Source organism: Macrotis lagotis, chromosome X, assembly GCF_037893015.1.
Source record: "Macrotis lagotis isolate mMagLag1 chromosome X, bilby.v1.9.chrom.fasta, whole genome shotgun sequence".
NCBI lineage: Eukaryota > Metazoa > Chordata > Mammalia > Peramelemorphia > Peramelidae > Macrotis > Macrotis lagotis.
This window is the reverse complement of record NC_133666.1, coordinates 346,205,091-346,349,269: the sequence shown is the minus strand read 5'-3', so window position 1 is coordinate 346,349,269 and position 144,179 is coordinate 346,205,091. Positions and strand designations below refer to the sequence as shown.

At 36.7% G+C, this 144,179-nt stretch overlaps 1 protein-coding gene across 1 annotated transcript; it reads right to left on the bottom strand.

The window, feature by feature from the left end:
- Positions 1–32,478: 32,478 nt before the first annotated feature.
- ANKRD33B (ankyrin repeat domain 33B) lies at positions 32,479–140,936 on the bottom strand. The gene is made up of 4 exons (XM_074208682.1): positions 140,538–140,936; positions 74,406–74,535; positions 45,766–45,906; positions 32,479–36,026 (listed from the first exon to the last, which is right to left on the bottom strand). The coding sequence occupies exons 1-4, from the start codon at positions 140,934–140,936 to the stop codon at positions 35,176–35,178; spliced, it is 1,521 nt and encodes a 506-aa protein (XP_074064783.1). The 3' UTR covers positions 32,479–35,175.
- Between the last annotated feature and the right edge of the window lie 3,243 nt (positions 140,937–144,179).

The following is a 144,179-nucleotide window of genomic DNA, read 5'->3' as shown; positions in this document are numbered from 1 at the left end:
AATTAAAGGAATTAGAATTGTGAAGGAAGAGACAAAACTCTCACTATTCGCAGATGACATGATGGTCTACCTAGAGAATCCCAAGAAATCATCTAAAAAATTACTGGAAACAATTAGCAATTTTAGCAAAGTTGCAGGTTATAAAATAAACCCCCATAAATCCTCAACTTTCCTATATATGACTAGCAAGAAACAGCAGGAAGAGCTAGAAAGAGAAATCCCATTCAAAGTAACCTCAGACAGCGTAAAATACTTGGGAGTCTATTTGCCAAGACAGACCCAGAATCTTTTTGAAAATAATTATAAAACACTTCTCACACAAATTAAATCAGATTTAAATAACTGGGCAAATATCAACTGCTCATGGATAGGTAGAGCTAATATAATAAAAATGACAATTCTACCAAAATTAAACTATCTGTTCAGTGCCCTACCAATCAAAATTCCAAAAAATTACATTAATGAGCTAGAAAAAATTGTAAGTAAATTCATATGGAGAAATAAAAAGTCAAGAATTGCCAGGAGCTTAATGAAAAAAAAATGCAAACGAAGGTGGCTTAGCACTACTGGATCTAAAATTATATTATAAAGCATCAGTCATCAAAACTGTTTGGTATTGGCTAAGAAATAGAGTGGTGGACCAGTGGAATGGACTAGGTGTAAAAGCAGGAGAGGATTATAGTAATCTGCTGTTTGATAAACCCAGAGTCAGGCCATTGGGATAAAAACTCCCTCTTTGATAAAAACTGCTGGGATAATTGGAAGTTAGTATGGAAGAAACTAAGATTAGACCAACACCTCACACCCTTTACCAAGATAAGATCCAAATGGTTACAGGACATAGACATAAAAAACAATACTATAAGCAAATTAGAAGATCAAGGACTAGTCTACCTGTCAGATCTATGGAAAGGGGAACAGTTTATGACTAAGGAAGAGTTGGAGAACATCACTAAAAACCAATTAGATGATTTCGATTACATTAAATTAAAAAGTTTTTGCACAGATAAAACCAATGTAATCAAGATCAAAAGAAAAGTAGTAAATTGGGAAACAATCTTTACAACTAATGATTCTGACAAAGGACTCATTTCTAAAATATACAGAGAACTGAGTCATATTTTTAAAACAAAAAGCCATTCCCCAATTGACAAATGGTCAAAGGATATGCAAAGGCAATTTACAGATGAGGAGATCAAAGCAATTCATAGCCATATGAAAAAATGCTCTAAATCATTAATTATTAGAGAAATGCAAATTAAAACTTCGCTGAGGTACCACCTCACACCTCTCAGATTGGCCAGTATGACCAGGAAGGATAACGATCATTGTTGGAAGGGATGTGGGAAATCTGGGACACTATTACACTGTTGGTGGAGCTGTGAACTCATCCAACCCTTCTGGAGAGCTATTTGGAACTATGCCCAAAGGGCAACAAAAATGTGTATACCCTTTGACCCAGCAATACCACTACTGGGTCTATACCCTGAAGAGATGAGGAAAAAGGCTAAAAACATTACTTGTACAAAAATATTTATAGCAGCCCTGTTTGTGGTGGCAAAGAATTGGAAATCCAGTAAATTTCTTTCAATTGGGGAATGGTTTAGCAAACTGTGGTATATATATGTCATGGAACACTATTGTTCTATTAGAAACCAGGAGGGACGGGATTTCAGGGAAACCTGGAGGGATTTGCATGAACTGATGCTGAGTGAGATGAGCAGAACCAGAAAAACACTGTACACCCTAACAGCAACATGGGAGTGATGTTCAACCTTGAAGGACTTGCTCATTCCATCAGTGCAACAATTGGGAACAATTTTTGGCTGTCTGCAAAGGAGAGTACCATCTGTATCCAGATAAGGAGCTGTGGAGTATAAACAAAGTACAAGGACTATTCCCTTTAATTCGGAAAAAAAACCCCAGATGTCTCATGGTATGATCTGGTTACCTCTGAGAATTCTGTTCTCTTTAAGGATATGATTTCTCTCTCATCACACCCAATTTGGATCAAGGTACAACATGGAAACAAAGTAAAGAGTGACGGAGTGCTATCTGTGGGGTGGGGGTGGGGGGAGGGAAGCAAGATTGGGGGAAAACTGTAAAACTCAAATAATATCTTTAATAAAAATTAAAAAAAAATAAAGATAAGGCTGAAAAGGCAAAAAAAAAAGAGCACCTGAGTTCAAATCCAGCCTCAGACACTTAATAATTACCTAGCTGGGTGGCCTTGGGCAAGCCACTTAACCCTATTTGCCTTGCAAAAATCCTAAAAAAAAAATGCTTCATTAGGAATTAGAAAATATCAACAATCAATCAATAAGTACTTAATAAGCACTTTCTGTGTACCAGTCACTGTGCTAAACTCTGGAGATACAAAAAAAAAATACAAAAACAGTCCCTGCGGGGCAGAGCCAACATGGTAACAGGAGAAGAAACTCTCCTAGGTGTTTTCTCCATAGTATTTCAAAAAACTCTTAAAATTATGACTCTAACTAAATTTTTGAGAGACAGAATCCACAGAAAGATCCAGAGACAATTCTCCAGACCAAGGTAAACTGGGAAAATAGTGGAAAAACTCCACTGTACAGGGTTAGAGTGGCAGCCCCACTAGAGTGAAGAAATTTCAGCCTCCTGGAAAGAGCCCCAGGGCACCTGGCAGTCCCAGCTCCCACAGCAGAAGCAGTTTCCTGACCTGCACCCCAGGGAGCACTGGTCACAACTTGGAGGATCAGCAGGGAGAGCTTTGCCAGAGTGAGCACAGAAGCCCAGGCCCTAAGGGCACTCAGTGCAGCAGCCATGGCAACCCAGATCCCAGAAAAGGAAGCAGTTGAGAAGTTGGCAAGCAGGAGCCTCCAGGCAACTGAACCCTGAGTGCTCAGCCCACTGAAGGTAGGGGAGAGAGACTTACAAGGTCTGTCCTCTCTGTACCTGGAACAGGACTCTGGGGCTCTGATCAAATTCAGATCCTGATCACAGTCTAGGCCCCCCCATATAGAATAGGGCCCCCCCACCTCAGCCCTGTGGCAAGAGGGGTACACTTGTGGTCATTCACAAACCAGAAGAGAGTCAGAGCTTCACACACTGAGATCTTGGGGGATGGGGTGTCCCAATAATACTCAAAAGTTCAGGAAGCACCCCCAAACCAGGCATAGGTTGGAGAAATGAGTAAACAGAGAAAAAAGAGGAACACCATTGAGAAATACATTGTCTATGATCCCAAGAAGGATCAAAATACGCAATCTGAAGATGAGGAAGTACAAGCTCCCACATCTAAAGAGTCCAAGAAAACCTAAAGCTGGGCTCCGGCTATGACAGAGCTCAAAAAAGATTTTGAAAATCAAGTAAGGAAGATAGAAGAAAAATTGGGAAAAGAAATGAGAGAGATGCAGGCAAAACATGAAAAAAGAAGTCAACAGCTTAGTCAAGGAGATCCAAAAAAAATTAACAAAAAAAAATAACAAAAAAAAAGAAAATAACATGCGAAAAATCAGCATAGGTCAAATGGATAAAACAGTTCAAAAAAGTTATTGAGGAGAAGCTTTAAAAAGCAGAATTGATGGGGCACCTAGGTGGTGCAGTGGATAGAACACCAGCCCTGGAGTCAAGAGGAGGACCTGAGTTCAAATATGGTATCAGATACTTAATAATGACTTAGCTGTGTGACCTTGGGCAAGTCACTTAATCCCATTGCCCCTTAAATAAAATTCTTTAAAAAAAAAAGAAAGAAGAAAAAAAGCAGAATTAGTCATATGGAAAAAGGAGATAAGAAAGCTCTCTGATGAAAACAGATCCTTCAGTTGTAGAATAGAGCTAAAGTCAAGACACAATACTTCAACACCAAAAAATGAAAAATTATAAGAAAATGTAAAGCATCTCATTGAATAAACAACTGACCTGGAAAACAGATTCAGAAAAGATAATTTAAAAATTATTGGGATACCTGAAAGTCACGATCAGGAAAAGAGCCTTGACCTCATTTTTAAAGAATTCCTACAGGAAAATTGCCCTGATATCCTAGAAGCAGAGGGCAAAATAGAAATTGAGAGAATCCACCAATCTCCCCCAGAAAGAGATCCCCCTCCAAAAAAAACAACCCCCAGTAATATTAATAGCCAAGTTCCAGAACTCCCAAGTCAAAGAGAAAATATTACATGCAGCCAGAAGGACACAATTCCAATATCATGGAGCTGCAGTCAGGATCACACAGGATTTGGCATCAACTACATTAAAGACTCTTATGTCTTGGAATATAATATACTGGAAGGCAAAAGAGCTTGGAATGCAACTGAGAATCAACTACCCAGCAAAACTGAACATCCTTCCTCCAGGGCAAAAGATGGACTTTCAATGAACCAGGGGAATTTCAACTGTTCCTGTTTAAATGATCAGAGCTGAACTGAATGCTTGACCTTCAAATACAGGACTTAGGTGAAGCATAGAGAGTGGAGGAAAAAAGGTAAAATATGAGGGACTTAATGATAATGAACTGCATGTATTCCTGCATAGAAAAATGATACTGATAACATTCATATGAAACTTCTCATTTAATAGAGCAGGTAGAAGGAGCTTTTATAGCACAGGAGAGATGAATTTGAAGATATAGTGTAAAAATGGAGTCAATGGCTAAAAAGGAAATGTACAGGGAACAAGAGAAAGGAGAGGTAGAATAGGCTAAGGTATTTAATATAAAAGATATTTCATGTAGCTTTTGCAATGGTATGGAAAGGGGGAAGGTGAGGTGGAATGAGGGAACCTTCACTCACATCAGAAATGACTCAGAGAGGAAACAGCATATACACTCAATAGGGTATAGACATCTAGAGTAAAAAGGAGAGAAGGGGGAAAGGGGGAAGGTAGGGATATGGGTGATGGAGGAGAGGGTAGATCACAGGAGAGAATAGTTAGATATAACATATTTTCTTTTTTACTTCTTGCAAGGGACTGGGATTGGGTGGTCTGTCCAGGACCACTGGGCCAGGTGGTTGTTGGGTCTCAGGGGTGAGAGGTAGGCTTGGGGCCTCTTGGCCCCAGGGCAGGTGATCAGTCTGCTGCAGACTACCCTACAGCACATTTTAAAAGAGGAAACAGAGTGAAAGGAAAAAGAAAATATAATATATGGTAGTGGAGAGGTATGGATGGAGGGAATTACAATCAGCAACAGTGGAAAAATATGGAAATAATTTTTGTGATGAACTTATCATAAAGTATGTGTGATCTACCCATGTCCAAGCTGATGGTATCAGAACACAGACTGAAGCACATTTTTTCTCTTTCTTTTACTTTATTTCTCAAGAGGGTCTATATTTTGGGGGGAGGGGTATTATATTTACTCTTAAACAAGAATATTTTAGTAATGTATTAAAAAAATCACTTGTACAAAAATAATTTTTAAAAAAAGATTTAGCTCAAAAAAACACAGTCCCTGCCCTTAAAAGTTTACATTCTTAAAGGGGGAAACACGTAAATAATCTCAAATCAGATACATACAGAGTAGATGAAAGGTAATCTTAGAGGGGAAGTCTTTAGCATATTAAAAAAACAAGAAAAAGGTTACATATAAAATAGTTAATCTATTACATACAGTTTTAAATATATATAATTGTGTTTATATATATGTGTGTGTGAAAAATATATATTTGTGTGTATGTATATATACACACTACATAGGTAGATATAATAAAATATGTATTCTTTTTTGCCTTTTAGAATTAGTAGCTTCATTCAAGGTTCTTGCTATGGGTCATCTTTCATGGAAACCTTTTTTCTAATTCTCTTAATGCTCTCTCTCTCTCACTCACTCTTAAAATTATTGCGTATATACTTATCTATTTAAATTTACTGTTAGTCAGGGTCCATTTTATCATTTTGCTATTGTATCCCTAGAGACTAACAGCACCTTGAACATGGTAAATGCTTACATGCAGATGGAATTGGAAGGGTGGGGGGTGTTAACAAGCTTCCCTAGAATTCCATTATAATACTTCACTCTCATGGCTAGAAGTTTATAAAATTTTATAACATCATTATTTATATTTCTAGATTGCTCAGGATTAAGACCAAATCAAGTATTATTAAAATCCCATATTAAAAGTCTCCTGTATTGTCTCAGCAGTTGGCACTCGCCCAACCAGTGTGGGTGTTCCCCAAGGCTCTGTCCTTGGCCCTCTCCTTTCTCTACACCATGAGTTTAATTATCATCTTTCTGCAGCTGACTCACAAATCTAAATATCATACAGCCCCAATCTCTCTCCTAAATGCCAATCTCACATTACTAATTGCCTATAGAACATCTCTACTAGAATGTTCCATGGACATCTAAAATTCAACATATCTAAAATAGAATTCATTATCTTTGTCACAAACCCTTCCTACAATTGTCCTTTTTTTCTGATGAGCTCAATACCCTCCTTCCAGCTACCCACAAATAGCCCACCCACCAAATCTTGTTCATTTTTCCTCCACAATATCCCTTTGTATCCATTCCTTTCTCACTTTTCACAGCCTTTATTCTAATTCAGGTCCTTGTGATTTTTTCACCTAATCTACTGAAATAACCTCATAATTGACTTTTTTTTTTAATTTCCAGCCTCTCTTTTCTCCCCACTCTCCATGTAACTGTCAAATTGATATTTTCTTCATACATCTGACCACATTCCTACTCATAAATCTTCAGTAGCTCCTTTCTCAACTTGTTTAGGGGATTATAATCTGGCTCCAATCTACTTTTCTAGTCTCATTTTTTATTACTCTCCTTCACACACTCTATTGCGCTCAAAATGGCCTATTTCCCATAGACAACATTCCATCTTATACTTTGATGTATTTGTATAGGCAGTCCCCCAGGCATGGAATAACTTCCTTTCTTATCTCTGTCTTTGAGAATTGCCAGCTACCTTCTTAGTCAAGCTTAGTCACCACACTAGGGAGAGGTCTTTCCTAGTATCCTAGCTTTTAACATGGAAAAGAACTTAGAAGTCACCTGGTCCAGTCCTTTTGAGGCCCAAAGAGTTTAAGTGATATGCTTGTCACACATATGAGTAGCACACGTAAAGTAGCAGAGCTACGTTTTGAATGGAAATCCTCTCACTCCAAATCCTCTACTCTTTCCACTGAACCAACACTTTGTCCCTGTTCCTTTTCCTGAACCCTTTAATTGTCAGTGCCCTCTGCCTCTTGCATATGTTTTGCAATACTTGGTATAAGTTATTTATCAGTGCACAGTATAATTAATGGCAACTCCATGAAGGCATGATTGTTTAGGTTTTTATCTTCATATCCTTGTATTGCCTTTCATATTTGTTGAATTGAATTGAGAGCTATCTCAGGATATGTGCATAACAGAGTATCCATACTGGTTTATACTGGAAAGATATATTGAGGGCATCTCTCAAAATGCAGACCTTTTCACAGTATTTACCTGATCTAAGGTAGAATAAGCCTATGTAGCTATGTGCTTTAAATAAACTACAGATGAGTGAAGGAGGGAGAACTATGGTGTAATGATGGAAAAGAAAGCACTGGCTTTGGAATCAAGGACTAGGACTCAATTACAGGCTCTGCTATTTCCTATATAGTCAACTGTTGGTCCACATTCCTTCTCTGACCCTAATTTTCCTCATCTATAATATAAGTGAAAGGTCAAAAGGGTTTAGTTACTTGATAGGGCTAGATGGATCATTGTTTAGGGGAAGACAAAACCAAGGAGATCACTAAATGCTAAATACCATTGGAAAATGGATTGCCCTTAACAGATGAAAAATCAACTTTTATTGGTTAAGATTAATGAGTAGGTAAACTTTTTCTAGTGTTGGGTGAGGTAAAAGCTCTCTGCAGAGAATGAGAACATGGCAAGACCAGGAGAAACAACAGCCTCCAGCACTCTGGATAGAATTCATCTCCACCTAGACCACTCAAGTTGAACGATGGGGGGGGAGGGGTAGCCGCTGGCTACTTGGGTTCGATTCTGCCTATAAGGAGTCATTCAGACTAGGAAAGCATGGATAGAAATAAAATAAAACTTCATTAAAAAGATTACAAGACATAGGAAGGGTTAGAGAGAGAAAGAGAGAGATAAAAGTACAGCCAAGCAGCCTTGGCTGGGCCATTGTCAGAGAAGACTGAGTAGGCCCTGAATTAGGGTCCAATCCAAGTTTTTATGTCTTGCCTCTCATCCAGAGGGCAAAAGGTGAACTCCCTTCCCCTATACTCAACCTGGGATTAAATAGAGGGTAAAGTCCAAGGAGATCAAGATACAAATTTTACATTAAACTATGCTATTTTAAGAATGGGGAGGGTTCCCCACCCAAGTCTCTACTTCAAGTCAAATTTACATCTCAAGAGTTAATTTACATCTCCACCCAAATTCTTTCTGTTACATTCAAATTCTCTTCATCTACCCCTGCATCTTTATGGATTTTTGTTCTTTTCCCCAATTACTACTTAACCATGCCTCCTTCATCTTGCACTTGCGGAGCTGGTTTTTTTTTTAACCTAAGAATAATACTTGAATATTATCCCTATTGTATTTCTTCTTCTTAGATTCAGTCCTATGTTCTAGAGACTGTCAAGATCTTTTTCAATCTTGCTCTGTCAAATATGTTAACTATCCCTTCAAATTTTCCGGTTCTTCAGACTTATTCATTTTATCACTGTTCCTATATCTGAATCATTTTCAGTTATGTATTACTATATAAATATATCTTCCTCCTATTATTACATCATTATAAATACAGTAGTGAGGAAAACCAAGACCACCTGCTTGACTAAATTCTAGTTCAGTAGGATTCTAGGTTGATGGTTCTGGGAGCTATACATTTCATTGTATGTAATCACATATCTCTATAGTCTCTTCCCACCTGCTATATTTAGTGAAAACTCTGTTTTTTAAGAAATAGAGGTCAATCTATTTGAAAACACAATTCTACTTAAAGATGGCAGACTGACCTATAAGTCTAATGTAAGATGGATCTTGATGCTGTTTAAAAATAGACTGACAGATGGAACACTATTGTTCTATTAGAAACCCAGGAGAGATGGGAATTCAGGGAAGCCTGGAGGGATTTGCATGAACTGATGCTGAGCAAGATGAGCAGAACCAGAAAAACACTGTGCATCCTAACAGCAACATAGGGGTGATGATTAACCTTGATGGACTTGTTCATTCCATCAGTGCAACAATCAGGGACAATTTGGGGCTGTCTGCAATGGAGAATACCATCTGTATCCAGATCAAGAACTGTGGAGTTTGAACAAAGTTCAAGGACTATTCCCTTTAATTTAGAAAAAAAAACTGATATCCTATTGTCTGATCTTGTTATCTCTTATATTTTATGTTTCTTCTTTAAGGATATGATTTCTCTCTCTTATCACACTCAATTTGGATCAATGTACAACATGGAAACAATGTAAAGACTGACAAATTGCTTTCTGTGGGGGGATGGGGAGGGAAGTAAGATGGGGGAAAATTGTAAAACTCAAAATAAATAAAATCTTTAATTAACAGAACACAGGCAAATATGTAAAATGAGTGGTCATGCTGAAACAGAAAGAATTCTTGCTTTGGTCAAAAAATGTCTAACAAAGAAATAGGAAATAAGACAAAAACGAACTGCACACATTATTTTATCATTCATCAGGAAGAAGAAAGGAGAGAAAGTAGGAAAGAAGGAACTTGGGAATGAATCAATCAATCAATTAATAAGCATTTATGAAATACCTACTATGTACTAGGCACAAAGAAAGGCAAAAGTCAGTCCTTGCTTTCAAGGGGCTCACAGTCCAGTAGGAACAGCAATGTTTATATACAAATAAGACAAAGGAGGGAGAAGATATAGTTCTGAATGAATGGGGTGTTTTGGTTCCATACCACACATATCCCTTTGTCTTATCCCTGCTACACTGAGTCTATGATTCTGATTAAGAACCAGGAAGTAGTGTCCAAACTAGCAAAATTTTTCACCTGTGGTAAATGGTAGTTTTGTTAGTGTAGTTTGGGGGAAGGACAGGTGCAAGCTGGCAGAGCTTGCAGTTTCTACTTTGCTGAAGTAGGAAGGAGCACTCTGTTGAGGTTGGTCCCAGAGCTGGGCAGGAGAGAGTGATGGTAAATAACTCTGGGGAGTAAGTTTGGGGGGAGCAGAGGAAGGATGCTGTCATAGTTCTGTAAATTACTTACCTTCAGGCAAAGGCAGTGCCATCCTGTTCTAGTTATGACTATCAAGAATACCCAACTGGGAGCCCTAGTTTTTGTGGTTTGTTTTTTAACATCCATTCCTCAGTCTAGTCATCACCTTAATAGATGTGGCTTCCTGAAACTGAAATTCAAACATTCTTCAGACATCTAAAGGATAGACACAAGTAATACTGAAATTAGTTGGCTTGGACTAGAACAGAGACACCATTTAAACCCAGAGGTCTCAATGTATAATAAGCACAAGATAAACTTCAGTCCTTTAGGCAAATCATAAACCTTTGCCCAAGTAATATATTTCCTCACACAAGCTTCTGTGCATCCCAATGATGCCCCAGGGATCTGCATGTTAATAAGAAATGAGACACTCTTTCAGACTGAATGCCATTTTGAAAACACTGCTCAGAGAGCAGAACTACAGAGGGGCAGCTCTCAATCACAAGGGAAAAAGAGGCTCCATCTCCTAATGAGCAGCACTTGGAGTTTAATAAAATCACTCTACTTCAGGTCACAATTGCCAGTGGCCTTCAAATGTGTCATGGCCAGGCACCAATAAGAGAGGAGGCACTGTAAAATGTATGTATACAATAAAACTCAAATTATGGAAACTGAAAACCAGTTCATTCCGTGCAAGTTTCCTCATTCTACGAGATGGTGGCCAAGGTGGCAAAAACCTCATTTCCTAGAATATACCACTTCTCAGAGGAGTGTGAAATATACTTGAAGCTCTCTTCTTTCTAAGAGCAGAGGTTTTAAGAAAGGTGAAGTGCAGGGAACTGGTGTTTTACCAATGTAACTACAGTTAGGAGAGGCTCCATATTGTAATGGATAGTCAGGCTGGAATCCAAAACAGTATGACCAGAGTTCAAGACTCACCTCATACAAACTGTGTGACCTTAGATAGTCATTTCACCTGTCAGCGCCCCAGGCAAAACTTAACAGACTATTAATGGAATTATCTACATATTGCCAATGAGATGGACTTCAAAGAATAACACATATATTTGTGTGCATTTGTATGTATGCATGTATATGTATATATATATATATATGTTTATCATACACAGAATGAAGCTAACCCTTTTATCCAATCATCACCCACTTAGTCCCTTAAACATACATAATATTTGTCAGTCAATAAAATTAAAAGGGATCATTAACAATCAGTAAATTAGTCTTTTCCTGACTGAATCAATGAAGTTTTTATCCACAATATTGTTACTTAATTGTTTTCATTAAGGACTCATAGGTTTTGACATGGGGAATGACCTTAGAAATCATTGCAAGGCAATGGAGTTAAGTGATTTGCCCAAGGTCATACAGTTAGTTAAGTATTAAGTGTCTGAGACAGAATTTGAACTCGGGTCCTCCTGACTCCAGGATCAGTGCTCTATCCACTGTGCCAATAATCATTTTATAAATGAGAGAACTAAGGCTTTGTGGAGTTAAGTAGATTACCCAAAGTCACTTGAATATCCATAAGACAAGGCAGGATTCAAACCTAGTTCCTCTGACTCCTATTCCAGGACTACTTCTACTAGGAAAAGTCATATAGCATTCAAAGGAAAAAACTAATTCATCCTCAGTAAGTGCCAAGGAGTCATGTTCCAATTGATGAGCATCCATTTTGTTTCCAATTCTTTGTACCCCAAAGCATCCCAGGTCATTGATCGTCATCTTTTGTTTTGCTATTGGACTCTGGAGGAGAGAGTGAGGTTGATAACTTTGTGAAGCTCTACTTAAATCCAATTCACAGGCACATGTCAGGGCATCACCCTCATGATGTCTTTGGTCTGCTTCTAAAATGAAGGATGAACAACAGTAACAATGACAAAACAAGCCAAAATTATCTTTGGAACAAGTAAGTAATAAGCCTAAAAGGAGTTCATTGAGATCCAATTTTGAAAGATCAGTGAGTTTGGACTTTATTTTATAGGCAAAGGGAAACCACTACAGACTTTGAATAGGAAGATGTGAATGTACTGATATTGTAAAATTAATTGTTAAGCCAGATTAAGTGTAAATTGGAGGAGCAAAGGGCTGGAAAGAGGGAGACAAGTTAGGAGGCAATTGAAATGTTTGGGTATAAGTACTAATTTAATGAAATATGGTGGTGGCAACAAAAATGAAAAGAAAGGGATTGTTGCAAGAGACATAGCAGTGGAATAATCAGCAAAATATGATGATTAATCTGATGGGGTTGGGGAGATGTTTAAAAAGAATTAAATGTGACTAAGTTTTGAGTATAAGTGACTGGCAAAGAGGATAATGAAGACAGCCAAAAGAGATGATATGGGTCAGGGGAGAGAGAGGGAGAGAAAGAGAGACAGATAGACAGAGAGGAAAGACATTAAATGTTCAGTTTTAAACATGTTAAATTTGAATTGATGAAGGAACACCTAAATGAAGCTGACCAGAAGGTATCTGAAGAAGTGATACTTGAACATGAAAGAGGAACAAGTTCTAGATATTTACTTGGTGATCATCTACTTAAAGATTGAAGCTCTTGGTTGCAGATAAGAATACGAGAATACCAAGAGACAGAAACTAAGAGATAAAGGAAAAGAAAGAAGAGAGAGACAAGCAAAATATTCTAAGGTCTGAACTTTCATTCTACAGATTAAAACCTGAAGAGTATCAGCACCTAAGATACAAGAAAAGAGGTCAGCAAAAAAAAAAAAGAGAAAAAGAGCAATCAGGGAACAATAACCTATTCTTAGAAAGCACTTTAAAGTGAACAAAGACTTCACATATATTATTTCATTTCAGTCTCACAATAATCCTGTGAGAGAGGCTTTACAGAGATTATAACCTCCATTTTATAAATGAAAAAACTAAGGCTCAGACAGATTTTAGTACTTTGCCCATTGCTCAGAGGTAGAATTTGAGCCCAAGTCTTCCTGACTCCAAATTCAACTAGAAACATTGCTTCTCTCACTTGGTAGGACCATGAACATGATGAACTCTGAAGGAAACCAAGGAAGAAAAACATTGTAACAGGACAACTAAGTGGTACAAACTCATTCTTCCAGAGTTCCAATTTAACCTCAGGTACTAGCTGTGTGACCCTGGGCAAGTCACTTGCCTCAGTTTCCTCACTTGTAAAATGAGCTAGAGAAGAAAATGACCTCCAGCTCCAGTAACTTTGCCAAGTCACAAATGGGGCCATGAAAAATGAGACATGACTGAAAAATGACAAAGATAATAACAAAAGGGAATAATTGACAATATTAAATTCAGTAAAGCAATCAGAAAGAATTCAAGTACCCCCCCCCCAAAATGTGATGATTAGGCCAAAGGATTAGAAAGAAAGCTTGGAGCAGGAAGTAGAGTCAGCAGGTCCACTGTAACATCTGAATACTAAGAATCTGACTGTAAATATAAAGAAAAATAAGATGGTATCTGGAAATCTGGAATCAATGGAGGATTTGGGTTTTTTTTTTAAATAAAGGCAGCAAGTAATCTAAATCAATGGTTCTTGCCTCAGCCAGCACATTGTTGTGGTCTTCCAGGACCCTTCAAGTATGTCAGAGTTTCACAAAGTCATCAGCCTCAGTCTCTCCTCCAGAGCCCTTGGAGTCCGGGGACAAGACAAAAGTTAAGATGATTAGTGATAGTCCAGGAGGCAGTGGATAAATTCAGGTGTCTTCAATGTCTGACCAATCTCTGAGTACTCCACAACACCTGCTTCATGGCTGTTGGGATAAATTGTTCTCATCTTCCCATTTTTCAGGGATGGGAAGGGGGAGTCTTCATATGCATGGGATAACAAGTTGGGAGGGGATGAAATTCAGAATTTGATAGCTATTTTAAAAGGATGCAGAATAAAGTGTAGCCACAATTATTTACCCAAATAACAGATCCACAAGATATTTGTTTATCCTTTTAGGATGGTCTATGTGCAAGTGTGCTGGTTAGTTATTCCATCCATAGAGGATTCTAGTTCTTTAAACATACAAATATATGAAAATATATTTTTCATATTTCTTAATAGGATAATTGAATTTCCATATTTCAAAATTTCATATTTCTATCATATTTTCTAAAAGGATAATTAGATTACTGTGGCATAGAGCAAAGCCAGGTTGATTGTTCTCATTGCACTTTATCTCTTTCCAGACAGACTGCTCTATCAGCAGTGCATAGATATTTACCTGTTTTCCCATAGTGCTGCCCACATCAAGCCATGTGTTTAGTTTCACCAGTTTAGTCAGTATGAGGTAGTGCTGTGCAGTAGTTTTGAATTGATTTTTAAAATCCTTAGGATCATTTATCTCAAGTACTTACTTACTATTTTTGTGTATATACATATATAGCTTTGTATCAATTCCTTGGGAAAATCTCCAAATAGAACTTTTATATGTCTTCTCACATGTTTTTCCATTCCTTTGCTTTTTTTTATCTTAGTTTTTTTTTTGTTGTATGGATTTTTTAAATTATATAATCAAACCTCCAAACTTGTCCTCCTTAGTTTTATCTTCATATTAGTTCAGTGGTCAAGAATTCTACCTCAATATATTGAATAAGAATAATGCATGTGTTCCTCTCACTTTTTTAATGGTTTATTTTTTTGAATTTAACTCATAAAACCAAATGGAGTTTGTAAGGCTAGTGAGGTAGGGATTTAAATTTGGTGTTAACATATTTGATGCAGTTTTACATGCTTGAAATCTTTTCTATTTCCTCCTTCTCCAACCAAATCTTTTCTTATTTTCAAAAGAGAAAATTCTAATTTAATCTATTTTAATGTTTGTCCTTCACTTTCGAAGAAGACCATGACATCAGGAAGGTGATGCCATGACAAGCACATGAATTGGATTTGAGTGAGGGAGTTCTAAACTACGTCACCAGCCTCACTCTCTGCTCCAGAGCCATCTGAATCTAGTGGCCAGATTTGAATCAGAATGATTGGAGACGGCCCTGGATGGGAGGCAATCAGGGTTAAGTGGCTGGCCCTAGGTCAAGTGTCTAAGGTTGGATTCAAACTCCTGTCCTCCTGAATTCAAGGTTGGTACTCTATTCACTGCACCACTTAGTTGTCACTGTCTTCATAGGGTCAGAGAAAGGATCTGGGAAACACCAGACAGAAAGAATTATAGGAAGAGAATAGATAAAAAGAAGGAAATTTCCCAGAAGGGGGGCAAGAAAGGTTAATATAAAATATACCAAGATAACTGAGATGGGACCACAGTAAGGCAAGGTAAGCGTGAGATCATTTGTACTTTTTCCTCCAGGAGAGGGGATCCAAGGAAATAGGGCAGGAAGTGTCTCTAAGCTAGGTATGAAGTTTATCCCTCTTCAGATTTGATTGATTGATTGTTGTCCTTTTAATCAAAGATTCACCCAGTGAATAATGGCATAACAAAAAGGGAGGGAAATGTTATGAAAAGACATCCTTTCTCACTGCCTCTTCCAGAACTATTTCCACTCTTTGGCCTGTTTAGGATAAGAAACAGCATAACTGGTGATGGTCTGGACACAGTGGGAGTCTTTGGCCATTTAGATGTGGCCCCTCCCATGTAATCGAGGCACTGTAGGCTTCATGGGGCAGAGCAACAATATGGTATTTTTGCTGACAAATTTGCAACATTATAGTAAAGCTAACATGTTTCTTCATTGTCTCATTTATTGTCTCAATTATCAGAATAGCAAATTCTACAACAATATTCTTCAACAGTAGGGTTAAAAAAAATTCTCTTCAGAAACTGCTTTATGAAACTACCACGTCAGGAAAACCAGCATTTTGCTGTGGACTCCTCTTTTACCTTTTAAATGTTCTGAATTCCTGGGTTTCCAATTCCCAGTTCAAAGGCCAACTCTTATATGAAAACTTTCTTGAATCCCTCCAGCTAGTAGTGCCCTCTCCAAAACAATCTCTTTATTTATTTACTTTGTCTGTCTAGCAGAGCTGCTTTCTTCTGACAGCAAAGCATGCAGCTGAGGACAACTAGTTATTCCCTTTGGGCTGGAACAAACTCTTATGTGGACAGAGCCCTTTGTTCTCACCTCCTTTCTTTGAGCACTCAGTTTGGGCTTCCTATTAAATTTGGCACAGAATATTGGGAAAAGGGAAAAGTGCTGAGGCAAACACCCTGCAGACAAGGTGAAGTCCACCAAGTTGTTGGATTCGTCCTATCTTCCAAATGACTCAAATACACAGGTAAAATAAATTGGGGAATAGAATCATGTCTTGGATTTGCTCTTCTGACCAGTTCAATAAAACCATTAATTGCCGAGATGTAATTCTTGACCCCAGTGTCTAATTAGTGATGGTCTCAATGGCACAACTCTATGGACTATCACACTGCTCCACTTGGTCTCCAATATCTCAAAGGTTGAAGGTCTGAGAGAAAAGGTCTTACTGATTAGTTCATTAAGAGGAAGGTTAGGATATTTGGAGTTATCACATTTCTATCACCAGAAGTCACCTGCTGGTGCTTGCCTGGGAATAATGATGTGCCATGGTGCCTTACCAATATGGAAGGAAGAGAAACCAGTTTAAGGTCAAGAAACTTCTACAGAATTCAGATCATCTCCATCATCTGTTAATCAGACCCTAGGTTGGAATAATTCTGGTAAAGGCAAATGAGAAGGATGCTTTGCACAGCATACCTTTCACTATAATAAACAAAATTGTGCAACTCATGCTAAATTACTTGATTGATTGCTGTGATCCTCTCTGGTGAGTTAGAGAAGTTACCCCCACATCTGGACAGGTCCCCTGGGTATTTCTGCCTTCACTTATGGCAGAAGTGGTGACCCAGAGATACTTTACTTCTCTCTTCTCACAACCAATCTCCCATCCTTTCTCACTTGAGGTTTCTGTTCTTTTTTTTCCATCAGGATAGGAAGTCTTACTTTTCATCATCAGTTACTCCTATCAGTGCAGGGAAGGAGATATCCCTGTCCTGACTTATATATGTCTATCTTCAGCATGCTATCTCTCTGGCACCCAAAAGTAGCAATATTATACACATATACACAAACATACATACATATACACAAACATACACTCATATGTTTTATAAGTATATTTGTCTCCTCTGTTAGAATGTAATTTTCTTAAGGAATGGGACTTGTTTCCCTTTTGTATTTTTATCACCAGTACTTAGACCAGAGGCAGGTGCACAGTAAGTATTCAATGAGTATCCAATAAACTTCTTGTGATAATAAAGAATAGGAAACAAAGTAGATGCTCATCAATTGGAAAATGGCTAACAAATTATGGGACATGATGTAATGGAATATCAATGTGCTGTAAGAAATGACAACTGTGGGCAGCTAGGTGGCACAGTGGATAGAACACCGGCCCTGGAGTCAGGAGTACCTGGGTTCAAATCTGGCCTCAGACACTTAATAATTACCTAGCTGTGTGGCCTTGGGCAAGCCACTTAACCCTGTTTGCCTTGCAAAAACCTAAAAAAAAAAAAAAAAAAAAAAAAAAGAGGAGCTATGTATTCAGATTGGAGTCTCTATTGAAAGCATGTTTTGTTTGATCTTGGATACAGGAAACACTTGGACCAAACAGTGGGACTACCAAGTGAAAGTACAGATTGCTTGAATCTAGTTTTCAAACAATCTGATGAAAGGTGAGTGAAAGGGAATAAATTTCAATATCAAAGCAAGGCTGCTGTATGTATGAGAGAGGTTTGGAAAGACAAAGAACAGTAGTGGAAAATAAAAAAGCCAAATAAGCTTTCTAACCTGTGGAGGTTATCATGGAGCTGGTAGGTCTGTTGAAAGTGAAGAAACATCTATTTGCTAATTCTCCACCAATCAGAGAGCTAGGATATAAAGTGTCAGAAATTAAAGACTATTTCTCTCCTAGACAAAGAACAACGTGGCTAGTCAATGCCTAGACCAAGGTATTAATGTGAGACAACAAAAGAAAGTGAGATCAAGATAGAGGGAGAGAGAGACAAGTTGTAGAACTGCACAACCAACTTCAACAGCTCCAACCCACCCCTTCCACTACAACTAAATGAAACTCCAAGATAATTTGTGTAGCCCTCACAAAAATGGCCAGACACATGATGAGAATTGAAAGAATTTATACCTCCCTACCCAAATATTCATTTGATCTGAGGGATTTATCATTGAGATAAGTAAAGACAAAGTTCATCCTTCTCTTAATCCTGCTTCCCTGAAACTTTTTTTAAAAATGTCTTTAGCTTCTTCTAACAAATAGACTGCTTTATCTCTCTTTCATATCTTATAGCGATCTTGGGAGGTTCAAAAAGAACTGGGCTTTCCTTGAGTAGCACCTTGAACCCTCTGCAAAAAACTTACACTAAACAAGTACAAAATATTTTTTTAAAAAAAAACAAACCATTCCCCAATTGACAAATGGTCAAAGGATATGCAAAGACAATTTACAGATGAGGAAATCAAAGCAATCATAGTCATATGAAAAATTGCTCTCAATCACTTCTTATTAGAGAAATGCAAATTAAATCATCTCTAAGGTACCATCTCACACCTCTCAGACTGGCCAATATGACCAGAAAGGACAATGATCAATGTTAGAAGAGATGCAGGAAATCTGAAACACATGTATTGTTGGAGCTGTGAACTCATCCAACCTTTTGGAGAGCAATTTGGAATTATACCCAAAGGGCAAGAAAAATGTGCATACCCTTTGATCCAGCAATAATACTGCTACAGGATCTTTACTCTGAAGAGATTATGAAAAAGGGTAAAATCATCACTTGTATAAAAATATTCATAGCAGCCCTGTTTTTGGTGGCAAGGAATTGGAAATCAAGTAAATGTCCTTCAATTGGGGAATGACTTAACAAACTGTGGTATATGTATGTCATGGAACACTATTGTTCTATAGAACCCAGAAGGGATGGGAATTCAGGGAAACCTGGAAGGATTTGCATGAACTAATGTTGAGTGAGATGAGCAGAACCAGAAGAACATTGTACACCCTAATAGCAACATGGGGGTGATGATCAAACTTAATGGACTTGCTCATGCCATCAGTGCAACAATCAGGCACAATTTGGGGGATCTGTGATGGAGAATCTGTATCTAGAGAAAGAATTGTGGAATTTGAACGAAGTCTATTACCTTTAATTTAAAAAACTCATTATCATATTATGTAATTTTGCTATCTCTTATACTTTATTTTTCTTCCTTAAGGATATGATTTCTCTCTCATCACATTTAACTTAGATCAATGTATACCATAGAAACAATGTAAAGACTAAAAGACTGCCTTTTGCAGGGGGTGGGGGGAGGAAAGCAAGATTAAGGGGAAAATTGTAAAATTTAAAATAAATAAAATCTTTCTAAAAAAAACAAAAAACAAAAAAAGTACTTTTTTTTGCACAGATTTATGGAATTATCTCACCTAACACAGAACTGCAGCTGAAGTATTGACTCTAGAATAGCCTTCCAGCCAGTTGATTTAATTAGACAATCTAAGCATCTTCACCATATGCTCTTCTGGGAAAAGATCCAAGATAATACTAATAAAGTAAGAAAGGCATTTCCAAAATTGGTGCATCTTTAACCAAACTAAACTTGCCTGTTTCCATTTTCACTAAACTTTTTTTTATTCAAAAATCACTAGTTTCAAATTCTAAGTAACATTGCCTCTACTCTCAAAGGTTCAACCTGGGTTTCCTTATAGCCCTCACTGGTGTACTGGAAAGTACAATAGGACTTGAAATTCAAAGACCTGGGTTTGACCTTGGGCAAATCACTCACCCCTTCCTGACCCTTAGCCACACAGTGAAAAGATTGAACTTGATTATTCTGGAGTCTTGGATTCTATGAATCTTAGTACAGAAAGGTGAGGACCAGGAATTCTTGAAGCCCTCTTCCTCTTCCAAGCAGCTTGATGGATCAACACATAGCAAAGCAATAAAGAGAAGAGATGCACTTAACCTGTGCAATTCAAAGATGGAAAGGCACAACCAACTTGCCTTGATATCCTGGGTCAAGTGCTGCAAGAGCATTTGGTGAGAATGAGCAGTTCTGAGCAAGGCTCTAAAACCTCCCTGCTTGAAGTCTCAGCATCTTTCAACTATAAACCAAACACCTGCCTCTGCTGATTGCTGAGAAACAATTACCTACCTTGCAATGGGCTTGCCTCCAGGGATGATGTCCAAACAGCCCCTCTGAATGAAGTAAAGCCAAAGTGACTAATAGAGAGAGCATTTCATAATGTATCACAAGAAAAAGCATAAAATAAGAGCCACAAACAAGTTGAATTATACATGAATGTACACACAGGCTTAGCTATCTAGGTCAAACAAAGCAGCACAGACACAGGTGTCCTTGATCTAAATGAAATTTAGAAGCTTCTGCCTCTTATCCCTTTTATGGATGTTTGTAGGAATCTTATACTTTAATTTTTGTTGTTCAATCATTTTTAAGTCATGTCCAACTCTTTGTGACCCTATTGTGTGATTTTCTTGGCAAAGACACTGGAATGGCTTGCTATTTCTTTCTCCATCTCATTTTACAGATAAGGAAACTGAGGCAAAAAGGTTAAGTGATTTGGCTAGGATTACGAAGCTGGTGTTTTGAGGCTAAATTTGAACTCAGAAAGATGGGATTTCCTAATTTCAGGTCATTATGCACTGCACCACCTAGCTACCCTTACACCTCAATACCTAAATGTATCTATGATGTGATTGAGGTGAATACTGACTCCAATAATGTCGATCATAACAACATATCTACAACCTTTTTTCTTTGGTATTCTTATATCCTCCAGTAAATTCTTCACATTCCATCTGGCTTTCTAGGGCTCTTCCTCCTTAGAAAATGTTGCATTAATGCCAACAACATACACAGCCCTACTATCCATTGGTTATCCTTCATTCTTGCTACATGATTAGCCCACTTCCCCCAGTTCATAGAAACAAAGAATTTGGGAGTTAGAAGGGAACTCATTTGACATCCAGCCAAGCCTATATCCAAAAGTGGATTTCTCCACTAAGTGGTCTAAGATGATTAAATGTCCAGGTGTCCTGTGCTTCAAGGAGAGAAAACCTACTTCCTAGGGCAGACCTTCCACTTTTGTCCAGCTCTAATTATTCAGAGGTTGTTTACCTCCCCTCCAAATTCTCCAGTGATCTTTCGTCCAAGCAGTGGGGGTGTCCCCTCAGGGCAGTTTGCAACCCATCCATAGCAGTCTTTCTTTTGTGTATCATCCCATAAATTTGAAAAACTTCACTATACACCACCTGACCAGTTCATCTTCTTTTCCTATTATGCATGCTATTTTCATAGTATGTCAGATAACTAGGGGTCCAAAAGATTATGAATCAGTGAGATTGCTAGCCCAAGGCTTGGATCATAGATCTTTTATAGCTTCTCACTAAGAATTGTTGCTACTTTCATAAAAATTATCCTCATCTTATCAATTGCTTTCAAGTCCTGTCTAATATCCAGCCATATCTCGCACATTCTAAGAGCATCAAATAGCACCCCACCTTCCAACCATTATAATCAATGAGCTGCATCATTTCCCATCTCAGATTCTCAATTTGAGGCATTTTCTCTGGCTCCTCCCCCATACTTGGAACATTCTCCGTCCTCTGCTTTGACTACTGAGTTCCCTGACTTCCTTTAAGTTCCAACAAAAATCTCACCTACAACCTTCCCTTCCTCAACCCTTCTTAATTCCATTGCTTTCCTTCCATTATTTACTTACTAGTTATCCTGAATATAGCTTGTTTTGTGTATATTTGCTTGCATTCTTGTCTCCCCCACCCCCATTCTCTATGAGAAAAGGCACTATCTTTTGCCTCTTTTTGTATTTCCTCTGCTTAGGACACAGTGTTGTTTTGAGGTTTTTCAGTCTTGAGTCTAGGCCTAGAACTTTATCCACTGTAATGCCTAGCTATCTATATAGCTTATTATATGTTTATTTACTGATTGATTAGAGAGTCTTCCTTTCTAGTCTTTGGGTTGCTGCCAAGAGCTATCCTAAATATTATCAGTGAAAAATTACTTTTTAACCCTTCACTGAGAACATACTACCTGATCTGAGTTAGTTTCTATGAATTCCATCTCCAGGACCTAGGCTTGGTGGAGTATTTAACTGTGGCTGAGGATTCAAAACTGGTGATGGTTTCTTTTATTAATCCTAGGCTTGGCATTCTTAAAAAAAAACTACCTTTTTCTTTTGTTCCATTGGTTTATTCAATGGTGAAAATGCACAAAAATAAATTTACCATCTACATGAAGATACTTAAAGGCAGGTAGCTCAATTGAGAAAAGAATTCAAAAGAAATTCTTTTCTTGTGAAATTATCCTGCATAAATAACACAGAAATGCCTGGTTTTAAGAAAACCCAACCTGGGAACATCCAATCTCACATATTTAATAAATTAGATCATAATTATCTATTTACATCACTTTTTTTTACAAAATATTGCACCAGTTTGTCTATAAATAATAAATTTCCCAAATATATTTTATTTTTTATTCATTTCCCCAAGTGAATTTTAAAGTGATTTATTTACAAGAATTTGAATTACGCAGAATTGTTTAAGAGCACATCTATTGGGTTTGTGCAACTTTGAGCTGGTCATTGTGCTTGGATCCCTTCTTCCTCACCTCCAACCTCACAGAATCAATTCCTCTCTGCCTTCAAGATGCAGCCCAGGTACCTTCTACACAAACGTTTTCTGATCCTCTCATCTACTAGTGCTCCTCCTTCATAGGATCTTTCTCCAAATTTACCAAAATTACATAAATATCCAAATCTAAGGACCTTCTGTCAGGACTCATTCATATAGACTTCTCTGCTGCATTTGTCATTCTAGACCTCTTCTCTTTTATATTGCTTTCTATGGGATTTCATAGACTATTCTCTCCTGTTCTTTTCCTAGTTGATCACTCTTCAGTTTCTTTTGCTGGTTCATCTCTCTGTTTCCCAAGGCCCTGTCAGGGTCTCCTTCACTGCATAGAGATTCTCATCTCCATAACCTTTTATTTTAAATCTCAACTAAAAAAATAAAAGATTAAAAAAACTTATCAGTTCATTAAATGGGAAACCACTCAAACTTAAATGAATGAATGAGCCCTTAACCAAATGTTAAGACTGTCCAAAAATAGAATGAGTTGCTTTGTAGGGAGTTTCTGGTCACCAAAAGCACTTATGCAAAAGTTGAATGTCCACTTCCTAGAAATCTCATCTAAGCAATTACTTCTTCAGATAGGGCTTACACTTTAAGATTATAATCTTAATCAAAGACTATAATAATTCTGTTGAATATACTGTACATGAGGAAAGGTGAAGGCAGTTTCATTGCATGGTGTCCCCATCTCTGTTACAGTGGTACCCATCCTAGTGTGCTTCCCCCACACATCACCTTCAGTCCCAGACAGTTGGTGCTATCAGGCCAAACCTCTTTATTGAGAGTTCTGTAACAGTTTGGGATGCAGCTGTTGCCTTGCATCTCTCTGCCGACAACTTACTGGCACAATTTCCATATCAAAGTCTTATTTTGTCTGGGGAACTGGAAGCTTCAGGGCAGAAGGAAACTTTCTCCTTTCATGTCCCTAGCTTAAATTCAGCTCAGGTCAGTGGTGAAGGAGAGCAGTTCCTAGTTGACATGTGCTTGGTGGCCCCATCAAGTGAGTCAGTTGCCAGAGCAGAGTGACAGGCAGGTGTTGTAGTCAAAGAAAAATCCCACAATTAACTTCATCCCTGACAGTTGCCTGCTGAGCAAATGAAAACAGAGGCTCCAGAGGCCCAAGTCTAAGTAATCCCCCAAAGAAAGGTACAGCATATGCCTTGAAGGGTCTGCTCTCTTTCCCCATATCAACTAGATTTAACTCGTTTTATAGCCTTTATTCTTGCTGGAAGACTGCAATAATATCCAGACCACCTGGATACCTGAACATTCAGTTTTCTCAATTCTGCTTTCCCAAGTCCAGGTGTGCATTCCCACAGCAACAAGATGAGGCTATTTTGTATTTAATTCGCAGCAAAATGGCCAATTTTTAGGTTTCAATATCCAGATTGCCTGGATACGTCAGTTTAGCAGGGGGCCCATTCTATCTCTGAGTTAAGAAAAGAAGAGAGCACTAGAATGCTTATGAGCTTTGGAACATTCCTACCAAAAGTACCTCTAGTATCATTGGAAACCTCCCGGACATGATCTTGGAAGTAGAGATTGGATGGTAAAAAAGGAGATTTTTTTAAAAAGTAGAAGTGCTTTTTATAAGATTCCTGCTGTTTGGTTATACATATATGTGTATATTAATATAGGAATATATAGATATATACATTATATTAATATTCATATTATATACATATGTAATGTATTAATATACATATATTAATATAAGCATAGCCTATATTAGATTGCTTTCTGTTAGGGGGAGGAAGGAGGGAAGGAGAATGATGTAAAACTCAAAACCTAGTAAAAAAAATTGTTGAAAATTGCCATTGTATGTAGTCGAAGAATAAATAAAATATTTTTTTAAAGAATATTGATGTTAACTGGTTAATTAAAATTTTGTAAGATACAATTTTTAAAATTTTGAAATTTCTGTATTTGAGCACCTGTCTCTACCAATGGCTAACAAGTCTGCTAAGTCAATGAATGAATATTCCCTCTACCCCCCCCCAAAAGTTATCTGGGAGAATTGAACTGGAAGATAATTAAGGCACTGAATTCAATTGTTCAAATGATCATATTACTGCAGTTACACTATTATTCTATGGTACATTATTTCTTTGTTCTGTCGCTCTTTATTAACAATTTTAAGCTATGTACTGAGACCCCAGTCTAGAGTATCTTCCCTTTCCCCATCTTTCAAGTTCCAAGTTCCAGTTCAAAGGTTTGCCCATTAAAAACAAAAACAAAAAAATCAAGAAATTCTCCTGCAGAGGAATATTCCTTCTTTTTGTTATATTATCTTATTTGACTCTCAAAATCACCTAAACCACTCATTTAACCATCCTCAAAGTTCACACAGAAATTCAAAAGCAAATAGCCTTTATGGATCAAGTTAAATTTCAAAGTTTTATAAACTGGTATTACTGCACCTGTTCTCTGTGGTGGACTTAGAACCCAGGAAATAATTCAGATGGAGGCTAGCAGAATAATTTGTGATTACCTTGCCCAATTATCTGGGATCATCTCCTTTTGTTTTTTGGCTATAGGAGAAACCATACAATAGGGTATTTTTGTCTTTGCTCTGTTTTTCCTCCTATCTTTTGACTAGCATACTTACTTCTTCTGAGGAGGTAAAGACTGAAGTCAAAGGGACATGAGCAGCTGAGGAATATTGATTAGGAAGGGGTGAAGCCCAGGGACTGTAGAAATCCTGTGGTTAGTAAGCCAGGTGGGTAATATCCTCAGTGTTTTTTATGAGCTTGGATTAGGCATTTTCCCAGCCAGGAAAAAAACCTCTGGAATATAGGAGGCAACACAAGTTATAAGAAAAGTTTATGTTTACATCATTTAAAAAAAAAGACAAAACGATGATCATAAGATACTTGGGTTTCTGTATGAATATTGTAGGAAGTGAGCCAAGAGTGAAAGACTTCTGCAGGGTAGAGTCTCTAGTCAGATTCTGATAGTAGATTCTGTTGTGATATTTCACTAATATTCCACTTTATCTCCTGGACTAAACCAAACCTAGTCAATAGGACATAAAAGCCACTTGGGTGAGCAGCGCTCAAGTGAGAATGTATGCTATAGTGTGAGAATACTAACAGTTTGGTGGTGTAGAGCATAGAGGGCACAGCCTGGAGTAGGAAAGACCCAAGTTCCAATCTGATCTCAAACACTTGGTAGCTATGTTATTCTAGGTAGGTCACTTAATATCCATATGTCTCAGTTTCCTCATTGGAGATAGCAATAGTTCACATTTATACAGCACCTTCTTTGTTCTAAGCACCTAACAGGAACATTTGATCCTCACAAGTCTGAGAAACAGATTGTTATTCCCATTTTAAAGCACGTGATACTATCTAAATGTTATCTAGTATTATTACTATAGTTAATAAAATTTATGCAGCACTTTGATTTGCAAAATACTTTACATCTCATCTCAGATGAGTCTCACAACAACCCTGTAAGGTATGTGCTATTATTATTCTCATTTTACAGAAGACTGGTAAACAGGTTAAAGTGACTCACCAGTCACAATTTATAAGCAAGATTGGAACACTGGTTTTCTTGACTTCCAGTTCTGCACTATATTCACTGCTTATCTAGCTGTTTGCAAGCTTCAGTGCTCTTTAATGGCTAACTGGAACACAACATACAATACTCGGACAGCTAGGTGATGCAAAGGTTAGAGCACCAGCCCTGGATTCAACTGAGTTCAATCAAGTCTCAGACACTTAGTAGTTGTACGACCTTGAGTTGGTCACTTCACCTCCATGACCAACTCCAGTGGTCCTGATTGATATCTGGCTGCTGGACCCAGATAACTCTGGGGGAGAAAGTGAGAATGGTGACTTAGCACAACTCCCCCTCCCAATTCAAATTCAATTCACTTGCTAGTCACAGCATCTTCTCCCTGTTGCCATGAGCTTCTTTTTTTTTTTTTAGGTTTTTGCAAGGCAAATGGGGTTAAGTGGCTTGCCCAAGGCCACACAGCTAGGTAATTAAATGTCTAGCCGCCCCTGCCATGTGCTTCTTCAAGAAGGAAGGACAAACAATGGAATACTGCAGTCCAATAGAAAGTGCTGAGTCCATCATAATGGCTTACCTGGAATGGGGCTCTTAACTCAGGTAGAAAACATCTGCTGCCGAATTCAGATGCTGCACTCAGCTAAACTCCCTGATGGAAAATTAGCACAGGGCCCCACCATCTCCTTGTACAGGACAGCACTGAGACCAAGCCAAACACATGTCATATTTTGTTTTTTTATTCAAGGACCCTCCTGAACAACACAATTCTAAAATTATTTGTTTCCCTATGGATTGGACTTCAAAACTTTAATAAGGTCATCATAAGAGCCATAGAAGTGGAAAAAAAGGGCAAGACTGCTAATTCAATTAATAGTAACAAAAATCTGCATTAAATTAAGAACAGAAATGCATTTTGAAAACAGTAACTAAGAAACTTCACAATTATTGGAGTTAAAATTAATATAATTAAGATTTTTTTTAAATGTATTTTTACAATCATCTTCAAGTATCACACTTTTGTAGAGGTTCATTGTATATTTAATTTTTTATCATCTACCCATGCATACTTTCTACTTCCTTCAACAATTAACTTGATATTACCTTGATTTCATTTTAACATGAGATAATAATTTGGTAGTCATTGAGAAAAAACATTTTTTCAATCATTACATGAAATTTGAGTAAACTTAGTTTCCTTAATGTTTTTGTAATCCAGATACCAAAGATGTCTCTTCAATTTGTCTCCAAATGTACTTATAGCTCAAATTATGCCAATATTTTCAGAAAGTTGATGAAGCTGATAAAGTTGATAACCTTGAAATGAAAATTTTGATATATAGATTTTGATATATATTGATAATATAGAGTCACATTCAACATCATTTTAACAAGACAAATGCCATAAAGAAAAGAAAGTTTATTTGAAAATATTTTTCTACTGACGCATCAGGAATTAAAAATAAATTACATTGTGGTCATAAAGGGATAAGCTAAATTCTTCAGATATTTTGTAGTTGCTCCTTGTTTGCCTCAATTTCTTTTCTTTAAGATGAGTTAGAAAAGGAAATGGCAAGCCATTCCAGTTTATCTGCCAAGAAAACCCCAAATGTGGTTTCAAATGGTAAGACATGACATACATAAATAACTCTGTTCATTATCATTCATAGGCTCCTTCCTTCAAATGTCCCTCAAAGGGCTGATGCTAAAATATGTCTATAATTTTCTTTTTTTATAATGTTTTACAAAGTGTATACATAAGGTGCAGCCTTAACCCTGTATGCTCATTGACAAAAACTTATAGCAAATGTAATTGTGTCAATGTATCACTGTATCATTTTCATGTGTCCTTTTTTCCTCCGAATCTCTTTTAAAAAGCTAGCAAGTTTCAGCCTAATATATAATAGCAAATATTTCCCTTAATCTTATAGAGAGGTCTATGGAGCCCTTAAGAATCAATTGTTAGATAGCCACTGTGGATTTTCAAAGAAACTTTCAAAACTGATGGTGGAAATATTAAGGAAACACAGATTGTTAGGGTTAGAAAGTACCTTAGAAAACCTCTCTTTTTTATTAAATAGATGGGGAAAATGAGGTCTAGAGGAAAGAAGGACCTTTCCCAAGGTCACATAGAGTTAATGATAAAGTCAAAAATCAGATACCAGGTCTCCTATATAGAATCTAATGGGCTATATTACAATGGTGAAAGACACCATTAATCTTCAGTAAGTGGCCATGAGATTTGATTAGGTCCTAGGCACTTTAGATAGGGGACATCTTTCATTCAAGATCATAGGATTGAGTAAAAAGGAGACCTTAAATTTCCAATGTTGCCAAGCTCCTAAAGAATTATCTGAGGTCCATAAAGATGACAGCATGAAGTCAAAGTCAGACTGTAAGTGACTGTCAGAGTAAGGACTGGAACTTAAGTTTTAAAAATCCATATAGAGTGCTCTTTCCATAAACCATGCAGGCTTTTCCTCAGAGGGCATGATTTTTCCATACATATATTTAAATTTTTTTCTTCATCTATAAAGTCCCCATAGAAGTTACAAATCCTGTACATTCTACTATAATATCCTTTTCTTTTCTTTCTTTTTTCTGGCAAGGCACTGGGGTTAAATGACTTGCCCAAGGTCATACACCTAGGTAATTATTAAGTGCCTGAGGTCATACTGGAACTCAAGTTCTCCTAACTCCAAGACTGGTACTCTATCCACTGTGCCACACACCTGCCCCTTATAATATCCTTTTCTTGATGGACTTCCTCTATGTTTCACTATATATTTAGTGAAGCACAGGCACCCAAATAGTTGCTTACTATACCATTGTTCTTCCTTAAAGGTCATTTTAGGCCCATATTCATATTGGGGAAATGAACTAACACTACTGTCAATCTGAGTAAAGAAAGAATCAAACCAATTCATATTTTTTATTCTTCTTTCATTTATTTTTCTCTAAACCATCAGTGATCTTTTTCTATTATCAATGTGCATGGAAAGCATCAAGGTTAAAAAAAAAAAGTGATTTCAAGTTAAGTGGCTTGCCGATGTACATAAACACCTTTGAACCAAGTACTTAGTGCATCAAAAAATTGGAAAAAGAAGAAATGACATAATCAACACCTTAAATAAACTACTCATGGCATAAAACTACTTCTGTGAAACTATCTTGACCAAAACATCCCTGTTGCTACTATTGTTGAACCAATTTTGTTATGACTTCCAACATAATTGCATTTCTTTACAACTTGGTAAGTTGATGACTTGCATAGCTGAAGTAGCCTGTGCTAAGACTGTCCACATAGAATCACAAAACATCAAAGTTGGAAGGGAATTTGGAAACTAGCTCCTCCAGATCTCTCATCTTAGACATAAAAATTGAGGCCCAAAGAGAAAGTGACCTGTTCGAGATGAAGGAATTAGTCATTTTCAGATCTAGGACCAGACATAAGTTATATAACATGTCAAACTTCAGTACCACCTTGAGAGTGAATACATATTTTGCATGAAATATCAAACCACTTGTTTTCAGTATTGAAACAATAATACACAATGGAAAGAAAATAGTCCTGAGTTAACTCTTTGGTATTGCCATTTTAATTTCTATAATACTGCATATTAGGTATACTACAAACACCAAACAATTGTTGGTATCTTATCATATGCAAGAATAATTATGAAGGATTTTCAGTGTATTATATTTCATCTTTACATGTAATAAAATGTGCTGATGTTGAGAAGTAACAAGTACACTGAAGTAGACTATCTGGATAAAGTTGCGGAAATGGATGGACCCAACCTGATTTATAAGTTGTTTTTTGGATTTTTTTTTTAAATATCACAGGCACCAAATCAAACTGTGAAAAGAAAAATCATCACCTCTCTACTTTCATACCTAAATTTAATGTCTCTTTGATACAATATTCTTGTCAATGTGTCATCAGGGAAAATCTTATTTCCTAGCTAGTTTTAGTAAAAAAAAAAAAATCTGTTCCTCAAGATGATTCTTTGTCACATTAATTTACTTCTACTATCTGGGTAAATCAAAAATCTTGCAACTTGACAAGGTGCACCTGAATCTGTCCCCATATGGTGGAACTAATTTTAGTGGGGGACATATTTCATCCTAAAGCATTTCTGACCAGAGAAAGTTGAATTATGGTCTGAAAACAAGAACAAGAGTGGCAAAAATATTACTTCGGTATTCATATTGCTTCTTTCTACACATTTTTCATGGTACTTATATATTTCATCAAACAAGAGGCTAAAATATAACTTGGCCAAACCAAAGAACTTCTGGAATATGGGTCATCACATTCCTGAGGTATGTATTGTAGTGCTGTCAGGAAATTGCTACAAGTAGCTTCAAAAAAGAGGAAGAAAAACTTCAAAAGCTATTTAATGCTTCAGATTCTTCTGTAGTCTTTCTCTGGTGGACAACTAAAGTGCTTAAGCTTTTGGAAATCCAACAGATCCTGGATCAACATCCTGCAGCTTCTTTTTTCCTCCCTAGTGATTTTAATGCAGGGCAGACCCTGGGGCCTGCTATTCACATTAACAAGTAGAAAACACTCCCCCCCCCCCCCCACACACACACACACTATATTGAGATCTAAAGGAATCAACTAAAGTGGTAAAAGTATTTATTAAAAACTCTAAACCCATTTGACTTTCTCTGAAAATTTCCATCAAATAGGCATGTTCCACTTTCATGAAAGATCTGATTTTTGTTTAACTCAAAGTATTCATAGTCATAAGAAATTATGAAAGCTCAATGATTGCCTGACAAAGAGCAGTATGCTCTTAAGGGTCCTCAGCTACCTCAGATCTGGGTTATCATCAAGGAAATGCAAAAGGTAATTCCCAAGAATCTTATGGGGGTAAGGACGTGATAAAAAAAAGAAGCTGTGCAACTGCTCTATAATCTATTTATTTTTACCTTAACTAGAATACCCTCAAGGGTTTAAAAATTTTAAATTATCTCTGTCTGAGACAGAAAGAGAGAGAAAGAGAGAGGGGGGGGGAAGAGAAAGACAGATTTGTCAGACTGTTTATTCAATATTCATAGTAATTAAGAACTGAGGGGGAAATTCCTATGTCCTTGTTCAATTTGGACTGTGCTAGGTTATTTCAATACACTATGTTTTCCTATCTATAAAAAGAGGATTGTAAAAAAATATAAATTGACAAAAACAGAAGAATTTTCCCTTTCATTTCATGCTAGCTGAAGACCATCATTTAATAATGCCAAAGCAAGGAGCTACCACATTGCTTTCATCTCACTTTCATGCTCCTTTGTCTCCAGAGTCACTGTATAAGGAATTTTGTTAGGGGTGGGGGGTGAGAGAACCAGCAAAAGGAAGAAAGCTGAGGGGCAGCCTATGAAAAGCAAGTGGTCAAGAATCAAGGGGTACATGGTAATGAGGCAAGAAATGCTGAATACCACTTCCATTTTTCCTTTTCAGTTCCAAAAGACAGCAGTGGGTTAAAAATAAAGGGTAAAGAAAAGAATTTTGTGGGAAAAACTACTGAACCTTAGCAAATAGGTCACCTGGGAAAAACAAACAAACTAACCCAAGTCTGCTAAGTTTGACATATGTGTGTCATACTAACATTTAAGTGACATAGAGTAAGTTCCATTATTCCCAGTAGGGACAAAGAGGACTAGTTTCTGTTGTAATTAAACTTGTTTTTGAAAAAGAGATGAGGGAGTGGCTAGGTGGTGCAGTGGATAGAGCACCAGCCCTGGAGTCAGGAGCCTGGGTTCAAATCTGGCCTCAGACACTTAATAATTACCTAGCTGTGTGGCCTTGGGCAAGCCACTTAACCCCACTTGCCTTGCAAAAACCTAAAAAAAGAAAAAAAAAAGAGATGAGGAAAAAAATAAGATAATTACCTTGCCTAAGAATTGATATCCTTTTTCAATGGCTCCCCACTGGAAAAACCTTCTTTATTCTTCATTATTAGTCCCTTGCTACCCCAACAAGGTAGCTACCCCAAAAAGCAGAGAATAAACAAGTGTATCTGTATTTTTCTTTAATTTTCATCAATCTGTTCTGCTGACATTAGCAACTATTGAAGAGGCAGCCTGTGTGGCCTCTGGTGTGCTGATGGTTAGGTCAACACTGAGAACTTAAGTTCAGGATGAAAAATAGCCTTGTGTAGGAAAAAAAATTTCATTGGAAAAGAGTAAATAGGAAATCCTGAAATTCCCAGGAAAGAGGAGATAACACATTATTTGGATATTCAGGGTTGCTCCTTTTCCCATCCTTCAGGTGGGTTAGAAAACAAAAGAATAAGCATCGTTGCTGGGATATAGACCTAGAACACAAATTCCCTGTCTTGTGAAATTGATGTACTGATAAATCTACTTATGCAAAGAGAAAAATGAGAAGATCTAAACACACTACCACGAGGAAAAAAAGTGAAGAAACAATGTAAAATGACTTCCCTTCAGAGTCTGGGAGGGGGTAATATTATAGATGGGAAAGTGAGGATACTTTAATCTGGTACTAAATATTCCCTTGCTTTGCTCATTTTCCATATTATAGTTTCCACATAATGTGTCCATATATGTGTAGATGCAGGCGCACACACACACACACACACACACACACACACACACACACACACACACATACAGGTACTACTTTTCTGTCCCCTGCCAACACACAACTAACTATGCTCCACATCATCATGCCTTTTCTGCTGTATTTCTTTGACCAATTATCTTCTTTTCTTTAATAAGAAGAAAAGTGACATACAGAGCATCTGGTTTCCCAAGAACATATTTGTTTGGTCAAAACCTGCTAGCTTGACACTTTAAAAGAAATTTATAAGGTCTGTTTTGCTGACATCATGAGCAATCTCTACACTGTTTGCCCATTCAATATGTGGACCCCAAAGTGTCCTTTGCCTGTTGCTGAAAAGCAGGAAAAAATTGTAATAAAAACATCCAAAACTTCTACTTCCCAATCCTATACTATACCTGGAGAAATGTGGAGTTTGGACACATCAATAATCTGGCCAAGTTTCAGACAGTTGTCAAGCAATATAATAAGGCAGAGGCCCAAGCATCACCAGGGCATGACATGTCTAATGCAATCCAGGATATCTACAGAATATTAAATGACCAACCTTTGCAGGAGCAAAGGGAGTACTAACACAATGCAAATGACCTATTGCTGATTTAATACAGGACTGTCCCCAGTGAACAGAACCTCCTTCCCCATCTTCTAGCCTCTCTAGGTACCAAAAAGAATTTACTGTTCTGGGGTGGGGGACATCTGTAGAAGAATGGGAAGCTGAGCAGATAACTACCCAGTAAAGTTGGTCATCTTTCCCGTATTTGTGTCCTTAGCACAAAAGTTGACTGAACAGATTATCACTTCTAAATTTGATAAGTTAAGCCAGGTCATGCTGGCCCCTGACTTCACAGTTTTAGGAATAAGAGAAAAGAGGAAGAAAAGAATAAAGTATGAAGGGAAAAAAACTTGGCCAACACACACTTCTTTTGTTCAAGCCATATGTTCCCACCTAATAGATGTCATCTTTTCCAAATTGTGGAGAATAAGAATTATTCATATCTAGCCATATTGGAGGCTCTGGTTCTATGAATAACTGCAAATTCTAAAAGCATGTAGGCTGCTCTCTCATCTTTTTTATTATAAAAATGTCTATACTTGTGTTTCTGGCTGGCTTTAACAATTTAATAAATTCAAATGTAAAAATTAGCTGACTTCACTAGAAACATCCCAAACAAACAGGAATCTCCTATTAATCTAGGTAGGATTTAGCTCTTTAAAAAAAAGTCATGTAAAAATGGATGGGATAAGTGTTAGTCCACATTTCAGGAACCACTCATCTACATAATTTATAGATCCCCTTCCCCCCCAATTCCTCCCCCATTGTTGGCAAAGATAACATCTGAACAGTGATGTTCTAATATTATAGATTTCAATATGTACAAGGTGAATGTGATTCAATTCAATGTCAACTTCAAAAATATTTATTGTATTTAGCGTCTGCAAAATACTGTGTGAGGCACTTAACTGCACTGTTCTTGAGTATGGGAAGAATGGGGAAGAGGATAGTATTTTGGAAATGTACAGTATTTCTATGCTATTCTACAGGACTGAGGTGATGCCAGTAGTGTGCACATTACAAATATTTCACAATACCTATGGTCATGGATTCAATACCCTTTCTTATTGGTTCTGATATACAAGTGGTACCAGGGTTTCTTTTACAAGTTACAGACCATACTGAAGGGGGTTGTTTATACTTCCTGCTTCCCCCTTACCCACATTTGTAAGTGGTGAAATCTAGGTCAAAGACTACAATAAAAGGAAAAATTAAGAAAGCATTTAGGATAAGGTTGAAGAGGGGCCAGCACAAGCAGTCCCACCAACCTTCCCTTGGGGATAGGGGAGGAAATTATAGTTGGTGTGTTTTCCACTAGCTAGAGTAACCATCTCCTTTGTCCCTGGCATATGCCACCCTAAATAGTCACTGCCCAGCTCCCAAATCTCACAGCAGCATTACCAATTCACCACTGCTTGTCAATTCTACATTTCTCATTAAACCAAAGGAGAGGATAGGCAACACAGGAATCCTGGAGCCCTGAGATAGACGTAGCAGCAAAGGAAAATGTCACCTTTTCACTCAATAGGCTCCAACAGCCTCTGTGAGCTGAACCCCTCAACCTTCATGTTTGTTCAGCATGCTCCCCACTGTCTCCCTACATGCCTTCTCGGCGTGACCCAAAGGAACATTCCCACATTGCCTGGTCACTGCCTAGCAGAATGCTCAAGCCTACAGTTTGGGAAGCTGATCCCAGATACTAATACTCCACCATAGGCGTTCAAGTCCTATTCCTCCAGGGAGATACACGTCTTTCTTTTGCAGCTTCGGTCGTTTTCTTCTTTTCTGCCTGCTCTGCTTTTCTCCTTTCTTCCTTTGCTTCCTTGTATTTCCACTTAGGAATCTGCAAGTGGTTATCATCCTTATCACTAGTCTTCTTCTTCACTCGTTCTGGCTGAAAAGTGGGAGTGGGGGCCTTGTTGATGCGGACCTTTGGAATGACGAAGCCTGGCCTCACACTGCTCCTCCTCAACAAATGCAGCGGCAAGAGACTGGCCTTCCGAGAGGCTGCAGAGCCCCCTGGAGCCACTGGAAAGGTGGGAGGCTGGAGACTTGCTCTCCTGTCAGTCTTCTGGTCAACCACCTCAACCCGAGCGTTCTCAAAGAGCTTTTCATAGCTATCCACCTTGCCTTTCTCATGCTCATGAACATCCCCCAAGTTCTGGTGCCAGAGGATCTCCTGAACTGCAAGGCACCTCTTCCCCACACAAGGTGGGGTCTCAGGACACACAGTCTTGCAGGCAATAGCCACAGCAGGGCTGTGAAGACTCGTGGTCATTCTAACCATATGGTCAAAGACCCCACCATCTTCAGGTCCTTGGACATAGCGGGAAGACAAGACTGACCGAAAGCACTCAGTGAGCCTGTGTAAACAGCTCTTGGGCTCTGTTGGTTTGACAAGAGTGTCCTTCATCACTGGCCAGTCTGGCTTGTACTGTTCACTGAACTGCTCAGGACAGGGCCTGTCCAAAAGTCTCTGGATGACCCAAACAGCCTCAGACCTTCCTGTGTAAGATGCCCATTCCCGTGGAGTCATTCCTCTGTTGGGATCAGTTGCATGGACATCTGCTCCTGAAAAATAAAATAAAAAAATAAGTATGGCTGGATTTTATAGGAACTTTCCCTACTCCCCACCCCCAAAATAAAACAGAAACAATAGAATTGAATTCAAATTAAAATGCTTAATGACAGAGTGTATGTGTGTGTTGTATGTGTAAATGTGTGTAAGAAAACTTACTACTTTCTACTACATAAAGCATGTTATCTTATACAAACAAAGGTACCTTGGAATCTGCTTCAAGAAATGGATAAGAATAACTTTTAATTATGATATTAATTGTACTTGGAAATAGTTTATACTTATGTAAATTAATTTTTTTTAGTACTTTTTTTTTGCAAGGCAAATGGGGTTAAGTGGCTTGCCCAAGGCCACACAGCTAGGTAATTATTAAGTATCTGAGGCCAGATTTGAACTCAGGTACTCCTGACTCCAGAGCCAGTGTTCTATCCACTGCACCACCTAGCCACCCCTACTTATGCAAATTAAACCTTTCTCTTGATTTAAGATTTTATTAATTAGAAATCAACAATAAGGAAGTTCTTACTACCAATGCAGATCATGAGTTAACACACAACTGTGTGTATTATGACAATAATGATAATACCAGCTAGCATTGTAGAGTGCTTTAAGGTTTGCAAAGTTCTTTACAAATATTTCATTTTGTCCTCATGACAACTCTGGGAGGTAGGTACTTTTATCATCCCCATTTAAGAGATGAGGAAATAGAGGCAAAAAAAGATTAAATCATTTGTCCAGAATCATAAGCTAATAAATGTCTGAAGCTAGATTCAAACTTAGGGCTTCCTAGCTCCAGGTCCAATTTTCTATCTACTGTACCCACTAAACAAACTGCAAATCTAAAATCTTAATTAACAATTCATTATTAATGGATCTTACAATTCAGCACCTGATCTGTAATTTAATTCTGAATTACAAATTTAAACTCTTGTTCACAGCACTGAACTAAGGTCAACTGTGCCTAAGGTCATACAGAGAACACATGTCTGAAGCTGAATTTGAATCCAGGTCTTCTGGCTCCAGGTGCGGTACTCTACTCACTGTGCCTCCTGGTCACCTATGTTTAGTACTGAAAGCCTCTGCTTTAGACAACTGCTGCCCTCTTGGCCCTGAGAGCCAGGAATGTGCTGAATTGTTCATTAGGAAAGCAAGTCGCCTACCTCACACATCCTGGCTGGGATGTAGAGAAGGTTGCCCAACCTCTTTAAAGTGGTGATAACTCAAGGGAAGTTGATTCCCTGCAGGGGCATATTTACTTAGAATTAGCCATTCATTTTATTTTTATTTATTCTGGTAAAAATTTCCCAATTAATTTTTAATCTGATTCCTGACACTCAACTTCTCTTGAGTTATCACCACTTGAAAAGAAGGAGCAGACTTGGAAACAAAGATTTATTGTACTGCCAACCCCAAAACCAAGTCAGCTGCACAAGTAGCTTTAAAAGTTATTTGAGATAGGGCAGCTAGGTGGTGCAGTGGATAGAGCACCAGCCCTGGAGTCAGGAGTCCCTGAGTTCAAATCCAGCCTCAGACACTTAATAATTACATTGCTGTGTGGCCTTGGGCAAGCCACTTAACCCTTGTAAAAAAAAAAAACTCTAAAAAAATTTATTTGAGACTTATACTTTCAACAACAGTATCTCAAGTGGGAAAACCCAACAGGACAACTTAGGGCATAATCAGGTCATGACCAATTTTGGCCTCCCTTGCTTCTGCTCAGTTCTTCTCTTGGTCAAAGCTGGCTAGCTGATCTGTACCACTTCAGTACATCTTCATTTTCAGCCAAATTAAAGAGCTATGTGGGGAGTAGTTGCAATTATTTAGAACTGAAAATTAGGAAGCAACATTAGCTAAAGTACAATTTTTAAATTGACTAAAAAGGAAACAGGGCACTAAAACTGTCATTACAAAAAATAAATGGCACATTAAAACTTAATTAATTGCATGTCACTTAAAAGGGAGCAAACTGCAAAATTAAAATCTTAATGAACAATTCATTGTTTGAAAGAGACATTTTTAAAATGCTAATGGATCACAAAAGGAACAGCTGTCAAAAGTTTAAGAATCTTCTTCCTGTAGAGAAAAATCTGCCCTCCTTTTTGCCCTGTGTATGATCTTGGGATGTACAAAAGAATCAAAAGATCAGAAGGTATTTCCATTATGAGACATTAAACAGACCTAGATTTCTGTGAGATGTATCATAAATCAGGGTGAACTCTAATTCAAAAGATTCACTATCAAACTGAATATTAATACTATACATATAGCAATTAAATAATGAACTATAATGGACTAATGTTAATTATTTTATAGTTATATCATGTCATTCAATGAAGACCTCAAAGAATCGTCATACTTATCATTTTACATTGAGACCCTCATTACCTCCTCCTTTATCCATTGCTAAATTCAGAACCCAGTTCCCTGCCCACTCAAATGTAAAGGTAGGCCAACATAAAAGGTGCCAGAGACCTCCCAACTCACCCCCACACAGGCCTAGAGGGATCATGATTGGTGGTTAAGAAAAGATGAAAGGCCTGTTGTCCCTTTCCGTAGGTAGCTTACTGTGGAGGAGATTTAGAAGGTGCTTTTTTGTTTGTTTGCTTTGTTTTTTGTTTTGTTTTTGCAGGGCAATGGGGTTAAGTAACTTGCCCAAGGTCACACAGCTAGGTAATTATTAAATGTCTGAGGCCACATTTGAACTCAGGTCCTCCTGACTCCAGAGCCTATGCTCTATCCACTGCACCACCTAGCTGCCCCAGAAGGTGCTTTTCTTGATAATCATTTTGTCAGAAGCCTAGCTAAACTGTTAACAAGGTGACTGATTTCTTTGGAGCTGGGAAGGATTGGGTCAACTAATAATAAAAAACAAAACAAAACCAAAAACTCAGCTCATATTTATATAATTCAATTAAAATGACAAAACATTTGATTGCATTTGACATTTACAGTAACATTTTGCAGGTAAGGAAACTGAGTCTCAGAATTTAACTGACTTGTCAAAGGTTACACACCATGTAAGTAGGTGACAGGTTTTCTAACTCCAATTACTATGCTTTTTTTTTTTTAGGTTTTTGCAAGGCAAATGGGGTTAAGTAGCTTGCCCAAGGCCACACAGCTAGGTAATTATTAAGTGTCTGGGACCGGATTTGAACTCAGGTACTCCTAACTCCAGGGCTGGTGCTTTATCCACTGCGCCACCTAGCTGCCCCCAATTACTACTCTTTAAAAAAAAAGTGAGACACAAGAGAGGTACCAACATTTTAGGATTCTTCAATTGAGAGCTTAGATCTATTATAGCACATCTACAAATCTACATTTTTCAGGTGAGGAACCTGAAATCAGAGAAATAAAAGTGATTTACCCCATAATACACACTTAGCAGATCTTATGACTTTGAATATACTGGACTATATTCAGCCACTTAAATGTACAATACTCCAATCTTCTACCATCTTTTGGAAAAGCAAAAAGGGTAGGAATGTACAGGTAAACCTCTGGATACATATTTTACTTTTCACTCTTTTAAAGTTTTTATATCTTAATCTGATTTCATTTGTATAAATATATTGGGGCAGAGGGAAAATGGAGGAGAAGTTTGTTCAGTTCAATGAGTTTATCTTCCTTCCTAGTTATCATCTATCTACTTTACTTCTTACTCAAGAATTCACACTAGTCAGACTTTGTAGTGCCATGAAAAAATGGGAACCAAAAGCCTCCTATTGAAGTCAAACACAAAGAGAAACTCTGGCTCATATTTGTGTTTAAGAACAAGGATCAAGATGTGCTTTAGGCTCTTTGATTTCAACTGGACTGGTGATGTAATAGAGCACAGACACTATTTTCTAATTTATAACTCCATTAGCTGTGAAAAGGGAAACTTTAAAAACTGGTTTGAAGGTTAACATAAAGAAAAAACTGAGATCTTGGCAACTGGTCCTAGAGGGAAAAGAAATGGAAGCAGCATTAGATTTTATATTCTTGGGCTCAAAGATCACTGCAGATAGAGACCGCAGGCATGAAATTAAAAGACACTTGGCTCCTTGGAAGGAAAACTATGGAAAATCTGGAAAACATACTAAGAAGCAGAGACATCACCGGTCGACTAAGGTCTGTATAATCAAAGCTATGGTTTTTTTCCAAAACAATGTGTGGCTTTTGAGAGTTGGACTACAAGGAAAGCTGAGTGCCATGGAGGCTTTTGAACTGTGGTCCTGGAGAAGACTGTTGAGAGTCCCTTGGATAGCTAAGAGATCAACTCCATCAATATTTAAAGAAATCCATCCAGGCTATTCACTGACAGGAAGATAAAAAATGCTGAAGCTTAACTATGCTGGCCACATAACAAGAACATGAGACTCTTTGAAAAAGATTCTGATGCTGGGAAAGATTGAAGGTCAAAGGAAAAGGAAGCAGCAGAGGATGAAATGAATAGAGTATCATGAAAGCAATGACCACAAACCTGGACAGACTTCTAGAGAAAACAGAGGACAGAAGGGCCTAGTATGTTATAGTTATCCACAGTTGGATATGACTGAATAACTGAACAACAACTAGACTATAAGCTCATCAAGTACAAGGGATGTTTCCCTTTTTCGCATTTCTATTCCCAGTATTTAGCAAATGCCTGACACAAAGTAGGTGCTTAATAAGACTGAGCTTTTGAATTCTCAACAGAATGCGGATGAGCACCTTTTAGGTCTCTTAATAAATGTTGACCGTCTTTGTGGTTTGTTAGAAAGAAAAATGGATTTGGAGTGAATGGACATGGGTACCATGAGAACTTGGACAAATCATAACTTCTCTAGTTTGCGCATCTATAAAATGAGGACATTCAAATGATTTCAAAGTTCCTTTCCAGCCTTAACTCCCATGATCCCAAAACTCTTATGTATCAATCAGTGAAATGTGACTGTAACAGGGGCAGATGAAGAGGAGCTGAAGAGTCAAGAGTCAACCCCAGGTTTCTCCTAACTAGTTGTGTGACAAGACCCTCTATCTGTAAATGTCCATTTTTGACTTTAATATACTATAACTCTTTAAACTGTAACTTTTTGAACCACCAAGAAACCAATGAGAACCATTGCTCTCCAACCACATTACACTAGTAGGTAAAAGAGCTTAAGACTGAGTTAATATTAAAACAGCATCCTTAATGTAGTCTTATGTTTCAAGGCCTCATGGCTTCTAATAAAGACTAGGCCCAGAATTTTGCCCTGATTAAGAGGTGATCTATCTCCTCTTTGGTGAGAACATCAACATTTTTACTCACTGAAACCTGACTTACTACATGTTATATTTCTACTACTATTCTCTATTCAATAAGGGCTTTTATTAAGCAAATCCAATATTCAAACTGCACAAAGGAAATAAGGAAAATAAATCAGAAAAGAGGGGTGGCTAGGGGGCGGCTAGGTGGCATAGTGGATAAAGCACCAGCCTTGGAGTCAGGAGTACCTGGGTTCAAATCCGATCTCAGACACTTAATTACCTAGCTGTGTGGCCTTGGGCAAGCCATTTAACCCCATTTGCCTTGCAAAAACCTAAAAAAAAAAGAAGCAGAATGGAAGTCTGGATTTTCTTCTGAGAGTCCAATTTTTTTAATAGTGATTTGGAATTGAAGGATGGTGGATGAATGACCAGACCCTGTTCTTCATTACAACTCTTCATTCCCCCTCATCAATATCAATTTTATGCAGGAGGTTGGACATGAATTTGAAAAACATTTTTCCTTTTCCCCACCCCCAAAGTCACAGGGTTCCACTCTCCTTGGTGTATGCCATTCAGGTTTGAAACTGAGCCCTGAAGCTTCTTCTTGAAAGGGGAAAAAAAAAAGTATCACCCCTGCGTTATGTTTTCATGTAGATAAAATCATTCTCTGAATACAGTTTCTCAGGGCAACTTATTTAAACTGACCTGTCACTTTGGGAATATTAATATTCTATCATATTAATAAGGTTTCACATCCCTTGAGATTATAATCAGCACAGCAGGTATTGCTGATGTGTTTGTCCTCAGTAGCCACAGTAACACAGTTCCAATAAATCAGAATTTCAGAACCTTGGAGAGAGTAAATCCTTTATTGAACTATAATTTTTTATTATTAAATTCCAGGGTTTCTGAAATTTCTAATATTTCTTTGTTCTGCTTGATCAGAGAAGATAAAAGCAGTTATTGATGTATGACTATGTTATATACTCTATGAAGATGTTAGCAGTTTGGGAGGGATGACAATCTGATAAACAACGCATCATTTGTTAAAAAAAAAAAAGGAGGGGAGGGGAGAAACACTATTCCTGTTGAATATAATGAATTTGGGACTAGAAAAATTTAGCTCACAAAGGAATGTGGTAATAGAAGAGTTGGAGAGTAAAGTTGTATTTCCACCTTGGCTTTCAATAAGGAAGTATTCCTGTCTGTCTCTGTCTCTCTCTCTCTCTTTTGGTTTTTGCAAGGCAATGGGGTTAAGTGGCTTGCCCAAGGCCACACAGCTAGATAATTATTAAATGTCTGAGGCTACATTTGAACTCAGGTACACCTGACTCCAGGGCCGGTGCTCTAACCACTGCACCACCTAGCTGCCCCTCCTGTGTCCTTCAGTTCTCTAATTATAGTCTCATAATGATCATATTTTCTTGGTCAAAGTTCTAGAAGGTACTCTATCTCAAAAGTCATCAGAAATAAAATATTAACAATAGCAAGAAAAACAAACAAAAACTAGAACTGGACACTATTAATCAGTTTCTTTTCTTAAGATTGAAATCTATGTCATGGAGTCAACCTTGAAGTCATGAAGATTTGGACCTCTGATACAAACTAGCTGTAAGAAGTCAGGAAAGATACTTAATTTCTTTGTAACTTTAGGTACTGACCTACATCAGTGAAGGTAGGAAAAAGGAATAGGTAGGTATTTATATCTGTCCTGAGCATTTTTTTACACAAATATTATCTCATTTGAGATAATAAGATAAACAGAAGTTTCCTCATGTAGAAATTCCCTACTCTAGCAAAATTACAGGTCTAGTCCTTATTCTTATCTAATATTGAAGATAAATAAGGGGGGTGTCCAAACCTTAAAACTGAATAGTAAAATCCCCTATAATAGGTAAATTTTTTTGATTGTTTGGAGAATATTGAACAAGATGGGGTATTAATATAGAGAAGTTGGGGAAAGATGCTTTACTCTTTTGACTGATAAGATCAGCTCTATTGCCACCAGTTGAAAAAGCAGTTCATAATATTTCAACAATGATAACCACTGATAAAACTGGAGATGAAGTAAACATAGTACAATATTATTTGTACTTATCAGACTAATTATTTTTCCCCAGTAGTTAAAGAGAAACAAAATCTGAAATCTAGGGGCCAAATTCTTTGTATTAGACACTATGGATTAAAGACAAAACTTAAAATTCATCTGTAATATATTTTCAATGAGTTCATTTTTAAAAACTCCTATCTTATGACTGGTGAACCAAGAAGTTAAGATATTGGAAACACATATTGACATAGTATAGCAGATAATATATCAAGAGCTAAAACACAGTCCTCTTTTCATCAGCAACACACTAAAAAGCTTTAGAAGCACAAAGAAAAGTTACAAATTCAGATTCAGTTCTACCTAAACTAGGAAGTCAGGAAGACCTTGTTCAAAGTCATTCCAGACATTTAATAGCTGTGATTCTGAACAAGTCACTTAACCACTTTTTGCCTCAAGTTTCTACATCTATAAAATGGATATAATAATAATAGCATCACCTGTTTCCTAGGGTGTTGTAAGGATCAAATGAGATATTTGGAAAACATTTTGCAGACCTTAAATAATTATCATTATTATTTCAAAAATCCATCATTTTATCAGATATGTATGACAATCTTCCTATACCTTAGAAAATAGTCTTGAGAAAACCATAAAAAATTGAACACTAGGAGCTCAACATTTTGGTAAAGAGTCTCTCTCTCTAAACTTAGCTAGGCTGGTTCTCAGATAACAGAGACAGTCAATAATCAAGTCAGTAGTCCCAGATTTAGAATCAGAAGGGGCCTCTCCTCAGAGGATCTAATCCAACACCTCATTTTATAGATAAAGGAGCTGAAACCAAGAAAAGTCAGCATCTTTCCATCTTCTTAGGATGTGGCAGAGGTTTTGCTCTACTAACATAACTTGAGAACCTAGGGTCATCCTATGATGGAATTAAACATTAGATTGGGACTTTAGTAACAGAAATGATTAAGCATCTCCTCCCCTAACAGAAAGAGAAGATAAACTCAAGGAGCAGAATAAGATGACATTTCTAGAAATGAACAATGAGTGATTTGGGGTGGGGGTTGGGGGCACAATAGACTGCTTATTTGGCTTGACAGAAAGGTTGTATGGGGAAGAGAAGAAGCAATGGGGCCAGGGAGATGGTCACTGAAGCATTTTTTTAAACGCACAGAAAAATTTTTTTGTTACTTTGTTATTTTTTCTAATTCATGCAAAGATAATTTTTAACATTCATCTTTTTGTAAGCTTTTGAGTTCTACATTTTTTCTAAATGCACAGAAATTAACTCTAGAAGAAAGTTCTGAGGGAGACACAGGTAAGCAGGACAACTCTGAAATCAAGGTGTTAAAATTTATTGTATACCTTAAAAAAAACCCCAAAACCAAGTTGTACAAATTAGAGTTAATTTCCTAAATAGAGTTCTTTTTCTGTTCTTTGTCAATGGAAATGCTTATATTTACTGGTGTTTGCCAAGCTGAAAATATCAAAATCAAATTATTACAAAAGAATTTTAAATTAATAATAATTTTCTTTAAAAAAACCAACACCCTGTCTTAATATAATTGTTGAACTAAATTTTTAATTGGGAATGTAAAATTCTTCAACCACAACAACACATAAAACCTATTCTAATACATAGAAAGGTGTTGTCAACATTAGCAGAGAGAACAAACATCTCCATTTCTTTGAAAATTCACTTTACTTCTATAGTATTTCTCAGAATGGAAGCTTCCTCCATCCCTGTGTACCATTTCCTCCCGGAACCTAAGGAGGTGGCCCATGTTAATCTTGCCCTCATTCTTCTTCAGGCTACATGTTTAACTCTGAAGATTTTGCTCCTTCTCACCTGGTACCTTTAATTCTATCCCCCTCTTCAGCTTCCTCTTATCTGTTGCCTTCTCTCATTATATGATAATGTTCTTGAGAGGAGGGATTATTTTTCTGTTTGTATTTATATTCCTAGCTCCTGGAACACAGTAAGTGATTGATAAATGCTTGTAGACTTATCGTGACCCAGAAGTAGGATATCTTGAATCCTTTTTGTATTCCATTGCTATTTAATTCTAACCTAGAAGTCACTGATTGTTCCAGACCCTCACCTTTGATATAAGTAGTTTTGTAGCTAATAGGATCAGGGCATAAAGGAAGGCAAACCACAATCCATGGCAGACAAGGAATATGAACTGGGATTAACTTTGGAACATGTCTTAGAATTTTTAATAGCTTTTTCTTTTGTTTGTTTTATCTGGTTTGAGACAGCAATAAACTTCACAAAAGTCCAAGATTACTGACAAATGGAAATATATGGGAAAATAACATAACCACACAAACTGTATATTAACATTAGACAGAAATTGAATCTCCTTAATATTTATGAATTTTTAAAAAATGTAATTTTAACTTTCTCCTCACTCTGTGGAGAGAGCAAGAGATGAGAACATACCAAAGCAGAGATGACCACATACCTGCCAACATTAAGGCTCGGATGCATTCAATTCGACCTTGCATGGCAGCTTTCATCAGAGCTGTGTATCCAAATACATTTCTTTTTTCAAGGTCAAGACCAGGAAAATAGTTCAGTAAGTAGTTGGTGATGGTTACATGCCCTGTAAAAAAATTGTACAGACATATTTGGATGTATATATATATATATATATGTGTGTGTGTGTGTGTGTGTGTGTGTGTGTGTGTGTGTGTATAAAAACTTTTTATCTAGACTGGTTATTTCACATATAGGGAATCCCAAGTACAGAAATACTCCTATCTTTCAACTGCTAACTTCTCTGTAACTTAGTCAAGAAAGTTGCCTGGGGGGCTTGGAAATTAAATGATTGATCCAGGATCACAGAGTTCTAGTGTATGTCAGGGAGGCCTTGAATTGAACTCTTTCTGACCAAAGGAAGCTATCTGTCCAATACATGCTCATGCTTTAGTATAAAGATGTGGGGAGGCAGAAAGGAAAGGAAAATGAAGACAAGGGAAGCAGAGGTAGTCACTTCATTAAGGATAAAGCTAAGTGCTGGTAACAAATTATCTTCTTCCCATACACCAAACTAACTTCAAGGGTTTCTTTCTCTGACTTTTGTAATATAAATCTTAACATTTAAAAGGGGGGTTTTTGCCCCCTTTCATACTTCTTTGAGTAATTATCAACCATGTAAATATAGTTTAGGTCAAGAAAGAAGACTGAGAAGAAGAAAAAGAAAAAAAAGAAAACTAACTTTTTTCATTTATTTTTAACACCGTAACCCCCTCTCAATTTATAACTACCAGTAATTGTCCTGTTGATCTCCAGAAAATGGATAACTTGAAATCTATCATTAAGAATTGGGAGGGGGGCAGCTAGGTGCCCAGTAGATAGAACACTGGCCCTGGAGTCAGGAGGACGGAAGTTCAAATCCAACCTCAGACACTGAATAATTACCTAGCTATGTGACCTTGGGCAAGTCACTTAATCCAATTGCCTTAAACAAAATTTTTTAAAAAAAGAATTGGGGGTAGGGGAGTGATAGAGTTCCAGTTGTCTCTTGAAATTGCTATAGTAGTGAATCTACTAACTGCAGACATCTGATGTAATCTGGGAATTAGTCGCTGAAGCTATCAACTAACAGCATGAAACATGGATACCAACTAGAACAAAGGTACAAATAAGCTTGAGGACAGTTTCCAAATCATTCTTGACTCTTAAAAATGAAAAAATTTCCACCCCTGTAATGAGATTTGACTAATATATGCCAGAGGATCCTATCAAAATATAAGACATCATCCCATATTCTAGTAAGGAACACCAGATTCAAGTAAGTTTTTTTTCTACTCTATCATTAGTTTTTTCTGATTAGAGCCCCATTTCCCAATAATTTGCTTTATTCTTATCAACTTCTTTTTTTCAAGACACTAGACATATAATTTTTATTGATCCTGATTAGGATTAATCCATCCCTCTGCAACAGAAGATCATTCCAATATTTTTAGACATCATCCAAAAAATTCCATTCTCAGACACCACCTACTTAGCTCATTGTCCACTTTTCTGATCTATTTTCTTATGAAATCCTTTCTCCCTGAGATCATTCTTTACTCAGTAGCAGAAAGAATGAGAAACCCCATCTAACTGATTGAAAGCTAGAGTACAACTTGCATAACATAAAGACTATTGTTTTCTAACATGTTTGTTGCTTATTTGAATTTCATTTTAACTGTTTAAAGTTGAGGGTTGGCTAGGTGGTGTAGTGGATAAAGCACAGGCCTTGGAGTCAGGAGTACCTGGGTTCAAATCTGATCTCAGACACTTAATAATTACCTAGCTGTGTGGCCTTGGGCAAGCCACTTAACCCCATTTGTTTTGCAAAAACCTAAAAAGAAAAACAAAAAAACCCAACAAACAACAATAAAGTCGAGAAAATCTTTAACTGTTTAAAGTTGAGAAATTCTTTGTAATTCCTATAAATGCTTAGCACTTTTGTTGAGACTGTGGCAGTGAAGGCTAAATCATCCTTAATGTCATCCTTTGATTAGCATGTTAGTAAAGATTAAAGAATTTGAATGAAAAAATTTGAATAAAAAAATCATTCCCTTCTTGGGGAATATAGGAAGCAATTGTTTCATAACATCTTGATAACTAATAATGTAGAAATTCCTCAACCACTTGATGGCCTAATATTAAAAAAGGCCGAACCCCTATTCCAAGGATGCAATCTCATTCACTATCATAACAACCGCTTGGATAAGAGTCTCTACAGTTTTGTCTAAAAATCTTGTAGTAAAAGTTATTCAAGTATTCAGTTTTCTCTCCATTTCCTGTTCTGGAACAGGGAACATTTTCTGATTCTCATTACAAACCCTGCTCCTTACACTCTACAAATTTTCCTTTTCTCTTTTGATTCATTCCTCTCTTTTCACGATTCTTTTTTTTAAAGAGCTTATTTATTTTGAGTTTTACAATTTTTCCCCCATTCTTGCTTCCCTCCCCCCACCCCCACAGAAGACATTCTGTTAGTCTTTACATTGTTTCATGTTATACATTGATCTCAGTTAGATGTGATGACAGAGAAATCATATCCTTAAGGAAGAAAATAAAAGTATGAGATAGCAAAATTAAATAAAAATATAATGCTTTTTTTTTTCTAATTTGACAGTAATAGTCTTTGGTCTTTGTTCAAAGTCCATAATTCTTTCTCTGGATACAAATGGTATTCTCCACTGCAGACAGCCCAAAATTGTTCCTGCTTATTGCACTGAAAGAATGAGCAAGTCCATCATGGTTGATCATCACCCCCATGTTGCTGTTAGGGTGTACAATGTTTTTCTGGTTCTGCTCATTTTGCTCAGCATCAACTTATCAACTTCTTAAGCAGCTAGGTGACACAGTGGATAGAGTGCAGAATTTGGAATCATAAAGAACTGAATTCAAATTCTGCTTCAACACTTCCTAGCTGTGCAACCCTGGGAAGCCACTTAATAGCTATTTGGTTCAATTTGAACTATAACACCTACATTTGCAGGGTTGTTAGCAAGCCATAAATTGCTATATAAAGACTATTATTTTTGTTGTTATTAACATCATCTTCACATAGCCACAGTCCAGTGAGGAGAACTGAAGCAACAGACAAGAAATTCTTTTGGCTTATTCATAGAATACCTTATCTAAATGGTTTGGCAAAATGGCAGCAAACAAAATTGTCCAGTGCCCCCTCCCCCACCCCATAGTCTTCTGAGTGACCATTTATTCCCAGTTCCCTCCAGCTCAAGGTTCTTATGATGTTATCCTAGTATATCAAAATCTCTGTTCCTGTCTTAGTCAGAAACAAGTTTCTCATTCTGGCAGCCCCAACTTCATCCTAGTTATAAGCAACACCTATAGGCCTACCCAGGAGGCAGCATGAAAGGTAGGCACCCTTGCCTTGCTTATCTGTGGAGAGGCACTAATAATCAGGTCAGGTCAATGATTTCCCTTATTTGAGGGTAATCTCAGAACTGCATTGAGTGGGGTGGACAAACTGGGAGCTGGTCTGCTGGCTTAAAAGCAAAACAAATAGAGCTGGGATTGGTCAAAAGAAATCATGGCTGCTTATCATTTATATCTTCATTTTATCTATCAGCCTTTCTGCAGATACTAACAAATGAAATATGTGTAGCTCTGCAAGTGATGTGTTTCCTAAAATAATCACATCGTCACAGGGCCAGCAGTCTAAAAACAAATTAATATTAGGTTATAGTCTTGTGATTCACAGATCAAGACAAATATCTATTTCCTTTTTGACTCATTTACATCACTCTCATTCTCCCTTACTCCCAACTTTGCTTGGCATTTAGTTAGCAAGGGTGTGAAAGTTAGTATGATAATGCAAGCTGTCAGGCAGCTGCAACAGCTTAATTGTGGCAAACTATAAAAGAATGCTCTTTGATCTCATTCTGTAGTCCAGTTGAATGCTTTGTGGTATGTGTGTGTCAGTTAAATTTGAGGAAGAACGTAGCTGAGGCAGATTGCAATTCGTTCAGAGTCATTTTTTTCCCTATCTGAAATAGCGTATCCATTGCAATTTTCAGCAGGAGGTGTTTTGCACTGACCATGTCCTAAACACTTTGAAGAGGAGAGAAGAGAAAAAATTGAAAATCCACAAAGCAAACTGCCTTTTATACACAGTAGGCAGTGTTCAAATTAGACTTTCTCTCTATCTTATGCTTCATTCGGGAGAACGGCCATGCAACCAACGAGTCCTGATTATGGGTTTGGCTTTTCAATGGTCCATGAAATTACTCAATGCTCCATGACATGTTCTGCCCACATCAACGGGGGCCTTTTATTGCTCAGTTGATCTTGTTTCAGTCCAGTCAAGGATAGTCCAATAGCTGCTTCTCTCCTGGGAAGGTGTAAGTGTTAAATTTTCTCCTTAAAAATAATGACAAATGATCCATTTTCCTCTTTTTTTTCTTTCTGTAACCTACAAAAATATAGCCTTTTTTATGCAATGGAACTTTGAAATAGAACTATTTACTATAAAGTGGAAGACAATATAAAACAAATCCATTTTGGATCTCAGTGGGGGGAGGATTTCCAGTTACTGAAATTCCCATAGCATCTTGTTATAGCAATCTCACCTATAAGATATATTCATGGCAGAGGTCCTAAGTACAGCTATATAACGAGACTCTGGAGGATTAGAAGCCCATATGAGTCATAGGGGCAATGAAGCTTCAATGGAGCATCTTAAGATGCTCTCATATCAACTGATGAACTCATATCAGATGAATGCATATCAATCAAGCACCCCTACATAACAATGAAAGATTAGGCTTTAAACTTGCCTGGTCTAACTAACTTCAGACAAAACCAATTCTGAGCTTTGGAAAAGGAGTAAAAACTACTCACTAAAGGAAAAGCAGAGGGAAGTGAAAATATTATGGCAAAGAATTCTTTTTTTTAATCTAGAAATGTATCATCTGTAAAGGAAAAAAATGAGACTATCCAGCATTAAATATTCAAATGACAGTGATATTTAGGCTGTTAGTCATATAAAACATTTCCTATGTGTTTGATGGTGCAGTCTTTAAATTTAAGGGCTTTGTCTTATGTAGGACTAGGAAATAACTACATGCACCCATAGAGATTTTAGTACCAGAATTTATGAAAAAAAAACTATCTAAATTATATTTAACTCAGTTTAGTTTTTCAATTCAATTGCAATTAAAGAATTGCTGTATACAGAGAAATGTGTTATGCTTGGGTAGAATCCAAAGTTTAGTTAAGAAATTCCTGCCCTCATGAAACATACTCAAGTAGTGGGAAGGATATGATTGAGGCATAAAATAACCAATTTATCTTTTTAAAATCATCTATGTCTTAAGTAAAGTCCTAAATGGCTTTCAGAGTTGTTATTATTAAAGATTTGGTCTTTTTTTTTCCTATTCACTATTATCAGATTTACTGGTACCACTGGTACTACAGAAGAGCTTTAAGCTTGGGTTTGGTTACCAGGCAACAAAAAGCCCTAGGGACTTTGCCAGGCCAATGTGTCTAAGAAAGAATGTACATTTAGCTAGAAGAAAGGGACTGGATTTCTGATTAGAGAGATCTCCTAGATGAGGCAACTCCTTAGGGTCACATAGCCAGTATATGCCAAAGATAAGATCTGAACTCAGATCTTCCTGTCTCTAAGCCCAGCTCTCTATCCATGCTGCCTCCTACAATTCTGTGTACATCTATGTATAAATTAGATACAAGTGTAAACAAAATGAATTAACCTATTACAATTATTATAATCAGTCATATAATGTTGCAAGTTTTACTACTAGTACAAGGTGAGAGCTAGTCATACTTTCTAATGTTTTTATTTCTATAGACCAGAGACCATTCTGGGGAAAACAACATATTTTGTGAGTTGAACTTTGGTCCATAGAGTGCTCCATGTTAAAAACTGACTTTAAACTTTTTTCCCCATCAGAAAAAGGTCTATGAGATGTTTAATTAAGGGGGCTTTTGCTAAGAGTTGCCACTTTCTCATCTTACAGATATATTATTGAGACTATTTATTGTCATGACATGAATGCTCAAATTTCATTAATGATGCTAAGGTTAAAGCTAAGTACAATTGAAATACTGAGACCATTTTCACATAAACCATTATTGTCTAATCATATTCTTATAAAATTATTAACCATTTTCCTTATTTATATTTGCACACCAAACAATTTTATTATGTTTCAATGTTGGTTTATGATCATATAATATTGAAAGTGTACAGATCCTTAAATGATCCTCATTTACAGCAAGGTGAACATAAAAAATTAATCTACAGTCCTCTTTCTCCTCTCCCTCAACATTTATATAGTGTCAGGAATAAATGCTTTACAAGTATTATCTCATTCGATCTTCACTAAAACCCTGGGAAATATTATTTCCATTTTACAGATGAGGAAACTGAGGCAAATTGAAGTGAAGTGATTTGCTCAAGGGATACAGTTAGTATGTATCTGAAGCAATATTTGAAATCAAGAATTCCTGACTCTAGGCCCACTGTGCCACCTAGCTGCTTCTATTATCATATAGCCTCTATTTTTATGGCAAAGTCAAATCATGAGTACTTATTTGGTCCTCACTTACAATGTTCCATATATTGTGCTAAGCACTGGAAATTTATTTATTTTTTATTGTGGTTTTATTGGGGGGGGGGGGTGTTGCAAGGCAGTGGGGTTAAGTGACTTGCCCAAAGTCACATATTCAGGTAAGTATTAAGTATTTGAGGGCAGATTTGAACTGAGGTCCTACTGACTCCAGGGCTGGTGCTTTATCTACTGCAATACCTAGCTTCCCCCAACCATTGGAAATTTAAATACAAGCAGAAGGATAGTTCCTACCTTTAGGGCACATACAGTATTACTGGGGAAAGAAAATATATAAAGGAAAGTGAAACAGTCTAGGAAAGGAAGAAATGAAGATGGCATGAGAAGAGGCAGGAGCAAGACCTAGAGAGGAATGAAGACATGGTCTGGGTACCATTTTAAAAGAGATTCTGGGAGGAGACATCCTATCAACAGGAGAGCCCGAAGGCAAGGAGGGTACTTGTAGCCAGCGAGGTCCAGAAATGGGGTGAACATCCCCCAGAGGAGGCTTATATTATGGTAGAGAAAGTCTGGAGATCCAAGAGTGCATCCTGAAGAGGAATAAAGACCAAGTAGCATGACAATGCCAGGTAACTGAAATCAGAAAGCAAAATCACCACCCACACCTGGGTTCAATGAGTGCACAGTTAGAAACATCTGAATGGAATAGGAATTAGAAACCAAAGGCTGGAGCAGTCAGGGCCTCCCAGGACAACTTACATTTCTGCTGCAATCTGAACTCCTGGAGGTTGGCCCAGGGAATCTTTTTGGGGGGCCAAGGGAGAATGATGCCTTTACTTTCATAGATCTTGGACTAGCTGGCTGAGCTCTGGCACTCTCTGCCTTAGCAACAGAGAGTCATATTATCAGCTTAAATCTATGAATTTATTTCATATTAAAAGTTTTTTTTAAGTACCAGTGAAATATAATTATATATTTAACAAGCTACAAGGGGGCAGAAGTGAGAGTGGTATCGAAAACGAGAGAGACATAGGTAAGAATAAAGCTAATTTCTTTTTTGGTTAAGGTCTCTGAACTCAAAGTACAAAATCTAATAAGGAAAAGGGTTCATTATTTTTCAGGAGGCAGCTAGGTAGAATAAGAGATAAGAGTGCACAGGACTTTAAGTCTAGAAGACCTAGGTTCAAGTCCAGCCTCAGATACTGGTTGTGTGAGCTTGGGCAAGTCCCCTAACTTCTGTCAAATATTAATTTCTTCATCTGTAAAAAGGGGATAATAAGGTTACTTCTGGTCATGAAGTTCAAATGAGATATTTACATGTTATTTTGCAAACCTTAAAACACTCTCTAAATGTGCATTATTATTATTATTACTATTATTATTGTTATTAATTTGCATAAGTAGTAGTGATTGTTACATTGGCATCCCATACACATTCAGAAGTCCATCCAATAAAAATTTTTATTAATTCCCAACTACTTGTAGGGAACAAAACTCTATGACAGTTCTATAAATCAATTTACCAGCTCTATGATTTCTCAGCCAAAAACAACTTCCTCAAGCCCCCAGGCCACTCTAGAAAGTCTTCCATCATTGAGGGACAATCTCTCTTTTCCCATTTGTAAACCCAGAGCTAACCATAGTGATTGACTCACTTAAGCACTTAATAAATGTTTGTTTGCTTAGTTGAATTATTGATGGTTTCTTCCATGGTGTATAAGGTTTTGAGTAGAGGACCTTTAATGTTATTCTTAAACGAAGAAGAGCATACAAACTTTATATACACATAATCTACATATAAGCTTCCATCACTATCAGTCTAGGGCTATCATACCAACATAATAATATTCTATAACTCAGGTTCTAAAAATCAGTATCTGAATCAGTACTCCAAACTTTGCCAGTAGAGGGAACTGTAGACTTTACTAATGAAACATCATAATGCATGTGCAAGAAAGACATATGTAATCCTCTTATCCTAAAAAAAGGATAAAACAGAATATAGATAAATAGTTTTAGCAGAGAATTTTATAACTATAGTAGTAAATGGGAAAACAATACATGTGAGGGGCATCTTGGAGGTAGGTTATCTTGTAGAGAATGATGAACCCAACCAGTACTTCTGGTAGTTCTTAACTCTAAATAACATTACCTTGATGTGGTCTATGAAAGTTAGGGCCAATATGGATAATAAAGGCAAAGATATTAGATTTCACAAGATTTATCTTCACAATCCCAAATAATCTTCATAGTCATTTCTTATCAAAAGGAACAAGAAGAACACAGACAATAATGAACAGGGAAAGATAACAGAAGAAGCTACTATAAATGAATACCAGTAGTATTCAGAAAGATTCTATTGACTACAAACCTTCCTAGATATAATGTATAAGTAAGGGTAGACTCAATTTTCCTGTGATGGATATGAAAGTTCATCAACTTTACAGCATTTCATGTTGATTAAGCAGATGAATTCACATGCTATATATCACTCCACTGTTTTAAGGGAAATCCAACCTACATACTAAAATTTTTTTTTTAATCACTAAAGAAAATTGTGCTTTTTGGGGTTCTTACCTAAAAATAATTATAGCTACTTACAGTTTCCTGCTATGGAAACATCACTGCTCAATGTCCAACAGCAGTCAGCATACTAGTCAGCATATTTCTTTTATAACTTTTCCAATGTGGGAATTTTATTTTTAAAATATAAATCTAATTTTTTTTCACCTATCAAGCATTTTTTCCTCCTTTCCACTTGCCACTAACCACTTTTTAAAAAAAGAAAAAAAGAATCTTTATGTCATATAAGCATAATTAAACAATATAAATGCCACACTAGAGCTATGTCCAAAAATACATTTCTTATTTTGCAAATTAGTACACAATCTCTTTTAGGAGGTAGATGGTTTACTCTATCCTCTGGAATCACAGCAGATTATTTTGCTGATAAGAATTGTTAAATCTTGCAGAATTATTCTTATAACAGTATTGGTATCATAGAATAAAATTTTTCTCCTTATTCTGCTAAATTTACTTTGCATCATTCCCTACAAATCTTCCCAGGTATCTCTGAAAACATTTTTTATTCATTTTTTTAGCATGATAGTTCTCCATTATATTCATATACCATAGCTTGTTCAGTCAGTCCAAGAGATGGGCATTTTCTTAGTTTTCAATTCTGTACCACTATAAAAAAAAGCTCTTATAAATGTTTTGTACATAGAGGATCTTTCTTTGAGCTTTTTTGGAGATAGAGGCTCAGAAGTGCCATCACTGAATCAAAGGACATGCATAGTTTATTAACTTTTGGAAGAAAAAACTAGCCATGCTTATTAATGTTTGGAACAAAAAGTTACCCATGTACTGCATGTAGGTTTTACAAGAAGTCCAAATATGTTTCCAAGGACCTATAGCTTTATAGTTTTGAGAAGATCACTGACAATTTGTTGACAGTTTTCTGCCTTGTACTGTCCCAAGTTTTTAGCCACTTGAAAAAAAATGACTTCTATAAAGCTCTTTCAACTTTACTCAAATAGTCTTCAAAAGGTTGGATTTTATAATTTCACTTATTTTTATATTACAAATTAATATGTATTATATATTTATATTATTCATCCACAAATAGCTAGTCTTTGATTTTAGTGTCACAGACTATTGAAAATTTATTTTTCAAAGGAATAAAAATTTACCATTACTTTAAGTACATTTTTCATTAAACATAGTCTTTCAGAATTAACTGTTGGCTTTTTTTTCCTTCTTAGACAATTTCTTTCCTTTGAGATCAGTGTTACATATGTTATGGATTTAAAAAAAATCTCTGCTGTCTTATTCACACAAATGTAGAAATAGCATTACAATGACCAATTACTTTTGGATTCCTACAGATATATTCTGTCACATTTGATACTTCCCAAGAGTAGTTTCATGTTTTATACCATCTTAAAAGAGAGTTTCTACTTTTCTTCTAGTAGATAAATTTAGCTTGATTTTTAGATGAAAAAACAAGGCCATTTACTTCAGCTTGAATTGGTATATGAAGATCTAGGGACTGAAAGGTTACTTTTTCTGGGCTCCTTCCTTATCATGCTGAGCCTAGTTTTTTGTTATCCATATTATCAGGATCATCATCTTCATTTAAACTGCATGTGTCTGGTTCTTGGGGACAGGTAGTTCTTCACTGGGTGAAACAGGTTTTATAGCTGATAGTAGATTTGGATATTGTGAAACTATCCCAAATTCGTTAAACAAAACCAACAAAACTACTCAAAGATCTTGTCCTCTCCCTATCAGAAGAAGCATAAATGGGTTTGTAATGAGATCCATGCATCTAGCCAGATAGTGGTCCTGGTACAAACAATTTAGTACATGTGTGGGGCTCAAGCTCTGTCCTCACCATGAATTCTTTGGCTAAGATAGAGTTTATATGCTTTCTTATGTCTTTTAAATTAAATCTGATAAGTGAGATTTACAAGTTAGCTCAAATAGCAAAAACTTTTTGGATGACTGACATGCTTGTGAGGCATACTTAAAATTTAGGCAAACCAACAAAGTAAAAAGGACTTGAGAAAACAAGATTAGTAACCTTAGTTTTCAAAGGTTTGCCAAACTTCTGGTACAAAACTGATAGAACATATTGAGTTTCACTGCATGACTGAACACATGTAAGTATGTCCCACACTGTCCTGCCAGAGCTCATAAAACTTGGGCTTGCATAGCATGGGGGAAAAAAAAAAGTAAACTAGTAAATTTTCCCTGTTCATCCAATACCTCCTACCTCCCCAAATCACATAATTGCCCCAAAGTATATAATTTCTATTAAAAATTTGCATTATTCAATAGAGTCCTCTTTTTTTATATAATTCACCATTAAAAATAGACATAAAACAGCAAGACATATGACACAATGTATGTTCAATAGTATAATTTCTTGTGATTCTGCTACAGGAGCATATTGGGACAAACCAGCGAAGCTCAGTTCATATGATAAATTATCTTTAAGATACCTGCTAGCTCTCTAAGTCAAACTACTTCATTTGAAGGGAAAAAAGGGCTGTCTATAAGGTAACAGAAGTAGAGAGCTGATTTGATAATCCAATTCTCTCTAAGCCTCTGCTTGACAAGACAGTCTCAATTTCAACTGAAATCAATATCAAAAGAAGGAAATGCCAAGTCAATATAAGCATTTTAAAAAATAATTTCTGAGCTCACCTTGAATAAATATAAACAATCAAAACTTGAATAAACAGCCCAAATCTTTCAGGAACAACATCAGACAAAAAGAAATGTACTTCACAGGACTTTCTATAGAGCTTTAATTTTCTTCATAAAGTTCAGCGTTCACATATACATAAAGATACCAGGAAGATCAAAATGTTTTTTTTTAATTGGAAATGGTTCTCTACTAACAAAAGGATACGCAAAGTTAAATTCCTTTCCAGGGAGAGAGATCAAGCAAAACTCATGAAGCAATGATTAATAATGAAATAACAAGTATAGCTAATATATGCATGTACATATGTATATAATGTATATAACCTATATATGCACTGTGTTATAGATATGTACAGTTTAAGATAAAAAAGTTCTATAAATAAAAAGATCACAATAATCATTTAATTAGCTAGCCATATAAATCATTAAAATGAGTCATTTTATTTTCTTAAAATATTCCTAGCAGAAGTCCCTGTTGCAGAGAAACCAATATAGAAATTATACCTTTTAAAGAATTTTTAAATCTTTTTTGTTGTTTATTAAATATTTAATTATTTAAATTAGCATTTTAAAGTTATTTTTAAAATAGCTCATCCTTAAAAAAATACTGTTAAAATTAATGATGAAGTATAGCTCTTCTGAGCTAACAAGTAGACACTAAAGGTAGAGAGATTATTCACTAATGAAAAAAACCTATTATTACCTATACTCTAATGAAACTATAATTAATTAAACACCCACAGTTGCTAGCAGATGTAAAAACCTGTAAAAGAGAAAATGGTTCTAATTTTTTTCTTTTAGGGCAAACAATGTCAATTTAAAAAAAAATAAGTTAACTGATAAACTTAGCTGAAAACTGAGTTTTTCAGTCCAGTCCTATCCTTTCTGATTAGTAAAGGTAGCATACCATAAACATAAAGCAGAAGGTCCTTGGAATCTTAGCATTCATTTACAAAAAAGAACAAATGGATTATTCTTTGTATTATATATACCACCATTAGCAACAACAAAATCACAAAAGGCAAACTAAGCCTGGTTTTGGAGTCAGAAGGAAGGAAATAAGCATATTTAATTAAGTGCAGGTAGTATGTTAATTAATAAGTCCTTTAAAATAAGCCCTTAAAAAAAAGGTCTCCTGGGACAGCTAGGTGGTGCAGTGGATAGAGCACTGGCCCTTGAGTCAAGAGTACCTGAGTTCAAATCCAGCCTCAGACACTTAGTAATTACCTAGCTGTGTGGCCTTGGGCAAGCCACTTAACCCCATTGCCTTGCAAAAACAAAACAACAAAAACCAGTCTCCTCTGCCTCTCACTACCAGGTGACCTGGGGGAAGCTGATTGATTTCTTTGAGTCCCTTTCACTAACATCACCTCACTGGATCACCACAGAATCAGTTAGTCAGAAAGTATTTATTAAAGCAACTAGTATTTTCTAGGCATGGTGCTAAGTCCTGGACAAAGGGGTCTCTGCTCTCAAAGAAGATCACAGTCTAATGATAGAGACAACATGCAAATGACATATAAAATGCTTTATAAAGAATATATAGGAATTAATCAACAGAGGGAAGGTGTTGGGTTAAGGGAGATCAATAAAGGCTTCTTGAAGACAATGGGAATTTAACTTCAGCTAAAACTCAAAGTCAGAGTCAAAGAAGTGAGGAGGCTCAGTTGAGGAGGAAAACAGTCCAGACTTGGGCAGCCAGCCAGCCAATGCAAAAGTATCACTGGATCACATAGATGAGGGCTAGGAAGGAGAAGGGACTGGAGGAGCAAGATATAAGAAAACTAGAAAAGTAGCAAGGGCCAGGTTGTGAAAGGTTTTGGACACCAAACAGTGCTTAGTAAATTGTACGGCGCTCCATATAAGATATTATATCCTGGCAGGAACACAACAAGGATGTCAACAAGCTCCTCTTCAGGGAAAGCCATAGAGGAGGACCTACTGGAAAAAAAGAAAATAACTGGGAAATACAGTCCCTGCCATGAGGGAATTGAAAACAAGAATGCATGAAGTCATATGTGAAATTGTATAAAAGAACATGCAGAAATCCTACATCAAGGCATGATCATGGACAGAAGTGATCCTAGCTTCATAAAGGTTATGCCAGCAAAGAGCAAGTTCTGGAGGGTCCTACCAAGGATCTTAATTCAACCATGGTTTCATTCTTTGCATTTGTATCCTCTGATCCTGGAAATATCAAAGCATGAAGCTTCCTACATCAGTGATCTGATCCAGAAATGAAAAAAGATAAAACCAAAACCAAAGCCAAAATACCTCAGACATCAGGAAATTTACAAGGCAGGGAAGGGGGGAAGGGATACAAAATATACAAGGAAATTTGAGGAGGGATTAAAAACAGTGAGTTTAACATTTTTTAATTTAAAATTTTGTTAAATTAAAATTTAATATTTTAAAATGTTTAAATTTAAAAATGTTGAAATGACTTGGGGAGGGGGAGCATACAAAGGAAATAGGATTTCTAAGAACTTTCCCCTCCCAGCCCACCATGAGCAGTCCAATAAACAAAGAGACTCCTGGAGGCCCTGGTCCTGACCTCTGCTCCCAAATCATGCACAAGTGCTTTTTACACAATGCTTTGTCCACCTCCTCAAAGCAACCCTTTCTGTATTCTTATTCTTGTTTTCCCAGCACCTAATCTAATGTCTCATAAAGAATAACTGTTTAAGAAATATTGGTTAAATTTAACTGAATTGGTTGTATGATTAATAAAATCATAGCAGTCTAGAGATGGTACTCAAGAAATAACGTGCATAAGAAAATTATCTGTCAAGTTCTAGGGGCAAGTCATTTTAACTCCTGAGTCTCAGTTTTCTCAAACACAAAATAAGGGAAACATATTAAGTAATTTTGAAGCTTCCTTTTAGGTCTGATATTATTCCAAAATTGTATAAGTTTTAATTTAAAACTAAACATAAAGTTTGTTAACTTTAATTTCACAAGTTTAGTAGTTTTAATGTCTAATTACTTTTAATGTCAAGATTCCTTCTGATGCCTAACTTATAGTTGTACTACTAACTATGACTTACATGGTTTCATTTAGTTTGGTTTCATTCAGTTTGGTTCTCTATAAAAATGGAAAGAAATTGATCAGCAACATCTTTCACATCAACAAATAGCTAATAAGGACCCACTATATAGAAATATTTTTATCTCCAGGACCAAGCACTGTGCCTTACATATACTAAAGTGTATCATTTAAAGTCTAGTTATTGAAAGATAAAACATTACCCAAAGTAATGATTCTGATGTTCACTAGGCTCATAATAAAAAATTATCTAGACTTCGCAAATAATCTTATGTTTCACATCAGAGATCTAGGCTTAATAGATACTTTTCAAGCCCATAGTTCAAGTAAAGACAAGTCTAAAGGAAACAGTCTTTAAAGAAGTGTGAATAAAAACAAAATTTGTGAATTATTTTTACTAGAGGCATAAGTTAAATAAGTTCACTCTTTGGTAAACCATACACACTCATGAAGGCTGTCCCCATTTGAAAAGAGTCTGAGTCACAGAGAAAGATGACTACAGGAAACAATTAGCCTCTAGAACTAGACTTTTTAACTTTTTATGTGTCATGGCAGCCTGGTGAATCAATGGTCTCCTTTCTCAGTTTTAAAACCATAAAATACAAAAGAATGGAAAGGAAATAAATGATACTAAAATAAATTACAAAAATATTAACAAAAAATTCAGACATGGGTTAAGAACCACTACCCTAGAATAAACCCAGAAGAAGAGATAGATTATCTGCTTGACTTTTGCAGCAGTTCAGTGTTCCCAGGTATGAAATTTTGCAGATAATGACAACTCTTTTTCAATATTGATTGGTTTTGTTCATTTTTTTCCTTTTCTTTTTGGTGTTCTGAACAATTCTTTGTTTTTTAAGAAATGGCTCTTTGTGAGATGGAAGTAGGAAGATGAAAATTGTAGGTGAAATAAAAACAGTATTTTAAAAATAATTTACTTCTTAAAAGACAATAATCAGCTAAATCTGGTGGTGCATTGCTTTATTGTTGTTTTTATTTTTGTTTTGTCTTTTTTGAAATGCAATGGGATTAAATGACTTGCCCAAGATCACATATCTAGGTAATTATTAAATGTCTGAGGTTGGATTGGAGTTCAGGTCGTCCTAACTTCAGGGCCAGTGCTCTATCCACTGCGCCACCAAGCTGCCTTGGTGCATTGCTTTAATTTTAGCAACTGGGGATATGGAGTCTGGCAAAAACTCTGGAACTCAGAAAGTTCTAAGATACAATGGTCTAAGCCAATAGGGTATCTGCATTACAATGGGTTGTATAAGAAAAGGTGAAATGGGGGCAGCTAGGTGATACAGTAGATAGAACACTGGCCCTGCAGTCAGGAGGACCTGAGTTCAAATCCAGCCTCAGACATTAATTACCTAGCTGTGTGGCCTTGGGCAAGCCACTTAACCCCACTGCCTTGCAAAAACCAAAAAAAAAAAAAAAAAAAAAAAAGGTGACCTGTTCCAGGTTGGAAATGGAGCAAATCAAAGCTCCCTTGCCAGATTAGATTAAGATTAGACCTGTGAGTAGCCTTTATACTTCTAGCTGGCCAAGATTAAGAAAATAGTCTTAACAACAAAAACAACAACAAAAAGACTAGAATGCATGGAGTTCAAAGAAGATTCAAGACAGAGAAGGTTCAATAAAATGGGATTGTTTTCTTCTCTTTCCAGGGATCAGAACCTATTCTAAAAGGTTCATCCCTTTTAAGCCAAGAGGGTCCTACCCAGGAACAAGACAAACCAGACTCAAGCTTCTTGTACAGTAACTAACATTTATTTAGTATCTGAGTGAAAGAGGGTGTGATGGGTAGAAAGAGCCTCAAAGCCTCAAGACCTGGGTTCAGGTTCTGCCTAAATGGTAGCTGTATGACCCTCAAAAGGATCAAATCAGTTGTCTTGGCAACTCATTAAGCCTATAAATTACCTACTTATGGATTTTCCCTCTGTATATGAGTGAAATTACAGGCCCACTCTCCATCCAACTGTATTTTGATACTTACGTAAAGAAGATTTTGTTAAATATTAAGGCAATATCATTTACTAAGTTCCTACTAATGTTGAAAACTAATAACACTATTCTTGTGAAAATTAGGGAGGAAATTTCTCTTCATATTTTGATGTTAAAAGGGATAAAAAATGAAAGTATATACATAATTTTGTTGTTGCTCAATTGTGTCCAACTTGGTAACCTCAAGGACCCTTGTACGCCAATACTGTATTTGGGATTTTCTTGGCAAGGACACTGGAGTGCTTTGCCATTTCTTTCTCCAGTAGGTTATGGCAAACATGGGTTAAGTGACCTGCCCAGGGTCACATAGCTAGTACATGTTTGAGGTCAGATGCCTCAGAGTAATGTAATAGAAATTGTTTTCTGTCCTGCCCAGAAACTCTGAGGGTCTTGTTCTCCCAGACTGATTCTTTTGGGAAGGCAAACTAGGCTATCTTTCGTCTCAATTATAAACTAGCCTTTAATCACTAAATGAATGTTGCCTCAGACAAACTGAGAAGTCCAAGGTCTCCAACTGCATCCTGGGCCACTGCCAGTCACCTTGACCTGTGTCTTGCCACTGGACTCTGATGACTCTGGAAAGAATGAGGCTGATGACTTTGCTCAGCTCTGCCTCATGTAAATCCAGTTCACTTGCAAGTTAAGACATCCTTCTCCTAATGTCTTTGGTCCTCTTCAAGAACAACAATTTGAGGGCAGATTTGAACTCAGATCTTCCTAACTCTAGACAGAGTGTTCTATTTGTGGACTCACCTACCTCTGCTCGCATAATATTAACATTAGTATTACTCAAGAGTAGTACAGACATCAACTTCTAGTTAATCAGGGACCATTCTTTGCCTTTTTTCTCCCTGCTGCTTTGTCTTTTGGTAATTTCAAGATCTACATGCCAGGAAAGGAGACCAGGGAAACAGAAAAGGAAGAAAATGACCAGTCCATTTTTATAATATAATATCTTTTGTAAAAGCTTTCTCAAAGGGAGTTTAAAGAAGATATGGGAAAGGGGTTTGGTCTCCCTAATTATCTCAGAACTCTTTACACAAGTTTTCCATTTTACTTCAATTAATTAAGAACTGTCTGAAGGGGGCGGCGGAGCCAAGATGGTGACAAGAGCGGATCCTCTCTTAGGCAATCTCTCATAAATCTTCAAAACTAAGGACTTTAACTAAATTTTAAAGAGACAGAACTCACATAGGAATACAATGAGGCAGTTCTCCTACTCAAGGTAACCTGGAAAAGAGCAGAAAGGCTCTGCTCCCCGAGGTTGGAGGGGCGGCCTGCCCGAGGGTTTACCCCCCCAGAGTGAAAGAACTTCAGCCTCCCTCCCGGAGGCAGCCCCAGGGCACTGGGAGCCATGGGGGAACAATGGGGGACCTCTGCCAGAAGGAGCACATGAAGCCCAGCCCTCAGGGCACTCAGTCAGCAACTTGGCCAGGGCAGCCCAGATCCAGGAAACAGAGAAGCAGGCAGAGCCCGTAAGCAGGAGCCCCCAGGGCACGAACACATTGAACCTAGGGAGGGGAGTGAAGAGAGACTGCAGAGCTCTGTCCTCTGCCCCTGGAACAGGACTCTGGGGCTCTGACCACATTCAGATCCTGATCGCAATCTAGGCCCCACCATAGAACAGCCCCGTGGCAGAGGGGGGTGCTTATGGTCATTCACAAACCAGGAGGGAGGACAGAGCCTCACACACTGAGACCCTTGTGGAAGTGTCCCAAAAGCTCAGGAAGCACCCTAAAAACAGGCTTAGGCTGGGAAAATGAGCAAGCAGAGAAAAAAGAGGAACATCATTGAGAAATATTTTGCAAATGAGCCCAAGAAGGATCAATATACTCAGTCTGAAGATGAGGAAGCACAAGCTCCTGAATCTAAAGACTCCAAGAAAAACAGAAATTGTGATCAGGCTATGACAGAGCTCAAAAAAAACTTTGAAAATCAAATGAGGGAGTTAGATGAAAAACTGGGAAAAGAAATGAGAGAGATGCAGGAAAAACATGAAAATGAAGTCAGCAGCCTAGGCAAGGAAATCCAAAAAAATGCTGAAGAAAATAGCATGCTAAAAACCAGCCTAGGTCAAATGGATAAAACAGTTCAAAAAGTTATTGAGGAGAAGAATGCTTTAAAAAGCAAAAGTGGCCAGATGGGAAAAGAGATAAGAAAACTTTCTGAGGAGAACAAAACCTTCAGACAGAATAGAAGTCAGGGAGATTGATGAATTTACGAGAAATCGGGACTCATTACTTCAAAACCAAAAAAAAAATGAAAAATTAGAAGAAAAAAACATCTCATTGAAAAAACAACTGATATGGAAAACAGATTTAGGAAAGATAATTTAAAAATTATTAGAATACCTGAAAGTCATGATCAGGAAAAGAGCCTTGACATCATTTTCAAAGAATTACTACAGGAAAATTGCCCTGATAGCCTGGAAGCAGAGGGGAAAATAGAAATGGAGAGAATCCACCGATCTTGCTGAGAAAGAGATCCAAAAAAAAAAAAAAACCAACCCCCAGGAATATTATAGCCAAGTTCCAGAACTCCCAAGTCAAAGAGAAAATATTACAAGCAGCCAGAAGGACACAATTCAAATATCGTGGAGCTGCAGTCAGGATCACACAGGACTTAGCAGCAACTACATTAAAAGCTTGTAGGGCTTGGAATATAATATACCAGAAGGCAAAAGAGCTTGGAATGCAACCAAGAATCAACTACCCAGCAAAACTGAATGTCCTCTTCCAGGGAAAAATGGACTTTCAATGAACCAGGGAAATTTCGAATGTTCCTGTTGGAATGGCCAGAGCTGAACAGAAGGTTTGATCTTCGGATACATACAGGACTCAGGTGAAGCAAGGAGATTGGAGGAGAGGGGGGAAATACGAGGGACTTGATGATGATGAACTGCATGTATTCCTGCATAGAAAAATGACACTGATAATACTCAGTTAATAGAGCAGGTACAAGGAGCTTTTATAGTCGAAGCACAGGAAAAAGCTGAATTTGAAGATAAAATATGGTGTAAAAATGGAGTCAATAGAAAAAAGGGAAATGTAATGGGAGAAAGAAAAAGGAGAGGGGGACTAGGCCAAGATATTTCATATAATAAGATTTTTCTTTATTACAATGAGTTATTGCAATGATATGGAAGGGGGGAAGGCAAGGGGGAATGAGGGAAACATCGCTCTCATCAGAGGTGGCTAGGAGAGGAAACAGCATATGTACTCAATGGGGTATGGACATCTGGAGTAAGAAGGGGGGGGATGGGGGAAGGGGGGGATGTGAGTAATGGAGGAGAGGATGGACCATGGGGGGAGAGTGGTCAGATATAACACATTTTCTTTTTTACTTCTTGCAAGGGGCTGGGATTGGATGGGCTGTCGGGGACCATAGGGCCAGGTGGATACTGAGCCTAAGGGGTGGTAGGGGGGGCTCAGGGCCTCTTGGCCCCAGGGCCAGGGATCTGTATGCTGCACCACTCAGTGACCCTACAGCAGTCAGAGTGAAAGGAGAGAGAAAACATAGTACATGGTAGTGGAGAAATATGAAAGGAGGGAGTTGCGATCAGCAATGGCAAGGTTGGAAAAATATGGAAGTAACTTTTGTGATGGACTTATCATAAAGAATGTGATCCACCCATGACAGAGTTGTTGGTGTTGGAACAAAGACTCAAGCACATTTTTTATTATTATTATTTTTTTGGGGGGGTGCAGGGCAAATGGGGCTGGATGGCCTGCCTGGGGCCACATAGCAGGGTGATAGTTGGGTGTCTGAGGCCGGATTTGGACCCGGGTACTTCTGGCTCAAGGGCCAATGCTCTGTTTGCCACCCAGCCACCCCTACTATTATTGCTATTTTATTTTATTTTGGGTCTTTTTTTTTCTTTTTTTTTTTTTGGCTTTTGCAGGGCAGTGGGGTTGGGGTGGCTTGCATGTCACACAGCTGGGTGATTGTTGGGTGCATGGGGCCGGATATGGGCTTGGGTGCTCCTGGCTTCAGGGCTGGTGCTCCGTCCATTGCGCCACCTGGCCATACCTACAATTATTACTATTATTTTTTTAATTTTAATATTTTTCTCCCCCCCTTTACTTTATCACTCAAGCAAGTCTTTATTTTTGGGGGGAGGGGGTATTTTGTTTACTCTTAAACAAGAATATTTTATTAATATATAAAAAATATTTGTAAAAACAATGTGCATACCCTTTGATCCAGCATACCACTCCTCAGTCTATACCCTGAAGACATGATGAAAAAGGGTAAAAACATCACTGGTACAAAAATATTCATAGCAGCCCTGTTTGTGGTGGCAAAGAATTGGAAATCAAGTAAATGTCCTTCAATTGGGGAATGGCTTAGCAAATTGTGGTATATGTATGGAACACTATTGTTCTATTAGAAACCAGAAGGGTTGGGAATTCAGAGAAACCTGGAGGGATTTGCATGAACTGATGCTGAGTGAGATGAGCAGAACCAGAAAAACATTGTATACCCTAACATGGGAGGGATGATCAGTATTGATGGACTTGCTCATTCTATCAGTGCAACAATCAGGGACAATTTGTGGCTGTCTGCAATGGAGAATACCATCTGTATCCAGAGAAAGAACTGCAGAGTTTGAACAAAGACCAGGGACTATTACCTTAAATTTAGGGAAAAAAAAACCCCTGATATCTTATTGTCTGATCTTGCTATCTCTTATACTTTATGTTTCTTCCTTAAGGATATCATTTCTCTCTCATCACACTCAATTTGGATCAATGTTTACCATGGAAACAATGTAAAGACTGCCAAACTGCCTTCTGGGGTGGGGGGGAGTAAGATTAGGCAAAAAATTGTAAAACTCAAAAATTAATGAAATCTTTAATTAAAAAAAGAGAAGGAAAAAAAAGAACTGGCTGAAACAGTATTAAATATTTACTGATCACCTTTCTCCTCTCTCCCAAAATACTCTAGGAATTCTAATGGATAGAAACACAGCTCAGTGAACTTACTTCCTAATACAGTCAACAGAATTGGGGTAGCTAGGTAGCACAGTGGCTAGAACATCACCCTGGAGTCAGGAAGACCTAAGTTCAAATCCGGCCTCAGACACTTAATAATTGCTTAGCTGTGGGACCTTGAGCAAGTCATTTAACCTCATTGCCTTAAATGAATAAAAAATAAATTTTTAAGTCAATAGACTTCCATATCTTCTATTTTTACAGGCGCCTAAATATTCAATACAGCTGCAATGGCAAGAAGTGCAAAAGTATGGTTTTTGTTCACATTCAACTGGATACTGTATCAATTTTTAACTTATTATTCATTCAACAAATTTTTATTGAGCTACCACTATATATGAGTCACCATGAGCATACAATGATGTTTAAGTATTCATGACTTCAAATTATTTAGCTCAATAGAATTATTTAGTTTTTCCCAAGTAAAAAAACAAAAACAAAACAAGGTGGTCTTGGCTTTGTCCTTGGAGGACATTTGTTCCAATTACAAAACCAATGCATAACACCACTGCAAAGTTCAGAACAATACTCTTGGAAAAGTAGAGGGTATTATGTGTCTAACAAAAACCACTAGCTGCTCCCCTGCAGCGAGTTTGTGCAGAATTTGTCCATGAGCTGCCTTATTCTATCCATTTCTGTAGGTCTCTAACTCCCAGAAGCATTAAACATTTACTAAGTTAAATAATTTATAGAATACATATAAGACTATTTAGATAAAACATCTAGAAAAGGAAGCAGTGATTACAAAGAACCAGCATGGTTTCATCAAAAACAAGTCATGACAGACTAAACTCATTTTCTTTTTTGACAGGCTTACTAAACCAGGAAATAAGGATCATGCTGAGAAAATAGTTTACCTAGATTTTAGCAAAGCTTTTGATAAAGCATTATCACGCTTTTCTTGTGGAGAAGATGGCAAGATAGATATGGAGAGATTTTAATTCAACTATGTGGATTCAGAACTGGGCAGAGGGTCAGACTCAGGAGAATAGCTGTTAACAGTACATATCAATGTGGCAGAAGACCTCTACCAGAAAACCCCCAGGGATCTATATTTGGTTCTGGGCAGTGTCACATTCTTACCAATGACTTGGTTAAATATATAGATGGCATGCTCATCAAATTTGGATAAGCCATGATAATAATACATATCAATGCACTCCACTACACCAATTTCCTAGTTCCTCAGTGACAGAACCTATTTCCCTCTCAATCAGCTACACACTGATGGAAACACATCTAACCTTCTCTAAAGCCACATGTGCTCTACTTCTAAGTTATGAACTCTAACATGTTTATATCGGATCAAAATCTTTCATTGTTCCATCTTTCCCTTTGTTTTCTGACTCCATTCCTGTTTTTTATTCTTACTGAGAATATTTTCTCCTCCACTTCATTTCCCCCTCTCCCAAATTCTTCTCCAGGTCATCACCCTAGATAACTCTAACTACTTTCTGCTTTAGTGAATTAATTTAACTCTTTCTCATCTTCTACACTCAAATATCATTAAGAGTCATGTCAGATGGAAAATAACATCTTGCTAAACCCAACTGCAGATCATTTCTGCCATATATGTTCTTAATTTGTATTAATCTGCTGCTGAATGAAGTCAGAGAAAACAAAACAAAAAAAAGCCATATTGCTTGGATCCACTATAAATTTCAACCAAACCCTCAGTGCAGTAATGCAATTCTTTAACACTTCCCTATTTGATTCACTCTTCCAGTCACCACAGCTGCTATTACAAATCTTTTCATCCCTTATTCAAGCCTCCCCCTGGTACCAACTCCCCTACCAAATAAAATTAAGCCCCCCCCCATTCTTCCCCCTACCAAATCTCAGAGAACTCCTATCTCTTCGACCCCATCCTGTCTTCAACAAATGTCCTCAGTATCATCCCCACTCTCTCATAACCTTTAATCTCTCCTTTTCTAACAGTTCCTTCTCTGCTGCCTATGAACATACTCATGCATTATCTAACCTAAAAAAAAATCCTCATTTTATTCTACCTTCACCACTAGATATTGTCCTATACTTTTGCAGCTAAACTTCAGAAAGTTATTTTCTCTCAGTTGTGTGTGTATATGTATGTCTGTCTCTCATCACAATGGAAGCTTTTGACATTGTCTTTCAGTTCATATACTCTCTCCACAGATCCTCTGCACTTCTTGCCTAGACAACTGTAACAGCCTTTTAACTGATCCTCCTTTCTTATTACCTCTTCCCCTCTCAACCCATCAATCTACTTAGCCTTCAAAACTTTTTTCCTAAAGCCCATGTGAACATTTCACTTCCCTTCCCCAATTAAGGAGTTGCAGGGATGGATCTATTACCTCTAGGGTCAAATGTAAAATTCCTGACATTTAAAGCCCTTCACAACCCAGCCCCTACCCAGATTTTTAAGTTTTCTTACATTTTACTTCCACTATACACAATATGATCCAACTATATATAGGTTTACATGCTGTCTAAAAAAATTACATTAAGGCCATGAATCTTCTGGGTCAATTCTTAAAGTTTTACTGACAAGAATCAGCAGTATTCCTAGAAAAAGGCTCAAGTGTATTGAGTGCAAATGCAGCCTCTTCACTGGTTAACATGATTGCTAATGAGCAGGATCAGTCAAGTTAAAGATTAAAAAAAAATCAGGGCAAAGTCACTTCTTCATAGCAACTAATGTCCACTTTTGTATTTATTTATTTTTATTTTTTCATTTTTGTATTATTTAAAAGTTAAATAAAAAATAATCTATTTCCAAAGAAAATATGGGTCAAAATGAACTATATCATCACTTTTTCTCAAATCATCCCATGACTGGCACTGAATTGAGTTGAAATGCAGGGCAGTGCCAGTCAACCCAGCAGCAAGGACAGAGTGTAATCACAATGACCATGACTGCCAGAGAACAAACCTAGAGGTACATCAATCTCAAGAAAGTCATCTTTCCTCCTACAGATTAAAAAGGAAACACAGAAGAAGGGCTTGCAAGTGATTTTGCAAATTAGTCCATCCTCAATTCTGCAGTGGTAGTATGTGAATCAAAGAGGATGGAGCCCAACAGGGACAGAGAGAAGACCAGTCTGTAACAGGACATCATTTTATCATGGAGTTCTAAAACCTGCAACTTCTTTCAAGGGTTTCTATGGTTGCCTGTGAAGCTTATTTTGCTGGACCAAATTCCCAAAGGTTAGCACCAATTATCTTCTTAAAGAAGAATGGCATCTAGGGGTATCATGGAACTTATTGCAAACTGCTGAGAGGTAGCCTGGAGCAGCTAGGTAGTACAGTGGATAAAGGGCCAGAGTTCAAATCCAACCTCTGCTACCTATTAACTATGTGATCCCTGGGCAAGTCAAACCTTGTTTGCCTCAATTTCCTCATCTGTAAAATAAGCTGGAGAAGGAAATGGCAAGCCACTGAAAAAACTCCAAAAAGGAGTCACAAGGAGTCAGATATGATAGAAAAAACTGGACAACAACAACAGCAACAACAAAATGTAGCATCTCCCACCACATGGACCACATCATTCAGACTAAGGACTAGGTCTTTTCAGACAATCAACTAACATTTATTGACACTTAATGTGTTAAGTGCCATAAATACAAAGAGACAAAAAACAGATAAATTGAGGAGACTGCAGTAAATAACATTTACAAACAAGCTATATTTGGGATAAATTGGGAGTCATTTCAGAGGGAAAGTGCAAAGATTGAGAAAAACTTCTTGAAGAAAATGAGACTTTAGTTGAGACTTGAGAGAAGTCAGAGAAATCAGGAGGAAGAGATGAGAAGGGAGAATGTCCAAGCATGGGGGACAACAGCCAGTGAAAATACTGAGAATGAAGAGCTGTAATGTGATATTTAAGGAACACCAAGGAAGTCAGTGTCATGGGACTGCAGAATGGGGAAGGGAATTCTAGAATTTCTGATCTTCCTTCTCTGAGGCTGTAATTACTTGGCTTTTATTGTCCTTTGATTTGTTTTAACTATCTTTAGGGATTAGTTTTTCTTCCTTTCTTGATACCTTTACTAGGCTTCTGGCATTCCTAAAGCCAGGGTGATCTAGTAATAGTCCTAAAGACACTTAAGTGGTAGAAGGTCTCTCAGAACATCTCAGCAAAACTTCAGATGCTTGGAAACCATTAAAATGGAAGTGGGAAATTTTTAACAAAGTCAACAAAAGAACAATATGACATAATGTTAATTTGTGGTTTTCTAAGGCAACATGTGGTAGGGATCCATTGCTAATTGAGTTTCATACCATGGCTCTAGGAGACCTCTAAGACTGCATTAAGTGGTGGGGGGGGGGGGGGGAGAAGGGAAAGGAAATAATGTAATAGAGATATCAATCGGCATCCCAGGTAGGTGGGTTGGGCTAGTTCTTTTCCTTAAAAGTTATTGAAAATTGAGAAGCTAGGTGGCACAGTGGAAAGAGCACTGGCCCTGGAGTCAGGAGGATCTGAGTTCAAATCAGGCCTCAGACACTTAATAATTACCTAGCTGTGTAGCCTTGGGCAAGTCACCTTAACCCCATTTGCTTTAAATAAATCACATTTTTTTTTGCAAGGCAATGGGGTTAAGTGGCTTGCCCAAGGCCACACAGCTAGGTAATTATTAAGAGTCTGAGGCCAGATTTGAAGTCAGGTACTCCTGACTCCAGGGCCAGTGCTCTATCCACTGCACCACCTACCTGCCCCAATAAATCACATTTTAAAAAATTATTGAAAATGCCAAAAAAATAAAAGGAAACTGATCAATTTTGGAGCGATGTGGGAATACTGGGACACTAATGCATTGGTGGTGGAGCTGTGAATTCATCCAACCTTTTTGGAGAGCAATTTATAATTATGTCCAAAGGGCAATAAAACTGTGTATACCCTTTGATTCAGCAATACTACTATTAGATCTTTATCCCAAAGAGACCACAAGAGCAAAAAAACCACTTGTACAAAAACATTTATAACAATTCTTTTTTGGAGTGGCAAAGAATTGGAATTTGAGGGAATGCTCTTCAAACTGGGGAATGGCTGAACAACTATGGCATATGAATGTGATGGAGTATTACTGTTCTGTAAGAAATCATGATGGGTGGGATGATTTCAGAAAAGTCTGTAAAGACTTGTATGAACTGACACTGAGTAAAGTGAGCAGAACCAGAAGAACATTGTAAACATTAACAGCAATATTGGGAAATGATCAACTATGATGGACTTGCTCATCTTAACAATGCTATAATCAAAAATAATTCTAAAATACTTGTGATGGGAAATATCATCCACATCCAGAGAAGGAACTATGGAGTCTTAATGTAGACCAAAGTTTACTATTTTCAATTTTTAATATTTGTTTTATGTTTTATGGATTTTTTTCTTTTTGTTCTGCTTCTTCTTTCACAACATAATTAATATAGAAAATTTATAGTTATAATGTATAACCTATATTAGATTGCTCTTTATCAGGGGAAAGGGAGAAAGGAGAGGAAGGGAGAAAAATATGAAACTCAAGCTTTACAAAAATGATTGTTGAAAACTATCTTTGCATGTGGCTGAAAATTTTAAAAAATAGATGAATATACAAATAAACAAACAAACAAATATTTGGAAAAAAGATATTGAAATTATTTTTGAGACCAGGGAACCAAAAGCTGCTAACATTACTCCTTGGACTCTAAGAGAATAACCAGGGAAAGCATAAATTCATCCTTGATGTTTGTCCTAGGCAACAACTCAGAGACAGGGGAGCTGACTTGTACCTGAATCAGTGTCCTTGCTAAGTATTTTCCCCCTATCATGGGTAGGTAAATCTTTTTTTACAGGGTTTGACTAGGAGTGTCTCATTTTCTTCTATTTTTTTTTTTTGGTCAGGCAATGGGGTTAAGTGATTTGCCTAAGATCACATAGATTATAAATATTAAGTGTCTGGGCTAGATTTGAATTCAGGTCTTCTGGCTCTAGGGTCATTGCTCTATCCACTGTGCCACCCAGCCCCCCCCATTTTTTTCCAATCAAAAACTGAAAATATTAGGGCTTTTGTCAGCCCCTGCCTGCAATATAGACATATAAAACAATGACTCGTGTTTCCTGTATAACATGCAAACTAACTGTGAAGGCAATTCTAAACAGGCTTTCAAGTGTTTTAAGTGTTTTTTTGAGTATACAGGAAAAAAAAGTCTGAACTTAAAGAATTTAAGTGTTAACTACAGCATAGGATTATATAGCTAAACTAGCAACAATAACATATCAAATAGCTTTGTAAGGTTTGTAAAACATTTTATACAAATTAGTTATTTATTGGCCTGAGTCCTCTCCATCTTGCCCAGACACGAACTAGAGCAGCAACTTAAGCGCAACCTTACTCCTGGTCAACAAGGAGTCTTTGGCCCAGTTTGTGTCTAGTCTGTGATGGTTCACTCTCTTAGTCCCTCCCCATATAACTCACTAAAATTCTACCATATTGGTTCCAGATCTAGTGCAAAAGACACATTATTGACTTGGACCAACTGTATCCAGAGCTTCCCAACTCAAGCGATCCATCATCCTCAGTACACACACACACACACACACACACACACACACACACACACACACACACAGACAAACACACACACACTATTTATATTTATTGTTTTTTAACTTTAAGGTCCTTGGTCCCAAAACTAGTGTCAAGATATGGGGTTTGAAGTGCCTTCTTATTTTAAAGTCCAATATTCTATCCACTATGTCACAGTACCCAGATTTTACAGCTAGATATTATTAGCAAGAATAAAAGGAACAGCAAAGCCTTACCTGCCTGTGCAGCTGTAATGAGTGCTGTATTTCCCTCGTTGTCCTGCCAGTTTACATCAACATGAGGGCACTCTGCTAAGGCTACTACAATATCCACAAAACCTTGGTAGCAGGCAATAATAAGGCCAGTCTATAAATAAAAAAAAACAAAACAGAATTGAGTCAGAGGTAGCAGATTCTTAATACCTGTTTTTCATTAACATTATTGTCTCTTTCCCCATTAACTGTACTCTCCAAATGCTATAGAAGTCATAGTGATACAGAAATAAATAACATCCTGAAGACTTAAGTCTCAATATATATAAAACTGGCAGATTAGGTAAGATGACAATAGAGAAATAGAAAATGAAATATATGCAAAAGCTATCTAGGAAATACAGCAAGGTTCCCAACAAGTCTTATTCAACTGGATAATTAAGTTTCTGGACAATGACCAAAAAAAGAAAAGAGGAAGAGGTTATTATAATAGGCAGCCTCAGAACACCTGAAAAGATGGGAAAGTATATTTTTCTTTAACAAGCATCTGCTTGCTTGCAGAACTTTCAAACTTCTGAGGACTAGATGGAACCAAAGTGGCAAGCAATATGCCATCTCTTTATGGAAAAATTTCCCAGCCACCATGATCTCCCAACCTCCAACTCCAACAATGATCTATTTCTCTGTCACTGCTTCTTTGTACCTCTGTCCAATAGAGTCTTTAGATAAGCTATAGGTTGAATAACTTAAATAAATTACATAGAATAACTCTTTACCACAAAAATTTGGGGACAGAATATATAGACAGGAAAAAGTAAAGTCAAAATAAATTTGGTTTGCAACTAGTCATTCCTTAAGTCTATTCAGTTGAGCTATAGGGTAAATAGAATCTTAAACAGAAATAAAAAATATTATTCATTCAAGTCTGTTCAAGAATCTCTAATACCTCCCAAACACTTCTAGTATAAAATACAAATACTCATTTGGCATTTATAGCCCTTCACAATCTGTCTCCAGTCTATCTTTCCAGGTTTATTAACTTTTACTTTGTCTCCATTTAAGTACATTCCAACCAAACCCATTCTTTTAGCACTCCCCTCTCCTTACCTTGGCCACTCAGAATCTCTAATACCCTTCAAATTCAGCCCAAGTTCTACCACCTCAGGTAAAAGGCTTTGAAAAAAAAAATTCGCAGGGGTAGCTAGGTAGCACAGTGTATAGAGCACCAACTTGGAGTAAGGAGTTCAAATCTGACCTCAGATACTTAATTACCTGGCTGTGTGACCTTGGGCAAGTCACTTAATCCCACTGACTTGCAAAAGCCAAAGGAAAAAAATTCTCCAGGTATCTATGATCCCCCAAAGTCTGTATGTATGTATGTATGTATGTGTATATATATATATATGTATATATATATATATATACACATACACACACACACACACACACACACATATATGGGTAAATTAAAATATAAGTTTCTTGAGACAGGGATGGAGAGGATGGCTCCTTCTTTGTCTCCAAATCATGCTGTAACTGCAGGTATCCCTCAGGTTATTTCCTATGCCTTTAAGTTCCATTTAAAATTCCATCTTTTACTAAGTCTTCTCCATACCCTTAATTCTAGTATCTTCTCTCTATTAATCATTTTCTATTTATCCTGTATCTGACTTGCTTTGGATATGTTTGTTTACATGCAATCTCCCCCTTTAGATTATAAACTCCTTAGGAGCAGGTACTGTCTGTTCCCTTCCCTTTTTTTGGTATACTTAGCACTTGGCACAGTGGCTGGTACACAGTAGGCACTTATATGTTTGATGATTGACTTTTGAGATTACCTCTGCTCACTTGACACAGGACTTGACAAATTAGTACTTAATAAATCAACATTAAATCAAAAAGGGTTTATCAAGTAACCACTATGTTTCAGGCACTTTTGTTTTGTGCTGGAGATGAAACAACTGTTAGTGGGAAGGACCTTAGACTCTAATGAGAGTAACAAAACAGGCATAGAATATAGAACAAAGACAACCAGTTAATGGCAAAGACAGAAAGGTTGCAAATAGATAAAAAAGACTCTGGAATATTCCTTAGCCCAAAGAGAAAATGAAACCAACTCCACCTGCTCCAGTGATGAATCCCACAAAATGTACTAAAACCAAAAGGAACAAGGCTATTTTTAGGTAACTGGTTGTTATGATCCTTCTTCCACAGGAAATTTGTGGAAGTTGTGGCTGCGTATGCTTTCTTGACTCAACAGAATAAATATAGTCCTCTCCATATATTATGAATCATAAGCCCGAGCCATAAATAAAAACTGAAATTAAGGTTTTAAGGGACAAGCTGTCTTTTATTTATTAAACTACATTCGGGACTTAACAGTATCAAGCTCAGGAAAAAAACATGATAGATAAGAGGAATAAATAGTGAGTCTTCCTTACCAAGGGTGTAGAAAATGAGTAGAGTTCAGGGAATTGAGGGGTCACAGCTGCCACTGGTCTAAGAAACCATTCATTCATAAAATGCACCTTGAAGGATGTTGAAGGGGGCTGGGTGATCTACAGCTCACTCTCTGCCCTTATATGACAAGCATGAGGATATTTTACACAGGTAGGCCAAGGTAAAAAAACCCAGATCACATCACACCTAGCTTAACAGCTTCCTTTTATGCCAAGCAAGTATGGATTAAGTGCTTGATAATTGCCAAGTATTGTTTAGGCTCTGGAGATATCAAAAAAAAAGGAGAAAAAAGACCACCCCTGCTTTCAAGTAGCTTACATTCCCATCAGGGGAAACCACATACGTATGTGAGTGAAGCCAAAGTGATTTCCACTGGCAGCTAAAACAATGTGGAAAGATCAATAAATCATGGGATCCTAGATCTAAAGTTAAAAGGGTCCTCAGAAGTCATCTATTCAACTCCTTCATTTGACAAATGAGGAAACTGAGGACCAATGAAGTTAACTGAAGCAAGCTATAAATCCTGTCCCTCTACCTTCAGAGCCAAATAATATCTTTGTTAAGCAACAATACAGGACTGATCAGAATACAAGATATATTAGAACTGCTGCTTCAGGGGGTCATATGAAGTCACAAGTATCTTTCATGCAAATAGATAGTTATAGTTATATAACATAAATATATATAAATATTATATATAAATTACATATATTTATATATAAATATAATATATAAACATAATAAATATATAAATTTATATATAACATATATAACATATAGTTATATAACACAAATATATAATACTTGTTTCAGTTATGTTCAATTCTTCAGGTCCCCCATTTAGGATTTTCTTGGCAAAGATATTGAAGGGATTTGTCATTTCTTTCTCTAGTTCATTTGACAGTTGAGGAAACTGAGGCAAAAAAGGGTTAAGTGACTTGCCCAATCTCACATCTAATTAAGTGTCTGAGGTCAGGTTTTAACTCAGGAAAATGAATCTTCCTTACTTCACGTCTGACACTCTATCCAGCATATCAACTCTATAATAGGTGCTATAAATATTAAATATGTATGAATAAATAAATAAATATATAACAACTATTAACAACAGAAGAGTTAGCGGTAACTGAGTAAGAAGTGTGAGGATCCTCTATAGTTATATCTGCAGGACAGACTAATAATCTGAACTCTCTGGAATATAGCCTGGAACTTAGGGGGAAAAAAAAAAGAAAATGACTTCTAAACACTAACACAGAATGCTAACACACTAACACTAACACAGAATGCTAATTCTTTTAAAATTGTGGTTATCACAATGAAATAGAAGCAACCCTGGTACCTTCCAGAAGTAGATGCTTCATAGAAAATAAAAACTTAAAAAACAGATCTAAATTAGTCTGGATAGTAATGACACTGAATCAGAAAATAAAGTAGAATCACATTCTTTATACTCTATTTAAGAAGGCAAGAATACCCAGCAAAATTGAACATCCTCTTCCAAGGGAAAAGATGGACTTTCAATGAAACAGAGGAATTTCAAATGTTCCTGTTGAAATGACCAGAGCTGAATAGAAAGTTTGAACTTCCAGTACAGGACTCAGGTGAAGCACAGAGAGTGGAGGAGAAGGGTAAATTATGAGGGACTTAATGATGATGAACTACATGTATTCCTGCATGGAAAGATGATACTGATAATACTCATATGAACCTTCTCATTTAATAGAGTAGGTAAAAGGAGCTTTTATAGATGAGCCACAGGAGAGAGCTGAATTTGAAGATATAATATATGGTAAAAATGAAGTCAATGGGTGAAAGGGAAATGTATTAGAAGTAAGAGAAAGGAGAGGTAGAATAGTCTAAGATGTTTCATATAGCTTTTGCAATGGTATGGAAGGAGGGAAAGCGAGGGGTAATTAGGGAGCCTTCATTCTCATTGGAAATGGCTCAGAGAGGAAACAGCATACACACTCAACAGAGTAGAGACATTCAGAAGAAAAAGGAGAGAAGAGTGACAGGGAGAGGGGATGTGGGATGTGGGTAATAGAGCAGAGGGTAGATCATAGGAGAGGATGGTCAGATATAGCACGTTTTCTTTTTTTACTTTTTGCAAGGTGCTGGGATTTGGTGTTCTGTCTGGGACCATGGGGTCAAGTGGTTGCTAGTTCTCTAGAGTGGGATGTGGGCTTGGGGCCTCTTGACCCCAGGGCTGGTACTCTGTCTGCTGCACAACTTGGGTGCTCCACAGCACATTTTTTAAAAGGGACAGAGTGAAAGGAGAAAGAAAATATGATAGATGGTAGTGGGAAGGAAGGATGGAGGGAATTACAATCAACAACAATTGTGGGAAAATATGGAAGTAACTACTATGATGGACTTATGATAAAGAAAGCGATCCACTCAAGACAGAGCTGATGGTATCAGAACACAGATTGAAACACAGTTTTTCTCTTTTTCTTTTACTTCATTTCTCATAGGGTTTTATAATTTTGTGAGGGAGGGGTATTATGTTTACTCTTAAATAAGAATATTTTAGTAATGCATAAATAAATTAAAGGGTAAAAAGAAGGTAAGAAAACAACAATAACACATTAGAATTTCTGGGACAAATAGCTAAACTAGAGGAAAAACGCATGTTGATAATCTATAATCAAACTGAAATCTGTTATCAAACTGCTAATTCAATTCCTCAATTGCCATTCTCCTCTGGCGGGGGGGGGGGGGGGGGGCAGTCAACTCCTCCCAAAGCCTTCCTTTAAAGAGGGTTTCTATCTTTCAGAACTTTCCAGGTACCTCTCTCTTCTCCATCAGCAGCCAGAGTGTGCTCTTCCCTCATTGTATTTTTTTACTTGAATATCCAGCACTTAGCACAGCAGATGTTTAGTTTGTTGAATTGAAAATGAAAGTCAACTTTATTTGTCTGAAAAATATTTAGCTAAGAAATAGGATGGAAGGCTTTTCACATACACAAAAAGAAATATTAATGCTTCCACAGTGGTATTTTGGAATTCCAATTCTGTGAAATGGCATGATACTTCCCAAACACATACCTAAAAATAAAAATGCACCAAAGAGGTTTTTAAATGGCACAGTAATACTTAAACTCCATATGTATTTTTATGGATTAAACGCAATTCCTCCAACTCTATGACTTGATGAACTTGCTTAATTTTCACTCCAACAGAAAAATTACAGCCTGATTTACACAAGTAATTAATGGTCATAGGTTTAGAACCTCTGGTGGTGTTCATGGCTACAGGGGCCGTTGACTTCTGACTTAAGAACTTAATTCTAAATGCACTCCTATTAGGATTCAGTCTGAATTAATGCTATAGTTTCCAGAAGAATGATGTTGTAGTCCAACTGAATCCTGGTCTGATTAATCCAGAATATAAGTCTAGACCAATCTACTTAATAAATGCTTATTGTGGGGGCAGCTAGGTGATGCAGTGGATAGAGGACCAGTCCTGGAGTCAGGAGCACCTGAGTTCAAATCCGACCTCAGACACTTAATAATTACCTAGTTGTGTGGCCTTGGGCAAGCCACTTAACCCTATTGCCTTGCAAAAACCTAAATAGATAGATAGATAGATAGATAGATAGATAGATAGATAGATAGATAGATAGATAGATGCCTACTGCCTTGTGAAGATAAACTCATTTCAAGGATTTATAGAAAGAATTCCTATAACTAGATAATCCTAGATATTCCTAAAAAGTAAGATTTTTAGATAATTTAGAAAAACAATAGGAGCTAGTCAGTTCTGTCATGTTTTTAGGAACAGAAAAGCTGAAGCATTCCCCCCCCAAAAGTCAATAATAATGGAGGTCTCATCAAAACCATTCCATAAGAGGATAGATTGAAGGAAACATTATCTAGAAGTAGAATTAGGGAAGTGATGCTAGTAACCTTTAAATTTTTGAAGTACTGTATTATATAAGAGGAGTTATAATTATTTTGCTTGGAACAATGAGTGTCATTTACTGAAAGACAGATATGAGCTTGATGTGAGCTCAATATAAGTAAATACTTTCTAAGAATTATAACTGATCAAAAATTAATGGGTTACTTCAGGACATGTTCATATCCCCATTTTTTGGAAATATTGAATTAGAAGCTCAAGATTAGAAGGAATAGAAAACATATTGGATGACAGAATTACTGTCTGAAAAGGTCTTACCTGTCTAATACATAGAAATAAATCCAATATTAGGAGGTTTTTTTGTTTCTCTGGGTTTTTTTTTTTTTTTGGTAAGGCACATGTGCAAGATTAGGGAGGTATATAGATCTATAGTAGTTCATGTGAAAAAGATGGGGGGGGGTTTAGGGGTTTTTTTTTTTTTGCAAGGCAATGGGGTTAAGTAGCTTGCCCAAGGTCACACAGCTAGACAATTATTATTAAGTGTCTGAGGCAGGATTTGAATGCAGGTACTCCTTACTCCAGGGCCAGGGCTTCTATCCACTGCGCCACCTAGCCACCCCTAAAAGATGTGGGTTTTTGAGAAGCCTGGAAGTTCAATACTGGATTCATCATAATGGCCTAGGAGCCCAGAAAAGCTAATGCCATCTTCTGCTGAATTAAGATTAGAAAAGTGTCAAGAAAGAGGGAAAGATGATTCTACTCAATACCTACCCTTCAGTTTTTCAGCTCCCTTTCCTATGTAAACTTTTTTGGGTCAGGGACTATCTTTCTTTTTTGGTTTGTATTTATAACCCAGATCTTATTAGCCCAGTAAGCACTTAATAAATGCTTATTACCTTGCCAAGATAAACATATCTCAAAGATGATGTAGAAGGAATCTCAAAAATGTAAGATTCTCTGATAATTTAGAAAAGGAACCATATTCATAAAATAAGACACCAAATTTTAAATGATTCATAATAATAAAACTCTACAACTTTGTTTATAAGTTATCCAGATTTGTGAGTTGTGAGCCTAAACAAGACTCCAGTGTGAGAAATGTTTCCCATTCACTTGAGATTCATTTAAACTGAGGATCATTGATTAGGTCAGAGGCAAAGAATACAAGAAAATTATTCAGGTCAACAATTCCAAGGGAATAATTTGCTTTTGAGCTTCAAACATCTCTAAAGCATTTTTTAAAAAATCTATGGTGTTCATAAAAAGAGATGCCAGACCAATCTTTTAGAACTAAAGACACAGTGAAGTAATTTATTCATTCATTTATAAGCAGCATTTAATTATACTAGATGGTTGAAATAAGCACCCTTAGATTTTTAAAAGGTCTGATTTCTTCAAGACAATTCTAAAGGGCACCAGTGCTCTTCAAAAAGTAACTTTCTAATTGTATTTCTAATTGTATATCTGATAGTATAAGCATATGTACCCATATCTGTGAACAAAATTTATTTTTTACTTATTTGATCACATAAAAAAGTTTTGAAGTCATTCCCTAGTCAACTCGTAGTTTTCCTCCATTATATCAGGTAAGAGAAAGAAAAGCAAAGAGACAATCAAAACTTATAATATATTCACTGCAAAACAAGTCTATATAAAGTCAATTCTACAGTTAGAGTGGCTAAAGGAAATAAAGGTAAATTAGGATTAAATAAATTTATCTTCATGACACACTCTCTTCTCCAATAACTAATGTGTTATAGTTATGTAATATAATAAATAACATTAATAATATATGATAAAATACATAACAAGCTGTATGCTGATATTGAATAGAAACTTAACATCTCAGAGACACATAGATCAAGAGATATAAATGATCTTAAAATTGTTTTATTAAGTTAATAAACTAGGAAATAATAAGAAAAAAGATAAAATTCCTCCATGGTACAACTTATACATTAGAGTCTTAAGAGGGAATGTCTACCAGTTAAGATATAGATTCAGTAAAAGTCTGGGTTAAAGGGGACTAGTACCACATTCCTTCTTTGAATGCCTCTCCCAGGAAATGAAGATTTTTTTTTCCGTTAAAATATTTATGCTTTTGGACTTATTTTGAATGTTATTATTGGTGTTTTGCCAGAAAGTGACTTACCTCTAATTATTCAACTTTTTAAAAAATTCTGCATTTCAAATAGAATATTATAATAATGTTTATTATTTTAAAGCCAAATTTCTTTTTTCTGTCAATCTCATAATGAAAATCAATAGGGCAAGATTCAGAGAAATTAAGATAAAAAAAGAGCTGAAAATGATCTTAGAGACTGTTAGTCAAACTTGCCAACTTTATTATTTTGCTGTCTTTATTTTCAAGACATGTTTTTGTTTTATACACATATTCAGATTATCCCCTGTGGACTTTTCTGTAATAAAGTAAAATCATTAACCAAACCAAGACAGTGGTCTATTCTCAAAGTACATAAATCTGTAGCATACCCCAATCCCTCTTTTTAAAAATAATTCCTTTTTATTTAACAGAAATCTATATTCCTTCCCTCCATTCCCCAACCCACTGAAAGAGGGGAAAAACCCCCAAATTCCTTTGAACAAACATATATATATATATATGTATATATATACACATATACATATGTGTGTATATATATATAAATATATATATATATATATATATATATATATATATATATATATATATAGTCAAGCAAAACAAATTCCTTCATTGGTTATATTAAAAACAGATATATCCACTCTATACTGGAATCTATCACCTCTGTCAGGAGATCGGTAACATGTTTCACTCCTCTGGAATCACTGATAGTCATTGTATTGATCAGAATTTTTATAGCATTCAGGGAAGCTTGTCTTTATAAGGTTGTCTGTTACTGTATAAATTGTTTTCCTGCTTCAGCTCATTTCATGCTTCATCATTTTATAAAAGTCAACAAAATTGTTCATCTGTATTTTGATATTGTAGTATAAATCAAGGCAGTCCAAAATGTGACCTCCTGTGGGTTTACTAAATGCTTTAGTAAATGAAGCCAAGCTACTGCAGAGCTCTCACTATAAAGGCAAATCAAAATATATCATCTACTGTTTCAATAAAAACTTTTAAGTAAGGTTGGACAGTCCTGGTCTAAATTGTTTTGATTCTGCTTCTTTTACTCTGCAGCAGTTCATATAAATCTTTCATATCTCTTTTAAATCAACTATTTCCTCATTTCTTACAGAACCATAGTATTCCATTACATTTAAATGCCACAATTCTTAAGCCATTTCTCAATGGATGAATATTTCTTCCATTTCCAGATTTTTTTTGCCACCTCTAAGAGCTTTTGTATACATGGGACCTTTTTTATTTCTCTGCTTTACAATGGACATGTTTGGTGATTTTTGGGATATAATTTCAAATTATTTTCCAAAATAATTGTATCCATTCACTATTCTACCAACAATGCTACCAATGTGCCTTTTCCCTCACAGTCCTCTCTATCATTTATTTTACTTTTTGGTCAAATTACATTTGGCCAATATGAGTATGAGGCAGAACTTCACCATTGCTTTAATTGGCATTTCTCAAATTACTATTGACCTGAAGCACTTTTTCCATATAGCTAAGGATCTTCTTTAAAAGTACCTGTTCATATCTTATGACCATTTACCAATTGGAAAGTGGTTCTTATTCTTAAAATTTGAATCATTTTCTTATAGATCTTAGGAATGATACTTTTACTAGAGAAAGTTGCTACAAAGATTGTATCCCAATTAATTGTTTCCCTTTTAATGTTGACATTTTTCAGAGGAGAAACCTGAGACTCAGAGAAATTAAGTAACTTGTCTAAATTTAAACATACAACAGCAGAGATAGGACTGGAAATAAACTCATTACCCTTTCCAAAACTCTTCCAAAATTCATTCTGCAATTCTACAGTCAATTTTTCAAAATAACTGTAACATATTTACAAAATGCACTTCTAGTTTATTAATTAGATTGCTTTGACTTTTTTCCTCCTTCTCTAGAAAGGTAGCAAAATTTTGCCAGATTATATTTTATTGGGAAAAAACATTGGATTTAGAATCAGAGCACATGGGTTTGAGGGTCTGAATCCCAACTCTGTCAAGGAATACCTTCATAACACTGGTCAACCACTTAACCTCTTTGGGTTTCAATTTTTTCAACCATAAAATGAGATGGTTGAAATAGACCTCTAGGGTCCTTTCCAGATATCTATTTTATGACTCAAGAGATCTTGGGGCACATGTGCTCAAGTTTTGGGGTCAAATAAGAGGCATTTAGCAAACAACATTCTATTGAGCACATAAAATGTCAACTACCTCCAATCTCTATCTTATTTCATTCATATAATTTCCAAAAGAAAAAAGAGCAATAAGGAGGGTGTCAAGCAGGAAAGCACTAAACTTATAAAGTTAAAAGACATAAGAGACTTATATAACTCTTGTTATATAACATTTATTACTCCATAACTAGCTATACTATAACTATAATCTTTGTTAAAGCTCCCTACAAAACAACAGAACAGCCATTTCTTTTACAGTGAAAGTAGCACAGAAGGAAAAAGAAAGGGTAGAAGGATTAAAGAATAATTAAACTAGGAAAAGAAACAAATACAGAATGAAAGAGAAAAAGTGGTGTAACTGGATGTGTGTTTTTGTGTGCACCTGTATGTACAAAATCCAACTAAGCTTAGTTTATGAATTTAAGAAGCCTTTGATCTATTTAACATACCTTATTTATATGTGACTAAGAATTGTTTGATGGACAAAATTTCCCTTCCCACTGTTATTTCCTGAGGCTGGCCATGGCTGCATTGTTGAAAGCATTAAAAATGGTGGTGACATGGAAAGGAAAAAAAAAACATGTTTTTCCCCCATAACCTAACACAACATCCCCCCCATTATAATTCTACTGTTCTATTTCATCACAGAGAAGCCAATTCTTTCCTTTAGCCCCAGATAATCTAACTCAATGGTCAAGGCAACCTGAATCTGAATTCCTTAAAATGGTAGGTAGATGACTGGCCTTTATCTATAAATGCTTAACCCCTAACAGTCATTTCTTACTGGATAGCTTTGAGTATTTGTGGCAAATACTGGATGTTCTAAAAGTCTTGGTGCAGGTTTAAGCTCTTAAACATTACAGATGAAATGTGAGTATGTCAGACACAGAATATGGGGATGGGGTGTTGTGTGCTACAGGGACCTTCTGAAGAAAAATTTGGGGGAAGGAGCAATAATGAGATGAAGTTTTGAAGTGAAGAGATAAAGGGATGAACAGATATGGGCCAAGAAAAAAAGAGAGCAGGATTAAGTTTCTACTTCATATAGGTAATATATATATATATATATATATATATATATATATATATATGTAGTATATAGTGGATGACTAATAAACAGGAGCTATGGAGAAATGGTAACAGTAGTTCAGGAATGTAATGTGTAGATAAAGGATAGAAGGAGAAAAATTTAATGCTTATAGACTCTGTGGGGTTCCTTTCAGTGGATTCCTTAAGCAGTAAAAATCAAGAAAATTTGGATTTCCTAACAAAAATAATGAATAATGTAAACTAAGAGTAAAGTACACCAACAGAAAACATACTGACCAGAGCAGGCTGGGGGTGAGGGTGAGGGGGCATGATTATATATATATCTAGTTTATAACTTTGTAAGTCCAGGACTCTGGTCAAACAGCCCTGAGGTACCCCAGGTGTCTGGAATCTGAGGCCAGTACTAAGCAGAGGAAACCCCAAAACATCAGCCAATCCACACTCACATAGTCTATAGCTCACTCCTCCCTTTGTGAGATTTCTATAATTACCACAGGGGCTTTGGGGGGGGGGTGTCTTTGAAGAGATACAGATATGTTGTCTGGCCACTGCCCCAGATTGCCCCAATATGAGTATCCCACTTTGATTATTAAAATACTTGCACAATCAATCTGAAGCTCTCCATTCTTCAGTATCACGTTAGACCCCTTGTTTGGGGAGACTTGTACATCCCCTGCAGGATATTTTCAGGCAAGACAGAGCAGTCTACAAATCAGTGGTCCAGCTGACAATGTAGATCCTGAGACCCTTGAACAGATCCCTATTCTTCATCAGTCTTCACTGGCACAAAATTTTCTCTTGGGAGGCTTCACCTTAACCAAGGCTCTGTCCTGAGAAATATTCTCTTTCTACACTTCCATGGGTTTAACTAGTATCTCAGTTAAGATGATTCCCAAATGTAAGCAGTACTAAAGAGATCATTCTAAAGTATAAGGCTGACCACATCACACCCCTGCCCAAGAAGTCCCTAGTGGTTCCCTACTACTTCTACAATCAAGTCCCAACTCCCATTTTTGGCATTTTTAAGCCCATCAGAATCTGACTTCAGGCTACCCAAATTACATATTACTAGCTCTGACAAACTCCAAAACCCAGTCAAACTTGTCTTCTTGTTCCTTACAATATTCCATTTCCCACCTCCATAAGATACACTCCTTCCTCAATCCTGGTGGGTCACTAACATAATTTTGTCCTTTAGTGAAATTGGTACTGTCACACATGCTCTTACAGAATCCCAGAGTTAGAAGAAATCTGGGAAGTTAGCAAATCTAAGCTACTGATGCACAGAAATTTCCTCTGCAACTCCCTCAAGAAGGTTTTGTCTAGCCTTTTCTACCACCAGACATGGGGAGTTTGCTACTTTTTCCAATACCTTTTTGTTTTGTTTCTTGTTGAGGAAATTAGTTTAGCTAGCAAATGTCAAATGTCTGAGACTGGATTTGAATTCAGGTCCTCCTGACTTCAGGGCCAATGCTCTATCCATTTCACCACCTAACTGCCCCTAAAACACTTTTCAAAAACTATGGCTACTAGTAGTTTTTCCTTATAGTAAATTGAAATCTACCATCTTCCCCCAACCTCCTCCTAATTCTTCTGGTTAATACCATGAGAAGGAGAAAATTTTGAGCCTTTTTCTATAGCACTTCTACAAATGAATGAAGACATAAGATTTCTTCACAAAATTCCAACCCCAAAGATGAAAACAGGTTAAAATTCAAATCTTCCTTCTTTTCCTTCTCACTATTATGAATTGATTGACTTCTGTCAAAATACAGAATAACCTAACATGCAAATAATCTATTCTCCTATCTGGAGTAAGCAGATGAAACATGGGAATCTGAGTCAATCTACAAAAAAGAAAAAAAGGGAGACTAATGATCACTTATTCCCTGAAAATCCTAAGTCTTCACAACTACTGCCAAACTGTTGCCTCGGGATCTTCTTGAAAACACCCACAAAACCCATATTTTGTAAATCCTCAGTTATCCATACTGAATTAGAACTCATATTAAACCCATCTACTGGGTTAACCTTCACTTCTTCCATCAATAGATCGGTAAGGGAAAAACCTTTTGTCCTGATTCATTTGAGATATCACACGGAAATTAACCTTTTTTCAGGAAAACAGAACTTAATTTTTATCCTTATAACAGATTGCAGACCTGTCACCAAAACCCCTTTTAAATACCATGACTCTATTTTCAACTCTATTTAATACCATAACTCTATATTTTAAAGGAATTGTTTAATTTAAATGCTTAATAACAGACTATTTTACCAATCATCTTACAACCCATTACTCTGCAACCCAGTGACAAGACTTCCTTGCACAAGATACTCCACCATCCAAGGATGGGCATTTTTGCAGACCATCTGCTATGCCTGGAATGTCCTCCCTCCTCATCTCTGCTTCTTGCCTCCCTAGGCTGCAAGTCTAAGCTAAAATTCCCTCTTCTGAGGCTACTTCCACTTTATCCTGTGTATGTTTTATTTAAATATAATCATGTGCATGCTGTCTTCCACATTAAAACCCAACTTCCTTAAGGGCAGAAACTGTTTTCATTTCTATCTCCCAGTCTTATAACAACGTTGGTAGACAGTAAGACACTGGGAATTGACCCCTCCCCCTCTTTTCTCAGATGACCTCCTGAGACTAATTTCTCCTGGTTTTCCTATACTACCATTCATTCCTTCTGAGACTCCTTTGCTGAATAATCATCCAGGTCTTGCTCCCCTAAATGTGTGGGTAGTGACTCAAAACTCTTGCTTCATGTCATCTTTCTCAATGATCTCATTAGCTCCCACGGGTTTGACATCTCTAAACTCATGACTCTCAACTCTGTTCGGAAGGCTGCAAAAATTCTTGGGGCATTTTTAAACTATCACGCCTTCACAGCTCTTAAGAACCTCTGGATAGCCAATCCAAATCTCTCTCAAGAACCACATCACACCTGCCTGTAGATAATAATATTTGAATTCTTGGAAACAAATTCAATGTGTCCAAAACAGAATCCATTACTTTCAATCCTTTGTTCAAACTTCCTTGGGGTACCCCAATTCTTCTATTCATTGAGGTTTATATATCAGTTTTTGATCCTCCCCATTCTAGAATCTAAGACCAACTCCTGAAATTTACCTATTTCTCTGTCAATAATGCTCCTTTGTAAAACAAAAACAAGAGAGAAAATAATGCTTCCTTGTTGGAGCAGCTAGGTGGAGCAGTGGGTAGAGCACTGGCCCTGGAGTCAGGTGAACCTGAGTTCAAATCCAGCCTCAATCATGTAATTCTAGCTGTATGATCTTGGGCAAGTCACTTAACTCCAATGCCTTCCCTCCCCCCAAAAAAATGCTCCTTTGTACCCCCAGAACAAAGGATAAGAAGTGATTAATAAATATTAGTTATTGTGCAACAACTTTAGAGAGTCCTAGAAATAATTACATGAACTGATGCAAAGTGAAATAAGAGATATGAAACCTTTTATAAAGGTAGGGAGAGAATCCACATAAACACTGTATATAAAGTCAGATTTCTGAAATTTGTTGATAAGTTTTTCACTTTTGCTTTTTTTAAAAAATTTCTTCTAAGGAATAGCTTTTCTGGGAAAGGAAAAGAAAGAAGAGGTAAGGAAGAAGGATGCAGGGAAAAAATTTAGGGGATGTGAAAACAAAAGATACCAAAAACAAATCTATTTTTAAATATACTTGCTGGACTGAGTCTATAAAGGATTTTTATCCTTTATTAGCCTTTCTTATCCTCATTTCCAGAGACAGAATAATATTACAAGTGGTTAAGAAAAACCTCATAAAAAATAAAACTCAATCTGTCCCTTTTGCTAATAAAACATATTCCCTCTAGTATATTCAAGAGCTTTTATGTATTCAGATATTTCAATGACTCAATGATTATATTTTCAGTTCATTCTCCAGGAAAATAATTCATGGATGGAAGAACATTTCAAGTTTAAACATGTTCAACCTTTCCTTCATTTAATTTTATTCCATTACCCATAGTCATCAACTTGAGATGGCATAAAATGAAAAATAATTAATAACATTTCCCAGAGCCATAGCAAAATTGTGACAGTCAGGCAGCTGGTGTGGGGGAGTTAGTAAAGATAAGAAAAAGTAAATGGCTTGGGGGACAGAGGGTTTAAGATGTCAGTACCAAAAAAATGGAAACTAGACCTTCACTTCAATATCATCTGTAAATATTCTACAGAATAGTTATTTAAGGTATTTGGGAGACACCCTTAGATTACAACATTATCAATGATAATAATGGGAGTAGAAGAAAGATATTTATCTGTTTTTCTTATCTACTCAAATAAGAGTGAACTATATGGAATTCCAGAGCCCAAACTAACTAAAGTTGTGCCTAGGGCAAAGTCCAGCAAGTACTTGATGTGATGATTTTGATTACTTGAAACTGCAAAGCTTCTATACACACAAAATTAAGGCAACTAGCCTAAGAAAAGAAATATAATCAAATGGGGAAAAAAGTCTATCAAATTTCTCTGATGAGAGTTTGGTATCCAAGATATGTTGATAATTAACAGAAATACAGAATACCAAAAAACATTTCTCAAAAGAGAAGTGGTTGGGGCAGCTAGGTTGCTCAGTGGATAGAAACACCAGCCCTGGAGTCTGGAGTACCTGCATTCAAATCCAGCCTCAGACACTTAATAACTACCTAGCTGTGTGACCTTGGGCAAGCCACTTAACTCCATTTGCCTTGCAAAAAATCCTAAAAAAAAGAAAAGAAACAAAAAAGAGAAGTAGTCAAAAAGAAGTGAACAAACAGTTCTCAATGAAACACAATATATTAACAAATATATACCCAACCTATATAATTCATTCAAAACAACAAGATTCTATTATTCAAATTGTTAATTAAATTAAATTAAAAAGATTTTTCATAATAAACAGGCATTTTTCCCCTATTAACATCAACTTTTATGAACACCAATAACACCTGGCTAACTATGTGAAAAGGAGAAAGAAAATGGCTCATTTTTGTTGCACTAGATTAAACTGAAGAAATGAATCTTTTTAAAAAAAATCTTAAGTACTAAAAAAAAGTGTTGGGTTATATAACAAAATAAGAACCTTTTTCATGTCTAAGTTTGTTCATGTGGTAAACAAAAGAGATTAACATAACCATGAGACAAAGCAGCAATAAAAGGAGTATTCACTTGTGTAATTTCTTTAGGATTAAAATCCAAACCTACTAAATTAAAGAAAAAATGATGCTGTTCCATTAGAAAATAAACTGGGGTGGCTAGGTGGTGTAGTGGATAAAGCACTGGCCTTGGAGTCAGGAGTACCTGGGTTCAAATCCAGTCTCAGACCCTTAATAATTACCTAGCTATGTGGCCTTGGGCAAGCCACTTAACCCCATTTGCCTTGCAAAAACCTAAAAAATAAAAACTAAAAAAAAAAATTAACTGAATGAACAATGCTGTCAGTATGTGTCTTATCTTTCTATTAGGTTAAGTAAAAAAATGAATAGCTTTTGTATAAAATATGCCATTAATAGTTGGTAAACAAGCCTTATTGGCTTGTTTCTTATAATTGTCTGGGTAAACATGAAACATTTTTTTCAACTACACTGAATGGAATTATCCAGTCAGTTTAACCAAATGAATAGTCTACTAGCAGATTTTTAAATCACTGTTTATTCTGTGGAATGAACTGATTATATGAACATTACCATTATTCTAAAATGCCAAAACACTGCCATAATCTTTTTTTGTATCAGTTTAAAAAAATTAATATGTGACCTGTACTACTATATTACATAGTATTAGAGTAAAACTATTTTTAATATTTTTAATATTTTCTCCATGTATATATAAATGAATAGATTCCATATAAACAAACTTCATTAGACCAGTGTATCTCAAACTTTTTTTGTCTCAGGATCCCTTTTCCCTCTTAAAAAATTATTAAGGACCTCAAAGAATTTTAGCTTATATATTATACTTATCAATTTTAACATTAGAAATAAAATGGATATATTTTTAAATATCTCTTCATTCAAAATAACAATCCCATTCTCCAAAGCAAAAAGAATAATGTTATTTTAAGTATGTCTTTAATATCTAGCTTACTAGAAGAGAGCAGAATTTTTTATCTGTTTCTACAATCAACCATTCTTCAACTGGTTCATATTCTCACCCAGCTGAACTTTTTTGGAATCCTCCATAATGCTTCCAAGGATTTCTCCACCATGTTTCCAGGAGTCTCATCATCAGAAACTTTATCATCCTGCAAAATCACATCAGTCTCCATACTCACACCTCCTCAGAACCCTCTTTATCTCTCACTGGAGGGCTTCCAGGCTAGTCATCTTTACATTCCTAGCTCCATTAAAACTACTTTGAACTCAGTCATCATCTCTCCCTAGCCTTTCTTCACCAAGCTCTGTGGTAAAGTTTCCTTCTCTGTTACTTTCCACTATTAAACTGAAAGCTCCTGGGGGAGGGGGGGGGCAAGAACTGTCTTTCTTTTAAGGGTTTGTATCCCCCAGAGCTTTAGCAGAGTGGTGGGCAAATAGCAAATGCTTCATAAATGTTTATGGACACCAACTCAACTGACTGAAGCAAATGAAAAAAATTCAACTCCACAAAGCCACAAAGTCTTAGTATTATTATAACACTTGATATCATTGACCCCTTGAAAGATATAGAATAAAACAGATATTTAAAGACAATTCATGATAAAGATTCTTAGGAGAAAAAAATTTCACAATTTATAACAGGGCTGTCCAAAATATGGCCCAAGATGGGGCCCCACAGTACAATTTTATGTGCCGCCTGTGGGTTTACTAAATGCTTTAGTAAACGAAGCAGAGCTACCACAGAGCTCTCACTAAAATGGCAAATCAAAATCTATTGTCTATTGTTTCAATAAAAAGTTTTAAAAGGTTGAACAACCCTGATTTAGATGATGAATTATAAGACAAAATTAGAAGCATTGCCTGATAATTTTTCTGTATTCATGTGCTTTCTTGAAGCTTCACATTTCCTACTGTTAGCAAGAATGCTCTTTGTTCTTGTCATCAATTTCACATAAGGTCACTGTCATCTGTTCTGTCAAAATTTGCTATATTTGAACAAAGATCAGAAATTTTTTTGTACTGCTCTAAAATATTGAAACCAGCTGGCCATTAGCTATGCCTCCTTTTTCCAGTTCTTGTGACCTTGGTTTTTAATAGAAGGGAAATTACAGGAGGCAGGAAAATAACAATAAACGTTTTGCAAATCAAATCATAGTTAAGTGCACTTACATTCAAATAGCTAAAGGCAAACACAATGCTGAAGAAATAAGCTGACAATAAAATTTTTAATGGCAAAGAATAATCCAAAGAATTAACAAAGATCTGAACTCTATAGTGTGGCTGAGATTTTTGTCAGGAGAAAATCCATTGATTTTCAAATCAATCATCCCAAGTTTAGCTCATGAGTAAAATTAAAGTAAATTTTACATTAACAATAAGATAACAAGATAGGGGTGGCTAGGTGATGCAGTGGATAGAGCACTGGACCTGGAATACCTGAGTTCAAATATGGCCTCAGAAACTTAATAATTACCTAGCTGTGTGGCCTTGAGCAAGCCACTTAACCCCATTGCCTTGCAAAAAAAAAACCTAAAAAAAAAAAAGATGACAAGATAACACCAGTAATTGAATCACAAACTTAAATATCATTGAGAACATGTTCTACTATCAAGCAGTACAGAATAATAAATAGGATGCTGGATTTGGGAGTCAGGGAGATCTACTGATGTTTGAATTCTGCCTCAAATGCTGCAGTCCAGTCACTTTTATCTTTCTGTGATTTAGTTACCTCAGATGTAAAACGAGATTAATTTGTAAATAAAAAAATTTGCAAACTTTAAAGAACTATCAATGTAAGCTATTATTATCATTCCATCAGATAACCATGTAAAATGAATTTGGAACTTAGCTTGTGATCCTCAAACGACTGGAAAGGACCTGCCCAAATTTATATGCCAATAAAACTGACAATCTAAGTGAGATGGATAAGTATTTGCAAAAATATAAATTCCCCAGAACAGGAAACAAAATATTTAAATAATTCTATCTTAGAAAAAGAAACTGAATAAACCATAAATAAGCTCCCAATGTGGGGGAAAAAAAAAACAAGGACTAGATGGATATACAAGCAAATTCTACCAAACATTTAAGGGAAAAGTTTCATTAAGGAAAAATTTCAATACTACAATAAACTGCAGAAAAAATAGGTAGAGTCCTATTAAATTAATTCTATGACACAAATATAATCCTGATGCCTAAAACATCAGGAGAGCCAAAGCAAAGAAAGAAAATTAAAGACTAATCTCCCAAATAAATATTGAAAAATTTTAAATAAAATAGCAGAGATTTAAACAATATATCACAAATACCATATAGTTTGACCAAGATAAATTGAAATATATGGCTGATTCAATGTTAGGAAAACTGTATTCATAACTGACCATATTAATGTGTGGGATAAAAATCCACTTAAAAAAATAGAGACTACTCTGAGAAAAAAAGTTTATTTTGCCTTTTCTCGAGAAAAGGGCACACTCCAACTCTCACAAAGGTAGTAAAGATCAAGGAGCTGCCCCGAATTGACAGTCAAGCAAGATTATATGACCTAATGCGATCCCCTCCTCCTTCCTATCATCCTTCTCTGCCAACTCACTGGTTAGTCTTCAGAGTTACATTCTACTTGTGAAAATCCACCCCAGCAACAAAGAAAAGAATGAAAGGTTTTCATAAAAATTCATAAAATATTACCTCACCATCTGGATGGTAAGAATAACCTTCAGGATTATAAGTATCTTATTGAAGTAACACAAGATCTAAAAACAAGTCTATCATCAAACAAAGGAGCCCTTATGAGCTTTGTTGGAATGAAAGGTTTTCTCATGGGAACAGTCTACCAGTTAAGATAGTTTTATCATCATATAGGTGACTAACCAAAAATGCAAGGTCTCTCTGGAAATAGTCTACTATTTGCCCCCAGTAGAATTTTTTTAATGATTTTTAACCCTGAGAGGACTTCACTAGGAATTTTAACTCTTAAGAAGGAATAATCTACTCATTAATAATAAAAACAGAAAAAAATTATAATTATTTCAATAGATGCTCTTGAAAAATATAACTCATTTCTCAGATCTAAATAATTGGAGAAATAGTAATTTATTATGGACAGAGTCAATAATAAAAATGACAATATTATCTAAGTTAAATAATTTATTCAATGTCACAGGAATCAAACTTCCAAAAGAATTATTTGATAAAGCTAGGAAAAAAATAACAAAATTAATTTGAGGAACAAAAGATCAAGAAAGTCAGAAAATATTTTTTCTTAAATGGGAAGATGGGGTCTATCAGTTCTAGATCTCAAACGTTACAACAAATCAATTTGGTAATCAGCAAAACAATTTGGTACTGGATAAAAATTAGAGTGGTTGATTGATGGAACAGATTAGGTACCCAATATACTGAAGCAAATAAACAGAGTCCTAGTGTTTGATTAATCCAGATTCCAATTAGTGGGGCAAGAACTATCAGACAAAAACTGACAGGGAAAACTAAGAAAGTAGTCTGGCAAAAACTGGATATAGACTAACACCTCACCATTTACCAAATTCAAAATGAGTACATGATTCAGACATAAAGGATGATATAAGCAAATTAGTATAAGAAATTACCTTTCAGATCTATGGATAGGGGAAGAGTTCATAACCAAACTTAAGAAATGGAGTGATTCCACAAGATATCAAATGAATAATTTTATTTGCAGAAACCACTAAAAAGGACTTGACAACATATGTAGCATCAAAAATGTCTTCCTAAAGTGTTTTACTCATTTTATATACATAAATAGATGTGCATATCTGAAAAAAAATCAAAAACCTCTTTTGAGCATGTAATACCCTAAACACATTGTCCAAATTTAGAAAATATACAGCAAAATCTTGATTTAAACTTCATGACAGGCAGGTAGAGAGGAATGTTACAGGCTGCTATAATAATAATTTTAAAGTGTTTCCCTCACAACTTGGTAAAGTAGGTGGTACAAGTACTATTACCCCCATTTAAAGATGAGGAAAACCAAGACACAGAAAAATTAAGAAATTTGCCCACACTTAGAAATTAAGTAACGGTATCAAGATATAAATACACATGCTGATTCCAAATCAAGAACTCTTTCAACTAAACTACATGACTTCTCTTATCAGGAAACTTTAACATTTAGGTAGCCCTTTAAGCTGCCACTGGCCCACCTTAGAGGAAGACTAACCAGGAAATTAACCTGAGTATCTGATATGGCTTTAAGAGTTATGTTCATCCTAATCTCTACTGATCTTGACTCCTCTTATTCCATCTCTTCCCTCCTAGCTTTGGCCCAACAATCACCTTTTTTTCCCCATGTCTAATGAAAAATAATAACCAAGAGGAACTTAAAGGGAGCTTTGTCTAAGAATACTATCACTGTTCTGCATAATATAAAAGTCTTTGGGGAAACAAGTGTAGTTGGTTATCAATGTCTTTTTCCCCCACCTTTCTGCAGTAAAATAGAAAACAAACAATGGAAGAAAGAATAAGACTGGGAGAAATGGTGTGAATTATGAGAAAACAATGAACCTATACAGCTATGCTTCTATTTAAAAAAGAGAGAAAGAGAGAGACAATGAAATAATTACATATATCATTCAAAACCAAAATATAAGAATAAGGGGGTACAACTAAGACTTGAGGGGTGACCAAATCACTGAAGTTGTCATACAAATTTCAAATTTAGCTCAGAAAATGGTGATACATGATCATGGAGACTTTTTATCTAGCACTTTATCTAATTTAATCTGGACTACATACAATATTATTTCCTCCCACAATCCCAAGGAACCAAATGTGAACTTGTATTCTTTGTTTCCTGATTTCCTGAATAATTCTGAAGCACTTGGTAGGGACAATATCAATGAGTAGAACGGGGGTGACCTGGCACTAATGAATCAGAACAGATATCCTAATGTCGGGGGTCGGCCCTGACCGCCTGGGTGGATAGGACCTCCCCGGGAGTGAGGTCAGACCAACCCAGAGAAGACACGGCTCCTTAAGGGGAGCAGTGGCTTCGCCTGGTTGGCCTGTGTCGCTTGCTCCAACCGGGTGGTAGGTTCCGCCCTCGGGGCGGATCGGGGTGGCAGCCCGGAAATAACTCCCTATATTAACCAGCGCCCTGAGCTATTCGGGGGACCCCTCCGCACCTAATAAAGCATATGCCTCCTGAAGACGTGTCTGCCTGGGTCCCTCCTCGCTGATCCCCGGGGGAGGGAAAAACCAGGGACGCCTGAAGCAGTGCCCACTGAGGAGCTCACTCGGGGGTCCGGGGAAGAAGACCCCGGACATCCTAACAGTACTAACTGGCACAAATCTCACCTTGTCTGAAAGAATCTGTAATAGTATGAAAAATGAACAAGATAAAAGAAAATGAAGACCAACGGAATAAATAAAAATCAAAGTCAAATAACTGCTACTGAAATATTTCCATTATTTCATTTAATTATGTTCACTGTAAGAAAGTAATTTGTATAAATTGACAAAAGCTGTGGTTCTATTCCAATTAATCTTTTGGTTTTAAAAATTATCTATAATTCAGACTAATCCATTAGCTATTTAATAATCATGTTGAGAATATCCTTATATTAGTAAAAAACAATGACACATTATTAGTTCATCAAAGATTCTTTTAAGTAAAAGGAGATCAAATTACAGATAATGAAATGAGGAATAATTTTTCAGCATCATTTCTGATTGGCAATGTCATGTATTTACTGAAACATTACTGCTTCATTTTATATTAACTTGAGTGGAAAGTTTCTCTATATGGCAAATTGGTCCATAATAACAGATCTTCCATCCGAATTAAATCTCAGCAGACACTAAAAATGAATGGGTTGATGTTCATTTGGGTTCTACTCTATATCCTAAGTATAAGGCTTCTTTTTACCTTCCACAAGATCTAGAGAAAAAAAAACTACTATGAAATAGCTCACGATAATTCATAGGGCCATAGACTGTCAGAGCTAGAAGGCCCTCTAAGGCCAGTACTTCTTAAAAGTGTGTTCTGAGTACTCTTGAGAGTCCCTAAAACACTTTCAGGGGTCTTTAAGGTCAAAATTATTTTCATAATAATATTGATATTTTAATTTCTAATATGGTAAATATTGATAGACATATGCCTACTATTTTTTAAAATTCTTAATTTAAAAGTGCAAAGAGGTCCTGGGAACAGAAAGTTTGAGAACATGATGTAATCCAATGCCTAATGAAAGCACAGAGCTCTAATGAAGCTAAAGTGGTTTTCACAACATGTAACAAGTGCAAAGTAGTAGAGCTGTAAATCAGGGCTTTCATGAAACCTACTGGTTTGATCTTGAAATCAAAAAAAAAAATTTAGAAAGTACACTTTCTATGCCATGTTAATTGACTTGTTTGAACATAAAGATCATAAAGATGACATTTTGATACTTCAATTGTCACTGGCTAATTAATGTGAGTCAACAGAGATTATAAGCCTTTAAACATTGAGCACAGAACTCAAGTTGTCCTCATGCTATCTCTCACTCATACAATGGCTCAACTACCTAAAATTCCTGATGACAATCACCCTAACATTTGATAAATTGATTTTACAGCTAAAAAAAACCTATTTTTTTCCTACTGTTCTCTGATAAAAAGAAAAAAATCTATTAGGAGAGGAGCTTTCTAAATTTAAAAGGTTAAATGATCTTCTCCCAGATGTAAAAATTCAAAGGATACCACAATTTTGGTGCTATTTTGAAATTCAACAAGCAAAGAATTCTAAGAATCACTGAGCTACTTAGCAGGAACAGCTATTGTTCTACAGGTTAAGGAAAACATTTGAAAAAATCTCTAAAAATAAAGGTATATTTGTTGCAAAGAGCTCACCATTTTGTTTCAAAAGATCTATCAGTAGAAATTGCCTCAAAACTCATGAAAAGAGTATCGATTTTTCCCAACTTGCTCATTAAACAACACAGGGATAAGCATGTACTAGAATTGAAAGGTGGAAGATGAGAACTACAATTACTGACCTAAATCATTTGGAATGTAAAGAAAAATTATCATGCACTGAAAACCAATTTGGGACTTCATAGGAATTTTACATTGCATTCAGTGAACTTGAAACATTAGGAAGGCTTCAGATGAGTTTGGGGAAACTATATACACACTGAATGCTGATTTAGGAACAAATGAGCAGTTGTTGGCTACAGCCAACAACCTGCCTCTTCTTTCCTCTTCACAGGAGGATTAATTATTCCTTATCTTAAAATGAATTAGAAAAATGCTGCACAAGCTGGCAATTAGTCCAGCTGCTATTTGAAAAGCACAAATTGATTTGCCCAAAGGGCTAATAATAACATTGCATACCCTAAATTAATGAGCAATATCACTATAAGATCTGTATCTCAAAGAGATCATAAAAAAGGGGAAAGAACCCCATGTACAAGAATATTTACAGCAGCTTTTTGTGGTGGCAATGAATTGGAAATTGAGGGGATGGTTATCAATTGGTAAATGGTCGAACAAGTTGGAGTATATGAATGCAATGAAACACTATAGTACCAGGAGAAATGATAACTAGGCAATTTCAGAGAAACCTAATGCTGGATGAAGTGAGCAGAACTAAGAGAACATTGTATGCAGTAATGTAATATTATGATGATCAACTATGCTAGACCTAGCTCTTCTCAACAATCCAGGGATCTAAAACAGTTCCAAAAGACTTGTGATGGAAAATGTCATCCATATCCAGAGAATGAATTATGAACTCTGAAAGCAGATTGTAGCACACTATTTTAACTTTTTTTAATTTGTTTTTTGTTTTTTATTTCTTGTAGTTTTTCTTTTGTTTTGATTCTTCTTTCACAAGATGATTAAAATAGAAATATGTTTAACATGAATGTACTATATCAGATTGCCTTTTGTCTTGATGGTGGAGAGGAGGGAGAAAAATTAATCTTACAAAAATGAATGTTGAAAACCATCATTATATGTAACTGGAAATAACAAAATACTATTATTTATAAAAAGAAAAAGTTCAAATTGAATGTTAACACAAAACTGTCAACCCATACTATAAAACGCACAATAAAAGTTGAGAAGTGAAATACAAAAGATAATACAGAAGTACAAGAGTCATGATACTTTATACATTTCTGATTCCTGAATGATATTTTTTTCTTTTTCTTTCTTTTTTTTTTGTAAGGAAAAAAATTTCCCCTATTGTGGGGAACTCCTTGTCAGACAAGGGTAAATAAAAAATGTTTTGCAATTTTAGGGAGACAATATTAAAATAACTCATATGAACAAGACACATACATAATAAGTTGGAGATAATTAGCAGAAGAATGGCATTAAAATTAAGGAGCAACTAGTTGGGGCAATGAATAGGGTTCAGGACTTGAAATCACAAAGATTTAAGCTCAAATCTGGCTTTAGACATGTACTATCTGAGTGACCCTGAGCAATCCTATTTGACTCAGTTTGCAAAATAAACTGGAGAAGGAAATGGTAAATCACTCTATTACCTTTGCCAAGAAAACTCCAAAGGGAGTTAACAAAAAGTGGGACATAACTAAAATGTATGAATAACAACTACTCTTAAGGGGAAGAAAGGTTTTTTGGTGGGGTTTTTTTTTAACAGAAGATGGGAATCAACCTATACACTGAATTTCTGTGAATGAATGTCATTGTGGCTACCAAATCAACTGGAGAGACTTAGGTTGGCCAAGGGCAGCCCCAACCTCTCCTGGAGGTCCTTTCTACTGCCTAGTAGAAACATAAACCCCAATTTATGAATGTCCAAAAAAGCAAGGGTGGTTTCAATTGGGCTTCCATCCACTATAGCAATCTTTTCAAGCTCCATTTAGGTCAGAATAGGAATACTTTAAGGGGAGGAGAAACCTTCTGTGAGAGGGGATGTTAAACTTAACTTTCCTTCTTCTTATCCCTGTCTTCATTCCAAACCACTCAATGATTCTTGAAAAACTTTAAGGTCTCTGAAATTGAGTCCAGTGTGGAATAAGCCATCTTCAGGATCCCCAGTGAAAGATTTGGTTTTTTCCAACTGCATACTAGTTCAAACTTATATCCTTGAAAGTAGACAAGTAATGCAATGCATAGAGCACTGGACTTGGGAGTCAAAAAGACGTGAGTTCAAATTCACCCTCAAATATTTTTTACATAGATGACAACAACAAACCCCCAACTTTAATGGTTTAAAGAGTTTAATGTTATGACTTATTATAGCCCAAGAAAATGAAACACAAAAAAAGGAAAACAAAATAGAGTACCTCCTCTAAAGCATAATCTACCCATACCCTGACCCATACTTTGTCCTCCCTTATTACTGCTCTTAGCCCTTTTGAGAATGAATGATAGCTCCAAGTAATTCACTAATTCAATCTTTTTTTTTCCTAATTTATAATCAGGAAAATAATTGCCTAGCTGTGTGACTTTGGGCAAGTCACTTAACCCCATTGCCTTAAATAAATAACTTTTTTTTAAAAATGAACACAGTTCATTCAGATTCTATAGGCGTTTTTTTGTTGTTTGTTTTGTTTTTTCATCTGGATATGGATAGCATTTTGTCCATAACAGATCTCCCAGGGTTATTCTTGCTCTCTAAACTCTTTTTTTTTTTTAGGTTTTTGCAAGGCAAATGGGGTTAAGTGGCTTGCCCAAGGCCACACAGCTAGGTAATTATTAAGTGTCTGAGACCGGATTTGAACCCAGGTACTCCTGACTCCAGGGCCGGTGCTTTATCCACTACACGACCTAGCCACCCCTTGCTCTCTAAACTCTTGAGAGGAGCTGCATTCATCAAAGTTGGTCAAGTCACAATACTAGTGTTAATGTGTACAATGTTCTCTTGGTTCTGCTCCCTCTGAAACTTCTCTAGAGTCCAACCATTCATGATTTCTTATAGAACAACTGTACTCCATACCTGTAACCTATGTGTATCATTTTGTTTCAAATGTTTTTTCTTGTAAACAACATATTATAGAATTATGGTTTTTACTCTATTCTGCTATCTGCTTCTGTTTTATGGGAAAGTTCATCCCATTCACATTTACAGTTAAGATCACTAAATCTGTATTTCCCTCCATGTTATCTTTCCCTGTTTGTACATTTCTTTTTCCTTTCCTCTTATTCCTCCTTGTCAATGTTTTGCTCTCTTTCCTCTAACTTTGAGTTTATTTTCACTTATACTTTCATCTTCCTTTTTTCAGTTCCTTCTTTCCCTTTTCTTTCCCTCTTCTTTCCCCCCTTTCTGTGGGGTAGAATAGATTTTTAAACCCAATTAGGAATGTATGCTATTCTCTCTCTTCCCTGTATAGAGTAGAATTTACCCATTGTTCACACCCTACTTTTCTTTCATTCTACTATAGTAGATTTTTTGTGCCTTTTCACCTAGTGCTATTTATTCATTAATGTCTAGCCTTCTCCTAGTATAGTCTTTCTTTTTCTGTTTCTTAAGAGTCATGAATCACATCAAATTATAATCACTTGGTGCCTTATCCCCTTTTTAAAGTACTCTCCAAGGATACAATCCTTATGGGCCAAAGCATCAGCAAAGCCAAATCATTTTTTTTCTTTTTTACATAAAGATTTTATTTATTTTGAGCTTTACAACTTTTCCTCTAATCTTACTTCCCTCCCCCCACCCCCCAGAAGAAAGTCAAATCATTTAATGAACCATTTGTATCCCCCTCCCCAGCATATTTCCTCCGTACATTCTTTTTCACTGTCCCTTTAGCGTTCCAACCATGGCAATAAAACCCTTGTTAACTAAAGTATTTTATTCAAAGACCAAATTCTCAGTTCTGGTCTTTTAACAGGAAATTTTGGAAGTTCTCTATTTCTTTGCACATGCATCTTTTCCAGTGATAAAATATGCTGAATTCTGCATTACAGTAAATTCTTGGTTGTACTCTAAAGTCCTTTGCCCTCCAAAATATCCAGGTTCTCTGATCCTTTAATGTTGAAGCTGACAAATCCTGTGTAATTCTGATTGTGCTTCCTTTATATTTAAATTGCTTCTTTTTGGCTGCTTGAAGCATTTTCTCCTTTACTTGAGGATTCTGGAATTTGGCCAGGATAGTCCTGGGAGTTTTTATGCATAAAAGTATAGATCTATTTCTGGAACTGTTCTGGGTATTCCTTCAAGGATTATTTTGTCTTCTTGATAGGTATTTTTTATCTTTTGATAGAAGAATCTTTTGATCTAGGTTTTCTGATAGAGCAATAATTTGTAAATTATCTAATCTGTATCTATTTTCCAGGTCATTTCTTTTTCCTAAAATTACATTTTTATCTTCAATTTTTTCAATCTTTTTACTCTATATGATGGTATCTTGATGACTCATAGATTCATTAGTTTTTATTTGTCCAATTCTAATTTTTAGGGTTTTATTTTCTTCAGTTAGCATTTTTGTTTCCTTTTCCCATTGGTTAATTTTACTTTTTGCTGAGTTATATTCATTTTCCAGTTAGTTATTTTTACTTTGAAAGGAGTTGATTTCTTTGGTCAATTTTTCATAATTTTTCTGTATGACTCGCCTTTTTTCCCTATATTTATTTTTCCTCTCTTTTTTGGTTTTTAAATTCTTTTTTAAGCTCTTCTAAGAGGTTTTGGATTTGAGTCCAATTCATGAATTCTTTTCAGACTTCCCATATTGGTAATTTGTAAATGCTTTCTTCTTCTGAGGTGGCATTTTTATCATCTCTATCTGCATAGTAGCTTTCTATAGTGTTATTTAGTTTTTTTGTGCATTTTGATTGTTTGAGCTCTGTTCCTAGGATATAAGGAATATAGCCCTAAGCTTTTTTGCTGGGGGCGGGGGGGGGGAGGTCTGATCCCTGGCTTATTGCTTGCCAAGATGTTGCCTATATAGTGCTTTGTTCCCAACCCAATCCTGTCTTCTGTCCCAGTGTTCCCAGGGTTCAGACTTTGTCTGGGGTTGGAACCCTCCCTGCTGGCTTGCTATCTAGCTGTGGGACCTGTGCTATTATCTAGCTGCTGAGAATTGAGCTGCTCTGTAACTAGAAACCTCTTACTGGCTTTCCCCTACTCTCCCACCTACCTGGGCTTTACTTCTCCTTTCCTCCAAAGAGAAAGACCTTCACGGAGGATCCCCCACTGTGTTTATGGTTGAAAACTTGTTTCAATTTTTTCTTTTTTTTTTTTTTTCGGTGGGATCTGTAGCTTTAATGTCTGGGCAGAGGCTTCATTTAATCTAGTGTAGGGGAAAACTCCAGGAGCATGCTAGCTGACTGTCCTGGCTCCACTTCAGAAGTCCACTAATTCAATTTTGAAAAGTCTCAAGAAATATTTAGTCTAAATCTCTCATTTTACAGATAAGGAAGCTGAAGTTGAGTGAAATATTCCGGAACTCTTAAGAGTTAATATTCTTAGTGAAGTCCTCTCAGGGTTAAAAATCATTAAAATAAAGATAGACTATAACCCTTAGACTATTCCTAGAAGAGGGAGAGAGGTCTTGCATTCCCAGTCAGACACCCTCCCAATTCTGCTAGGGAGTGAAACAGAAAGACCTTGCATTGATTCTGCTAGGGAGGGAAATAGTGGAAAACTTCCAGAGAAAAGACCTTGCAGTCTTAGCTAGCCACCTGTTTGATAATGGAATGTGAGAACAGTAGCCTGCCTTCTCTTGTTTGATAAGTGCTAAACTAAGAAGATCTTGCAAAGTCAGACATTAATTCATTTAATAGAAGGTCATTAGAAGTCTTCTGATACCCTTACCATCTGGATGGTGAGGTAATATTTTATGAAAACCTTTTATTCTTCTCTTTATTGCTGGATAGATTTTTTTGCGTAAAGATTGTTAACTCTGAAAACCTTAACCAATCAGGTTGGAAGAGTGGGGGTTAGGGAGGGGAGAATCGTGTTAGGTCATATAATCGTGCTTGGCTGTCACCTCGGGGCAGCAGCTTGATCTTCACTACCTTTGTGAGAATTGGGGGGTGCCCTTTTCTAGAGAAAAGCCGAAATAAACTTTCCTTTTGCTCAGAGGAGTCTCTCTATTTTTTTAAGTGGATTTTTATCCCACACAAAGTGAAGTGATTTATCCAAAGTCATACAAATAGTATGAAGGAGAAACAAGATTCAAACTCAAGTCCTGATTAAAATATAGTGCTTCCTCAGAATAGCTAAAGAGAATAGCTTTTATTAATTCAATCAATAACTTGAGTGCAATGAAAATAAAATTATTTCAGCAAGCAATGTAGTAAAAAAAAATTTTGTTCTTCAATTATTTTGGCATGTGTTTCTCTTTGTGATACAATCTGGAGCATTCGTGACAAAGATTCTGGAGTATTTTGCCATTTTCTTCTCCAGTTCATTTTATAGGTGAGGAACTGAAGCAAAAAGGGTTAAGGGACTTGTCAAGGGCCACCAACTACTAAGTAACTGAGGCCAGATTGTCTGGCACCCACCCCCATCCACTGTACCTGTACTGTACACTACCTGGAAAGATACTGAGAGTTGAAAGGTCTGGATTCTAATCATAGGTTTGGCACTAATATCTATAAGATAATGCACAGAAAGTCCTCTTATCTATTTTTTACTATAAAATAAAGGGATTAGTCTGATGGATCTGTTAAGCCCTTGCTAATCTGAAATTCTATGACAGCAGGTACTCAAACTGATTAGTTATACTGGTGTCAGTCAAATAATCTGTTAGCCCTATAGACACAACAGAGTATTTGGCTCTCAGTGACAAGTAAAAAGGATATCTTTTCTTCCAGAGCATAAGATCAACTATAAATTAAAGTGATAAACTGGCTAAAAAGGGTTAAATTTCAATTGGAATTTCAACTTCTCTGACGTATCATGAGAGGAAAATAAAAGTAATTAAAGGAAAGCAATATAAGAAATCATGAAAGTTGGACTAATATAAAAACAGGAAAGTTGGAAGCTCAAAAGTCACTCTGAAGAGGTCTTTTTATAATTTTCTAATTGTAGAGGAGATGAGAATGATAGGGTAGTAGAATACCTAAGAGATCAAACGAAGATATTTCAGAGTATGAGCTTGCAGAGAAGCTGCCAGTAATTTTCTAGTATTACTCTAAAGCATCAAAACTTGCAGATTCAAGTATTCTGGTCCACATTGAAGATACAACCCAATAATAGAAAGGCATATTTTACCAGTTGTCTGTCCCAGACTGATGTGAGTACCTGACAAAAGCATACAACTTTCTTTTTTTTTAATTCCATATATTAAAACCAATAAAAAAATTTCCCAAGGTAACTTCTATAGTATAGTTGAGTGGTAAAATAATAACAACTCTACTTAAATTCAAAATCTTACAAAAATGAATGTTGAAAATTATCTTCACATATGACTAGAAAAAAATAAAATACTATTATCTAAAAAAAAGACAACTATCTAGATTCAATTTAACAGTTTACAAAGAACTTTACAAGAACTCACTGAGGTGGTCATACACACATTACTTTATATCACATTTTATAATTGATAAAATAGGAGAGATTTATCCAAGGTCACACAGCAAAGTGCAAAGAGTACCTAGGGGTCCAAATATACTACTTACCAGTCATATTTATAATCTTGAGCAATTTATTTAACTTCTATTAGCCTCAGTTTCCTATTCTGCAAAATAGGTAAAACACTGGTACTACCTAGTTCTCAGGACTGTTGAAAGGAAAACAATCATAAGGCATACATGATAAGGAGGGACAACACTCCAGGCCTGGGGGACAGCTAAAGAATATGATCAAAGTCAAAATATGAAGTGTTTTATTCCTAGAACAAAGGAATGCCATTGTCACTGGATAGAAGGGAGGCAGGTAATGAGATGGAAGAAGACTGAAAAGATAAGGGAAGTAAAGGGAGGGTAGATTATGAAGAACACAGAATATACAAGGTAAAAAACAGTTCCTGTCCTCCAAGAACCTATAATTTAATAGAAGAGCTTATATAGTCAAAGCAAGTTAAATGCAAAAAAATTTTATAACAATTCTTTTGGTGGTATCCAAAAAATTGAAAATTTCAAGAAGGCAATACTTCTACTGGGGAATGGCAAGATGGACAGTTTCAGAGAAAAATTGAAAAGTTTCTATAAACTTCTGTAGGCCCAAATGAGCAGAACTAAGAAAACAATTTCTACAATGACAATATTACAGAAACAAAATTTCTGGGGGCAGCTAGGTGGTGCAGTGCATAGAGCACTGGCCCTGGAGTCAGGAGGACCTCAGATTTGATTAACTAGCTGTGTGACCTTGGGCAAGTTACTTTGCCCTACTGTCTTACAAAAATAAAAAAAAGAAACAAAATTTCTGAAAGACTAGAACTCTGATCAATTCAGTGAAAAAAAATCATTACTGCCAAGAAGGAATAAATTTCAAATGGAGAAACTCATATTTTCAGACATGGCCAATGTGGTGATTTGTTTTGCTAGACTAGACACATTTAAAAGTCTTTAAAAAAATGTTCAACTAAGAAGAGGAAGTAGTTGGAGAGACCTCATAAATTTTAAAAATCTTTTAATAAGAAATCCTCAGTAGGAAGGCAGGTAAGAACTTGGAAGTGACTACAGAATACGTGACTTTTTCAGTTAACTGACTTTACACTTAAGTGTCTGATGAAGGGGGTGACACAGTTTTAAGGTAGAGCGATAGATAAAATGTTTCAGTAGTCCATGGTGCACTTAGAGTATCTCTTCATGGTGCTAAATTAAATAAGGATTCATTAGTTCAGAGCTGGAGGTGGGCAAGGAAGACAGGGAAAGAAAAACATTCCATGATCCATTAACCTAATTTTCAGTTCATTAAAATATTCTCCCTGACTCATAGCTATAATTTGTCTTATGTGAATGGAACAAGATGCTAAATTTTAGACTCCCATAGTTAAACAACACTCTTTCCAAGGGACAAAAGCTACAACAGATGTAGTGACCCATCAAGGCAAAGTCCAAATAACTCTATTTTGTTAAATTGAAATAAATTGTCATTTACAAAGAAAGAGCTGAAAGGACATAGTATAAAGAGAGGAGGAAAGAGGGGCAGATAGGAGAAAGGCAGGGCTGAGAGGACTCTAGGCAGATTAGTACATAGGCTGGAAGGAGAGGCATTGGGAGAGACAGGGCAAGGAAGCTACCAGGGAAAAGGGACAAGTAGCTACAAGCTACATTTGGGGGATAGGGAAATGGGTTGTGGGAACACTGGGGAGAGGGATAAGGTTGAAGGAGACAATGAAGGAAGAGAAAACAAGGAACTTGTAGAAAGGTTTAAGAGGCAGGGTATCAAGGCAGGGCATCAAAGGTAGAGGAAATTTTAAGCAAAAATATGTGATCTCTTTTCTGTGCATTAATATTAAAGAGCTCTATATTGCCCACAAGACTCCTCCACAAGACACTTGGTTTCCTTTCCTATTAATTTTTTAAAATGCAATGTTCACCTCCTATTCCAACCTCCATGGACCTAATCACCATACTCTCCTTCAAAATGTTGAAAGCCACCTCCATGATTTCTCATACTTCTTGCTTGCTCCTCTAATACTAATTCATGGGCCTCTTCCTCTAGGAAGATTTCTTCAAAGGAGTCTAACATAAGTGAGTTAGTAACAGCTACGCAAGTCTCTCTAACCCTGAACTTTTTGCATTACAAAGTACTGACTGGTCCACTCTTTCAATCTCCAAACACCTGTAGGGAAAGGATTGGTTTTTTTGACTTTATATCCCCACTGTGGTACCTAGTTCACTGTAAGTAGAAAGTAACAGTTTAGTGATGAAGTGAACATTAGGAGAGTGATTATTCCCTATTACACTGAGGAGACAAATATCTGGAGAGAGAAGAAATTTGCCCAAGTCACACAGTAAAAAGAAAGCCCAAGACCTGAATCTTAGTTGGATGATGACATCAAGGGCAAAAATTTTTTCTCATGAACTTAAATTATCAAACACAAACATCTGAATAGACAAGAATAAAAAGAATTTCACTTGAAATTATGAACTATTGGCATGTAACTTATTTTTAAATTTATATTAAATTAAACAATATGATATTTGTTGTGAACCCTGCTAGAAAATAAAAAAGCATTGCTAAAGGTTATAAAAATCTTAGGCAAGAAACTGAAGCCGCTAGGGACAAAGGTAGTATTTTGTTTTCGTTTTTTTAAACACTAAGGTCAATACACAGACTTCAGAAAAGATAGAAAGATTTGGGAAATCAATAACTAATTATACAAATGATATCTAAAAGTAGCATTTGTAACTCTAGACCACAGTTAAAAAGACAAGAATGGCAACAAGGGCTGGTAAGAATATTTTCTTGTTGAACTATAAATCTAATCAAAATAACCTCAAGCAAAAACAAAAAATGAAAAAGGTAGAGAAAAGTTTCCATATACATATAGACATATGTATTACAGTGTGTACACAATGTGTTTGTGGTGTTGAAAGCACTTTGAAGATAATGAAATGCTATATAAATGCAAGTTATTATCAATTATAATTATCATAGATTTTAGGAAAGTCTATTTCAGAAACTTTTGAAAATAATAGGGGTAAATATTTTGGTCTAAGATTCTAAAAGAAAAGATTAAGGAAATTCTCCCTACATTCTTGCAACAAAAATCTTCTGAAGAACATAAAATTCATTTATTTTAATGATTTTTTTCTGAATTACATGCAAAAACAATTTTTAGCATTCATGTTTTAAAATTTTGCACTCCAAATTCTCTTTCCTTCCCTCCCCTCTCCCTGAGATAGTAAGTAAATTGATATAGGTTATACATGTGCAATCATGCAAAACATTTCCATATTAGTCATATTGTCAGAACACAAAATTCTCACAATGTAAATGTCTTTCTCATGAATTCCAATGAGAAATATATGATGTGATTATAAAAAGCATCAAATAAAAGAAAGAACAGAGGGCACACAGCCATTGAAGAATAAAAACAAATATAAGCTTCCTTGGGTCAGGAAGTTTAAACCTCAGAATGAGCTGAGGCTTGCAAAAATCACTAAATATAATGAAAAGGGTTTTTAAAGATAATGTTTGCTGAAAACAAACAAGGATAGCCCAATTCTGTTACCCGAGACACATGTTAACAGAAAAATACAAACACTTTTAGGCCTATTCTGCTCCATATTCTATTGGAGTGAATATTCTTCAAATTGGATAGGGTTAAATAAATTCAATTTGATAAAGTTTTTGGCCTTCTTAGAGACTCACAAGTTTAGCAAGATTCTCCTGTCTTTTCTAGAATCTTCCAAATCCTATAATTGAGTCACAAGTCAACCCTAAGCATAACATAATAATGAGGAAAAGAGAAAGAATTTGGCAAAACCTAATTGTGTTAAGTCTGAGAGTGATCTCATCACACAATTAAAGCTGATCCCCATCCCACTTTCTGCCACAGCATGAACTCCCTGGCATGTAAGTTTCAGTTAACATCATCATCATCACTTTGTGCTAGACCCCCTTATCTCCTCTCCCCAAAGTACACAAATTTAGACCCTGGACCTTCTCTTGTGCTGCTTTCACTTGTCTGATTCTTTTTTGAAAAATATCTTCTAAATCCTCAAATTAGCTGTAATTAACTAAGGATAAAAAGTCTATAATAGATTCATGAAAATAATAACAAAAGCACTTACTGTGTGTCAGACACTATTAAGAAATATTATCTCATTTGACTTTCATGACAACTCTAAAAGATAGGTGTTATCATTGTCTCACCTTTTTGACAGTGAGGGAAAACCAAGACAAAAAGATGTTTAAGTGACTTGCCCAGGGTCACACAGCTATTGAGTGTCTGAGACCCGATTTGGACTTGGCTTTTCCTGAATCCAGGTCTGGAACTCTATTCAGTGAATAACCTAGCTCTGCTTCTAGACTGTGAATGACCAGCTCGCATGAACTTGGACTCTGACAAATCTTGGATCAATCTTATTTCCTTTTCAGAAAGGATTATTAAGACAAGAGGTCAAAATATATATATATGAAACGCATGTGCTTCAGGAAGGCTTATTTAACCAAGTCTCATATCTTTGGGGACAAGAAAGAAATGTTTTCTCAATGAGTTTAGTTAGGTAGATGTATGGGTGATTGAATGACCATACTCAGTTTTGATTTATATCAATAAAGAATGAGTTGCCTCAAGGCTCTGTCCTTGGTTCAATCCAATTTAAAAACAGAATGAAAAGAGATCCAAAAAGATATTGAAAGGATAGACCAATAAAGCTGAATCTAAAATATGACCTATAAAAGAATCTTAAGTTTGTATTTTATTCTTGAAAAGCTCAATTAAGGCAGGGATGGTATTTTATTTTATCTTAGTACCTTTAGTACCACTTCAAGCACACTTTCATGATGTTTTTGTATGTAGCAGTTGTTTAATTCTTTTTTAAAAAAAAGTGACTTAAAATGAATTGCACAGGTGTAAGTTGGGGAAAAAACATGGCTTAACTTAAATTTAACCAAAAAAGGGAGTTTAGTTGACTCTAGCAATATAGATCAATAAATAGTCTGAAAGTACAAAAAAAAGCCATTACAACTTAGTAGAATTAACTGAAATCCAAACTATTACTTTTACCTCCATCCACCTCACCCCCTTTTGCACTATATATTCCAACCAAACTGTTATTCTCCAAACTGGACATTCAATCCCCTACCCACATGCTTTCATACAAGCCAGTTGCTATTCCTGGAAATGTAATCTTTCCTTATCTCAGCCTCTCAGAATCTTTCTTTTCCTTAAGGCTTAGCTCAAGTGCCACCTCCTACTTCCTTCCTGATTCCCCTCTAGTGAACAGCAAGTGCTCACACCACCTCTCTCTCTTTCTCCACCCCCCCAACAAACACTTAACTACTTCTCTATAAAAAATATCTAATTTCCCCATTAGAACATAATCTTCTTCAGGACAAAGGATTGCTAATTTGTTCTGCATCTCCAGAGCTAGTGCCTTGTAGTATGACTAGCACCCACTTACTAGTTAATAAATGTTTGTTTGCTATTACAATAATAACAAGAAAAAAATAACAAGCAGCCAGATAGTGTAACGAATGGAAGCAGGAAGCTATTCAGTTGTTTCAGATTCTTCATGACCCCATTTGAGATTTTCCTGGCAGAGATACTGAAGAGATTTGACATTTCCCTCTCTAGATAAGGAAACTGAGGCAAACAGAATTAAGTATTTCACTCAGAGTCACAGGGCTGTTAGGTGTCTTGAGATCGAATTTGAGTTCAGAAGATGAGTCTTCCTGACTCCAAGCTAGCACTCTATCCACTGGGCCATCAGTATCAAATATGGCCTCAGCCTCATCCCTTAATTGCTGTCTGACTTGGTTCCTTCATTTGTAAAATGCGTATGGCAGTAGCACTTACCTCCCAGAATTATTATGATTATCAAATAAGATTTTACACACACACACACACACACACACACACCCCACTATGTAAAAGCTAACTGTATTATTATTATTAGGGCAACTATGTAGCACATTGGATAGATAGCATTCCAGGTCTGTAAACAGAAAATTCATCTTTTAACCTCAGACACTATTACATTAAGAGAATAAGATAGAAAACTATAATACACAATATCACATGACAAGTGTATTAGTATTCCCTATGAACCAATAATACCAATACAAGGAATATATTCTAAAGATATGAAAAGAACCCACAAGTACACATACTTATAGCATCATATCTTTTTTACAGAGTAGATACCCATCAAAGGGAAATGACAGTTTACACTATGATACATGATTATAACAGACCATTACTGTACTATAAGAAAAGCAAAAAAAAAAAGATTCAGATTGGAAATTGAGGGTACCCATCAAAGTTATGGTTAAATGAATGTTATAGAGTATTATTGTTCTATAAGAAACCATGAATAGTCGAACTCTAGAGAAGCAAGGAACTGATGCCAATTAAAGGGAGCAAAACCAAAAAAATTGTACACATTAATAGCAGCATTGTGAGTTGATCAATCTTGATGGATGCAGCTCCTCTCAGCAGTTCAGAGAACTAGAACAACCCTAGGAGACCTGCTATGGACAATGCTATCCAGATCCAGAGGAAGAGAAAAACAAAACAAAAAAAAGCTTACAGAAGCTGAATGAACATTACATTCACTTTTTAAAAATTTCTCTTGTGTTTTACTTTCCTATCTCTTGCATTTCTTTCTTTTCCCTTAATCCTAATTCCTCATACAGAAATGATTACTCTCTAAACATGTTAAACACAAATATGTATCAACAATATTCATGAGGCTGTTTACCCCAAGGGAGAGTGGAAGGAAATTATATAACTTAAAGATATGCATATGCATGTGGATGAATGTTGAAAAACTTTCATAACATATAACTGGAAAAATAAAATATTAATTGAAAAATGATTTAGAGAAAAATGGGAAGGCATATTTATAATATAAGTAGAACTAGGAGAATAACTTATACATTGATTACCATCATCTAAAAAATTCTGAAAAAATTAAGATATATGATTTATGAATGCAATGACTACTCAGGACTGAATAAGACTGACAAGATGACATTGCTTCACATTTCTTAGCAAAAGGTAATGAGCTAGAGGTACAAAATGAAAAAAATGTTTTAGACAAGGCTGCTATAAGTGTGTATACCTGTGGTTCTTTTTTTTGTCTGACTATCTTTAGAAGATATTCTTAAATATGTGTTTATTTGGGTTTATATGTAGGGAACAGGAAAACTGGGGCAGGAGAGATAGATATCAAAATTTATTAATAAAATAAAAATATTAATAGATATTAATAAAATACTTTTAAAAGACAAAAGAGAATTGAAAAAAATTCAGAAGGAGACAGAGACAAAGCAGGCCATTTTTGTTGTAATAGTGTTACATTTAATACACATTTTTTAAAAAATTCTCCAAATTAGTAATAATTTAGTCAAGGGAGACCAGTTTCTGGCTTAGAAGTGATGGGAAGCTAATCTGGGAGAGTGACAAGAAAACAATATAGCTGACACAGGCAAAATTAGTAAAATTTACAAGCCTCCTTTCTTGTTTCCTGCATACTAAAATGTTTTTTAAATTCATACTAAATAAAATTTGAAAGAAAATATAAAAAAAATTAAAATCTAGTATTCTATGATATCTGAAGGGAAAAGTCATCAGGGGATAGGAAGCAGCATTTAAGGTAGACTTTAAAGATTGCTGGGGGAAGCAAAAAATAGGGAATAGACTGTAACCCGGAAATAGTATGAATGAAAGTACAGATGCAGGAAGCGAAGATTATCTTCAGGGGACAGAGAGCAGACAATTTGATTTTGACCACAGAAAAGATGTCACAGAGAGCAATAGGAAAAGGCTGTAGAGTTAGAGGCAGTGTCAGACTGTAAAGGGTCTAAATGTCAATAATGGAGTGTGAACTTTACTCAGCGGGTAATAGGAATCCAATTTTGAGCAGAGGAATAACATAACCAGATCTGAGCATAAAGAAGAGTCTGCTGTCAGTAGTATTCAATTTAATTTTACAAGTATTTATTAGGCAACACTATATTCCTGAAAACGCTGCTAAGCACGAGATGCAAAGACAAAACCAAAACAGTCCCCATTCTCAAAAAGCTTACATTCTGCTGGAGGAAAATAAATCAATTCAAAATATAAACAAAGCAATTTCAGGGATAAGGGAACATTGATAAAACGGTAAGAGGGAAGTCTGGAAATACTTCACTTAGAAAATCATATTTGACCTATACATCCTGAGCAAAAGATATTAAAAGAGTTTCAAGGAAAATATTTGAGGTATTAGGAACACTGCAGAAACACTTGCAGGCAGGAGATGGAATTTCATAAGTGGAAGAAAAGGCAAATTAGCTTGGCTACAATGTAGAATACATGCAGGTAAATAATATGTGAAAAGACCAAACCAAGGGGTTCTTAACTTTGACCTGTCTATGGATTTAATATTTTGATAACTGTTATCTCAACATAGTTGGCTTCCTTTATAATTCTATTTTTTTTGTCTATAAACCATGATTTTGAAAGAGATTTATAAACTTTACCAGACTGCCAAAGATGTACATTGACACAAACATGACTACCAAAGGCTAATAATATAACATAATCAGTTAAGGTTAAGAATCACTGGTCTAGAAATACAGGTTGGAGTTGTATAGCAACAGGAGAATTAATGCTTCATTTTAGAGGTACAGAAGGCCAATGAAGATTCTGATGAAATAGAACGGCATAAGTCTTTTTTTAAAAAAATGTCAAATTGGGGCAGCTAGGTGGCGCAGTGGATAGAGCACCAGCCCTGGAATTCAAATCTGGCCTCAGACACTTAATAATTACCTAGCTGTGTGGCCTTGGGCAAGTCACTTAACTCCACTGCCCTGCAAAAACTAAAAAAAAAAAGTCAAATTGGTATCTATTTGGAGGACAGAGAATACAGAGACTAAAAGTCAAGTTAGATCAACCAGTTTCTGACTGAAAAGTAATGAGGATGGAACTAACCTGGGAGAGTGACAAGAAGACAACACAGCTGAGACAGGAAAAATTAGTAACTGATTATGCATTTATATTAAGATAGAATGGAAAAAAACAACAAGATTTAGAACTGCTTTGGAATGTTGAATTATTACACAAGGATGATAATGATGTGATATACAAAGGTGGCAGTCATGGGAATGAACCAAGAGATATAGATGAGAGATATTGTGAAATTAGAATCAACAAGACAGTAATTGATTTTTTAAGAAAGGTAAAAAAGGACCATTCAGAGATAATTTTAAGATTTAAAACAATGGAAAGCTGTGCCACTAACAGAAATAATCAAGACACAAGGGGAATCGGGTCTAACTGGGGAAAGAATAGGTTTGGGTTATATTTGAGATGCTAGTGGAAAATTCAGGTACAGTAGTTTGAGAAAGAGATCTAGACTCCAAAAAGAGGTATTATATGGATTTGGACCAAATGCATCCATCCTTTGCATTATCAAGGTATCTGAAGTAGTGGGAATAACATACTCTAAAGAAGGAAAGTGGAGAGAAAATAGAAGAGAACTAAGGAAAGCATTTTGGGGATTACTCAAGCCTCAAGTATCAGGAAGAGGGCAAGAGACAAAAAATAATAATTATTTGTACCAAATAAAAGATATAAGGAACCACTTTCTGCTCCTTTGAAGAAATCAGGGAGCACTTTAGTGCTCCCCTGAGTGTTTAGCTTGATTCTCCACTATTTTCTCTCCACTTTTCCTCCTTACAATCTCATTCACTGAACACTGAATAGAACAATGGGTTTAGAGAGTTGATGTGCTGATCCACTTGCTGAATAGTTTTTCTTCCTATTTACAGAAAAAAAATTCTTTATTATAAAAGATGGCTCTCTGAGGAGAACATTTAGGTTATTTAAAAACAAAAGATATGAATAAAAATATTTTGTTTTCTAAAGAAAAGCAAATATTAGAGAAGTGAAAGGAGAAACAGGTGGGTGCAACTACACTGAAACCAAGGGAATGAATATATATATATATATATGTATATATATATATATATATATATATATATATATCTCATAGGAAGGAGTGGTAAAGATTTTCAAAGATTACGAAGTGTTCAAGAGCATTTATGTCTAAAGGACAATTTCAGTAGAACAATAAAGAGATGGAATAAAAGAGCTAATAGTAAAGAAGTGGAGATATCAAGAGTAAAGAACTGAGAATTTTAGGTCTGAAAGGGAAGAAATAGAAGGGAAAGTAGCTAGAGTTGGTTAGGGATCAAGAGAAGAGGCAAAAGTAAAATGTCAAAATATCAGGAAGCAGCACAATGAACTCCTTCCACTCCCCCCCAAAAACCCAACAAAAACCCCTAGAAAAATCCCAGACTAAATTCTAATGGGGAAATCCAAGAAAAAAGTCATAGTGAGTCATTTTTCCAGTCCAGGATGACATCAAAACACTGACAATGAGAACTGGGACCAAGATTGTACTTAAGTGGTACATTCTAGTCCAGGGCCCAGAAAGAGAAGGAACACCAGGGCAAGTGTAGGGTCCTAGGACCATATTATAATATGAGGGTAGAACAGATTTAAACTAGAAATTAGCCCACTACAAAGTTCCAGGTCACAGATCTAGGCAGACTGAGAAGACCTGCATTTTATCTTTCCCTATACTTCCTCAGATGTGTAGGAGAAATGGATTAAGAAATAAGCAAACATAACAAACCTCAGGGGAGCCAGCAGTCCTATCACACTGTGCCAACAGAGCTAGCCAAATGGCTGATAGCAGTGGCGTCCAGCAATATTCTACTGTTGCTTAGGTTAGGAATTTGCAGAGTTTGAACCGGGGAACAGCAATCAGACCACTTTGGAAGAACAGAAAGCTTGAAGCTCCCCAGCCTGAGCTAACCTTGAGATCCTGAAACAATACAACACCCAACAAGGACCAGTCTAGATTTTATTTCCAGAAATGCGCAGTCTGGTCCTAATATGAAGTATGAAGTCAGGAAATGAGAATCAGAAAGAATGATAGGGGAAAAAAACCTACTATAAAAAAACTATTACAATGACAGAGATGGTCAAGACAAATTCAAAATAGATACAAGCAAAGACTCCAAGAAAAGCATAGCTTATGAATAAATTCAATTAGAATTCCTAAAAGAAATAAGAGTTTACGATGTCTTTCTCAGTGAAATTAGAGAGTTGGGGGGGAGTAGAAAAGAAATGAGAGATATGGAAGAATTGGAAATTAATTAACAGTTTGTCATAAGAGGTTCAAAATCTTGCAGAAACAACAGAATCCCTAAAAACTAGAATAGTACAAGTAGAACCAATGACTACAGGAAATTAGAAATAATAAAAGCAATGTCAAAAGAAGAAAATTTAAGTGAGAAAGAGAAGAAGAAAATTAGGGAAAGGAAAAGGGGGAGGAAGGAAGAAAGAGAAAGGAGGGGAAGGGCAAGTAAAAGTTAGAAAACAGATCAAGGAGAAAAAATTTAGGAAACATTGATTGAAGTGTATGAATACCATGACCAAAAAGAGAAGCTAGATGCACTATTTCAAGAAATCTATCCAGACCTCTTAGAACCAGAAAGCAAAGTAAAACAAAGAATTCATCAGTCACTTCTGAAAGAACCCCTAAATAAAAACTCCCTAGGAATATCACAGCCAAAATCTGAAGCTTCTAGTTTCAAGAAAAAAATACCGCACAACCAAAAAGAAAGAAATCAAGTGAAAAAGGAGTCAAAATCAGGATCATACATGATTTGGCAGTCATCTCAATAGAGGAACAGAAATCATTTACAGTCAAAAATAACCCAGAAAAATTGAACATACTTATAGAAGGAAAAAGAATTTTTAGTGAAAAAATGCTTCAAGACATTGCTGATGAAAAGACCAAAGCTGTGTAGAAATTCTGAAGTTCAAACACAGGAATTAAGAGAAATTTTTTTTAAAAAGTAAATATGAATAAACATTGAAAAAATGACTAAATGAGAACAAACTGCTTATGTGTCCCCTCTGAATTTTACCATCATCAGAGGTCAAAGGAATCTAATTAGACAAGGTTTGGGAGTAATTAACAGAAAGAGAGGGGAAGAGGAATATACTCAGGGTAAGAGAGGAAGAATAGGAAAGCAGGGTACATGAGCAGACATCTATACAAACAAGTAGAAAGGGATCAAGCAATTATTAAACAGCTACTATATAAGCTGTGCATTATGCTAAAGATTCTTAAAATAGCATATCATTTGATCCTCACAACAGCCATTGGAGGTAGATGCTATTATTATCACCATTTTATAATTGAGGAAACTGAGGTAAAAAAAAGGTTAAGTGATTTTGGCCAGAGTTATATGTGTAGTAAGAGTTGGAAGCTAGATTTGAATACTCTAGACCTGGTCTCAGGAAAAGGAATTGAGAGATAACACTTGAACCTCACTCTCTTCTGAACAGGTCAAAAGAGGGGCAGACACATGCATGGATACAGACACAGACACAGACACACACACACAAGAATATATTATGATCAGAAAAGAAATAGTAGAGAAAGAAGAGAAGGGAGAAGAATTAAATGAAAGTTTGGTTAAGGGAGGAATTAGTATCAAGAAAAACTAAGTATATAAGAATGTACTATGTAGCAAGGCTGGAATAGATTAGATTAATTCTAAGGTCCTTCCTAACCTAACTAGCAAAGAATGGGAATCCTCTGGGGATATTCATAATTTAGGGAGTAGCTAAACAAGTTATGATATATAAATGTGATGGATAAAATATATTATATTGTGCTCTAAGAAATGATGAAAGGGGTGGTTTCAAAACCTGAGATTTATGTGAACTGATAAAAGAGTGAAAAGGACAAGAATAATTTATACAAGACAATAGTGTGATAAAAGTCAAGTAACTCTGGGGGTAGCTAGGTGGCACAGTGGATAGAGCACTTGCCCTGGAGTCAGGAGTACCTGACTTCAAATCCAGCCTCAGACACTTAATAATTACCTAGTTGTGTGGCCTTGGGCAAGCCACATAACTCCATTGCCTTACAAAAACCTTAAAAAAAAGTCAAGCAACTGAAAAAGTATGAACTCTGATCAGTGTGACAACCATGACTTCAGACAATTAATGATAAAACATACTATTCTCCTCCTAGAGAAGTGAAGGACTCAGAGTGAAGAATGAGACAGTTTTGGGGGGGACATGGCTAATATAGAAATTTATTTTCCTTAACTATCCAAGTTTATGAGAGAAGTTTTGTTTCTAATTGGTTCTTAATTGGGCAGGAGTGGAGATGGGAGGATGTCTGGCTAAGTGGAAAGTAGAAATGATAGACTTTTGCTGATTAAAACTAATTTTTTTAAAAAATAGAAGTATCAAAGGAAAACTTGTTATGATTATAGGAAGATAGGAACCAATACTGAAGAAAATTAAAAATAAAGGAGTAAAATCCTGAAGGGAGGCAGAAGAGAATGAACTCAAGGGCACAAATCAAGGGGCTAGTCTCTCTCAATAAGTATGGATACCTCTTTAATGATGACAAGGAGCTAAGGGAACTCACCCGAGATGGTCTCAACCTTCTTAACAAATATGAGGTAAAGCCATCTATTTTAACTATGGGTGGGGAGCTGGGAATAGAGTTGGAAAATTAAGGAAAGGGGGCAAAGTTTAAAATAGTCTCTACAGAGTTAAAAAAAATTGGGAAATGAATGAGTATTTCATGATGAACAGCTGCATAGCTTGGGATGTTTATGCTGGAGAAGAGAAATCTCAAGAGGCAAAGAAACTTCATCTGGATTAGATTTATACTATGTATCAGCAAAACAGAGAACTAAGACCCCTAGGTCTGAGTTAAAAGTATAAAGTACAAAGAGATAGAATATTCTAACAAGTCAAAACAATCCTAAATTAGGATAGTGGATTTCTCACCACTTCAAGACTATGAAAATTGTTACTGGGGGAGGATACCTGCTTGAAATAGAAGATTGGAATAGACTAGATGAATTCTAAGGTCCTTCCTAACTTAACTAAAAATAATAGTTATTATTATTATTAACATGCTTTAATATAGTATCTCATTTGATAAGGACAAACAGAGCTGTGGACAGAATGCTGGGTCTAGATTCAGAAAGACCCAAGTTCAAATCAGAAACTTAATAGCTGTCTGACCCAGGCAAGTAAGTTAACAGCTATTTGCCTCAGTTTCCTCAACTGTAAAAATGTTACTGTTAAAATATCAATAGTACCACAGGGCTGTTGTGAAAATCAAGTGAGATAATATTTGTGAAGCACTTGGAATAATGCCTAGCACAAAATAAACATATAAATGCTTATTTGTTTCCATTCCTTCTTCCCAAAATATCTCAATAAAATGTTTTGACAACAACCTGTGGGGCAGGTGCCAAATGGCTGTTAAGTATCTAATGAAATATTTGAACAGATGACTCTAAATCTTCTTTACATATGACCTATCTATATACTATCCTATGAATGGAAGTTTAATCATTGGCTATGGCCCCTCCAAGCTTCTGAGCTCAGATGATCCAAAGGTTGAATCTAAACCAAATCATTTTTTGCTTCCACCTTTAGGGGGCTATATAGGAAAAAAATCACCTAAAATACTCAAGGTATATAACTCACGTGTATAGTTCCACAAATACAACCTTAGAAGGGATGACATTAGCAGCTCAAAAAGGGAAGAAGGAGGAGACACTAGGAATGGCATGCTGAAAGAGATGAAGCTTGATTTAAAAGAAGCTAAAGAAGATTCTAAGAATTGGAAATAGGATGAAAAACATCCCAGGAATGATAAACACATCTTTGGAGCCCAGAGATGGAATGTAGTGAACAAGAATCAGTAAGTAGGTCTGTGTGGGTGGATCATAAAATTAGTAGAGTACAAAATTGGAAAGACAGGAAAAGATCAGGATGCAAAGAACTTTAAAACAAACGATGTACAACTCCCTCACTTTTCAGATCAAGAAAAAATCCATTGAGGTTGACTTGCCCAAGGTCTCAACAGCTAAACAATAATAGAGTAAAATGTCACATCTGGCAAGAGAAAATAATCTAAATTATGAATCCATATCTTTAATGTTTAAACATTCAAAGAATATTTTTTAAATTTTTCAATAAATCTAATCTTAATAAAATGTGTCCCATTCCCTTGACCAAGAATTTATTTTTATTCTTTCTAAAATGTGCTTATTATATTCATGAATTCAATTTTCATGTATGCAGTAAGACTTGTTCATATACAGAAACTAGCCCATAAGAAAACTTACTAGTAGGATCAGGCCAAATCCAGGGAAGTTTGATTTGAGGCTTTAAAAAGTGAGAGAGTGAGGCAGTGGATAGAGCACCAGCCCTGGAGACAGGTGAACCTGAGTTCACAGCCGGCCTCAGACACTTAATAATTACCTAGCTGTGAGATCTTGGGTAAGTCACTCAACCCCATTGCCCTCAAAAACCAAAAAAAAAAAATGAGAAGATAATTTTACTTTAAAATGAGAGAGCTGAAATCTGAGTCAGGTAAATAATATGATCAGTTTATTTGTAGATCCTTTAAAGGTGTAATTTAACTTCATCTCTGGGTGCAAAAAGAGATTACCCAAGAGTTATCACACTACCATCTGTTCAGAGCAGGTCTAGATTCTTTGCATATTTTCCTATGTCCTTTTGAGAAATAAACTTAAAAATTCAATCAGATTCATTTCTGACATGTGCCACTGCAGAGAATCAGACAAATAACTTTAACCAAATTTCTAAATAGACTTATCTATTCAAGCATTAACTGCTACCTGGACCACTTCCTGGTAGTAAAAACTACTTTACAGTTATTAATCCTACTATACTACAGGAGAAAATGAGGTTCAAAACCTGTGGACCCTGACAGTTCAGAGTTCCATTGTGGATGCTCAAGTGGCTCATCATAGTTCTAATCTACTACCAGAATGTTCTTGCTCTTTGAGGTCCAGATGGATTCTTCCTCCCAGATGAATTATAAAAAGGTGTAGAAATTTGAATCTGCTCTGTATCCAGTATATTAACTTCCATGTTGGCATAGCACTAAGTTTTTCTTTTTCTATCTCTTCGTAGTTAAGATCCTTTTGGGACATGAATGAAAAAGCACTTACTGACACTATATACCAAGCACTTTGTCAATTGCAGGGTATATAAATACAAAAGGAAAAACAGTTACTACCCTCTAGGATCTTACATTCAACCTAACATATTGAGGGAAAGAGGAAAAGGAATAGGCATTTTGCTTTGTGAACAAGACAGTGAGGAGTACAGGAGAAAATGGACTCACCTTTTCTAGAAGCAATGGCTAATCTGATTTTGCTTATGGTTCCAGTACTTAAAAAGGGGTAGAGAGCAGAAGATCTCATTGACCCTCAGAAAAACTGTAAATTGATTTACCTCCCCACTTCCAAAGCCCACATCACCTTCTTTCTGACCCCTGGTGTCCTGTATCCTTCTCTCATTGGCATTCTATGATACAGAATCTTTACTGGTCAAAGGTCTCCTATAAAAATTTTCCTCATATCTTGTCTTCCCTTCTCTGGACCTTCTGGTGAGGTATCATGATTTATTTACTCAAAATAACAAATCAGAACAAGATGAGGACTCATATTTTCTATTTCAGAGAACTGGATTCCTATTAATAACTAGAAGTCAAACTTCTGGATACTTCCCAGGACAAAGATAAAAGACACAAAGTTCAAGTGTTTAAAGGCTCTTAAGATTTATCTAATTACATTATTAATATTGTCAGTTCAGTTTCTGGAATGTTCTAAGTACCTAATGTTTAAAAAAAAAGTCACAAGATTAATGCCATTGAAAACTAGAGGTTCCCAATAGCAGCAATCACAAAGTCTCAGGTGCTTGTCATGGGACTTCTTGTTTTAAAGGAGTGAGATCTTCAAAAAAAAAGATAGGGGTGGCTAGGCGGCGCAGTGGATAGAGCACCAACCCTGGAGTCAGGAGTACCTGAGTTCAAATTTGGCCTCAGACACTTAATAATTACCTAGCTGTGTGGCCTTGGGCAAGCCACTTAACCCCATTGCCTTGCAAAAACCTAAAAAAAAAAAAAGATAAGATAAAAATGCCAGAAAGCAAACAGAATGTAAGAAATATTGAGACAAATGCTTTAAAAGTTGAAAGATACTCAAATAATTGGAAAAAAACAAACAAAAACCTCTCCTTTCTAATACAGATATTTCCCATTGTGTCTTTATGAATTAGTCCAAATTTGGTGGCAAATTTGGACTTTGGACTTCACCAAGAAAAAAAGAGACTAAACTGCTCAAATCCTTCAGCCCAGCATTTTCATGACTTGATTTTTGTCAACAAAATTAAATTCCAGAATATATCTTAGTAGCACATCTATAACAGGGAAAGAGGCTACATGACAGGAAGCTGGTCTTGGTGTCTGAAAGGTCTGGGAACAAGTCCTGCCCCTGGCCAATACTGGCAGTAAGAAGATCAAGTCACTCAGTGCCCCTTGGTAATTATAAATTTCAAAGTAGGAGGGAGAGAAAGAGGGAAAGAAGAAAAGGAAAGGAAAGGAAAAGGGAGAAGGGGAGGAGAGGGAAAGAGAGAGAGAGAGATAGATATTGTGTGTTTCTCTGTGTGTGTGTATGTATGTGTGTGTGTGTGTGTGTGTGTGTTTCACATGCCAAAGAAATCAGTTACTCCACTCAAAAAAGCAAGCAAATAAAAAGAGCAAGAAAAGAAATGAGTGAGAAATGGTTGAACAGTGATGTATAAATTCAATAGAATAATATTGTGCAATAAGAAATGATCGTTATGAGGAATTCAAAGAAACAGGAAGATTTGTACCTGGTGCAAAGTCAAACAATTAGAACCAAAAGAACAATACATACAATGCCTGCAATAAGATCAATTAAAAGAGTCCTAAAAATTCTGAAACTGAACTCTGAATGAACCTAGCTCATTCCTATCAATAGACAAGAATAAGGGGCAGTGGAGAGAGTATTTGGCTTTGAAGTCAGGTGTTCAAATTGGGGCTCAGACACTAGACTCTTACTAGCTTTGTGACCTTGGGCAAGTCACTTAACCTTGATTTCCTCACATCCAGGGCCATCTCCAGTTATCCTGATTCTTATTTGGCCAGTGGACCAGGTTCTGGAGGAGAAAGTGAGACTAGTGACTTAGCCCAGAACACCTTCACTCAAATCCAGGTCATGTGCTTGTCATGGCATCACCTCCCTGATGCCATGGTCTTCTTCAAAAATAAAGGACAAGAGGTGGTTAGGTGGCGCAGTGGATAAAGCACCTGCCCTGGAGTCAGGAGTCAGAAGTACATGGGTTCAAATCTGGGCTCAGACACTTAATAATTACCTAGCTGTGTGGCCTTGGGCAAGCCACTTAACCCCATTTGCCTTGCAAAATCCTAAAATAAAATTAAATTAAAATTAAATAAAATAAAATAAAGGAAAAAAACAACAGACAAAAATAAAATATCAAAGACATTGTGAGATGGTCATTGCATCTGTTGTTTTCTAGAAACTATTTTGAGGGAGTTACACAGGTAAAAAAACATAGCATATTGAGATCTTGAGTGTATAAAAGAAATTAAGCAATAAAATTATGAGTCTCCTGGATCAAAAATCATCAATCTAACTTGAATCAAGATCTAATCAATTTTCATTTAGAGAAAGACACTTTGATGGAAGGATTCTTGAAATTAGGATTATTAGAATTTACCTTGCTCAAGGTGAACAATTTAAGACTGAAAAAAGACTTTATTTAATCTTTGACTATGCTGGTTTCTGGAAGATATTTTTCCAAGGGTACCACTACCTATTTTACTTATTGTTCTGTTATAGGAAATGAAATACCTAAATCAAATACCAAATACCTAAAATCAAATACCTAAAAAGCACACATCATGTACTTTTATTTTACTTTGCTGTGAAATTTTGTCTTGTTATTGTGAAGCATAACTGGAAATTGCCTGAGTGAAAACATTCTGATTTACACAGGGAATTCTCCCTGTTTGAACCTCTCTCCAAGAAGAAATGTTTCTATATAAATAAATGTCTCTTACAGACTAGATAAACAAGTTATAGTTTTCCTTTCATACAAAAGAAAGTTCAACTTGGAGGAAAGGACAGTATATCCAGAAATAACATTATTTTTAATAAAAATGAACAATTAAACTTTTTAAAAAACTGTTATACCTTAAAAGGCTTATTTATTAAATTTATTAAATTAAAAATTTATTAAATGTTTCAAATGAATGATAGTATAGAAAGTCTCAAAATTTAAAATGTGCATATATTTTTACATTTATTTACAAAATAAAAAAAAATTTAACTTGTTCCATGAACTTGTTTTTGAAATATTTTTAATCTGTATTTTAACATAACTGATTTCCTTTCTAACCTAATTTATTTTATGTATTTAAAAACATTATTGTGAATGGGAACTATAGTCTTTTGCAGACTAACAAGAATGACTCAAGAGACAGAGAGGTGGTACAGCAGAGAGCCCTGGGCTCAGAAACAGAAGACCTAAGTTCAAATTCATCCTTAGACTTTTATTAGCTGTGTGACCTTAAACATATAACCTTAAAGAGTTGTACTGAGGACAAAATAAGGTATCTGAAGGTGCTTAAAAATGCCTCACACATGAGAGTTTTATAAATGTTTTCTTCCTTTTCTCTTCCCAAGAAAGGTTAATAATTTCTGGTCTATAAAAACCACACTGAATGAACCACATTGAAATTGAATGTCTTATTTGTCCAGGGCCACATATACAGTAAGCATCACAAACAAGATTTGAACTCAGGTTTTCTGACACCTGAATCAGTGCTCTTTCCATTGTGTACACTGTGGGCAATACAAATTTATAATCTCAAATCTGCAATTTAGGAAAAAAAAGAAAATTGATACTAAGTTGGTCACATAGTCAATATTGCTTACAGCCGAATCTAAAGAAAACAATTTTTGAACCTCAAAGCAATATCTATACATTTGGGGGACATTGGACTCTAAAACTGACTCTCTTTGTTCTTTTGATTGATTTCTTTAGGAGATAGGTCTAGTATTAGTATTGCTGGGTCAAAGGGTATGATCAGTTCTATTGTTCTTTGGGGGTAGTGCCATATTGCTCTTCAGAATGGATGAATCAGTTCACAACTCCACCAATGGTGCATTAACGTCCCATTCCTCCCATAACCTCTCCAATACTGATCATTTTTCCATTTTTGTCATCTTAGCCAATCTGGGGTTACCTCATAATTGTTCATTTGCATTTTTCTAATCAATAATGATTTGGAGCATTTTTCCACGATTATATAAAGCTTTAACTTCTTCATCTGAAACCTATCTGTTCATTCCTTTGACCATTTATCAACTGGGGAATGACTAGTAATCTCTCTAAATTTGATTCAATTCTCCATATATTTTAGAAATTAGACCCTTATCAGAAATACTAGCTGCGGGGCAGCGTGCAGTGGATAAAGCACCGGCCCTGGAGTCAGGAGTACCTGGGGGTTCATATCCGGTCTCAGACACTTAATAACTACCTAGCCGTGTGGCCTTGGGCAAGCCACTTAACCCCATTTGCCCTGCAAAAAAAAAAAACCCTAAAAAAAAATACTAGCTGGGAAAACTGTTTCTCAATTCTCTGCTTTCCTTCTAATCTTGCTGCATTGGTTTAATTAGTGTAAACCCTTTTTAATTTAATATAGTCAAAATCATCCATTTTGCAATTTATAATGTTCTCTATTTCTTGCTTGGTCATAAATTTCTCCTCTTTCCAAAGATCTGACAGAGTGTTTCTTGAACTCTTAATTGGTCTATGGTATCACCCACCATTTATGTCTAAATCCTGTATCCATTTTGACCTTATTTTGATATAGGATGTGAGATGTGGGTCTATGCCTAGTTTTTGCCATACTATTTTCCAGTTTTCCTAATAATTTTTTTTTAGGTTTTTTCAAGGCAGTGGGGTTAAGTGGCTTGCCCAAGGCCACACGGCTAGGTAGTTATTAAGTGTCTGAGACCGGATATGAACCCCCAGGTACTCCTGACTCCAGGGCCGGTGCTTTATCCACTGCGCCACCTAGCCACCCCTTTCCTAATAATCTTTGTCAAATAATGAGTTCTCATCCTAGAAGTGGATGTCTTCAGGTTTGTCAAAAAGTAGATTACTATAGTCATTTACTACTGTTTCTTTTGTAGCATTTCTACTCCACTAGTTCCTAAGCAGTACCTGGTAGTTTTGATGACTGCCATTTTACAGTATACACCTTCCTTTGCATTTTTTTGTCATCAATTCCTTTTGTTGTTCCAGATGAATTCTGTTACTAATTTTTCTATCTCTTAAAATAGTTTTTTGGTAGTTTGGCACTGAATAAGTATGGTATGGCACTGAATAAGTAATTTAATTTGGGTAAAATTATCATTCTTATTATATTAGCTCAACCTAACCATGAGCAATTGACATTTTTCCAATTATTTAGATCTGACTTTATTTGAGTGAAAAGTGTTCATACAGTTTCTGGGTTTGTCTTGGGAGTGACTCCTACTTATTATCTCTGGTCTATTCCAGGTATGAAGAGGTCATAGAGATAGTGCAGACTGAAAAAGTCTGGAAAATACTGCAACATATCAATTTTTAAAATTAAATTTCTTCAAAATTTTTCTTCAAAATTTACTTCAGAATTTCAGGTAACAAAGACATTGCAAAACAATCTACAATCATGATTAGAAATCATGCATCTCTACAGTTATTTCAGGAAGTGCTACAGAGTAAAAATAACAGTAAATTAAAAGAAGTCAATATTTTTAGTTATCAAAAAGCCAAGTTCAAGGACTTGGATGTGGACATGAAAATAGACCCCTATACTAAATGGCCTCTAAAGTTCTTCCAAATTTAAATTCTTCTGGTGCCCTGCAGTCAGGAGGCCCTGAGTTCAAATTTGGTTTCAGACACTTAACAATTAACCAGCTGTGTGACCCTGGGCAAGTCACTTAACTCTATTGCCTAGAAATAGATAAAATTACTGGAGGTTTCAGTTTTATTTTTCTCTGCCCTTCCTCTACCCAAGTTTTCTAAGGAAACCTGCCAGGATGCAAGGAAGCCCTCATTTTTATTAAAGTAAATGAATGGATACAGCACTGGCCCTAGAGTCAGGTGTACCTGAGTTCAAATCCAGCCACAGACACTTAATAATTACCTAGCTGTTAATTGGGCAAGCCATTTAACCCCATTACCTTGCAAAGAAACCTAAAAAGTCAAAAATAAATCAAAAATAAAATGATAAAAAAAATAAATGGGGATAACTCATAACTAAAATTTTGATATGGAAGCATTATTTAAAAACTCTTCAATAAGATTAAAACTATTTAAACAAATCCATTCCAAAATTTTTGGACAAAAAAAATTTTTTTTCCTTAGGAAAATGGATTAAGGGTGATACTTTTAAAACAAGTTAAATCTTGTTTCTTTCATATCCCAGGCTCCTTATCCAACAGAACTAATTAGAAAAATTAAGATATAGATGGAAGAGGATGGAATAATAACTTAGTTTCTCTACAATTAGGCTACTCTAATTCTGAAAAGTTAATCCAAATTATATTATTATACATTGTGATCTCTTCCTTCTTCAAGAGAATTTCAAGATTCCTAATAAATGTTATCTGAAATCATCTTGGGACACATAATCACATTGGAAAATATGAGTGAGTGTCTATACCAACCTGGACATCTCCCTCTCTTTCCAAGATAAAAATGGCTTGGATATAGCTTAATAATTAAGCAAAATTGCTTCTGGAAGATCTGAGCTTAAATCACAGAGTATGTTATTAGTATTAATAGTTTTTCAACATTTGCTTTCCTTTATCAGTTTGTCCAACAAGGAAAGTCACAAATATTTTAAAAGAAAAAATTGTTCTCATATTTTAAAACTTTTTAAAATTTTAAAAGAAATTACAAGGTTTGAATCAACAAACTGGAAAACAAACTCCAGCTCTTTACTGAAACCTCAACAGAGAGCTCACCACTCACTTGTGTTCTGATAGCCCAATTATATGCTTCCCTCTCCACCCACGTTATCTTTTTTAAGGAAAACTTCTACTAACTGAACATTTCATAACCCTCTGCTGGAGGGAACAGTCCTCCATTATCTAAAAGCCCTTAACTTAAATCTACAGCACTAATAGTTGCCTTAGGAAAATTCAGCACCAGGATCATAGACCTTAGAAGTTCAACCCCACTTCATTTTACAGATGAGGAAACTGGAGCTGAGCAGCTAAATGACTGCCCAGTCATTTAGAATCATGTAGCTAGCCATTGTGAGCTTGGATTAGAACTCATCTTCCTGACTGTAACTAGACTAGAAGCCCCTAACCCTGCAGCTTCTCTTGAACCTTCCAAATGATTATCTACAGTCTCATTAAAGCCTATTTTAAGCAGCTTCTGTTTTCATTCTTCTGGCCTAAATTCTCATCCTGGTCTAGGAACCATTTTACCATCTTATCCCCTCCCTTTTCCACCCAAATGAATTTGGCAGCAAAGTCAAAGCATATTCCGTAAACACTCATTCCTTAAACACAATTCCTTTCCACTCATTTGACACCATTCCTAAGATTTTGCTAAAAACACCCACTTCTCAAGGTTACAAAAGGCAACAACAGACATAATAAGATGTAATAAGCAAGACTATAGAAGGTCAAAAGGAATTTTAGCCATATTTTTAAGTTTTGTATAGTACCTATCCCATAATCTGCAATGTAGTTTTTGGAGGCCTTCAAAGTTTACTTCAACCCATCTTTCCAGGTTCATTGTGTATTACTCCCCAGCCTGCACTCTCTGTTCCAGTCCAACTATCCTTCTCTCTGCACTCATCTCTAACCTCTGCACTGGCTGTCCTCCATGCCTTTAGGGATTCCCTCTTCTTCAGGATAGCACCATTTTCTATGTAAGGCTTTCCCTGATCCCTTCAACTAGTATGGCAAACTCCCTTGGTATTTAGTTACTTTATAGTTACTCTTAATTGTTTTATTCTTAGTATTCATATTTTATAAACTTCACATATTGCCCATGTAGTCTCCGTAATAGACTACTCTTATGAGTAGAGATTATTTCATTTCTTTGTATTTGTATTCCCTGGTGTTTACCATAGCAGATACTTAATATATGCTTATCAATTGACTGCATTTTTCTTGGCCAATATGGATAAGAAATTTTGAAAATTTTTGCTTGAGGGACTAGAACTCACACCAAGGTTAAAAATTTTAATGGTAATGCAACATCTATTGAATGGATAATAATCAGGCCCAAACAGTTCAAACTCTAAACCTGACGTTCACATTATAATTCCACACCAATAAAAATAATAATTACACAACCTCAAATTGCAGTGCTTTCCCAGAAGTGATTTTTCTATTGATTTAACTGGAGAGGCACTCCTAGCAATAATATAAGAACAAAGAATAGGATTAGGAGGATAACAACATGTTTTAATGTCACTAGATTGGGGGGGGCACTGTAATTCTAAAACATATGAAAGCATACTTTAGGATTGACTGGAAAACTGTATTAAGAATATTTGTATTTTACATTCTAAATTATGCAGCCTTTTTTTGCAAGTCAGAAGTATTTTATTTTATTTTTTGCAAGGCAAATGGGGCTAAGTGGCTTGCCCAAGGCCACACAGTTAGGTAATTATTAAGTGTCTGAGACTGGATTTGAACCCAGGTACTCCTGACTTCAAGGCCGGTGCTTTATCCACTACGCCACCTAGCTGCCCCCAGAAGTATTTTAATACTATTCCATTCTCAACAGTCACAAGATTATTGGAAAGAAGACAGTCTTTAAACAAAACATTAAGTCAAAAAATTAAACTAAACTCAAAGAAGACCAACTAAGATTCAATTTCATAAATGAAATGAATGGAGGTAGGTGAACCAATGAGTAATTTAAGAATTAGAACTCCAAGAAGACTATTTTTCCCAGGTATCATAAATAATTTTTCCAAAGAAAAAGGGACAAAGATCAATTGGGAAATGGCTGAACAAATTATAGTATATATATGTTATGCAACACTATTGTTATATTAGAAACCAAGAAGGATGGGATTTCAGAGAAGCCTCTAAAGACTTCCATGAACTGATGTTGGGTGAGAGGAGCAGAGCCAGAAGAACATTGTACATCCTAACAGCAACCTGGGGGTGATGATCAACCTTAATGGACTTGCTCATTTCATCAATGTAGGACAATTTTAGAGTACCTGAGATGGAGAATACCATCTGTACCCAGAGAAAGAACTGTGGAGTTTAAACAAAGACCAAAGTCTATTACCTTCAATTTTTAAAAAAAGTGTCTTCTGTACTACATAATTTTGCTACCTCTCATATTTTATTTTCTCCTCAAGGATATTATTTCTCTCTCCACACATTCAATTTTGATCACTGTATAGCATGGAAACAATGTAAAGATTATTAGACTGCCTTCTGTGGGAGGTGGGGGGAGGGAAGGGAGGGCGGGGAGGGGGAATTGTAAAATTCAAAACCATACAAAAATGATAGGTAGAAACTACTATTGTATATAATTGGAAAACAAGATTTTTTAATTTTTTTTTATTTTTTTAGGCTTTTGCAAGGCAATAGGGTTAAGTGGTTTACCCAAGGCCACATAGCTAGGTAATTATTAAGTGTCTGAGGCAGGATTTGAACTCAAGTACTCCTGACTCCAGGGCCGGTGCTCAATCCACTGCACCACCTAGCCACCCCAGAAAACAAAATATTTTTTAAAAAGAAAAAAGGGACAAAAGGATTTTTCACTTTTATTATAGGTTTTATTACTTCTAGACTTCAAAACTTTCCTGTAACCAATCAAATCACATGCTAACTACTACCTACATAACTTTACTTCTATTATTTCTTCTATTTAAAATGTTATATATCTAACCTTAGAGGAAGTTCATGGGTATACTATGAGCACTAGATCTGGAGTCAGAAGACTTGGGTTTTAATTCAAGTTCTCCTTGCTTACTAGTTGGGTTACCAATGAAACATTTTAAAAATCTTCAAAGAGCTAAAATAAATTCCTAAGGGAATTTTGTATTAAGTGTTAAGTTTAGCTTTTACTTTAAAAAAAAGTTTTACAGAAGAATCACCATTTCAGTCCTTTCCCTCTCCCATTATCTGTATATAGATATATTCATTTTGTTAATATTTTCAAATTTTTAACAAAAGATTTTTTTTTTAACGAATGCACTTATGGGGCAGCTAGGTGGCACAGTGATGAGACCACACCAGCCCTAGAGACAGGAGGACCTAAATTCTAATCCAATCTCAGACACATAATACTTATTTCATTGCGTGACCTTAGTCCAGTCACTCAACTCCAATGCCTTCCAAAAACTAAAAAAAAAATGTACTTATTTGATCAAAAGAATTTTATAATAAAAAAGCTGAAAGGTAAAAATGCCTAAATATGTCCAACAATCAGGATATTAAATAATTAAATTGCTATAATGAAGAAAGAATAACTCAAACACTAAGAAGCTCACAGAATAAAAAAATTCAAGAAACACATCAAAACTAATGGCTTCAAAAAGTAACCTAAGATTGAGCAATTGGACTTTTCCTAGTAAGGATTTCCTATCTTTTTTGTGTCATGGACCTGCTTGGCAGTCCATAGGTGAAATCTACAGATCCTTTATCTAAATAATGATTTCTTGTTTCCATTCTTAATTTAAGGAAACGCTAAGTTTTAGTTAGATTAGTGAAAATAAATGTGTTAATTTATTTTCCCATTCAAGTTCTGGAACTCCTTGAACTGTCTACTCCCAAGAGTTTCATAGAACCCTTCTTAGGTACAAAAACCCTACTATCATGGAATGTAAGGTTCCTTGAAAGCAAGGACTTGTCTCACTTTTGCAAACATATTCATAGCAAAGGACCTAAAACAAAGTAGGCACTTCATAAATGCTTGTTGCTCAACTGAATAACTAATGAGTGATCCAAATGTAAGGAAGTATTTGACTTCATAGGCCAAAGACTTGGTAGAATGAAACAAATACAAATGGAATTTGCAAAAGTGTAACTTGGTCAAAAGAAACAGAATAGGTTAAAGAAGATGAGTTGGAAGAGGGGGTAACATTGTATATTAAGAATGAGGGGTGGCTAAGTGGCGCAGTAGATAAAGCACCGGCCTTGGAGTCAGGAGTACCTGGGTTCAAATCTGACCTCAGACACTTAATAATTACCTAGCTGTGTGGCCTTGGGCAAGCCACTTAACCCCATTTGCCTTGCAAAAAACCTAAAAAAAAAAAAAAAGAATGAATGAATCATAAAGCACTTATTATGTGCAAAATGATACAAATAGAAAAGTGAAGATAGTCCCTGCTTCAGGAAGTACATTCCAATGATAGAAAACATAAAGGGAAAAATAGAAGTAATTTTATCATCAAAGTAGTCTACCAACCACCTGGACAGGAAGAAGAAATTGATAAGAAGTTAAAGAAGTTTATCACAAACTTGGCCCAGAGTTATAATTTATTGTGACAGGTGTCTTCAATTTTCCAGATAGCAGCTAGAATTCTTTTCATCAAAAGCAGGGCTTCTTGACTAGAATTTCATTCTTCAAAACATTTAGGACTGATCCAACATGAAGGAAAACTATTCTGAAAAGACTAATAGAGGAACTGGTTGCTTAAGTAAAATTTATGGGAGTCTTGAGAGTGACCATTCTCTCCTAAGATTTGTTTTTAATAGAAGAAAGCTGAGAATGATGTGATATATAACCCACATTTTAAGAATACAGATATAGTGGAAGTGGAACAGAGGGAAAAACTCCTCCAGATGAACTAATAAAGATAAAGGAAAACAATTTCAATGAGAAGGGGGAAAGGTTTTATCTGAGGATGAACAGGAAACTCACAAACTTAAATTTTATTTTTTAAAGATAATGTAAAGAAAGTGGAAGCAAGGGCAAGTAACAAAGGAGGAATAGTCCTGCAAAAAAATGGCAAAGTTCTATAAAAATAAGGACTGTGAATGCTCAGAATGAGCTATGGCTGTCAAAGAAAGTTAAAAGCTACAAAAAAATAAGATAGAGGAAGATAACTACATTGGAGAGAAGAGGATCAAAATCAGGTAGAGTGCTGTTGTTACTTGCAGTGGGTGAAACAATAAAAAAATTGACAACAGAGAGATGGAGGAATTGCCCATTCTCAATGTGCTACTGTTTTCTGTGCCAAGAACAACTTTTCTACAGAGGAAATGACAGGGAAGAAATTTTAAAAAATGTTAAATCCTGAAAACAAGAAGTTGATATCCAAGATAAGAAAGCAAATAGTAAAAAAATAAAACTGCTTTTGAAGTCACTTAGCTACTTATCCCAAATGAACTATATCCTGAGATGCCAAAGACACTGATGAATATGATTCCTCAGTTTTTCTATAAAACTAAAAGTTTGTGGAGAAAAAAGATGCCACAGGACTAGGGAAAAGCATATTTCAAAAGAGGGGCTGGGAGAAGCAGATTCTAAAAATTATAGGCCAATGAACTTGGACCCTTTTCCTATAAAAACCTAGAACATTATCATTAAAGGAAGATTAGATTTTTAAAATCTAATACAAAGAAGTAGCAAGGTTTCATCATGTATATTAAAATGAATGACCCTTGGGGGTAGGGATTTGAACGATGTATTTTTACCCCCAACCCCTAGCAATAAAGATCCATAATAAACATTTATTGAATGACTGATCACATGCAACCCTCTCAGATGGGTTATATAAAAAAAGTAGGTTATTTGCCAAGAGCTCTCTCTCCTTTAGTCTACATTAGCAAAACCCTTTGACCTCATTTCCCATTCTCTTCTCCTTTAACCCAATCTCGATGGAGAGATAGCCATTCTCCTTGCTAACCCTTCTATTTATATCTATGCCATCAATTCCTCTAGAACTGTCCTCCCCAACATGCCCCTCTTTCATTTTAAATCTACAGTCTTCTCATTGTCTTAAAAACATGCTCATGTCTCCCAGATGCTTAAAAATATATATATATCTTCATTTTTATCTCCTAAAGCTATCATCCTCCACTTCCTCTCTCAGTGCTCATTTCTGAATCACTTGAAATCTGGTCCCTGACTTCGGTTAACTGAAAGTGTTGACTTCAAAATTACAGATTGTCAAATTCAATAAGCTTTTTTTTCTGAATCCTCAACTTTCTCCATCTCTGTACAGGTAGACAGGTAAGTAAAAAGTTTTTATTAAGTGCTTATAATATGCCAGGCTATGTGCTATAAGTGCTGGGGGAAACAAATATTAGCAAAAGGTAAGGCAGACAATCTTTGCCCTGTTTTAATAGAAAACAATACATAAAGGAACTAAAAGGGGGGGAAGAGAATGGGATCCCAAATACTTAGAAAAAGGGAAAGGGAAAGATGCCTAAGTCCTTAGAATCAGGAGAGCTGGAAGGGTAATGAAGCAGAGTTGACCTAGATCTGTCCCCAAAATGTAAGCCAAAAAGAAATCATTCATGGGAGGAGGGGACTGTTACAGGGAGGGATATTGTAAGATGAGAAGATCTCAAAAAGAAGTTTCAGGGTTAGACAGCATTTGACACTACTGACCAAGCTTTATCATGTTTTCTAAAATATTCTCACTCCTACCTGTGTTAAGGTTCCCCAATCTCCTCTGCTGAATTCAAATCCTAACCCCTAACTATGGATATACTCCAATGGTCCTTCCTGAGCTATCTTCTCTTCTGGTACACTCTATGATCATCTAAACAACTGCAGCTCCCTTCTCCCATTGTTGAATTTAGAACTTCCATTTTGGAAGTTTGGCGTTTAAATCCCTTCACTCTACCTGGACTTCATATATTAGTTCAGTCATACTGGCCTCTGGTTGTTCCTCATATATAATATTTCACACACACACACACACACACACACACACACACACACAAACATCTTCACCTCTCAAGATTCTCTAGATGTCTTCAAATTAAGCTTAATTGTCCCATCACTTCACATAAGAGAACAACTGCTACTGTTTTACCCCCCCAAATTATCTTATATTCATTTTGCCTATGCATGTAGATATTATATGTATAGATATATAAAATATAAGGTCCTTGAAGACATATACTATTTTATATTTATCTCTGTATCCCCACCATATGGTATGAAGTTTTGGCACATAAAAGGTGATTTATAAAAATACTTGTTGATTGATGCCAACTTAGCCTTACTACCCCCCCTTTTTTTACTAGTAGATTAGGAAAAGGCTATAGATGAAATTGACAAAGTATTTTTTACAATTATCTGGGGAAAAGATGAAGCTATGTACTAGAAGATAACTAATTAAATGATGTAGAACTGCTTAAATGACTGGACTCAAAAGAGGAGTCATTAATAATTCAATGTCAAGTAAAGAGATCTCAGTGGAATGCCCCAGAAATCTGTGCTAGACCCTGTGCAATTTAATTTTTAGAGTGAATTTACAGCTGACAAAAAAAATAGTAAGGACAATGAACACACTACACTGGGTGACAGTAGCCTAAAAAGTTGTTGACAAGATGTGGGCTGAATCTACTGAGATGAGATTCAACAGGAATAAATGTCTTAAACTTCGGTTCAAAAAAATCAACTTCACACACATATGATAGGGAGTGGGAATAAGACAACAAGATCTCCTGGGTTTGATTGAAATCAAGCACAAAATGAGTCAGCATTGTATTGTGGCAGCCAAAAAGCTACTTTTGGCTACACTGAGGAGCCCACAGCTTACAAATGATCCCCAGGTACTGCACATTGTCAGTTTTTATCTATAGCATCCCATTCATTTTTGAGCTTAAGAAGGATGCTGAAAAGCCATCAAGGGTTCAAAGGAAAAAACCTAGGATGGTGAAAAGCTTTTTGATTTCTTTCATATGAGGATCTACTAACAGAACTGTAGAAATTCTTTGCTTCTATTATGGATGGAAGTTTCAAAGAGGAAAATGTAGGAATAATATCAGGAAAAATTAACAATCAGAAAGATGAAGTGAAATAGTTTGTACTAGTGGATAGAGCACTGGGATTGGAGTAAGGAAGCATGAATTTACATACAATCTCAGACATTACTAGCTGTGTGACCCTGAGCAAGTCATTTAACTTCTCTTGGCCTTAATCTGAAGAAGAAAGAAATTGCAAACCACTCCAGTATCTAGGTGGTCCATAGAATCATAGAGCTAGATGTGACTGAATAATATTGCTTTCAAAGTATGATTTAAAGCAGAAGACCAGTGAGGTGACTTCCAATTGTAAAATTCCATGAATTCTTATGTTTTTAAGTATAAAAACCATGTAAATCTTTGCAGTAAAGTATAAATTTGTTAAGGAGAATCATTTTCTTTAATAAGTCTCAGGAAAATCTCACCTCATAAGATCAGGCTACATAAACAAAATGTTTAACTACCACCTGCATGTAGCATCTAAAGTGCAGAAGTAACTAGGGTGCAAAAAAATCAATATCTCAAATACTGAAATTACAGAACATAAATTATGAGGTACCTCCAAAGAGATTTCCTTTCTCAGAGGGCAGCAACATTGGTTAGCAATATTATGAGACTCTCAATATTGAAAGGATTACTTCTTATGACAATTATTAGGTAGTTTACTTACTAAAGATGATGATAAAACATAGGAGTTAAAATAATCCTCAGGAACCCTAATGTGATTCTACTGCCCAATGAGCTCCAACTCATCTCATTATGTCCAGGAAGCCATTCATGACTATCAAACCTTTTTCATCTTTCTTCTCTGAACTCTTAGGACATTTAAAATCCGTGCAACACAACTAAGCACTTAATTTTACATATTGTCTTTTATTGTCCAAAAATAATTTTACTGCAGCGGCTAGGTGACGCAGTGGATAAAGCACCGGCCCCTGGAGTCAGGAGTAGTACCTGGGTTCAAATCCAGTTTCAGACACTTAATAATTACCTAGCCCTGTGGCCTTGGGCAAGCCACTTAACTCCATTGCCTTGCAAAAAAACAAACCTTAAAAAAAATTATTTTACTTTTGGTATTTTCTCCCCCAAATGGATACTTAAAATCAAGGAAGAATTCTTAGTTTTCCTGTGTCTTGTTCAGGAACCTCACTGTAACTCTAGGAATGAGTCAGATTGGGAAAAAGAGTATTCCTCTTACCACCTTATTGCAAAACCAGGTAATTAAGAGAGCAATTCAAATACTTTAAAAGAAAGGAAAAATACCTTAACTATAAAGCTCAGAAATGAGAAGAATTGAATGAGGAAATTTTTATCCCAGACTAGAGTCCTAATCAATGTATGTGAGGGACTTGAAAAGGAGAGAAAGGCTTGAATGTTTAGGGGGGAAAATGCTTTGCATACAAAAGCAAACAGTACTGAACTGGGTAAGCTTACAGTTGTAGAATAAATTCTTGGTATTGGCATTTGCTGACCACTTTAAAGTTAGTGAGACCTCTTACATACATATCATGTCTTTTTTTGTTGTTTTTGCTAGACAATGGGGGTTAAGTGGCTTGCCCAAGGTCACACGGCTAGGTAATTATAAGCGTCTGAGGTCGCATTTGAATCCAGGTCCTCCTCATTCCAAGGCCGGTGCTCTCTCCACTGCGCCACCTAGCCACCCCTTACGTCTTTTTTATTGAAGAGGTAACTGAAGCTCTGCAAGTTTGACTTGCACAGAAGACCCATATCAGTCTCAGGGAAGGTCAAGCCCTCTTTCCTCTCTAAGGTTACTTTGTATATTGCCTATTTATATGTTGTATCCCCATTAGAATAATCTGAGAGGAAGATTTGTTTTCTCCTTTCCTAAGTATCTCCAGTCTTTAGAAGGAGACCTGGCCCATATGAAGAAGATAAATGTTGCTGATAGATGATTCCCATCCTGCCTCTAAACCCGGAGTTTAAATGGATTTTACTCATTTCTTTAGGTTGTAAGTGGTAAAACACCGTCAGGAAGCGAATTCCACTCTTGGGGGGGGGGGGGGGGGGATTGGAAATAAGCAATCATGTTTCCTAAGGTAAGGGAATGAAGCGCTGATCTACGTTTCGGATGGGGCACTGGGAGAGCTCTCCCTCTCCACCAGAAATCGGGAACGTCTCTGTCTGTGGCTGTGAAGTAAGTAGGTCTGCGGAGAGGCTGCGTGCACGGGCCCCGGAGCTCTCCGAACTTGGCAGAAGCGGTGTGAAGAAACTTGTAAACTGGGTTGGGATGTGCTAGGGCAGCGCTGCGAAAAATGGGTCCTAGCTGCGGCTCTCGAGAAAAGGAGGCGCGGGGCATGTGCCGGCGGCCGGGGAGGTGGGAAGGTGCGGGGGGCCGGGGCGGCCCGGGGAGGCGGGAAGGTGCGGGGGGCCGGGGAGGCGGGAAGGTGCGGGGGGCCGGGGAGGCGGGAAGGTGCGGGGGGCCGGGGCGGCCCGGGGAGGCGGGAAGGTGCGAGGGGCCGGGGAGGCGGGAAGGTGCGGGGGGCCGGGGCGGCCCGGGGAGGCGGGAAGGTGCGGGGGGCCGGGGCGGCCCGGGGAGGTGGGAAGGTGCGGGGGGCCGGGGCGGCCCGGGGAGGCGGGAAGGTGTGGGGGGCCGGGGAGGTGGGAAGGTGCGGGGGGCCGGGGCGGCCCGGGGAGGCGGGAAGGTGCGAGGGGCCGGGGAGGCGGGAAGGTGCGGGGGGCCGGGGCGGCCGAGGGCCAGCGCCCAAGGGGGAGGCGTTTGCGGGGTACAGCTGCTGTGGTTGGATGCTAAGGGCAGGAGCGGACACGCGGGGGGCGGGCGAGCCGGGGCTCGGGGCTCCCTCGGACGAGGGCCGGGCGCTGTGATGTAGGGGGCGAGTCGGGCGCGGACACGGACGCGGACGCGGACACGCACTCGGACACACGCACGCCCGCTCTTACCCGGCGGTTGCGGTCCGTCTCCTGCACCTCCTGAGCCCCGGGTCCCCTGCGGATCAGCGCTCTCAGCAGCCCCACGTTGTTGGTACTGGCCGCACGGAAGAGGGTCACGGCCTCCGGGCCGGCCCCCTCCTCCGGCCCCGGGCCGCCCCGAAGCTCGGGCTCGGCCCGCCGCAGCCAGGCGTCCTCCCCGTCGGCCGGGTAGAAGGAGTCGTCCGAGGCCTCAGACAGCGGGGAGAAGCCCGCGTCCTCCTCGTCCTCTTCCCCCGGCGCCTCGTCCCTCTCCTCGCCGGCTCTCGGGGCCGGGGAGGGCTCCTCCTCCGCCACGCAGCCCGGGCTGGCGGGCCGCTCCCCGCGGCCGCGGCCGCCGCCCTCCTGGCAGCCCCCCGACAGCAGCCCCATGCCGGCGCCCCGCCCCGCTCAGCTCGGGCCACGGGGAGCGGGGCAGGGCGGCCCCTCTCGGAGGGCTCCACGCGGGGCGCGCTCTCCACGCGGGGCGGGGGCCGGGCGGGCGCGCTTCTGGGGGAGCCTGTTCTCCGCCTCCGCTCACCCCCGTCCCCCATCCTCCGAAAGAGCCATTCTCAGCCCGAGCCGGTCCTCCCTCCAGCCCCCGCGCGGCCGGGAGCCAAGGCCCGCCCGCGGGGCCCCGGGGCGGCGGCGGGGGCTTTCCGAGCGGCCGCGGGGCCCCCACGTGAGGCACGCCCCGGGCCGCGCCGTCCCCCTCCGAGAAACCCCCGGGGCAACACGGAGGCGCGGCCCCGAAGGGAACCCCTGGCCGGAGCTGGAAAAGAGACCGGGGTCCCCTCCGCGGGGTCCTCGGGCCAGAGAGCTCGCGGCGGGAGGTCGGAGGAAGCCCCGGGGGAGAGCCGCCTCCCCGCGACCTTAATCTGAAGCAGACAGCCGCCCGCCCCCGTCTAAAGTTGGGCTCGGGCGCCCGGCTTCTCCCGCGTCTGACTTAGCGCCTGATCCCCTCGGGTCCCGCCTCCGATTCAGTCCGTTCTCCTGGGGACCGCTTCTCAAAGTCTCTGTCGGTCCTTCCTCTCGCCTAATCAGATACTCCGAGTCCATTTTCTCTCCACCCCTGGGATCTCGGAGCCATGACAACGGCCCGTATCTTCCTGAATGAACTCACTCACCTTCTGTCCTCTTCCTCTTTAAGATCATGTAATCATTAAAAGTACATGAAGAAAAGAGGAGGAGGACTGGGGAGCGGGAGCGGATCAGCCTAAAGAGTTCACTTTAAATCCCTAATGCTCTGCTAGACGTTACCGACTGTGCTGGTTGATAAACAAGCTCCCTATCAAATCTACCCCCCCCCTCAATTATTAACCCTTTGGGGCTGCCTTGTAGGCTCAAGCCACCCTTGAAGATGGAAAGCAATGGATGAACAAAATCAAATAGAGAGAGATCCTTAGAGGCAGAGGGAAAGAAAAGCAAGGAGACAGCCAACAGATGTGTACTCTCTAGGCTTGTACCATATTGTAGGAAAGGTGCCAAGAAATATCCTCCCTCTTCTGGTCTTCGAAGATGAGAAGAGAGTAATCGACCTAATTGGGAAAAGGAGGAAAGAGAATACAATCCTTCAGAAAAAGAGATAAAGGGAAAGGAAGTGAAAGTAGCTTCAAGATATTATGGTACATTTTGAGGACAGAAGAGAAAACAAACTGAAGAGGAAAGGTGAGGAAACCATTTTTCTTTAGGGAGTTTTCTACTGCAAAGATCTAGATGAGAACAGAGAGGAGACTAATCTCAGCATCCTCAAGGTGGGAAAAAAGAGCTCATAAATTTAGAATTGGAAGGAACGTCAAAGTGCAAGGTGCAGCTTCCTCATTTTATAGACTAAGAAATTAATATCTAGAGAGTTTAAATAAATCTTTTATTGATTAGGTTTTTTTTTTGCAAGGCAAATGGGGTTAAGTGGCTTGCCCAAGGCCACACAGCAAGGTAACTATTAAGTGTCTGAGGTCGAATTTGAACTCGGGTGCTCCTGACTCCAGGGCCGGTGCTCTATCCACTTTGCCACCTAGCTGCCCCCCAATCTATTTTTTTTAGTTTTAGTTTTTTAGGTTTTTTTTGCAAGGCAAACAGGGTTAAGTGGCTTGCCCAAGGCCACACAGCTAGGTAATTATTAAGTGTCTGAGGTAGAATTTGAACCCAGGTACTCATGACTCCAGGGCTGGTGCTTTATCCACTATGTCACCTAGCTGCTCCCCAATCTATTTTTAAAGAAAGAATTAATGAATGGTAAAAGTATTAACCTCTTACTAGGTACCAAGTTTGTTGTTGTTGTTTTTTCTTTCTTAGGTTTTTGCAAGGCAATGGGGTTAAGTGGCTTGCCCAAGGTCACACAGGTTATTATTAAGTGTCTGAGGCTAGGTACCAAATGTTAAAATGCTAGGGATACAAATAAAAAAAAGTAAAGTCAGTCCCTCACCCCAAAGAGTTTACATTATAAGGAGAGAGTTGTGTTGCAATGATTTTTGGAGAGGTGTCTGAAAAGTTTGCGGAATGGTGAATGGAGCTATTTCCGAATAGTATTTTGACTTGATTATGGTTCCAGACCCAGAAAATCAGGGTGAGGAAAGGCAAAAAGATGGAGGTTGAGTGGAAGAGGAAGTAAAGTTAAGTATGGCTGCAGCCATACCTAAACAAAAAGGATCCCATCAGATATTCACCAGTCAGAACTATGAGACCTCAGGGTAGGGATTCTGGAGCTAAACAGAGCAGGTTCTCCCATTTATGACCCCCATAATTCAAAATTGCCCCCATGTATTTATTATGCTCTTTCTGTGCTTCAGGTATTATGGTAGGAACCAGGCATATGAAGACAAAAAGTAAACAGCCCCAGTTCTCAAGACCTTATGTTTTAATTAGAGCATTTAAAAAGCATTTAAGTCCTTACTATATGCTAACCACTGGAGATACAAATCAAGGAAACTTCCATTTCTGCCCTCAAGAAGCTTATATTCTAAATGGAGAAGGGAGGGGAGTGGTATCCCCTTATTGATCTGGGGTGGAAATGTCAGAGAAGTGACATGGAGGCCTGGTTCTAAGCAAGATGAAGTGCACATCACTTTTCAGAGCTCAGTCACAGGAGCAGTCCCTTGCCACAAGATATAGAGGTCACACATTACAAAAAGCATGAAAAACAGGTCATCTTGGGGGTGGGGGGAAATATTTGCAGCTACAAGATGAAGAAAGGCCTTAATGCAGAGAGGTATTATTCTAGCTTAATTTTGAAGTTAGGAAGCCCTGTAAGGATAAAGAAAGTTTTCAAGTTACAGAGGTGAGTAATGAGGCAAGAAAGTCATGATGTGGGTAGCTAGATAGCTAGTAGATTCCCTTCTGGAATCAGGAGAACCTCAGATATTTAGTAACTATATGACCCTAGATAAGTCACTTATAACACTATTGCCTCCAAAAAAAGAAAAGGAAAAGTCAGAATGGCTAGAATATAGATTATATGGAATAAGGGTAGAAAGATAGGCTGAGGATAAGGTATGTAAAACTTCAAATATCAAATAAAAGAGTTTATAATTGATAATAGAGAGCCACTGGAGCTTGTTGAAAAGTGAGGGATGAGAAGAACATTCTACACCCTAACAGCAACATGGAGGTAATGATCAAACTTAATGGACTTGCTCA

What these genes read in the sequence shown, in the direction of transcription:
- ANKRD33B (XM_074208682.1), bottom strand. Translation starts at nt 140,936, where the DNA reads ATGGGGCTGCTGTCGGGGGGCTGCCAGGAGGGCGGCGGCCGCGGCCGC. An exon ending in AGACGGACCGCAACCGCCGG is followed by an intron (nt 74,536 to 140,537) that starts GTAAGAGCGGGC and finishes TTTTATTTATAG; the next exon opens with ACTGGCCTTATTATTGCCTG. An exon ending in CCGAGCCTTAATGTTGGCAG is followed by an intron (nt 36,027 to 45,765) that starts GTATGTGGTCAT and finishes TTTATTTTTCAG; the next exon opens with GAGCAGATGTCCATGCAACT.